A 144,179-nucleotide genomic window follows, 5' to 3' on the forward strand; every position below is an offset into this window, starting at 1 on the left:
GGAGCTTACAATCTAGTAGGAAGGGGAGACAGACAGATTACAAGAGGTGCAAGCGAGGGGGTGGTGGTTAGATAGCAGGATGTAAACAGGAAACAGGCAAGGGGTCGGAGAACCAGCTGGTTTATGCAGTGGAAGGGTACGCTTTCATGAATAGGTGAGTTTTCAGTGCCCGTTTGAAGCTTTGCAAGGTCGGGGAGAGTCTAATGGAGCGAGGGAGTGCGTTCCACTGAAGGGGTGCAGCACGGGCAAAGTACTGTACTCTAGCATGGGAAGCAGTGATCAGGGTGGAGGAGAGACGACAGTCGTCAGCTGACCGTAGAGGGCGGGAGGGTGTATGAATGGAGATGAGGTTAGAGATATATGGAGCAATGGAATTAGAGATGGCCCTGTATGTGAGTGTGAGGTGTTTGAAGAGGATTCTGTAGGGGAATGGAAGCCAGTGCAGATTTTGTTGAAGGGGAGTAGCAGAATTAGAGCGGCGGGAGAGGAAGATAAGCCTGGCTGCAGCATTGAGGACAGATTGGAGAGGAGCTAGTTGGGATTGAGCAAGGCCGGTGAGAAGAGCATTACAGTAGTCAAGCCGTGAGATGACCAATGAGTGGATGATCAGCTTAGTTGCACTCTGTGAGAGAAAGGGCCTGATGCGAGCAATGTTGCGTAACTGGAACCGGCAAGAATGGGCCAGCGTTTGGATGTGGGGTGCAAAGGAGAGGGAGGAGTCAAGAGTGACACCCAGGCAGCGGAGTTGGGGAACAGGGGAGATGATGGTGTTGTTAACAGTGATAGAGATATTAGTAGGGGGCATAGCTCTGGGTGGGGGAAAGATAATAAGTTCGGTTTTGTCCATATTCAGCTTCAGAAATCGCTCAGACATCCAGGTAGAGATGGCAGCGAGGCAGTTGGAAACTTGAGAGAAAACAGTGGGGGACAGATCAGGAGAGGAGAGGTAGATTTGGGTGTCATCTGCATAGAGGTGATATTGGAAGCCAAAGGAGTCAATGAGTGCACCCAGAGAGGAGGTGTACAGAGAGAACAGAATGGGGCCAAGGACGGAACCCTGAGGGACCCCGACAGGAAGGATAGAAGGTGGTGAGGTAGAGCCAGAGGCAGAGACTGAGAAGGAACGGTTGAAGAGGTAAGAGGAAAACCAGTTGAAGACTGTGCCAGAGAGGCCAATGTTTTGGAGTGTGTGGAGGAGGAGAGGGTGATCCACAGTGTCAAAGGCAGCAGATAGGTCCAAAAGGATAAGCAGGGAGAAGTGACCCTTGGATTTGGCTGACAGCAGGTCATTGGTGACTTTCACTAGGGCAGTCTCAGTGGAATGAAGTGGGCGAAAGCCAGATTGAAGGGGATCTAGGATGGAGTGGTCAGACAGGTAGCTGGTGAGACGCCTGTAAACCAGCCGTTCTAGTATTTTAGAGGCAAATGGGAGAAGAGAGATAGGGCGGTAGCTTGTGGGAGAAAAAGGGTCCAGGTTAGGTTTTTTAAGAATAGGCGAGACCAGAGCGTGTTTGAAGGGTGAGGGAAAGATGCCAGTAGAAAGAGATAGGTTAAAGAGGTGAGCAAGGTGGGAGCAGCCAGTGGGGGAGAGGGAACTGAGGAGACGGGAGGGGAGAGGGTCCAAGGGACAGGTAGAGGGGGGAGAGGATGAGATGAGGGAGCGGACTTCCTCAGCTGTAGTAGGGCAGAAGGATGACAGAGTGGGGTAGTTGGTAGGGGAGGATGATTGGGGTGGGTGGGCAGCAGAGGGGGTATGGAAGGAGATATCATGTCGGATTACCTCAATTTTAGAGAGGAAGAAGGAGGCAAAGTCAGTGGCAGTGAGGGATGAAGGGAGGAGGGGTGGTGCAGGGCGAAGTAGAGTGTTGAAAGTTTCAAAGAGACGTCGGGGATTGGAGGAATGGGAAGAGATGAGAGATTTGAAGAAAGATTGTTTGGTATAGGAGAGAGCAGCGCTGTAGGAGGAGAGAATAAACTTGAAATGGAGGAAGTCTTCCAGAGAGTGAGATTTCCTCCAGAGGCGTTCAGCAGAGCGTGCACATTTTTGCAAGAAACAAGTTATTTTGTTGTGCCAGGGTTGTGGTTTAGAGCGTCGAAGGGGAACAGTGTGGAGGGGGGCTACAGAGTCGAGAGCAGAGGTGAGAGAAGAGTAATAGAAAGAGGCAGCCTGGTTGGGGCAAGTCATGGTTGAGAGAGGAGAGAGGAAAGTCTCCAGGGAAGACAGGACAGTGGGGTCAAGAGACCCGAGGTTACGTCTGGTGACTGTGGGTCTGGGCAATGAGGGGAGAGGGGAGGATGAGAGGGTGAAAGAGAGCAGATTGTGGTCAGAGAGTGGGAAGGAAGAATTAGAGAAATCAGAGAGATTACAATGGTGGGTGAAGACTAGGTCAAGGGAGTGTCCGAGATTATGAGTGGGGGTGGAGGTCCATTGAGAAAGTCCAAAGGAGGTGGTAAGGTCAAGAAGGTTAGAGGAGGCAGCATTATTGATATCAATAGGAATGTTAAAGTCACCGAGGATGATAGAGGGGAGGTCAGAGGCGAGAAAGTGTGGAAGCCACGCAGCAAAGTTATCAAGGAAAGGGGAGCAGGGGCCAGGGGGGCGGTAGATTACAGCCACAAGGAGGTGAATGGGGTAGAAGAGGCGGATAGTGTGTACCTCAAAGGTGGAGAATGTGAGGGAGGGCTCAGGTGGGATGGCGCGGAAGGTGCAGTTGGGGGAGAGGAGGATGCCCACTCCTCCACCCTGGCGGCCATCCGGTCTGACCGAGTGTGTAAAGGAGAGGCCTCCATAAGAGAGGGCAGCAGGGGAGGTAGTGTCAGATGCAGACAGCCAGGTTTCAGTGATGGCAAGAAGGTTAAAAAAGTGGGAGATAAAGAGGTCGTGGATAGTTGGGAGCTTGTTGCAGACTGATCTAGCATTCCAGAGAGCACAGGAGAAAGGAAGGGAGGGGACAGGTGAGATAGTAATTAGGTTGTGAGGGTTGTGGGTGCGTGTGAAAGGTGTGGAGGTTGAGAGGGGGTGAGACCTGATAGCAAGGACTGGTATAGGACTGGATCTAGGAGCCATATTACTGTGATAAATGCGGCCCATCGTTTATCCGTGATCCTGGATCGGCCAAGAGCAGATGGTTTACTCCCCTTATATGTTTATTTCATGGATCCCAATTTCTTTGTTAGGATTATGAATTTCTGTATTGTCGTGTAAAATGTTTTTTTTTATGTAACAGTTTTATATTTACTGTTAAAGGGTGGACTATGGAAGTCGAGTTACACACACGCCATTTTAGGATAGTATGGCCGCCATTTTGGTTCGCAGAGTTGCGCAAATAAAGTTTCCATACCCGAGTATGTGTGACAAAGTGGACCAGAAGAGTAGCCATACTATCACACATAAATTCATAATAACACACTTACACTAAATGAAATATAGTTAAAGGTTTAGAACGCCACACATAGCTTAGTTAGCCCTGCACACATCTGTCTGTATCATGTTTAGTACCGTTCCGTTCCGTTTCTTATGCGTAGTATTCCGGTCATTGCGAATATTTCGCAATATACACGGCTCGATAGTTATGGACATAATCCATATTCCAGGGACAGTTTCTGTTGAAAGTATGTAACAAAGGAATCTAGATGAAACCGGTTCTTATCACTGCTGACGCCGAAACCATCAGACAAAGGACTCTTAAAGTTCACTCCCCTGGACCTAGCCAAACCAGGTGTATCATCTTACCCCCCAATCACAGCTGACCTGACATACGACCTCTGACCAATGAGAACGGCCTTTGACCTCCCCTTTCTGACCCTATAAGATAGGCGACCCAGAGCAGCCAAAGTCTCTTCGGCACATCTACCTTTTCCCTGACTTTCCACCGGACTATAGTTCATCCCTGAACGATAGTGAGCTCTGACCGGACTGCGCTTCGCATATTTGACGAGAACGGTAACGGTTGCATTAACGGTATTTATTCTTATTGTATTGATTGGCTGATTGTGTCTTGTATTTGTTTTCTTTCCCCCTAGCAGAGCCTGTTTAGTATTCATTGTTAGTATATTGTATCACTTGTTATACCTGTTTATTCTTATTTCTGTAACCCCCTTTTGTCCATTAGGGACTTAAATACAACCTTTTTACGGAGTTCTTATCTCCTTATTTCTATACAGTGGTCGTGTCTGTTTATTCGCATAATAGCGATAAGGTATATTACGGACACTGTCCTTTAAGGTATATTCGCAGATTAGAGACAAAGTACTGCGAAGGAATCTCTGATTAAGGTATTGGTTCTTGGTATACATAATACAATAAAAGGTACGCTACGCTGCGCTACGTTTTGTTCGCACGTAGTTAGGTATAAAGGGTACGTTGGTTGCGGACTTATTACGTAACCTGCGCTTTTCACTTATTGTCTCTCTGGTCATATTTAATCGCCATTAACAACATTGAGGGAATGTCTGCCCCTGCGATTCACATAGACATGCTCCCTCACGTGCGGGGCCCGAATCCCAATGTGGGTGCAGTCTATGGCTCCCAGCACATTTGGAAATGCAGAGAGCCGATAGAATGCCACCTTCAGGTCCTGCCACTCGGACTCACAACGTGGGAATGTGATATATGTGCGCCACAGCTTCTTTAATGCAAAGAGATAAATGTTTAGAGATAAATGTTTAGAGAAAGTGGCTTGTGACACCCCCAAGGCCCATGAGTGGAGCCTGTGGCAAACAAGTGGAGGGCGCACATTAATTTCTGCAGCCCAGACACTGCATAGTTGGCCCCCCCACAAGGGTCCAAATCATCTCTCACCTGCTCATATAAGTTCAACAGGTTCTGTCGGTTCAACCTAAACATGTCCACCACCTGTTGATCAGAGAGGGAGTCCAGGTACACCCTAGCACGGTACCGACGAGAAGCACGGAGTGGTCGGGGTACCTGGATCTGGTGGGCAGCAGCATCCCTCCTGCGTAGCTCCTCCAAACGCCCCAGCTCACACACTAGCACCTCCAGTCCACTCTGCAAAATGTCCATCTCAAACAGCCTCACAGGTGTCCTTAATCATGTGGGGGTATATGTAGTGGAGTTAGTAAGTGCTATGTGTGTCACCTGTGAGAGATTTAACCTTTTCTACGCTCAAACGCTGGCGATTTTGCGGAAATCGCCACCCTCTACTTGGTCTATTTTTTATTATTTTTTTAAATCGCATTTTGCTGGCGATTTCCAAATGCGGCAGACATTAAATTAGCGATTTGTATCTTTTTCAATGGGAAAACATCTGGATGCGATGTTGGAAATCGCCACTTCAGAAAGTGCGAATTAGCTGCAAAAAGTGCGATTTATGCCGCAAATCACCCCCCATTAAGTAGTCGATTTACAAAAAAAATGCGATAATGGACGTTTTTGCGATAAAAATCGCCAAAAACCCAACATCTATCTCTAATAAATGTCACCCTCTGTCTTTACCATCCTTGGCTCCACCTTCCCAGCTGGGTAAGGAGGGATTCGCTATCTTTCAAATTTTTATTGTGTACAAACTTTTATTGTTTATCTATTTTTATATGGAATAAACTTTGCAATTTCAAGGAAGAGTTTTATGGAACTTTTTGCTATCTTTCACCCAGTGCGCTAAAGGTCCCTTTCATCTACTCTTTTTGAACCAGAATAAGGCCCGATGTGAGGAGGGAATGGAGGCTGCAGGAAGCCACAGACTGAGAGTTATATAGTGGGAGCAGCAGGGTCCTCAGCAGCTCAGAGTATATCAGGAGATGAGTGATGTGTCAGTGAGGACAGGGCTGCATGTGACAGGGACAGTGACATGATGTGAGGAGGGGAATGGGGGCAGCAGGAAGCCACAGACTGACAGTTATATAGTGGGAGGAGCAGGGTCCCCAGCAGCACAGAGTAAATCAGGAGATGAGGTATGTGTCAGTGAGGACAGGGCTGCATGTGACAGGGAAAGTGACATGATGTGAGTAAGGGAATGGGGCTGCAGGAAGCCACAGACTGAGAGTTATATAGTGGGAGGAGCAGGGTCCCCAGCAGCACAGAGTATACCAGGAGATGAGGGATGTGTCAGTGAGGACAGGGCTGCATGTGATAGGGGCAGTGACATGATGTGAGGAGGGGAATGGAGGCAGCAGGAAGCCACAGACTGAGGGCGAAATGTAATAGGGTGTGATTTTTGGACATGTGCGATTTTGGGTCAAAAACGGCCGAAATCGCACATTTTCCGAAAATCGCACATTTAATAGGTTGAAAATCGCTGTAAAAAATCGCACTTTTTACCGCGAAATCGCACTTTTAGAAGTGCGATTTTTAGTCACATTCCAATTCGCATCCAGATGTTTTCCCATTATAAAGTATACAACTTAACAAATGTAATAGGGTGTGATTTTTGGTAAATGTTACCAAAAATCGCGAAAAAAATAGACCAGGTTCTGACAGGCGAATTTGACAGAACCATGCACAGATCATTGAGATCTGTGCATGGTCCTGTTAATAAAAATGTGTAAAAGTGTTTTTATAAAAAAAAAACGTCGTAGGGTCCCCCCTCCTAAGCATAACCAGCCCTGGGCTCATTGAGCCGGACCTGGTTCCAAAAATACGGAGGGACAAAAAGCATAGGGGTCCCCCGTATTTCTGAAACCAGCCCCGGACTCTTGGACCGGTCCTGGTTCCAAAAATACGGGGGACAAAAAATCTGGGGGTCCCCCGTATTTTGAAACCAGCACCGGGCTCCATAAGCCCACGGTGTCATGCCACAGCCGGGGGACACTTTTTATACAAGGTCCCCCGGCCAAAACATGAGCACCGTGGCTGGTCAGCCTTGGACGGGGTACCTGGAGGAGTGGGGACCCCCCCAATAAAGGGGTCCCCCCCCAGGCTTCACCCGTCCAGGGCTGAAGCCCGGGGCTGTCACCGGCGTCCGTGGCCAGTGGACGCCGGCCTGAATCCATCATACGTTACATTGCTTTATACCGGAGAACTACAAGTGCCAGCAGACCTCCCCCGCATGCTGGGACTTGGAGAACCACAAGTCCCAGCATGCGGGGCATTAATGGGCCCGCTGGGACTTGTAGTCCACCTGTAAAAAGAATTTTTATAAAAAACACAGAGAAGTAAAAGTTTATTACACACACACACCTCACTTTTACACCAGCGTTACTTACCATTCCTGGATCCAGCGCTGGTCTGGCTGCTTCACAGCCGGCTCCCCCCGCACTGACAGGCAGCGGGGAGAACCGGCTTTCTCCGTTGCCTCTAACAGCTTCTGTAGCGCTGTCCGAGTCCGGGGCTGGTTTCAGAAATACGGGGGACCCCTATGCTTTTTGTCCCCCCGTATTTTTGGAACCAGGTCCGGCTCAATGAGCCCGGGGCTGGTTATGCTTATAACTTTTTTTTTTTTGCACAAAATCGCATTTATGAAAATGCGCACATTTTCATGACTGAAAATGCGCACATTTTCATGACTAAAAATCGCCCGAAATCGCGGCAAATCACATTTTTTGCCGCTAATTCGCATCTCATTACATATGCGAATTCGCGGCAAAAAACGTGATTTTTAAAGGTGCGATTTCTGGCGAGTTTGGAACTCGTCCAAAAATCACACCCTATTACATTTCGCCCTGAGAGTTATATAGTGGGAGGTGCAGGGTCCCCAGCAGCACAGAGTATATAAGGAGCACTGGCGTAACTACCGCTCCGCAGCCCCAGCGGTGGCGGGGGGGAGCCGGTGTCACGGGGGCGCAGGGTCCTTGTGCTGTGACCTGTGGGGGCTGAGCCCGCTCTCCGGCCGCTCTTAAGCTGCCGCATTGTTCCCCTGCACATACCCCCTGATGCCACATGCCGATGCCCGCCCGCCTGCAGTGCATTACTGGGAGTGTGGGAGGGGCCCGCCGCTTGCCTGTCCCTAGTGCTGTCCTGGACCTCTGCTGCTACTGCTTCCGACGCGCCACGTGCTAATAACTACTACTGTAGTTACTGCTGTTTTGCACGTACCTGCAGTCTTGAGATGCCGCTCCCTCAACTCCCGACTCCCACCCCTTCGTGGCTGTGCTCCTCCAGCCTCATTCAGGCTGCCGCCTGTCATTACCCTCCCCTGAGTCCGTCCTGCTCCGTTTGCCGGCTGCTGTTTTTATACCAAGCTGCAGGCAGCCCCCCGCGCGCACATACATCCAGTGCCTGCGCTCCCTGCCCAACACCCGCTGCTCTGGCACCTGACGGTGGTGATTCTCCCCCCCCCCCCCTTGCTGAGGCACCCGGCGACTGTCTTCCCACAAGCGCAGGGACCCCTGGGCCCTGCATTCTTCTCATCTGTCAATGATATTTCTGTCAGCTTTGGCCAGCCTGTGTACATGCAAAATGGTAAGTGGCAGTGTTTGTCCATGTGTAAGCATGTGTCTGTGTGTCACTGAATGTCTGCATCAGTGTGTCAACATCTTTCCATGTGTCATCAACTGTCTGTGTGTTTGTATGTATCAGCATCTGTCAGTGTCTATGGGTCAGCATCTGTCTTTGTGTCTGTGTCCACATTTGTGTCAGCACCCATCTGTCTACATCAGTATCTGTCTGCGTCAGCATTTGTGTCAGCTTCCATGTGTCTGTGTCATTCTGTGTGTCAGAAACCGTGTTTCACTCTGTACCAGCGTCTGCCAGTGTGTTAGTATCTGTCTGTACGTGTGTCATCAGCATCTGTCCATGTAGCAATGTCCAAGTGTCAGCATCTGTGTCTGTGTCAACATCTGTTTGCTTATCAACGTCCGTGTGCTAGTGCCAGCATTTGTGTCAGCTTCATGTGTGCACCAGTGGCTATATGTCTGTGTCAGCATCATGTATGGGGGGAGGTGGGCGCTAGAATTTTTTTTGGCAGGGGGGGGCGCTAGAATTTTTTTGGCAGGGGGGCGCAAAATTTCTAGTTACGCCACTGATAAGGAGATGAGTGATGTGTCAGTGAGGACAGGGCTGCATGTGACAGGGGCAGTGACATGATGTGAGGAGGGGAATGGGGGCTGCAGGAAGCCACAGACTGAGAGTTATATAGTGGGAGGAGCAGGGTCCCCAGCAGCACAGAGTATATCAGGAGATGAGTGATGTATCAGTGAGGACAGGGCTGCATGTGACAGGGGCAGTGACATGATGTGAGGAGGGGAATGGAGGCAGCAGGAAGCCACAGACTGACAGTTATATAGTGGGAGGAGCAGGGTCCCCAGCAGCACATAGTATATCAGGAGATGAGGGATGTGTCAGTGAGGACAGGGCTGCATGTGACAGGGGCAGTGACATGATGTGAGGAGGGGAATGGGGGCTGCAGGAAGCCATAGACTGAGAGTCATATAGTGGGAGCAGCAGGGTCCCCAGCAGCACAGAGTATATCAGTAGATGAGTAAACATTTAGATTTAAATACTCACATTGACTTTTCATATTATCTACGCTGTGTGTGAGGGGTTCCAATGCTGGCCACTAGCTGTTTTACACATAGTCACACACTGCAGTACCCATCACGCCGCACACTGTAGTGACCAATACACATTATGCCGCACACCACAATGCTCATTACACATTGTTGCACACTGTAAAGCCCATTACACATTGGTGCACACTGTAATGCCCATTAAACATTGCAGCACACCGTATTGCTTATTACACATTATGACTCGCCCCTTAATGCCCATTTTATTATGCCACACACCATAATGCCCATTACACATTATGCCACACACTTAATGCCCATTACGTATTATGCTTCCAGTAATTTTTCTTACACATAATTCCCCCCAGTAGTGCAACTTAAACATTGCCCACATTAGTGCCCCTTCTAGAATTCCTATATTAGTGCCATATAAAAGGGGAGTAGAGAGCTCACCGCCACAGCCCTGTGGAGTGTGCGCTCAGCTCCTATGCTGCTGAGCGGCTCATACTATCGCCGACGGACATTTGAAATATGGCACTGGGTAGTGAGTAAATTGAAGCTCACGGTCTGGCAGCCAATCGCTAACTGCAGCTGCCAATCCGTGAGCTCTGATAGGCTGGTGGGCAATAGCCTTATTTCAAATGTCCATCGGTGCTGGTTTGAGCCCCTCAGCAGCCAAGGAGCTGAACACACCACACAGAGCCAAGATGGCGGTGAATGGCCATGTGCTGCTCCTCCCAAGGACCCAGCACTCTTTGATTAGGCCCTGGCCCCTCCCAGTAATATAATTATTATATAACTGCCCCCTCCCTTTAGTAATATCTACAGCCCCCTCATATTATTCCCAGACCCCTCCCCCCCTACATATAAATATATATACATACATATTTACAAACGGTAGCAGGAAGGAGATGCCTAACCTGGGGTGAAGAGCAGGAGCCAGGAAGCAACGCAGTACACAGCAGCCTGCTGACTGGGGCCAGCCACCATCAGCAGGCTTATTACTGGCAGCCAGGCAGGGTGAGTGGCAGAATACAGACCCTGCCCTGCAGCTGGAGGAGCAGGGAAAGGACCAAGGACACAGCTCTGGCCGCTTGCTCTGACCCCCAGCATCGGTAGCCACGTGTAGGCACACAGGCTTCCCTCCTCTCACACATAACAGCGTATCGGGCGGCTATCAGCCGCAGACGCTGTTGTCAGTGCGCATGGAGATCTGGAGCTGCTGCCGGATATTTCTGTAGTGAGAGACGCCTGATCCCCCGCTGTTACTGCGCCCCCACCCCCATCCTGCGGCCAGCAGTGCCCCGGATTGAATCCACGCACACTTGCTGCATCCTCCCCTCGGACCCCCGCCGCATTCCTTCTCCACCTGGGACGCCTGCCGGATTTTAAGTAAGGGGGAGCTGGCGAGCAGGGAGGGGGAGACGGCGGCAGAGTGCACGGCTCCGGCACCAGGTGACATCTCGGTGACCGGAGCGTGTGCTCCACCGGCTCCACCCTAGCTACGCCTCTGCGTATATTAATATATATTAAGCTAAATATAAGCTACAGTCCCGTCCCTCCCTCCTTCCCAGCAGTTCATGCCTGCTCACACTGACAGCCTGAAACTCCGGAGGAGTCCGTCCACGCAGGCTGTGAAAAGTGTGTTTCTCCCTCTTCATGCTGCTGCTGCTGCTGCTGCTGCTGCACGGAGAGTTATACCCCTTTTTAGACATACTACCCGGGATTTTGGGCAGGTTTACCCGGGATTTTCAACCCAGGTCACTCCCGGCATTTTAGTAACAGACCCCCTTTCACACTACACCTCTAATCCGGGAAAAACCCGGGTATACCCCTTTCACACATAAGCCAGGCTTTTCAAGCATTTCATTGTTTCATCATTAAAATGGGACACGCCACCCAGCAAAAAAAAAAGCAACATCACATGTTTAAAACTGAAAAACCTGGGTAAACCCATTCAGACATAAGCCGGGTATTATACCCGGGAGTTAAATACTGGGAAAAACCCTGGTCAATTGCCGGTGCTCAGTATCCGGGAGTGAAATCCCGGGTATACCCTTTCAGACATACGCTAGTCCCGGGTTTGGGCGCGTTCATGTGAAAAAACCCAGGATTTTCGCGTATGTCTGAAAGGGGTATAATATAGTGGGAGGAGCAGGGTCCCCAGCAGCACAGAGTATATCAGGAGATGAGGGATGTGTCAGTGAGGACAGGGCTGCATGTGACATGGGCAGTGACATGATGTGAGGAGGGGAATAGGGGCAGCAGGACGCCACAGACTGAGATTTATATAGTGGGAGGAGCAGGGTCCCCAGCAGCACAGAGTATATCAGGAGATGAGTGATGTGTCAGTGAGGACAGGGCTGCATGTGACATGGGCAGTGACATGATGTGAGGGGAATGGAGGCAGCAGGAAGCCACAGACTGAGAGTTATATAGTGGGAGGAGCAGGGTCCCCAGCAGCACAGAGTATATCAGGAGATGAGTGATGTGTCAGTGAGGACAGGGCTGCATGTGACATGGGCAGTGACATGATGTGAGGGGAATGGAGGCAGCAGGAAGCCACAGACTGAGAGTTATATAGTGGGAGGAGCAGGGTCCCCAGCAGCGCAGAGTATATAAGGAGATGAGTGATGTGTCAGTGAGGACAAGGCTGCACGTGACAGGGGCAGTGACATGATGTGAGGAGGGGAATGGGGGCAGCAGGAAGCCACAGACTGACAGCTATATAACGGAGGAGCAGGGTCCCCCAGCAGCACAGAGTGTATCAGGAGATGAGTGATGTATCAGTGAGGACAGGGCTGCATGTGACAGGGGCAGTGACATGATGTGAGGGGAATGGAGGCAGCAGGAAGCCACAGACTGAGAGTTATATAGTGGAAGGAGCAGGGTCCCCAGCAGCACAGAGTATATCAGGAGACGAGTGATGTGTCAGTGAGGACAGGGCTGCATGTGACAGAGGCAGTGACATGATGTGAGGAGGGGAATGGGGGCAGCAGGAACCCACAGACTGAGAGTTATATAGTGGGAGGAGCAGGGTCCCCAGAGGCACAGAGTATATCAGAGATGAGTGATGTTTCAGTGAGGACAGGGCTGCATGTGACAGGGGCAGTGACATGATGTGAGGAGGGGAATGGAGGCAGCAGGAAGCCACAGACTGAGAGTTATATAGTGGGAGGAGCAGGGTCCCCAGCAGCACAGAGTATATCAGGAGATGAGTGATGTGTCAGTGAGGACAGGGCTGCATGTGACAGGGCAGTGACATGATGTGAGGAGGGCAATGGAGGCAGCAGCCACAGACTGAGAGTTATATAGTGGGAGGAGCAGGGTCCCCAGCAGCACACAGTATATCAGGAGATGAGGGATGTGTCAGTGAGGACAGGGCTGCATGTGACAGGGGCAGTGACATGATGTGAGGAGGGGAATAGGGGCAGCAGGAAGCCACAGACTGAGATTTATATAGTGGGAGGAGCAGGGTCCCCAGCAGCACAGAGTATATCAGGAGATGAGTGATGTGTCAGTGAGGACAGGGCTGCATGTGACAGGGGCAGTGACATGATGTGAGGAGAGGAATGGGGGCAGCAGGAAGCCACAGACTGAGAGTTATATAGTGGGAGGAGCAGGGTCCCCAGCAGCACAGAGTATATCAGGAGATGAGTGAGGTGTCAGTGAGGACAGGGCTGCATGTGACATGGGCAGTGACATGATGTGAGGAGGGGAATGGGGGCAGCAGGAAGCCACAGACTGAGAGTTATATAGTGGAAGGAGCAGGGTCCCCAGCAGCACAGAGTACATCAGGAGATGAGTGATGTGTCAGTGAGGACAGGGCTGCATGTGACATGGGCAGTGACATGATGTGAGGAGGGGAATGGGGGCAGCAGGAAGCCACAGACTGAGAGTTATATAGTGGAAGGAGCAGGGTCCCCAGCAGCACAGAGTACATCAGGAGATGAGTGATGTGTCAGTGAGGACAGGGCTGCATGTGACAGGGGCAGTGACATGATGTGAGGAGGGGAATGGAGGCAGCAGGAAGCCACAGACTGAGAGTTATATAGTGGGAGGAGCAGGGTTCCCAGCAGCACAGAGTATATCAGGAGATGAGTGATGTGTCAGTGAGGACAGGGCTGTATGTGACAGGGGCAGTGACATGATGTGAGGAGGGGAATGGGGGCAGCAGGAAGCCACAGACTGAGAGTTATATAGTGGGAGGAGCAGGGTCCCTAGCAGCACAGAGTATATCAGGAGATGAGTGATGTGTCAGTGAGGACAGGGCTGCATGTGACAGGGGCAGTGACATGATGTGAGGAGGGGAATGGGGGCAGCAGGAAGCCACAGACTGAGAGTTATATAGTGGGAGGAGTAAGGTCCCCAGCAGCACAGAGTATATCAGGAGATGAGTGATGTGTCAGTGAGGACAGGGCTGCATGTGACATGGGCAGTGATATGATGTGAGGAGGGGAATGGAGGCAGCAGGAAGCCACAGACTGAGAGTTATATAGTGGAAGGAGCAGGGTCCCCAGCAGCACAGAGTATATCAGGAGATGAGTGATGTGTCAGTGAGGACAGGGTTACATGTGACATGGGCAGTGACATGATGTGAGGGGAATGGAGGCAGCAGGAAGCCACAGACTGAGAGTTATATAGTGGGAGGAGCAGGGTCCCCAGCAGCACAGAGTATATCAGGAGAGGAGTGATGTGTCAGGGAGGACAAGGCTGCAAGTGACAGGGGCAGTGACATGATGTGAGAAGGGGAATGGAGGCAGCAGGAAGCCACAGACTGAGAGTTATATAGTGGCAGTAGCAGGGTCCCCCTGCAGCACAGAGTATATCAGGAGATGAGTGACGTGTAAGTGAGGGCAGCTCGGCATGTGACAGAGTTAGTAAATCTACAGAAATTACTTGTAATATAAATGCTTTCAGTTAATTACCATGAAAAGTCAACACAGAAATAACAAGTTTACATAGGTAATTAGGAAATAAAAACCAGAACATAAATATTTTCAAATGCAAACTTTTATTGGGAATGAAATACATACAAAGTATAGATTACTTTCTGGGGTTACCCTGAAGTGAAAATCATGTCTCTGTGGGGTACAGGGAATTAAGGTACTGTCAGAGAAATGGGCAGATTAGGAGGTGCACGCTGCGTTTTCACAGGAGCAGGCGGTGTGGGCTTCAACAACCTCTGAGATGTCTTCAGATTTGTCTAAACTGACTTGTGTCTCAGCCAGGTCCAGAGAAGATCCTAAAAGGGAAAGTAATGACCACAATTAGTATGGCTGTGAGAGTTCTGTAAACACAAAATGGCTTCTCTGCCAGATACCAAAATGGCTGCCAGGTATCCATATTGCACGGAGGATAAAATATGATATCAAAGAAATTAGAACAGACATCGATGGACCACTGGAATAACTGGCTTACTTTATTTGACTGCGTATATATCCTGACAGGACCAACAACAAGGCGTTAGTGGTCTTTAAGATACTTGTCCCAGAGCGTCCACTCCTAAGTGTGTACTCACCAGAAGGCAGGCAGTGGAATCCAGTTGTTACTTCAGTGGTCTTCATTGGGGAACATCCTTTGGCACAACGTAACACGGGGTGCACGGAGTAACACTTGGAGCTTTCACCATCGATGTTTTTCTCAATTTTTACCAGAGAGTGCTTAACGCTGCAACCTTAGGGGAAGACAAAGGTAATAAGGGAATGAGAGGTATACGGTGTTGCTGGTGTCCTGCGCTCTGCTGTTGTCACCGTAACCATATCTGTCTGCCCCTCCCCTTTAGTGTGTACGTTCTCACCAGCAGGGCCCTCTTCTCTAATGTGCTTCTCCTACTTTTATTTGAACCACCTTCTGCTCATGCTCCCTCCAATGGCACCAGATCCCGCGGTTTCTGCCACCCTGATACTTATGTCAGTGCCGCCTGCTGATACAGCTCTGGTTATATACTCTGTGCTTGTTTTGCCTATGGGTTTATGTGCTTTGTAATTGGTCGCTGTGGATCCCTTATGGAACCATATAAATAAAGCTAATGATAACTTTGCTATAGGCCTCAGAGACAGAGACTTGGACCCTCTGAGGATACTGAATGGTTGAATTGAAATATAATATTTATATTTATCTGCAGAGGTTTCTTTGTATTGGAAATAATGTGTTCTCCATTTAATGATACATAACAGATACTGCATCCCCTACCTTCTCCATACAATGATACATAACAGATACTGTATCCCCTACCTTCTCCATTTAATGATACATAACAGATACTGCATCCCCTACCTTCTCCATACAATGATACATAACAGATACTGCATCCCCTACCTTCTCCATACAATGATACATAACAGATACTGTATCCCCTACCTTCTCCATACAATGATACATAACAGATACTGTATCCCCTACCTTCTCCATACAATGATACATAACAGATACTGTATCCCCTACCTTCTCCATACAATGATACATAACAGATACTGTATCCCCTACCTTCTCCATACAATGATACATAACAGATACTGTATCCCCTACCTTCTCCATACAATGATAAATAACAGATACTGTATCCCCTACCTTCTCCATACAATGAAACATAACAGATACTGTATCCCATACCTTCTCCATACAATGATACATAACAGATAGTGTATCCCTTACCTTCGGCACAAGACTGGGCGGGCAGGATCCAGGAATGCAGGTGGCTCTTTTCATCCTTAGCCAGTGACCCATCAGGCCTCTTGAACGCTTGGATCGTCTCATCATCGTTGTAACCGCACACGCCGCATGTTTTGCCCTTCATCCAGAGAGCTGGTACCACCTGGCAAGATTGCGGACATTACATTACACGTTGCTATTTGCTTCTTCTTTGCAGGTGTAATAGTAATGAGTTACATAAAATCAAACTTCAGATATTTAGAGATATAAAATTTACCTGGACAGCCGCTCCATTGTAGCTAAGTGTCTCAATACCGTATTCGGGCGCTAAGACGGAAATGCCGCTTTCAGTCTTGTGTATCTCCACTGCTGGCTCTACAGAGGAAAGAGCGATGTGAATATGTAGTGATGTAGTGCCTCCTTCCCGCGTGCTTTCTGCTTATATATGTATGATAGCGATGGGGGAACTTACCGCCATGAGACCGGTATGGGAGCTGATCCTCCAACAGAGCAACGCCATTGATTATCATCTCTGGAGACTGGTTCTTGTAGGACATGAAGATGTCGCTTTATGAGAAGAAATACATAATGTTACCCGCTATATAGTAATGGTATTTGCAGAATGTTTGTGCTCTAGCAGGTTATATTCAGATATGCAAATAAATACAGTATTGCAGAAACTGTCACTGGATATGGAAATAATAATATTTTGGAAATTTTAATGGGCATCATTTCTATAATATCGCATATCACGTTTTTGCTATACGACGAGAATGCTGCTTATTTACAGAATATATATACAACAATCCTGCTCTAGAATAGTCTTCAACTAATACCGTGCCAGAAGTATCTGGTTTCAATGTTGGAATCTTTATTACATTTAATGTTTCTTTTCTTCTAAACTTTCTCAGAGTGTTTTGGAGAATATTTCCCTGGTGGCGTACAGACACACTCAGGGCTTCCCTATGTACCCCAGCGTTCTCCGATACATAGCAAGGCTGTGCCCTCAGCGCTTCCCTATGTACCCCAGCGTTCTCCGATACATAGCAAGGCCGTGCCCTCAGCGCTTCCCTATGTACCCCAGCGTTCTCCGATACATAGCAAGGCCGTGCCCTCAGTGCTTCCCTATGTACCCCAGCGTTCTCCGATACATAGCAAGGCCGCGCCCTCAGTGCTTCCCTATGTACCCCAGCGTTCTCCGATACATAGCAAGGCCGTGCCCTCAGCGCTTCCCTATGTACCCCAGCGTTCTCCGATACATAGCAAGGCCGTGCCCTCAGTGCTTCCCTATGTACCCCAGCGTTCTCCGATACATAGCAAGGCCGCGCCCTCAGTGCTTCCCGATGTACCCCAGCGTTCTCCGATACATAGCAAGGCCGTGCCCTCAGCGCTTCCCTATGTACCCCAGCGTTCTCCGATACATAGCAAGGCCGCGCCCTCAGTGCTTCCCTATGTACCCCAGCGTTCTCCGATACATAGCAAGGCCGTGCCCTCAGCGCTTCCCGATGTACCCCAGCGTTCTCCGATACATAGCAAGGCCGTGCCCTCAGTGCTTCCCTATGTACCCCAGCGTTCTCCGATACATAGCAAGTTCTTGCCCACAGCACTTCCCTATGTACCCCAGCGTTCTCCGATACATAGCAAGGCCGCACCCTCAGCGCTTCCCTATGTACCCCAGCGTTCTCCGATACATAGCAAGTTCTTGCCCACAGCACTTCCCTATGTACCCCAGCGTTCTCCGATACATAGCAAGTTCTTGCCCACAGCGCTTCCATATGTACCCCAGCATTCTCCCATACGTAGCAAGGCCGTGCCCTCAGCGCTTCCCGATGTACCCCAGCGTTCTCCGATACATAGCAAGTTCTTGCCCACAGCGCTTCCCTATGTACCCCAGCGTTCTCCGATACATAGCAAGGCCGTGCCCTCAGCGCTTCCCGATGTACCCCAGCGTTCTCCGATACATAGCAAGGCCGTGCCCTCAGTGCTTCCCTATGTACCCCAGCGTTCTCCGATACATAGCAAGGCCGTGCCCTCAGTGCTTCCCTATGTACCCCAGCGTTCTCCGATACATAGCAAGTTCTTGCCCTCAGTGCTTCCCTATGTACCCCAGCGTTCTCCGATACATAGCAAGGCCGTGCCCTCAGCGCTTCCCGATGTACCCCAGCGTTCTCCGATACATAGCAAGGCCGTGCCCTCAGCGCTTCCCTATGTACCCCAGCGTTCTCCGATACATAGCAAGTTCTTGCCCACAGCATTCTCCGATACCTCAGCCATTGCAGATCGCCCCGTACTTACTAGTGGCCAACTTTAATGTTAATGTCTTTGTGTTCTGGGTTCAGCTTGGACTTTCTCATCATGACCATGAATTTCAGCTCATCGCTGCAGTCCTGAGCCAGGATGTGGTAGCAGAACTCAGGCATTTCGTAGGCTAGACTCACGCCATCAAAGGTTGTAATGCTGCTGTCAGTGACCTTGCATTCGCCTGGCAAGAAAGAAGTTTTGCATGTAAGAAAAATGCCCAAAAATACCGGTTTCTAGTCTGTATGTACTAAATCCATCGTCCAACCTTGCAAAGACTCCAACATGTACTGGGGAGCTTGAGCAAATATGTTCCAGGTCGGAGCTTGTAGGATTGTGTTTTGTGTGATGCGTCTCTCTGGGATGGGGACAGGGAGTCTGAGGGCTCTGTAGAACATTGTCAGCTGTAGCCGTGGGATGATAAAACATATATGTGTCATGTTAATGCTCTGCACATACACACGTGTATGTTACTATACAGATGATGTGACACAGCAGCTCAGTTACCCGTGGGATCTGGAAGATCACATCAACGGTACGTGGAGAACTCAGGGACACAATCAGTTTGGCTTGACGTTGAGAGTTCTTCCTGTACCTCTCGGAGAAACCCAACATGTACGCTCCTCCTGGGATGAATGCTGAAAGACTGGAGCAAGTGATGGGTCATAAACACACATTCACAACACGCTACACAGCAATCTATAGAACTTTCTAGGCTGCTGGAATTCATTAATGACGTAACAGAAGAGGAGAAACTGCTTTATCTGTATTGATAATAACCAGGCGCAACACGTGACCCCTTACCACCCCATTAGGAGTAAAATGTGGAAAAAATCCCTGCTTAGTGGGTGGCTGCAAATAACTGTCACAGTTTCCAGACCACCCAGCAGGTCACATGTTCAGGGTCACCCGTCAGGTGCACAGGTAGTGTTCCCCACCTTCATATTTTCCAGAGCACAATGGTGATGCACTGCAAACGGCAGGCGGACAGCTTGCCACATAACTCCGGAACAAAGTTGCCATTCTGCTATCGATATATAGATAACAATATACTGATGCTGAAAACTTACTACTTGGCCGCAGACTTCAGTTTGGATGGGACTTTGGGCCAGTTGACAGCAACCTTCATTGCAGGCTGGTTAGCAAGGTGACCGGTCTCGGCTTTAGCAAAGATCTTGTAATCCTGGCAGTTCTGTCCCCACTTCAGACTGGCCTAAGTTTGGGAAAACAAGGAGGTGTTACATGGTGTGGAGCCGGAACGTGTCGGACACAAGTCTTCTGCTGGCCAGCGGAGAGGAGAAGGTTTGACGTACCATAGCTTTATGACCGCTCAGAACCTCTGCGTTGAAACAAGCTCTCCATCTGCTGGACTTGGTGAAATCCACGATGAAGGCCTGGAAATGGGGCTTGGTGTTAAAGTAGTCTGCGTAGACGATCAGCTGGTATCCCTGATGTGTGTTGTCATTACGGATGGCTCGGACAGTGACAACAAATGCTGGGGGCTTGCTGTCGCCCATAAATCTTCCCTGCAAGAGACATAGTGCCTTATTAAGTGACGCCCGAGGAAGTGACAAAGTGTTTAGCTGGAAACTTTGCTGGAAAACGAACGTCTACCTGGTGGGTTGGCCTGGAAGCGCTGCTGCTGCTGCTGCTGGAGGATGAAGAACTTGATGAAGAAGAGGATGAATGTTTCTTGCTGGTAGTCTAGTAAATAAAATAAACAGTGATTGGTGTCAGAATGTCTCACTTATCTAATGTAACAACCTAATAAATATTCCCTGGCCGAGGCTGTTCCTCCATTAGAGAAGGCTTAACGTACGTTTCACCTGTAACATTCACGCGGCTCTTACTAGGAGACATGCCGTCATTTCATTCTCCACCCTCATGTCAGACAATGAAGAAAGAAACTAAGGTGTCCCCCCCACAAAGGCTGATCTGCGTGCAGCTCCGCCACAAGTCCACCCTCCCCCAACTATTACCCACCCCCCCTCCCTATAACTGGACACCTACTCTTTGTCCTTTCACTGGCCTGAAGCGAAGGTTGTAGAATTCTCTATGTTTCTGGAAGGAAAAATATAGACACACATATAGGAAACACATATTAAAATCATAATTAAGTACATCAAAAATTACAGCGTATTTAATCATTATACAATATATGTATATGTGTATAGGCACTTACGCTGCCTCTGGACGACTGTGCACTGCTGCTGCTGCTACTGCTGCTGCTACTGCTGCTACTGCTGCTGCTGCTGCTCTTCTTTCCATGTTGTAGTCCATGTTCCTTTTGCTGTTGCCTGTTCTTGCTTCCCCTGGCCGAGCTGCTGCTGCTGCTGCTACTGCTACTGCTGCTGCTGCTGCTGTTGCTAGTCCTAGGCTTTCTTACTACTCCTCTTCTTTGACTGCTGCTGCTACTGCTGCTGCTGCTGCTGCTGCTGCTGCTACTACTACTACTGCTGCTGCTGCTGCTGCTGCTGCTGCTACTGCTGCTACTACTGCTACTGCTGCTGCTGCTTCTTCTCTTCTTATTGCCTCTGTTCTGCTGGTCATTTTCCTGTTTGTTTCTCTGGCTCTGGCGGCTGCTGCTGCTGCTACTGCTGCTGGATGCCTGGCCTGGTTGTCTGTTTCTATTCCTTTGACCGGCTGCTGAAGATGAAGGCGAGGACGATGAGCTAGAAGATGACGAAGACGATGACGAAGATGATGATGATGATGAAGCACGATTCAGTTTAGTTTCTACACCCTCTGCGACCAGTGCCTTGCGATTTTTTTTATTATTTGCATTTTTGGAATGTTTCTTCCTCCGGCTCAGACTTACATTCGTGGCCTGCATGGAAACAAGGAAATAGAGATGTTTTACTAAGCCTCAATACAAATCAGTGCTAAGCATTCTGCTGCACCAGTACTCACTGCAAAGTCATCTATTCCCAGGATTGTCCTCAGCCTCTTGTGGACCTCAGATTCCTCAAGCTGCTCTCCTTCCTTCTCCTCTACATCAATCAGGGCAATGACCTTGGAGGCTGCTTTAGCTCCGCAGGTAATTTCAATCTGGATTTTCTCTATCGCTCCATCGGCATGGGCTGTAAGGGGAACATACACCAGGTGTCATTTACTCAAAAGCATTGTTTCCAAAGTCCAAACAAAGTCATTATAATGGGGTCACAATAGTACCACCAACCTGGTTTCATTGTGATTCTGGTTTCATGATCTCCCACCAGTTGATAGAGTAAGGAATGTTTGCGGGCCGCGGCATTGCGGGATTGGTGATGGAGGCAAACATGGAGGGGAAGCTGGGGGATTTTCATACAGTAGCGGTATGACTGAGCTTTTGAATATTGATGGTGCTGTGCTAGACCCATATATTTCTTGGACCCAGCTTCTGAAGAATCATCCTGAAATAATAGAAGAAATTGATGATATATGTAAATGGACTTACGTCCATTATTCCCCAAGTTCTATAGAATTCCTTGTTGGTTACCATCATGCTGGCTCCTTCAGCGGAAGTCCTCCCAGTGGACTCGAAGTTCTTTCTCATTATGTCTTGACTTGCTGCTCTTGGCACAAGTAGGGTCTTCTTAGCCGCATCCAGATCTTCAATGTTTCTTGAGACGGCATATGTTTGTGCTCTACAGGGGTTGTGCAAGAAGGAAGGAAGATTTTTGTGACAACGTATTGAAATTTGTCTCTCAAACTTGCTTCCGCTTAACTAAGGAAGTAGGAACACAGCCCAGCAATTACATCACAGCGGTACTTTAAGCCTTGCCATATGGATGCTCATGGTTCCTGGTGGAGGAATAGGCTGCATTCACATGACCGCCTCTTCCAGTCCCTTAATGGCAATCTCGGCTGCTTTTAAAAGACAGCCATACTCTACAACTCTCCGTTTACAAAAACAACAATACCTGATTTGCAGGAGGTCGTCCTCTTGTTGGCATGGTTGGGATTCAATTTTGATGTTCATGTCCTTCATGTCCACTCGGGCAGTGAATTTTGCTGGGATGTTTGTAAGTGTCCTGCCATGGAACTCAATTCCACTCTGGATCAAGGGCGTGTTAATTCCCATGGTTGATACCGCATGAATCAAGAAACTGTGGTTGGAATGAAAAACACAAGAAAGATTTTTAGTATTCCAGTTGCTTTTATCCATTGCTTTAATCAATCATATGGCCAGGCCTGGGAATGATGTAGGGTGATAGCATTGCTCTGACCTGGGGTTGACATCTGCATTGATCTGTAGCTGAGATTCTAAGAGCTGAGCGAGACTGAAGTCTGGAGAGTAGGCTGGAGTCATTTTCACATCAACTGTAGCAAGGAATGAATGACAATGGTCAATGCGGCGCACGTACATTACATGACTGGACAAGTCCAAGAATTGCATACAAGTCTACATACTGTTGACGGGGGCATTGGCCACAGCAGTGGTGTACCAGCTGAACTCTATGGGCAAACCAAGAGTGGTTGGCACGATGTGACGAGCCTCAACGGCCATGATGGCACGGGCATATTGGCCGACTAATCCATTCAAAAGCTTGTTCAGGATATTCTTCACTGTGATGTGTCTTTCTGCTGGCTCGTTAAATGCCTGAAGGGAACAGAACAAACATCAAATAGAAGCGTAGGGCAGAGTACAACCGTAGGTCTTCATAAATGCCGGGGTCTTCTTACCCGAGTCAAAGTTTGAATTGTGTCCTTGTTGATATCATCAAAGAAGAGCTCCTGGCCAAAGACCTTGATATATCCTGATAACAACGGAGCCTGGGATGGCTGGCCAGTGAATCCCTTGAGCTGTGGAGGGAAACTCAGTTACGACCACAATGGCAGATGTGGGTTTATGGCTACATTGGGAAGTAGGGACATATCTCACCATTTTCACCAGCTGGCTGATCTTCTTATGCATTGGTAAATCAGCAAACTGAATGCCTTGCTTCCTGAGAACCTGTTCCATGCCTTCTGCTCTTAGTCCCATCTGTCGGGATTAAGGAAGAATTTCCATTCAGTGTCATATCACATGATTATAAACACTATAGGCCTAAAGTATCTGTTTTGAGGAAATGGATGCATTTATTCATATATTTACATAATAAATTATTTTGTAACTTGGCAATTAAGAGATTTCCTCTTTGTAGACTTATTTGATTTTTTTTGCTCATACATGTTATTAGTGTAATGCATCGTATTTACCTCTACTGTGTCGGCCTCCGCTCCCCCAACATATGCTCTAACTTTCGCCATCAAGAAAACGGGGAACATGGTGCTTGCGCTGTTCATGATGTAGAACTTGGCTGCGGCTCCTGACATAAGTTGGTCTTTTGGGTGGAAATGGAAAGTTTAGTGCATTGACCAAGTGCATATTACCTCAATTATGATACCAACGGCTTTCCGCATACTTACATTTGAAAGTGTCTAAACGGATGACCTTACTGTAGCGATATCCTAGGCTATCAATATTGGGATTGAACAGTTTCAGAGCAACATTGCAAGCGGCAGCCCTGCAGGAAACACAATGCCGTTAGCGGTGATGACTGGTCTTTGTTTTATGGGTTAAGTGCATAAACTGTGTTGATTGCATGCTAAAGGGATTCTATCTGTGCCCGATACTTACAGTGGCTCCAGCTGGGGTACACTGCTCTTAGCCAAAGCCTTCATCTGAGAATAGACAAAGCTGGCCAGTTGTAGGTTGACTTTGCTCTCTCGTACAGCCACGTTGGCAATGTTGGTAACCATAGCAAGGTTGGGTTTGGTCTCAAATAAGGCCAAAACTGACATCATTCGCTCTTCAGTGCGGGCGTCATTGTTCAGGTAGATTTGCAGTAAGATTTCTTGAACCTACAATGCACAAGGTTTACAGAATAAGCTCTCTGAGAAGGAAATGGCGGCATGCCTCTAACTAACCAGCTACAGCAGTTCGGTGGTGTTTCTCTTACCTTGTGGCTGTCTTCCTTGGCTATGTTCCTCAGAGCCATAATGGCATCCACCCTGATCCTCACTGGAAGTTGAAGTGCACTGGAGGAAAATCCCACCAGAAATTTCTGAATACGCTTGATGCTTGCAGGCTGTCCGGCATTACCTATAGCCTTCAATGCTATAGCCATGTCCTCTTCATGGACCTTGTGGAGGGCTTCAGCTGCTAAGTCGTGGAGGGGCTAGAAAAGGAGACAAAGCATCTAATATTAATGGCCTATCAACTGTTTCCATATTCTCTATAACTCTTTATTATTATTTTCCACTAAGACATAACAGGTCATTTTTATTGTAGTGGCAAAATGTAGTGTCATGAATATTGTTTTCTACCCCACAAAATGGATGCCCCGTCATGTGCAAGCCACAATGATGTCACTGGTCCTTATGCGGTGGTATGCTGACTTCTCACGACTATTGGTTATCTCACAAAATGGCCGCCCTATCATTAGTAATTCTCAGTGATGTCATTGGATCCTTATGAGGTGGTAGACTGCCTTCTCATGAATATTAGCCGATCTCACTAATTAGCTGCACTAGTGTGAGTAAACCTTAGTGATGTCACCGGATCCTTGTGCTGTCTTCTCATTGATTGACCAATCTCATCAAATAGATTCTGAGGATGGGCTCAATGTAATACAAATTATACTCTTAATATGTTTCCTCTATAGAAGAACAGGGCACTGACCTTATATTAAAATATCACTCACCTCCAGAGCTGACTCAGGGCAAGTGGACAAGTGAGCGCAGTGTTTCTTCACCAAAGAACCGTATGCGAGGATGACGACTTTGAACAGTGTTGGGTTCTTCTGAATTCTGGAATCTTGTAATATGTCCTAAAGAATAAAAGTAAATTGGTTAGTGACCAACTAACAGGTTGTCATGTCTCTAGTGTATTCTGGTAATAGTAAAATACAGATTTGTGCCTTTAGGAACACTCACAAGAGCGATCTGCAGAGCCCTCTGGCTTCCTCTGGCATTGTGCAGAAGAAGGGAAAGCAGTGTGATGGCCTCTGTGCTGGACACTTCTGAGCTGCGAATAATTTGATGGGCGAACTTCATGCAGTCCACAGTGCCGCTCATGGGGAGCGCTTGCAGGATCCAAGGTCTGGGGAACAAAGATATCACAGTCAGTCATCCCCAGTAACTGCCAAAGGGCACAAAACAATCATCTAAGGAGATGTAGAGACGTCCTCATATCTCTTTAGGAATGGGCCTCCACCAACCTGAAATCAATTAGCATTTATGTCTAGTGAAAATAAGATAATGAACACAATTGTCCAGTTGCTATGGTTAGGGATTAACCCTCAGGGCCATTACATCTTTGCCTCCATCTCTAGACTCTGTTGGTAGCATCATCAGGGTTCATGTAGTGCCTGTATCATTGGGAAGTTGGTGGCCATAATCATGGATGGATGTCGGCCAAGGCTGCCAACCAAGACAGATGCTTCCTCCAAGATCTCCGATCCCTGTAAGTGCTATTTTGACTTAGATTTAGATTTAGGCCACCAGGTGGCCTTAACACAGTCTAGTGTAGGTAAAGTGATGAAAGCTGAAATTGTATTGGTTGTTATGGGTTATATCATATCATTGCTGTATAAATGAGCTTCATTGTCTACAATGTTTTGTAAGGGGTTCCTCAGATTTCATATAGATGGTACAGATTAGAAATAGTCCCGTTTGCTGAATTTACTATTGTAATAAATTGTTGGAACCACCAACCTGTATTTGGGTTTTGTGGCAAACTGCTTCCAAATGGTCTGCAGGACATCAGGGGTAGCATGGCGCATGAGCTGAACCAGCTGCATGAATTTCAGTGAGACATCCTTATGAATCTTTTCCTGGTTGTTCTGTTCCAGATGTTGCAGAATTTCCACCATCTGATAGGAGTAAAATGCAGAGCGTCACTTGTATGTATACCTGGTAATTACAGCATAAATATGGGTATATATATATATGTACAGACTGCAGTACCTGTGCCTCAAGGCTCTTGGGCTTTACAAGAATAAAAGGAATCTGGTATATTTCATCTGCAAAGTTATAGTGGAGGTTCCCGCGACTCTGGAGCTGGAGCTGGGGGGGGTTCTGCTGGTAGCTCTTGGTTCCTGTCCAGGTGAGTATTTGTCTGAGAAAGAAGAAAGTTGTAAATCTATTGTAGGTTTTGCCATTGACATAAATGTCCCAAATATATCAGCTCCCCACCACCCGGTGTTATAGCGACTTTCTAGTAGACCTCCTATGTCCACGGTATGACGGAACTGTAATATCTTCGCCAGTTCTAAGCGAGCTCATAGGCTACATGCTCAGGATATTGACTTAGCTGATAGAATGGCCGTCTCCTTGTGTGTAGGCCATGGGTAAATGTAAGTCTCATTATTAGAATCTGTGGTGGGCTTTACACATTAATGATTAATGGCCGCTTCTGGAACGTAGAACAAATAAGCTATGAGGGTTTTCTTCTCTGTATGACATTACTCACTTGGCTTCTGTGATGGCTCCACCGTTACGCTCCTGGAAGGGAGAGTAGTGGATGATCTCTTCAGAGGTCACCTGCATGATAACGGTGCTGTGCTCTCGGCTCCTGATCTTGTAGGTGTAGGTTGCAGCATCACGTACATTCTGGTGCATCTAGATCATACAAGAGATGTAGTGAGCCAGAGACAGAACCGTCTTGTGACCCGCACAACTTTACCACCTACAAGAATCTACCTGTTTGCAGGTGGGGCAGTGGTCCATGAAAGCCATTCCGATGTTCTTCGATACTTTCTCTTGGCAGTTATTGTAATCCACAGACTTTACCAGAACCATCTGATCTCCTTTCTTGTTTTCCTGAATCACGTATCTGGTGTGGCAGACACCTCCGATGCTGGACTGTTGGGTTAAAATTAGATAGTTTAATAAGTGTACAACAAGCATAAGAACCTAAATGGTTTCAATGAATGGTAAAGAGCATGTGACATCATCAGAACAAACCTCCTGCAAGTCATACACATTCTGCGACTTCTTGATGTTGACGTGGAACAAGCTGAGCATGCCTTTGTACAAGTTGACCACAGTCTCGGAGACATCGTTGGAGGCGAGGACATTACCGATTCTTCCATTGTGATACTCAAACTTGATGGGCTTCACAAACTGCTCGGCAAGGGACTGGCTCAGCTTAGAGGAACGTGTGAATGGGTCTTTCGGCCACGCACCGTTGATTTCTTTGATGCTGAGAGATTGGACCTAAAAGAGACACACATTGCTGTAGACCCGGTGGCTAATGCTACATTCCCAGCTGCTTTAATCTTGGCCAGGTCTTCGATGTACCTCTTCACTTGAGAAGCTACTGGATAGTCAAACTAGATGTAGAGAATTTCTAGAATAGTCACAATGAACCTCTGATGATGGAAATGGATGGGGGAGCAGGGTGGCATGGAGGAAAGGGCTGTCTTTTAAAAATTGGGTGGCAATCATTTCTGGGTTAAAGTTAAAGGGAACTGTATAGAAATATTTACAAAGGGAGCGAATGTTGTTGTTGGGTCAGACCCTAGCACTTAGCCATGATCCAGCAGAGAGGAAATGTCAAACTATCCTAAAGTATCAAAACCAGAGGGCGATGACTCTCAATGGAAACCTTTTTACCTTCAGAAGGAACATTCTCTGGGCATAGGGGCTGATCTCCAGCTTGCAGGCGATGTTGATTCCGGCACGGACGTATTCATTTTCGGGAAGCCCAGTCATCACAAATGCCTCATAGTCATAAAGTGTTACTTTGTTCTGACTGAACGTAAGATCTGAGGATGACAGGGGACACAAGTTGTGAGTAGGTGACACAGAGCGATAGGATGCGACGCTACACTGATAGTAGTAGTAGTATCCTGCTTGAGACAATTTATCTGAGGGACAGAATAATCTGACAGTATTGGGGTGTGCGTCACCCCATAACGACTGAACAGAGCAATCGCATATAAAATGTGTCCTAGTTGGGTGATTACATTTACATTAATTGGCTGTAGGTGGTCATCAAAGAGCTGAGCGCAGTCACAGGAGGGTAATGGGACCAGTGGACTACCCCAGGGATCTGTACTGGGACCAGTGGACTACCCCAGGGATCTGTACTGGGACCAGTGGACTACCCCAGGGATCTGTACTGGGACCAGTGGACAACCCCAGGGATTTGTACTGGGACCAGTGGACTACCCCAGGGATCTGTACTGGGACCAGTGGACTACCCCAGGGATCTGTACTGGGACCAGTGGACAACCCCAGGGATCTGTACTGGGACCAGTGGACAACCCCAGGGATCTGTACTGGGACCAGTGGAGAACCCCAGGGATCTGTACTGGGACCAGTGGACTACCCCAGGGATCTGTACTGGGACCAGTGGACAACCCCAGGGATCTGTACTGGGACCAGTGGACAACCCCAGGGATCTGTACTGGGACCAGTTGAGAACCCCAGGGATCTGTACTGGGACCAGTTGAGAACCCCAGGGATCTGTACTGGGACCAGTGGACAACCCCAGGGATCTGTACTGGGACCAGTGGACTACCCCAGGGATCTGTACTGGGACCAGTGGACTACCCCAGGGATCTGTACTGGGACCAGTGGACAACCCCAGGGATCTGTACTGGGACCAGTGGACTACCCCAGGGATCTGTACTGGGACCAGTGGACAACCCCAGGGATCTGTACTGGGACCAGTGGACAACCCCAGGGATCTGTACTGGGACCAGTTGAGAACCCCAGGGATCTGTACTGGGACCAGTGGACTACCCCAGGGATCTGTACTGGGACCAGTGGACAACCCCAGGGATTTGTACTGGGACCAGTGGACTACCCCAGGGATCTGTACTGGGACCAGTGCTTTATAATATCTTTATTGGTGACATTGCAAATGGTTTGGAAGGGAAGGTATTTGCCTCTTTAACGCGGTACCCAACCCTGGTCCACAGGTCCCCCCAACAGTGCATGTTTTCCAGTTCTCCACACAGAATCACAAGGGAAATAATTAGCTCCACCACTAAAATGTGTCAGTGAATAATGAGTGCTCCTGTGCACTTGCTGGGTGACCTGGGAAATGTTGGGGTACTTGAGGACCAGGGTTGGGAACCATTGATGTAGAAGATGACACAAAGATATGTAACACACCTGGAGGGGGGAATGATGATCTAGGTGGGCAACAATGTGGCAGCTACAGCTTAATGCAAGACAATGCTAAATCCGGCACATATATAGTATTAATGGCCGTATAATGGGAACTACTGACGGGGAAAGGGATCTAGGAGTCACATGGGAAATCTGACGTCACAGAAAGGGTAGTGGAGAAGTGGAACAGCCTCCAGCCAGAGGTGGTACAATGTATACAAAGGATCTAATAGGGCTGAGGTTACTAGGTGGCAGATGAAGTGGGCTGGGACTGTCTTATTGGCTGTCACATTGGAACTTTACTATATTGGTAAAATATTCTATATATGAAATAAAGACATAATTGGGGCATCTTAACATATGGGCTTGATGTGCTGCCGCCCATGGTCCTCCCAATTCTAGGGGCCATCAAGCAGGGGGAAAATGGGCTCTGAGTATCTGTCTCCTGAGCTGCTTGGGAGGCAGCAGAGAACATCAGAGCGGCCATGTTCTATTCTCTTCCTGCTTCTCAGCCAGCAGTCAGACAGGGAATGGCTGTCAGCATGCTGATTGGTGGGTGACTGGAGCTATCCACCAATCAGAGTGCAGCATTCTCTTCCTGCTTCCCAGCCAGCAGTCAGACAGGGAATGGCTGTCAGCATGCTGATTGGTGGGTGACTGGAGCTATCCACCAATCAGAGTGCAGCTTTCTCTTCCTGCTTCCCAGCCAGCAGTCAGACAGGGAATGGCTGTCAGCATACTGATTGGTGGGTGACTGGAGCTATCCACCAATCAGAGTGCAGCATTATCTTCCTGCTTCCCAGCCAGCAGTCAGACAGGGAATTGCTGTCAGCATGCCGATTGGTGGATGGTTGAAACTATCCACCAATTAGAGTGCAGCATTCTCTTCCTGCTACTCAGCCAGCAGCCAGACATTGAATGGCTGTCAGCATACTGATTGGTGGGTGACTGGAGCTGTCCACCAATCAGAGTGCAGCATTTTCTTCCTGCTTCCCAGCCAGCAGTCAGACAGGGAATGGCTGTCAGCATGCCGATTGGTGGATGCTTGGAGCTATCCACCAATTAGAGTGCAGCATTCTCTTCCTGCTACTCAGCCAGCAGCCAGACATTGAATGGCTGTCAGCATGCCAATTGGATGTGGATGGCTGGAGCCACCAATCAGAAGACAGCTATTCATTGGAAGCTAGTGTAGAGATGGTGCAGTAGGGGCATGTGATGATTTGCTTCAAAAAGACAATCCCCTTAATGGGTGGGTAGGAGCCCCAGTGGGTGGTTAGGGGCCCCATTGGGTGGGTAGGGGCCCCAGTGCTTTGCTTTTCCCAGGGCCTACAGTACTGTTAAGACATCCCTGGACATAATGAATATGGGACATATAGCACTCACCTATATTGCCTTCTTCTGCGCCTGGTAAACAAAATAACAACATACATGTTATATATCAGATATTATACAATGAACAGAGAAATGGTAAAACAAAGAATCGTAGGGGAATATTTACTAATGCCCATAGCAACCCATCAGATTCTGTCTAGCATTGTCTAGGACGCCATAGAGAAATGCAGTGGCGTAACTACAGTAAGGCAGCCCCAGCAGCCACTTGAGGGAGCAAGCAGCGGTCGGGTCTGTGTGGGCGCCGGCACCCGCTTGACGCACTGACATGCTGCTGCCTGCCACTGCCCACTGACTGAGAACAGGAGGCGAGTCAGCCGCAGCGCGGGTGCGGCCATGGCAGAGATGACAAATCCCCCCCACTGATTCAATTGACTGTATACAGAGCCGGCTATTGGCTACTGTGTACAGGATGGGCGGGCGCATGGGCGTGCTAGGGGCGCCACAAACTTTTTGGCAGGGGGGAGCAAAATTTATAGTTACGCCACTAGGGAAATGATAGACAGAATGTTATATGGGCAGTATAGAAGCTTTAGTAAATGTTCTCCTCAGTGTCTGTGAGAGGGCGTCCTATTCCTATATACAGCAGTATATAGATATATATATCACAGTGTCTATGAGAAAGCATCCTATTCCTATAATACAGCAGTATATATATATATATATATATATATATATATATATATATCTATCACACTGTCTATGAGAAAGCATCCTATTCCTATAATACAGCAGTATATATATATATATATATATATATATATATATATATATATATATATATATATATATAGCTTTTTTGGGGATCCGGCACTCCCTGATGCTTGAATCAGCTTCAAACGGTGCCTCCACAGCTTATGGGGAAGCGGGATACAGGAAGATCAGTGTGGCACTCGCTGTCTGCATAAATGAAGAGTCGACAAAACTGTGTCTTAGGTCAACGTTTCAGTGCTCTTTATTCGGCACTATCATCAGGACGATAGTGCCGAATAAAGAGCACTGAAACGTTGACCTAAGACACAGTTTTGTTGACTCTTCATTTATGCAGACAGCGAGTGCCACACTGAACATCATATATACATATATATATATATATATACACACAAAGAAGAAGTGGCACTCAGAGTCTGGTAAAGTGGTAAAGGTGTGAACTCTTTAATCCTCAAAGATCCATATTGACGTTTCGGGGTGCGGGGACCCCTTCATCAGGATAATAACAACGTGTGTTATTATCCTGATGAAGGGGTCCCCGCACCCTGAAACGTCGATATGGATCTTTGAGGATTAAAGAGTCCACACCTTTACCACTTTACCAGACTCTGAGTGCCACTTCTTCTTTGTGTATGTTGGGAGGACAGCAATATCCTCTCTAAAAGGAGGAACTGGAGCACAGTATCCCTCAGTCCATTATTGGACAGACGCTAAGACCTGAGTGCCGGGTCTGTCCATCTGGTATATATATATATATATATCAATATATATATCAGTGTCTATGAGAGTGCGTCCTATTCCTATAATACAGCAGAGTATATATATATATATATATATATATATATATTTATATATATCACAGTGTCCTATTCCTATAATACAGCAGAGTGTATATATATATATATATATATATATATATATATATTTATATATATATATCACAGTGTCCTATTCCTATAATACATATAACAGATATCTCACCCGCTAGTGCGAGCACCAGTACTAGGATGATTCCCCTCATGGTGATGGTGAATGTCTGATGATGGTCCTCTCAGGGTATTTATAGCGCGTCCCCTGGCACACAGCGGATTCTGGACACATCATATTTGGCACAAGTGTTGGATCCTTATCGGGATTGGCACAAATCTCCTGAATCAACCATTAACTTTACACCGAAATACAGGGACACTGACTGCGTCCTTACTAATAATAATAATGCTGATTTATTATCCTTTCCTGTCTCACATGTATATTTATATTTCTCTATATGGGGACAATTATATGACATAAGTAGCAGAGTTTATATATTATATCGTATTTATTTGGGGGATTGTGATACTTGATTTAGATAAGTTCCAGGTTAAACATGACTTTGCCCCGGTCACTGTGACCTCTCTCTGGGGATGAACATGAATTGTCAGATTAACCCACCACAGTCATCACATAATGCCAGGCCGACACATATCAGAGAGAGGGAATATAGTACACGAAGCGCTGTTAGCCCAAAATATAACTAAAATATTTAATATACCCCAATATTAATATTATTCACATATACACATACAAAAGCTAAAACATACTCACTTCAAATGTTCTTAGACTGCTGGCATCAAAGGATTGAGTACCGCTACAATGTATATGAGCACCGCTACAATGTGTCCGAATACCGCTACAATGTGTATGAGTACAGCCACAATGTGTCCGAGTACAGCTACAATGTATATGAGTACCGCTGCAATGTGTGTGAGTACCGCTGCAATGTGTGTGAGTACCGCTGCAATGTGTGTGAGTACCGCTGCAATGTGTGTGAGTACCGCTGCAATGTCTGTGAGTACAGCTACAATGTGTCCCAGTACAGCTACAATGTGTCCGAGTACAGCTTCAATGTGTCCGAGTACAGCTACAATGTGTCCGAGTACCGCTACAATGTGTCCAAATACCGCTACAATGTGTCCCAGTACAGCTACAATGTGTCCGAGTACAGCTACAATGTGTCCGAGTACAGCTACAATGTGTCCGAGTACCGCTACAATGTGTCCAAATACCGCTACAATGTGTCCCAGTACAGCTACAATGTGTCCGAGTACAGCTACAATGTGTCCGAGTACAGCTACAATGTGTCCGAGTACCGCTACAATGTGTCCAAATACCGCTACAATGTGTCCCAGTACAGCTACAATGTGTCCGAGTACAGCTACAATGTGTCCGAGTACATCCACAATGTGTCCGAGTACAGCTGCAATGTATATGAGTACAGCCACAATGTGTCCGAGTACAGCTGCAATGTGTCTGAGTACAGCTACAATGTATATGAGTACAGCTACAATGTATATGAGTACAGCCACAATGTGTCCGAGTACAGCTGCAATGTGTCTGAGTACAGCTACAATGTATATGAGTAACGCTGCAATGTGTGTGAGTACTGCTACAATGTATATGAGTACCGCTACAATGTGTCCAAATACCGCTACAATGTATATGAGTACCGCTGCAATGTGTCCGAATACCGCTGCAATGTGTCTGAGTACAGCTACAATGTGTCTGAGTACAGCTACAATGTGTCTGAGTATCGCTACAATGTGTCTGAGTACAGCTACAATGTGTCTGAGTACAGCTACAATGTGTCTGAGTATCGCTACAATGTGTCTGAGTACAGCTACAATGTGTCCGAGTACAGCTACAATGTGTCTGAGTTCCAAATCAATGTGTCTGCGTTCCGCTACAATGTGTCTGAGTTCCGCTACAATGTGTCCAAATACCGCTACAATGTGTATGAGTACAGCCACAATGTGTCCGAGTACAGCTACAATGTGTATGAGTACAGCCACAATGTGTCCGAGTACAGCTACAATGTATATGAGTACCGCTACAATGTGTCCAAATACCGCTACAATGTGTATGAGTACAGTTACAATGTGTCCGAGTACAGCTACAATGTGTCCGAGTACAGCTACATTGTGTCCGAGTACAGCTACAATGTGTCCGAGTACAGCTACAATGTGTCCGAGTACCGCTACAATGTGTCCGAGTACAGCTACAATGTGTCCGAGTACAGCTACAATGTGTCCGAGTACAGCTACAATGTGTCCGAGTACAGCTACAATGTGTCCGAGTACAGCTACAATGTGTCAGAGTACAGCTACAATGTGTCCGAGTACAGCTACAATGTGTGTGAGTACAGCTACAATGTGTCCGAGTACAGCTACACTGTGTCCGAGTACAGCTACAATATGTCCGAGTACAGCTGCAATGTGTCAGAGTACAGCTACAATGTGTCCGAGTACAGCTACAATGTGTGTGAGTACAGCTACAATGTGTCTGAGTACAGCTACAATGTGTCCGAGTACAGCTACACTGTGTCCGAGTACAGCTACAATATGTCCGAGTACAGCTGCAATGTGTCAGAGTACAGCTACAATGTGTCCGAGTACAGCTACAATGTGTATGAGTACAGCCACAATGTGTCTGAGTACAGCTACAATGTGTCTGAGTACAGCTACAATGTGTCTGAGTACAGCTACAATGTGTCTGAGTACAGCTACAATGTGTCTGAGTACAGCTACAATGTATATGAGTACCGCTACAATGTGTATGAGTACAGCTACAATGTGTCCGAGTACATCTACAATGTGTCCGAGTACAGCTACAATGTTTCCGAGTACAGCTACAATGTGTCTGCGTTCCGCTTCAATGTGTCCGAGTACAGCTGCAATGTGTCCGAGTACAGCTGCAATGTGTCTGAGTACAGCTACAATGTGTCCGAATACAGCTACAATGTGTGTGAGTACAGCTACAATGTGTCCGAGTACAGCTACACTGTGTCCGAGTACAGCTACAATATGTCCGAGTACAGCTGCAATGTGTCAGAGTACAGCTACAATGTGTCCGAGTACAGCTACAATGTGTGTGAGTACAGCTACAATGTGTCTGAGTACAGCTACAATGTGTCCGAGTACAGCTACACTGTGTCCGAGTACAGCTACAATATGTCCGAGTACAGCTGCAATGTGTCAGAGTACAGCTACAATGTGTCCGAGTACAGCTACAATGTGTATGAGTACAGCCACAATGTGTCTGAGTACAGCTACAATGTGTCTGAGTACAGCTACAATGTGTCTGAGTACAGCTACAATGTGTCTGAGTACAGCTACAATGTGTCTGAGTACAGCTACAATGTATATGAGTACCGCTACAATGTGTATGAGTACAGCTACAATGTGTCCGAGTACATCTACAATGTGTCCGAGTACAGCTACAATGTTTCCGAGTACAGCTACAATGTGTCTGCGTTCCGCTTCAATGTGTCCGAGTACAGCTGCAATGTGTCCGAGTACAGCTGCAATGTGTCTGAGTACAGCTACAATGTGTCCGAATACAGCTACAATGTGTCCGAGTACAGCTACAATGTGTCCGAGTACAGCTACAATGTGTCCGAGTACAGCTGCAATGTGTCCGAGTACAGCTACAATGTGTCCGAGTACAGCTACAATGTGCCGAGTACAGTTACAATGTCTGTGAGTACAGCTACAATGTGTCTGAGTACAGCTACAATCTGTACGAGTACAGTTACAATGTCTGTGAGTACAACTACAATGTTACCGAGTACAGCTACACTGTGTCCGAGTAAAACTACAGTGTGTCTGAGTACAGCTACAATGTGCCCAGTACAGTTACAATGTCTGTGAGTACAGCTACAATGTGTCCCAGTACAGCTACAATGTGTCCGAGTACATCTACAATGTGTCTGAGTTCCACTACAATGTGTCTGAGTTCTGAATCAATGTGTCTGCGTTCCGATACAATGTGTCTGAGGACCGCTACAATGTGTCTGAGTACAGCTGCAATGTGTCCGAGTACAGCTACAATGTGTCCGAATACAGCTACAATGTGTCCGAATACAGCTACAATGTGTCCGAGTACAGCTACAATGTGTCCGTGTACAGCTAAAATATGTCCGAGTACAGCTACAATGAGTCCGAGTACAGCTACAATGTGTATAAGTACAGCTACACTGTGTCCGAGTACAGCTACAATGAGTCTGAGTACAGCTACAATGTGTCTGAGTACGGCTACAATGTGTCCGAGTACAGCTACATTGTGTCCGAGTACAGCTACAATGTGTCCGAGTACAGCTACAATGTGTCCGAGTACAGCTACAATGTGTCCGAGTACAGCTGCAATGTGTCCGAGTACAGCTACACTGTGTCCGAGTACAGCTACATTGTGTCCGAGTACAGCTACAATGTGTCCGAGTACAGCTACAATGTGTCCGAGTACAGCTACAATGTGTCCGAGTACAGCTACATTGTGTCCGAGTACAGCTACAATGTGCAGAGTACAGCTACAATGTGTCCGAGTACAGTTACAATGTCTGTGAGTACAGTTACAATGTCTGTGAGTACAGCTACAATATGTGTGAGTACAGCTACAATGTGTCTCAGTACAGCTACAATGTGCCAAGTACAGTTACACTGTGTCCGAGTACCACTACAGTGTGTCTGAGTACAGCTACAATGTGCCGAGTACAGCTACACTGTGTCCGAGTACCACTACAGTGTGTCTGAGTACAGCTACAATGTGCCGAGTACAGTTACAATGTCTGTGAGTACAGTTACAATGTCTGTGAGTACAGCTACAATGTGTGTGAGTACAGCTACACTGTGTCCGAGTACAGCTACAATGTGTTCGAGTACAGCTACAATGTGTCTGAGTACAGCTACAATGTGTTCAAGTACAGCTTCAATGTGTATGAGTACAGCTTCAATGTGTCCGAGTACCGCTACAATGTGTCTGAGTACAGGTACAATGTGTATGAGTACAGCTGCAATGTGTCTGAGTAAAGTTACAATGTATATGAGTACCGCTACAATGTGTCTGAATACCGTAACAATGTATATAAGTAGTCCTACAATGTGTCTGAGTACAGCTACAATGTTTCTGAATAACGCTACAATGTGTCTGACTACCACTACAATGTCTTTGAGTACAGCTACAATGTGTCTGACTACCACTACAATGTATGTGAGTACAGTTACAATGTGTCTGAGTACAGCTACAATGTGTCTGTGTTCCGCTACAAGGTGTCTGAGTTCCGCTACAATGTGTCTGACTACCACTACAATGTCTGTGAGTACAGCTACAATGTGTCTGACTACCACTACAATGTATGTGAGTACAGTTACAATGTGTCTGAGTACAGCTACAATGTGGCTGAGTACAGCTACAATGTGTCTGAGTACCGCTACAATGTATATGAGTACCGCTACAATGTGTCCGAGTACAGCTACAAGGTGTCCGAGTTCCGCTACAAGGTGTCCGAGTTCCGCTACAAGGTGTCTGAGTTCCGCTACAATGTGTCTGACTACCACTACAATGTCTGTGAGTACAGCTACAATGTGTCTGACTACCACTACAATGTCTGTGAGTACAGCTACAATGTGTCTGACTACCACTACAATGTATGTGAGTACAGTTACAATGTGTCTGACTACTATAACAATGTCTGTGAGTACAGTTACAATGTCTGTGAGTACAGCTACAATGTGTCCAAATACAGCTACAATGTGTCCAAATACAGCTACAATGTGCCGAGTACAGTTACAATGTCTGTCAGTACCGCTACAATGTGTTTGAGTACAGTTACAATGTGTCTGAGTACACTACAATGTGTCTGAGTACAGCTACAATGTGTCTGAGTACAGCTACAATGTGTCTGAGTACAGCTACAATGTGTCTGAGTACGGCTACAATGTGTTCGAGTACGGCTACAATGTGTTCGAGTACGGCTACAATGTGTTCGAGTACAGCTACAATGTGTCCGAGTACAGCTCCAATGTGTCCGAGTACAGCTACAAGGTGTCCGAGTACAGCTACAATGTGTCTGAGTACAGCTACAATGTGTATGAGTACAGCTTCAAGTGTCTGAGTACAGCTACAATGTGTTCGAGTACAGCTACAAGGTGTCCGAGTACAGCTACAATGTGTCCGAATACAGCTACAATGTGTCCGAATACAGCTACAATGTGCCGAGTACAGTTACACTGTCTGTGAGTACCGCTACAATGTGTCTGAGTACAGTTACAATCTGTCTGAGTACAGCTACAATGTGTCTGAGTACAGCTACAATGTGTGTGAGTACAGCCACAATGTGTCCCAGTACAGCTACAATGTGTCCCATTACAGCTACAACGTGTCCCAGTACAGCTACAATGTGTCCGAGTACAGCTACAATGTGTCCGAGTACAGCTACAATGTGTCCGAGTACAGCTACAATGTGTCCGAGTACAGCTACAATGTGTCTGACTACAACTACAATGTATGTGAGTACAGTTACAATGTGTCTGAGTACAGCTACAATGTGTCTGTGTTCCGCTACAAGGTGTCTGAGTTCCGCTACAATGTGTCTGACTACCACTACAATGTCTGTGAGTACAGCTACAATGTGTCTGACTACCACTACAATGTATGTGAGTACAGTTACAATGTGTCTGAGTACAGCTACAATGTGGCTGAGTACAGCTACAATGTGTTCGAGTACAGCTGCAATGTGTCTGAGTAACACTACAATGTGTCTGAGTACCGCTACAATGTATATGAGTACCGCTACAATGTGTCCGAGTACAGCTACAAGGTGTCCGAGTTCCGCTACAAGGTGTCCGAGTACAGCTACAATGTGTCCGAATACAGCTACAATGTGTCCGAATACAGCTGCAATGTGCTGAGTACAGTTACACTGTCTGTGAGTACCGCTACAATGTGTCTGAGTACAGTTACAATCTGTCTGAGTACAGCTACAATGTGTCTGAGTACAGCTACAATGTGTGTGAGTACAGCCACAATGTGTCCCAGTACAGCTACAATGTGTCCCATTACAGCTACAACGTGTCCCAGTACAGCTACAATGTGTCTGAGTACAGCTACAATGTGTCTGAGTACAGCTACAATGTGTCTGAGTACAGCTACAATGTGTCCGAGTACAGCTACAATGTGTCCGAGTACAGCTACAATGTGTCCGAGTACAGCTACAATGTGTCCGAGTACAGCTACAATGTGTCCGAGTACAGCTACAATGTGTCTGACTACAACTACAATGTATGTGAGTACAGTTACAATGTGTCTGAGTACAGCTACAATGTGTCTGTGTTCCGCTACAAGGTGTCTGAGTTCCGCTACAATGTGTCTGACTACCACTACAATGTCTGTGAGTACAGCTACAATGTGTCTGACTACCACTACAATGTATGTGAGTACAGTTACAATGTGTCTGAGTACAGCTACAATGTGGCTGAGTACAGCTACAATGTGTTCGAGTACAGCTGCAATGTGTCTGAGTAACACTACAATGTGTCTGAGTACCGCTACAATGTAAATGAGTACCGCTACAATGTGTCCGAGTACAGCTACAAGGTGTCCGAGTTCCGCTACAAGGTGTCCGAGTACAGCTACAATGTGTCCGAATACAGCTACAATGTGTCCGAATACAGCTACAATGTGCCGAGTACAGTTACACTGTCTGTGAGTACCGCTACAATGTGTCTGAGTACAGTTACAATCTGTCTGAGTACAGCTACAATGTGTCTGAGTACAGCTACAATGTGTGTGAGTACAGCCACAATGTGTCCCAGTACAGCTACAATGTGTCCCAGTACAGCTACAATGTGTCCCAGTACAGCTACAATGTGTCCCAGTACAGCTACAATGTGTCTGAGTACAGCTACAATGTGTCTGAGTACAGCTACAATGTGTCCGAGTACAGCTACAATGTGTCCGAGTACAGCTACAATGTGTCCGAGTACAGCTACAATGTGTCCGAGTACAGCTACAATGTGTCCGAGTACAGCTACAATGTGTCTGACTACAACTACAATGTATGTGAGTACAGTTACAATGTGTCTGAGTACAGCTACAATGTGTCTGTGTTCCGCTACAAGGTGTCTGATTTCCGCTACAATGTGTCTGACTACCACTACAATGTCTGTGAGTACAGCTACAATGTGTCTGACTACCACTACAATGTATGTGAGTACAGTTACAATGTGTCTAAATACAGCTACAATGTGGCTGAGTACAGCTACAATGTGTTCGAGTACAGCTGCAATGTGTCTGAGTACCACTACAATGTGTCTGAGTACCGCTACAATGTATATGAGTACCGCTACAATGTGTCCGAGTACAGCTACAAGGTGTCCGAGTTCCGCTACAAGGTGTCTGAGTTCCGCTACAATGTGTCTGACTACCACTACAATGTCTGTGAGTACAGCTACAATGTGTCTGACTACCACTACAATGTATGTGAGTACAGTTACAATGTGTCTGAGTACAGCTACAATGTGGCTGAGTACAGCTACAATGTGTCTGAGTACAGCTACAATGTGTCTGAGTACGGCTACAATGTGTCTGAGTACGGCTACAATGTGTTCGAGTACGGCTACAATGTGTTCGAGTACGGCTACAATGTGTTCGAGTACGGCTACAATGTGTCCGAGTACAGCTCCAATGTGTCCGAGTACAGCTACAAGGTGTCCGAGTACAGCTACAATGTGTCTGAGTACAGCTACAATGTGTATGAGTACAGCTTCAAGTGTCGGAGTACAGCTACAATGTGTTCGAGTACAGCTACAATGTGTTCGAGTACAGCTACAAGGTGTCCGAGTACAGCTACAATGTGTCCGAATACAGCTACAATGTGTCCGAATACAGCTACAATGTGCCGAGTACAGTTACACTGTCTGTGAGTACCGCTACAATGTGTCTGAGTACAGTTACAATCTGTCTGAGTACAGCTACAATGTGTCTGAGTACAGCTACAATGTGTGTGATTACAGCCACAATGTGTCCCAGTACAGCTACAATGTGTCCCATTACAGCTACAATGTGTCCCAGTACAGCTACAATGTGTCTGAGTACAGCTACAATGTGTCTGAGTACAGCTACAATGTGTCCGAGTACAGCTACAATGTGTCCGAGTACAGCTACAATGTGTCCGAGTACAGCTACAATGTGTCCGAGTACAGCTACAATGTGTCCGAGTACAGCTACAATGTGTCTGACTACAACTACAATGTATGTGAGTACAGTTACAATGTGTCTGAGTACAGCTACAATGTGTCTGTGTTCCGCTACAAGGTGTCTGAGTTCCGCTACAATGTGTCTGACTACCACTACAATGTCTGTGAGTACAGCTACAATGTGTCTGACTACCACTACAATGTATGTGAGTACAGTTACAATGTGTCTGAGTACAGCTACAATGTGGCTGAGTACAGCTACAATGTGTTCGAGTACAGCTGCAATCTGCAATGTCTCTGAGTACCACTACAATGTGTCTGAGTACCGCTACAATGTATATGAGTACGCTACAATGTGTCCGAGTACAGCTACAAGGTGTCCGAGTTCCGCTACAAGGTGTCTGAGTTCTGCTACAATGTGTCTGACTACCACTACAATGTCTGTGAGTACAGCTACAATGTGTCTGACTACCACTACAATGTCTGTGAGTACAGCTACAATGTGTCTGACTACCACTACAATGTACAGTATGTGAGTACAGTTACAATGTGTCTGACTACTATAACAATGTCTGTGAGTACAGTTACAATGTCTGTGAGTACAGCTACAATGTGTCTGAGTACAGCTACAATGTGTCCAAATACAGCTACAATGTGTCCGAATACAGCTACAATGTGCCGAGTACAGTTACAATGTCTGTGAGTACCGCTACAATGTGTTTGAGTACAGTTACAATGTGTCTGAGTACAGCTACAATGTGTCTGAGTACAGCTACAATGTGTCTGAGTACAGCTACAATGTGTCTGAGTACGGCTACAATGTGTTCGAGTATGGCTACAATGTGTTCGAGTACGGGTACAATGTGTTCGAGTACAGCTACAATGATTCCGAGTACAGCTACAATGTGTCCGAGTACAGCTACAATGTGTCCGAGTACAGCTACAATGTGTCTGAGTACAGCTACAATGTGTCTGACTACAACTACAATGTATGTGAGTACAGTTACAATGTGTCTGAGTACAGCTACAATGTGTCTGTGTTCCGCTACAAGGTGTCTGAGTTCCGCTACAATGTGTCTGACTACCACTACAATGTCTGTGAGTACAGCTACAATGTGTCTGACTACCACTACAATGTATGTGAGTACAGTTACAATGTGTCTGAGTACAGCTACAATGTGGCTGAGTACAGCTACAATGTGTTCGAGTACAGCTGCAATGTGTCTGAGTACCGCTACAATGTATATGAGTACCGCTACAATGTGTCCGAGTACAGCTACAAGGTGTCCGAGTTCCGCTACAAGGTGTCTGAGTTCCGCTACAATGTGTCTGACTACCACTACAATGTCTGTGAGTACAGCTACAATGTGTCTGACTACCACTACAATGTCTGTGAGTACAGCTACAATGTGTCTGACTACCACTACAATGTATGTGAGTACAGCTACAATGTGTCTGACTACTATAACAATGTCTGTGAGTACAGTTACAATGTCTGTGAGTACAGCTACAATGTTGAGTACAGCTACAATGTGTCCAAATACAGCTACAATGTGTCCGAATACAGCTACAATGTGCCGAGTACAGTTACAATGTCTGTGAGTACCGCTACAATGTGTTTGAGTACAGTTACAATGTGTCTGAGTACAGCTACAATGTGTCTGAGTACAGCTACAATGTGTCTGAGTACAGCTACAATGTGCCTGAGTACGGCTACAATGTGTTCGAGTACGGCTACAATGTGTTCGAGTACGGCTACAATGTGTTCGAGTACGGGTACAATGTGTTCGAGTACAGCTACAATGTGTCCGAGTACAGCTACAATGTGTCTGAGTACAGCTACAATGTGTTCAAGTACAGCTACAAGGTGTCTGAGTACAGCTACAATGTGTCCGAATACAGCTACAATGTGTCCGAGTACAGCTACAATGTGCCGAGTACAGTTACACTGTCTGTGAGTACCGCTACATTGTGTCTGAGTACAGCTACAATGTGTCTGAGTACAGCTACAATGTGTGTGAGTACAGCCACAATGTGTCCCAGTACAGCTACAATGTGTCCCAGTACAGCTACAATGTGTCCCAGTACAGCTACAATGTGTCCCAGTACAGCTACAATGTGTCTGAGTACAGCTACAATGTGTCCGAGTACAGCTACAATGTGTCCGAGTACAGCTACAATGTGTCCGAGTACAGCTACAGTGTGTCACACCAATGTGTACACAACACACTCCAGACCTCTTATACCATCATTTATGCACTTCATATAATAGCTTTTTTTCATTTATTTTCATTCTTTTTAATTTAAAGCACACATATCAAAATACTGTCACACCAAGTAGTCAAACCCATGAACTTCCTTTTTGCAGTTAAGCACCTTACTCATTTACTTGTTTTTTGCTCCTGTATGGGAAGCATGAGAGTATTTTCAAATATATCTTATATAAATGCGAAAGGTGTGAAGTGAGGGGGAGATGGGGGGTTTCCAGGTGTTGCCAGGATTAAAGAGGATAAGCCGATAAGGTTGCCAGTGCGATTGAGTAGAACAGAATATTGACAGGTGATGCAGAACAGCGCCCCCTGCAGTGGTACACCACCCTAATTACATCCCTGGCCACATTTGGTGCACTGTATTTTCTTTCTTTTGGTTTATTGACATAGGCTCTGCTTCCGAAAGTTCCGAGATACCTTACACTTGATTTTCTCTTTGCCCAGGCTTCAGGGCAAGTGTAGGCGATTGGGTCTTATGGTCAACAGCTGGGGACACGGCTTCTGCCCACAATCGCTTGTCTAGGCTGCATCTTGCTCCTCCGCTAATGTACAGTTTGCTCATTCACGGACTCCCTTTTGCTCAGGAGCTTTAGGCAATGGTCAGTTAATGCTCGGTTTCACATTTTCTGCGCGGATATTCTCCACTATTTTCAAATTGTAAGCTCTTGAGTCTGTGACCTGTTTCATTTTCTACAAATCTCTTATCGTCTACAATCTTTTTTGCCACTTTATATTTCTTTCATCCTTGTGATCTATAAAAAGGAATCCATGTCCGTTTCAGATTTTACTTTTTTTGTACTAAACATATATGTATGTACTACCTCAGGTGGTGCGGAAGCTCTCACTTCTGTGAACCTCCCATTCTGTCGTTTTTGAACACTGTTTTATCCATGGTGACCAAATATTCTGTGCCAGAGTTCTAGTGACTGTGAATGACTTGACATCTATTTTTGGGTTTGTGTTATGTATCACGGCCTAGATTTGCTAACATCTCGTGTCTTTAGCTGATACAATCCATTTTTTGTTTTCACAATGCACTTTCTTTAATGAAGTGAACACTGCGTCCTCTTTGTTCTAGGACACTGATTGCTGTAAGATTTGGTCCCATCTTTGATACTTAACCCTTTCAGGTCCAATGTCTATTCAGGCTCAACAACCCTAGCGCTAGTAACAGATCCAATGGTGAACCACTTTACAATAAGAACATCGTTCAGCATCCAATGTAGACCATTTTTGAATGTAAAAAAAAATTACATTTAGTTTAAACCAGAATGCAGTGGAGTAACTATTAAATTTCCGCCCCCCCCCCCCCCCTCATGTACAGCAAGGGCAGTGCCCACATCACACTTATAACTGTACTATAACTTCCCCACCCCCCTCCCCGTGCAGCTGGTACCTCCTGCCGCGTCCGACGCTTGTCAGGTTCTGGCTCTCAGTCTCCCGGCTCCTGCAGTATATAAAAAGTGACAATCAGAAAATGGCTGCCCCCATAATGCAGACAGTTTTGGAGGATGCTAGAGTAGGCGGCGGCCTCCTCTAGCAACCTTAAACGGTCTGCTGTATGGGGGCAGCCATTTTCTGATTGTCACTTTTTATATGCTGCAGGAGCCAGGACCCGACAGAAGCGCCGGCGGCAGGAGGTACGAAAAAAACTAAAACATGTGGACTGCGAAGAGTTAAAGCTTGTAAAGTCTTAAGCCTCAAGCAATAGGAACTACAGAGTTATATGAATTGTCAAGAATGAAAAATGATTAAGGTTATCCCTAAAAAAGAAAAGAGCCAGAGACTATTTGGGCCAAGTGGTTTTTATCCACCATCATGTTCTCTGGGTGACATTTGATGGAATGAGATATAGCAACTTTTGCCATTTTTTGTAAAAAAAAAGAAACAGACGAATTTGCACGTTTTTCCAAAATCGCCACCTTAATAGGATGTGAGATTCACAGAAGACAGCGCATGAGTAGGATTTCTTTCCACAGGAACCCATGGACAAGAGGTCAGGCCATCGGTAGATGCATAGGTAATGTAGGAGTGGATGATTGTAGTAGGTAATAAGCTTTTACTGTAAGTATGTGTCTGGTATTTTTCAGTATTTGTACTGTTGTGGAACTACAAGTCCCATCGGGCCCTTTAATACCCCACATGCTGGGATTTGTGGTTTTCCACTTCCCTGCATGCGGTGCAGGCTTGCTGGAATGTGTAATTCCACAAGAATACACAATAGTTTGTTCTATTTTGTACACAAACAGCTGCCCGGTGCCCACCACACAGGGGCACCGGGGATAGCCCCAGAATTCAGCCAGGGCAGGTTAAATTCTGGAGGGGTCCCCACTTCCCCAGGACCTCTATTTGCTTTTCCCCATTTTTTTTTAAACCAGGACCGGCTCTTTGTGCCCGGGGCTGGTTATGCTCAGGAGGGGAGACCCCACGCCATTTAAACATTTTTTTACAAAAAACACACATTACCATGTTTCCACAAATTCGCACATTTTCATGACTAAAAATTGCACCATATCGCACTTTTCAACCAAAAATTTGCATTCCATTAATTAGTCAATTTTTTAAAAAAATTCCCGATTTCCGAAAATGCAATTTGTGATTTCAGAACCATACTAAACATTGCATCCCAATTAAAATGTCACCCTATGTTCCTATGTTACTAACGTGAGGAATATTCGGCCACCTTGAGCAGCTACTTGGAAACCCCAGAGGTCCTTGCACAAAACAATTGGGTTCATATAGGTCATCATTACCAAAGCAACCTGCACCAGCCCTGTCCGGGGTGTAGGAGTTCTGTATGAAAATCGATGTCATTATTTGTACACACAGCTCTGCGCAGCCACCAATTCCATCCGTGCCCCCTCTCTAACCTCCACCCACACGTACAAAGGAAAATGCACTTTGCATGAATGTATAGTTGCCTTCCCCAGCTTCGGAGAATACGTCATGCAAAACTGACTCGTACTTAGCTCTGCATCTTCTCTATATTTATAGGATTCAAAGCAACTATTCTGTTCCTTCACGCATATACTATATACAGTACTACAACGCTAAGATGGAAAAATGTGCCACCTGGTGGTCACATGTATAATTTAAAACCAGTAATAGCAAATGGTTCAGTTGTGCTATCGGTGCCAAAGGCGCAATGAATATTTATTACCAATTATTTATATAGCGCACACATAATCTGTAGCGCTTTCCAGAGAATATTTCGCCATTTGCTTCAATCTGCACCATTGGAGCTTACAGTCTATATCACCCATCACACGTGTTTCCTTTTGTTTATGTTTTTTAGTGGATTTTTGTCACTGTGTGGTAAGTGCCTCTGTAGGGAGTTTGCAGGGATTGTGAGAAAATCGATAAAAAGCATAAGAACATCTTTTTTTAGAATATTATATGTAATTGTTACAGTATTAAAAGGTTTATTTTTATTTGTATGAGAAAATAAGGTACTTGTTTCTTAGCACGGCGCCAGCGATAAAAATGATATCAATCGGGACCCTAAAAATCGCGTTGATCGCATTGCATGCAACCAAATCGCATGCGATGCAATAGACGCGATTTTTACATTGGAATCAATGTAAAATGGTCCCTGAGACCCGATTTTACATTGGCCCCAATGTTAAATGCCCCCAGACCCCATTGTTTCCCAACCCCGATGGGTCAAATGCCCCCCCCCCATTGTTAACGCCACCCCACGATGAACGCCAACCCAAAGCGTGGCGAGCGCAGCGAGCCTGCGAGGGGCGGCGGTACGCGTCCTCCGACCTTTTCATACCCCCACTATCCACGTTGGCGTGGAGTTGAATTTATATAGTGTGGCGAGCGCAGCGAGCCACCGAGCCCGAAGCGTGGCGAGCCCCGCGAGGGGACACGCATTACTTCACAGATATTACGCGTGCGCTCGCCACGCTTCGGGCTCGGTGGCTTGCTGCACTCGCCATTCTATAAAAAATCAACTCCACGCCAACGCGGATAGCGGGGGTATGAAAAGGTCGGATGACGCGTACTGCTGCGCTCGCCATGCTTCGTGTTGGCGTTCATCGTGGGGTGGCGTTAACAATGGGGGGGGGGTGGGGGCATTTGTCATGTAAAATACCCATAAGGGTGGGTATACAATGAAAAATTGGGTCCATAGCATCGGTAGCATCGCATGAATTAACTTAAGGCATGCGATGGACACGATTTTTTCATTGTCGGGGAAAAGGCTAAAAATAGCCCTGAAATCGCATCGGTCGCGTCCATCGCATACCTTAACTTAAGGTATGCGATCACCTACGACAAGCGCCGTGCTAGGAAACAATTACCGAAAATAATTATGATCATATAAATAAATTCATTAATTAATAACTTTCAAAAACCAATCAAGAAAAAGCTGTTATACTGTATTTCACTAGCTTTATGATAATTGATTATTATAAGAACAAACATTTAAACCTAACGCATCTGTAATAAAAAATTGTCACCTTTAGAGGACTATAAAGTAAATCTTGTTTTAGAAATGTAATTTTTCATAAATATTAAAACGTAACTTTAATTAGAGTATTTCTTTTATCTGTAAACTGCACCAAGAACATCTATTGGATTCATATAAGAGGTGGGATACAGAGCTAATTTTTGTTTTATAAATGATCATATACTTATAAATGCTGATATTATTTAGAATTTGAGAGCTTTACTTATTTTATATATTTCTTCTATATTATTTTTTATTTTCTTAAGGACTTTTAGAATATTACCAAACTACTTAATTAATGTTGGAGAACATTTTGTGTTTTGTTGTAGAATAATTATAAAACGGCATTTTTATCGATTCCAGAATATATATGTGTTTAATTGTAATGATAAATAAATTGTTCTGTACAACTGTGATATAAAAGTTTTATTTATAAATTATTTATTTACATGGCTCAAGCATTCCTGTGAATCTTTTACAACTGGGATCAAAGAGAAAAATAAAACAAGTCTGGGTATTGTAGATTTCTGCCTGCAACATTACATGTATTCCTCCTATTAGCATGAAATATTTCAGAATTATTTAAAAAAAAAAACAATGTTTTACAGATGTCTTAGGACTCAACCATGAAGTATAAATTAATTTTGCTATCACAGTAACTGTTTTTGATCTTTTTTTTTTTGTTTATCACTTTTGTACGTATTATATTTGAACAATGCAAAAAAATAAAAATATACAATAATTTACATAAATTACATTAAATAATTACATTAAACCTAAAATACTACATGTTGTCCTCCAGGTAATAAATATTTAAAAACATTTTTTTTAACAGTAACTTGTAATAACAAGTTTTAATAAATATACTAAAATTAGTATGAACACGCAGGTTATTTTTTTATGACAAAACACAGTTTATTAAATATAATATAACATCTGACATCTAGAACGTAAATGTATAAATAATCTAAAATGTGTTCACCTTTGTATATTTATTATTTTGTCTTAAGGTAACCGATTAAAATAGTGACTACTACATGTGCAAAAATATAGTAAAATGCATTTGGTTTAAAAGATAAACAGTAGAGAATATAGTAAAATAGACTACAGTAAATACTCTGATAATTAAAAATTTATTTTATTTTTATTTTATTTTTTTAGTGGATTTACATATTTTAGTGATCTGTGTTTTTTGTCACCTTGTTTGCTGATCGACTCTGTAAGAAGTCTGTCCGGAATCCTCTTTTTAGACAATCATATATAATTCTAATCATTTTTAGTTGTTCCATAGATAAAAACAGTAAAAAAAAAAAAATATACACTAATGTTCTGCCATAATACATATTTTATAACTAGATGTTAGAATATACAGAATTTATACAATGTAATAAACAGGAGAAAATACAGAATTAACTGGATGAATATATGAACAGTACAACAAAAAGCAGGATAAATAATTACAAATAATATTTCATAGTAAAATGTAATAGAGGGCCACAAAGTACATACAGTATATACATGACAATGATACAAACTGTCAGCTAAGTATGAAAAAAGTACACTGGACAAATGTGTCCTGATGCAGAAAACATCCAGAATCAATTTTTGGCAAATGAAACACAGAATATTATTAATAAATAAAACAAGTAAACTGCAAATGAATCAACACATATGCCGGTATTCAATGCTCCCGATTCACCGTGTTTTCGGCGAATCGGGCTGTGTTCACTCCTTGCGGTGAATTTTTTTCACTGTAAATATGATTCACCCTATTCAATGTTCACTGTTCGCCGAAAGCGACCAGTGGATGCCGACCAGTTCTCCGTTTCATGCTCGCTGCAATTCGCTGGGGTTTTCACTGGGATTCGCCGAGAGTGTATTCAATGCTAGGATGGAGAACTGCTTTCAGCATGATTTTCGCCATGATTCTCCATTTTACATTCGTCATCTTTTTTAGGTGAACTGGAAAGTGATCTTTTAAAATAAAGCGTTTTTTATTTTATTTTTCTGTGAAGGGGCATGCTATTTTTATTCATGTGCTGGCAGCACATGAATATATATTTAATTTTTTTTTTTTACAATTTTTTTATATATTCGCCAGGGAGGCGGGAGCCGCTCATTAATATTCATATATTCACTGCACTCTGGTCCCGATCATTACATATGCAGAATTGGGACCAGTGAGGGCAGCGGCTCCTATCCCAGCCCCCTGCCAGCTCTAGGGGGCTCTCCCTGAGTCAGTGTCAGCCCTCCTTCACCCCCACAGTGTCCGGCGCAGGCAGGGAGGCTTCCACCTCCCTGCCTGCAGCCGTCCCCCAGCTCCCTGGCAGGCATTCGCCGGGGGGTTAAAATTTGCCACCAGGGGCAGAGAGCCCCTAAGGCGTTGAATAGGACGGAGGGGCGGCTGCCGGGCGAATCTCCCTGAAGGATTCCCTACAAAGGATTCGCTGCCGCCCGCGATTCTACCCATGGAATACCTGCCATTTTCATAAAAATGTAACACTGGATTAACTGGGACACAGCAAAATGAAATAACATTGTGGGATGGATACTATAAGTTAAATTATTTGAACTCCATAAATATGAGAATTGAGTAATTGCTCTGAATATAATATAATTAAATTAAATTTTTAAGCATAATGGGCCTATTTATCAAGCTGTTTTGATATAATAGGGCTACAGCTTTATGTAGGGATGCGGTCGGATCCCGACCGCCGTAATGCCGGTACTTTCTCCCTCCATGGGTGTCCACGACACCCATAGAGGGAGAATAAAATAGTGTGCCGAGCGTAGCGAAGCACCAGGCCCGCTGCGTGGCGAGAGCAGCGAGCCTGCAGGGGGGGGGGGGGGGGGGGGGGGGGCAATCCACGCCCCCCCCCCTCCTTGTCTGCAGTTTGTCGGTCGGTATTCCGACCGCCAGGATTTCATACTGAATCCTTTATGTATCATAGCTATATCTTCCAATCTGTCTGGCTTCTGAGTCTGAAACGGCAGCTGTTGCAGAACTACTACACTAAGCATGCTCTAGTTCAGTGGTAGAGAAATAGAGAAACATGGCCCGCCAGCTGTTGTTGAACTACACATCCCAGCAGGAGGGTGACCCATAGATGACATTAATCACTTGTTTATAAATTGCTGATCAGTCATTTAGCAGTTTATATAAAAGTGCATTTTGACAGATGTTTTGGGGGTTTATCCCAGACGTTTGTTGGTTTAGTAGCGGTCACAGTGACACTGGTAGAGGACAAACAGTTAGCAAATGAGTAACAGCTGCAATCCCCTAATCAGTGAGGTGTAAGGCGACCTATTATTGCCAATAACGGTCATTTTGTCACACATTACACAAGCGCTCGGTCTAGCAATCAGTAACATAGGACGCACTTATCAACCTGATGTCATTATAATCATTTAATTACCATTATACAGAGCATCAATTTAATAATAGCAACCCCATAAGCAGATTGTGATACGGGCCGGTAGCCGGTTACTAGCAGACTGTGATACGGGCCAGTAGCCGGTTACTAGCAGACTGATACGGGCCAGTAGCCGGTTACTAGCAGACTGATACGAGCCAGTAGCCGGTTACTAGCAGACTCATACGGGCCGGTAGCCGGTTACTAGCAGACTGTGATAGGGGCCAGTAGCCGGTTACTAGCAGACTGTGATACGGGCCAGTAGCCGGTTACTAGCAGACTGTGATACGGGCCGGTATCCGGTTACTAGCAGACTGTGATACGGGCCGGTAGCCGGTTACTAGCAGACTGTGATACGGGCCGGTAGCCGGTTACTAGCAGACTGTGATACGGGCCGGTAGCCGGTTACTAGCAGACTGTGATACGGGCCGGTAGCCGGTTACTAGCAGACTGTGATACGGGCCGGTAGCCGGTTACTAGCAGACTGTGATACGGGCCGGTAGCCGGTTACTAGCAGACTGTGATACGGGCCGGTAGCCGGTTACTAGCAGACTGTGATACGGGCCGGTAGCCGGTTACTAGCAGACTGTGATACGGGCCGGTAGCCGGTTACTAGCAGACTGTGATACGGGCCGGTAGCCGGTTACTAGCAGACTGTGATACGGGCCAGTAGCCGGTTACTAGCAGGGGAGGCTGGAGATGTAGGGAGTAGGGTAGAGGATGATCATAGAGGGTGGTGGGGAGTGTGTAAGGAGATGAGGCTGGAGATGTAGGGAGCAGGGTAGAGGATGACCATAGAGGGTGGTGGGGAGTGTGTAAGGAGGGGAGGCTGGAGATGTAGGGAGCAGGGTAGAGGATAATCATAGAGGGTGGGGGGGAGTGTGTAAGGAGATGAGGCTGGAGATGTAGTCACCAGGGTAGAGGATGATCATAGAGGGTGGTGGGGAGTGTGTAAGGAGGGGAGGCTGGAGCTGTAGGGAGCAGGGTAGAGAATGATCATAGAGGGTGGTGGGGAGTGTGTAAGGAGATGAGGCTGGAGATGTAGTCACCAGGGTAGAGGATGATCATAGAGGGTGGGGGGGAGTGTGTAAGGAGGGGAGGCTGGAGCTGTAGGGAGCAGGGTAGAGAATGATCATAGGAGGGTGGTGGGGAGTGTGTAAGGAGATGAGGCTGGAGATGTAGTCACCAGGGTAGAGGATGATCATAGAGGGTGGTGGGGAGTTTGTAAGGAGATGAGGCTGGAGATGTAGTCACCAGGGTAGAGGATGATCATAGAGGGTGGTGGGGAGTGTGTAAGGAGATGAGGCTGGAGATGTAGGGAGCAGGGTAGAGGATGATCATAGAGGGTGGTGGGGAGTGTGTAAGGAGGGGAGGCTGGAGATGTAGGGAGCAGGGTAGAGGATGATCTTAGAGGGTGGTGGGGAGTGTGTAAGGAGATGAGGCTGGAGATGTAGTCACCAGGGTAGAGGATGATCATAGAGGATGGTGGGGAGAGTGTAAGGAGGGGAGGCTGGAGATGTAGGGAGCAGGGTAGAGGATGATCATAGAGGGTGGTGGGGAGTGTGTAAGGAGATGAGGCTGGAGATGTAGGGAGCAGGGTAGAGGATGATCATAGAGGGTGGTGGGGAGTGTGTAAGGAGATGAGGCTGGAGATGTAGTCACCAGGGTAGAGGATGATTATAGAGGGTGGTACGGAGTGTGTAAGGAGATGAGGCTGGAGATGTAGTCACCAGGGTAGAGGATGATCATAGAGGGTGGTGGGGAGTGTGTAAGGAGATGAGGCTGGAGATGTAGTCACCAGGGTAGAGGATGATCATAGAGGGTGGTGGGGAGTGTGTAAGGAGATGAGGCTGGAGATGTAGGGAGCAGGGTAGAGGATGACCATAGAGGGTGGTGGGGAGTGTGTAAGGAGATGAGGCTGGAGATGTAGGGAGCAGGGTAGAGGATGACCATAGAGGGTGGTGGGGAGTGTGTAAGGAGGGGAGGCTGGAGATGTAGGGAGCAGGGTAGAGGATGATCATAGAGGGTGGGGGGAGTGTGTAAGGAGATGAGGCTGGAGATGTAGTCACCAGGGTAGAGGATGACCATAGAGGGTGGTGGGGAGTGTGTAAGGAGGGGAGGCTGGAGATGTAGGGAGCAGGGTAGAGAATGATCATAGAGGGTGGTGGGGAGTGTGTAAGGAGATGAGGCTGGAGATGTAGTCACCAGGGTAGAGGATGATCATAGAGGGTGGGGGGGAGTGTGTAAGGAGATGAGGCTGGAGATGTAGTCACCAGGGTAGAGGATGATCATAGAGGATGGTGGGGAGAGTGTAAGGAGGGGAGGCTGGAGATGTAGGGAGCAGGGTAGAGGATGATCATAGAGGGTGGTGGGGAGTGTGTAAGGAGATGAGGCTGGAGATGTAGGGAGCAGGGTAGAGGATGATCATAGAGGGTGGTGGGGAGTGTGTAAGGAGATGAGGCTGGAGATGTAGTCACCAGGGTAGAGGATGATTATAGAGGGTGGTACGGAGTGTGTAAGGAGATGAGGCTGGAGATGTAGTCACCAGGGTAGAGGATGATCATAGAGGGTGGGGGGAGTGTGTAAGGAGATGAGGCTGGAGATGTAGTCACCAGGGTAGAGGATGATCATAGAGGGTGGTGGGGAGTGTGTAAGGAGATGAGGCTGGAGATGTAGTCACCAGGGTAGAGGATGATCGTAGAGTGTGGTGGGGAGTGTGTAAGGAGATGAGGCTGGAGATGTAGTCACCAGGGTAGAGGATGATCATAGAGGGTGGTGGGGAGTGTGTAAGGAGATGAGGCTGGAGATGTAGTCACCAGGGTAGAGGATGATCATAGAGGGTGGTGGGGAGTGTGTAAGGAGGGGAGGCTGGAGATGTAGGGAGCAGCGGAATTGGGCCATACATATGAGACTTCAGATCCTGTTGGGGAATAGGAGCCAGTGCAGGGTAATGACAGGTAACTCAGGGTACCTGGACAAAGATAAAAATCTCGTGCGTGGGTGCTGGAAATCTTTACATGTGATTAGATGATGAAAAATACATCGGTCTGGCTTCATCCTGAGCAGTCATATCAGCCATACAGGAATAAAGAATTACCGGGGGACATTTACAGCACCATTATAGCAGCCCCATACATAATCACCACTCTGGACAAAGTGCTTTGAAATATAGCGCACCAAACCAAACATGCAGCAGTTGGTGAACGGTGTTTTTTGTCGAAAACACAAGATAATACAATGGAATACAAGGGGGTTGTGTTCACCAAAACAGCGCTATTTAGGGATGGTTCCCAATAGATAACAATCACACCAATGAGTGATAATTTTAAAGGTACATATCTTTCCTGGAAATGTTTCACAGCAGAATTTTCACTCTGAAATGAAAATACCCCTAGTGTGTCCCCCATAACTGGGGACTGGCATGCGGGGTATAAATCAGAAAGAGATCATTGTGTAGTGTTAACAACAAGTGGGAATTTTAATAAATTGATACACTCACAAAGATAGACGATAAAAAAGCAAAATGTGGAAATCCCAAGGCTAAAACTGCTCACACGCTCCCAAAAGTTCCTTTGGCCAGGAAAATGCAAAGCATCAACTCCGGAATCGGTCCTCAGCAAGTCCTGGAAATGGGGATGGTGTTCTTGCCAGTAAGCCAAATGGGGATCCAAATGATCAGCACATGATCAAAGTAAGTCTCTTTCTGATTTATACCCCGCATGCCAGTCCCCAGTTTATGGGGGACACACTAGGGGTATTTTCATTTCAGAGTGAAAATTCTGCTGTGAAACATTTCCAGGAAAGATATGTACCTTTAAAATGATCACTCCTTGGTGTGATTGTTATCTATTGGGAACCATCCCTAAATAGCGCTGTTTTGGTGAACACAACCCCCTTATAATCACCACTCTGCATGCAGAGGTTTTCCCCACGTGCGCAGCTGCCCATGGGCGGGAATTCGCTTGTGTGGGGCGGCGTTTATCTGATCGCTGTTCTCTAAAGATCCGCAGCCCAACGATCAGGTCTGAATCAGGCCCTTTGTTACGAGAAGAATATTCGGCTGAAGAAAAAAGTATTTTCTCCTTTTCACTGGAATTTTCTGTTTAAGCTGCAATTACAGCCACGGTATCCACGGACGACTCACAGACGCCACCTGCTGGTGGTTCTCGGTTATTTCTTTTATGTTTTATACTTTATACAGAATTACAGTCACCATTGAAGATTTGTGCCTTATTCCCCCAAAACACCCATTACTGCCGGCATGTATCCAGAAGGAACAGTAGCAGGAAACTCCAAAACCTGCTGCGATACCTCCTGTCCTGCCACATCCCCATTGGAGCCTGGAGCTGCCGCCATTCTGAGAGCGCTGAGTGCACATGCTTATGGCCCCCAGCACCTGACACCGCAGGGATCCCCCTGACCCTGTGTCTGCCTGGAGCTACATCCTGCTGCTAGGATCACATATCACAGTGTAATGCTGTGTACACACGGGGAGATATATTGCTCAGCCATATATTGCTGAGCAATATATGGCTGAGCAATATATTGCTCAGCTTCTCCTGTTCATCAGCGACTAGAGATGGTCGCTGATGAAAAAGAAATTGCCTGGGGGAGCCAGGCAGTGGTAATCAGCTGGTCGCAGGAGCATGTTCCTGCGACCAGCGATCACCACAGGGGCAAAAACGGGAGCACGCACCCGGCGATATATCGCCGGTGCACACTCCCATTGCGGGCAATATGGTGGCTCAGCGACCATATTTCCCGCGATTTTGGACAAAATCGCCCCCGTGTGTACGCACCTTAAGACTATGGCCGTTATCTGGGAGTGGCAGGACGTACACAGGCATGCCAAGTTCAGGGAGACCGCTTGCACCTAATAGTTACTCTTAATTCACACATGATTGCTAGGCTGCTTATTTCCAGAACCCTGCGATGAGGTGTACACCGCCTTGCCCAAGAAAAAAAAAAAATCACACCTGTGCAAGCCTGGACATTGCTTCCAAGTCCTGCGATTAGCTACAAATCCAAGTGCAACAGACAGGTGTCACATCCCATCACTCTGCTCCGTATACAGCCTCAGTCACACAGTATACAGGTGTCACATCCCATCACTCTGCTCCGTATACAGCCTCAGTCACACGCAGTATACAGGTGTCACATCACTCAGCGCAGTCTGCTCCGTCTACAGCCTCAGTCACACACACACAGTATACAGGTGTCACACATCACATCACTCAGCGCAGCCTGCTCCGTATACAGCCTCAGTCACACGCAGTATACAGGTGTCACATCACTCAGCGCAGTCTGCTCCGTATACAGCATCAGTCACACACAGTATACAGGTGTCACATATCACATCACTCAGCGCAGCCTGCTCCGTATACAGCCTCAGTCACACGCAGTATACAGGTGTCACATATCACATCACTCAGCGCAGTCTGCTCCGTATACAGCCTCAGTCACACGCAGTATACAGGTGTCACATATCACATCACTCAGCGCAGACTGCTACGTATACAGCCTCAGTCATACGCAGTATACAGGTGTCACATATCCCATCACTCAGTGCAGTCTGCTCCGTATACAGCCTCAGTCACACGCAGTATACAGGTGTCACATCCCATCACTCTGCTCCGTATACAGCCTCAGTCACACACAGTATACAGGTGTCACATCACTCAGCACAGTCTGCTCCGTATACAGCCTCAGTCACACGCGGTATACAGGTGTCACATATCACATCACTCAGCGCAGTCTGCTCCGTATACAGCCTCAGTCACACGCAGTATACAGGTGTCACATCACTCAGCGCAGTCTGCTCCGTATACAGCCTCAGTCACACGCAGTATACAGGTGTCACATATCACATTACTCAGTGCAGTCTGCTCCGTATACAGCCTCAGTCACACACAGTATACAGGTGTCACATATCACATCATTCAGCACAGTCTGCTCTGTATACAGCCTCAGTCACACGCAGTATACAGGTGTCACATCACTCAGCACAGTCTGCTCCGTATACAGCCTCAGTCACACGCAGTATACAGGTGTCACATATCACATCACTCAGCGCAGTCTGCTCCGTATACAGCCTCAGTCACACGCAGTATACAGGTGTCACATATCACATCACTCAGCGCAGTCTGCTCCGTATACAGCCTCAGTCACACGCAGTATACAGGTGTCACATCACTCAGCGCAGTCTGCTCCGTATACAGCCTCAGTCACACGCAGTATACAGGTGTCACATCCCATCACTCTGCTCCGTATACAGCCTCAGTCACACACAGTATACAGGTGTCACATATCACATCACTCAGCGCAGTCTGCTCCGTATACAGCCTCAGTCACACGCGCAGTATACAGGTGTCACATATCACATCACTCAGCGCAGTCTGCTCCGTATACAGCCTCAGTCACACGCAGTATACAGGTGTCACATATCCCATCACTCAGCGCAGTCTGCTCCGTATACAGCCTCAGTCACACGCAGTATACAGGTGTCACATATCCCATCACTCAGCACAGTCTGCTCCGTATACAGCCTCAGTCACACGCAGTATACAGGTGTCACATATCACATCACTCAGCGCAGTCTGCTCCGTATACAGCCTCAGTCACACGCAGTATACAGGTGTCACATATCACATCACTCTGCTCTGTATACAGCCTCAGTCACACGCAGTATACAGGTGTCACATCCCATCACTCTGCTCTGTATACAGCCTCAGTCACACGCAGTATACAGGTGTCACATCACTCAGCGCAGTCTGCTCCGTATACAGCCTCAGTCACACGCAGTATACAGGTGTCACATCACTCAGCGCAGTCTGCTCCGTATACAGCCTCAGTCACACGCAGTATACAGGTGTCACATATCACATCACTCAGCGCAGTCTGCTCCGTATACAGCCTCAGTCACACGCAGTATACAGGTGTCACATATCACATTACTCAGTGCAGTCTGCTCCGTATACAGCCTCAGTCACACACAGTATACAGGTGTCACATCCCATCACTCTGCTCCGTATACAGCCTCAGTCACACGCAGTATACAGGTGTCACACATCCCATCACTCAGCGCAGTCTGCTCCGTATACAGCCTCAGTCACACACAGTATACAGGTGTCACATATCACATCACTCAGCGCAGTCTGCTCCGTATACAGCCTCAGTCACACAGCATACAGGTGTCACATATCACATCACTCAGCACAGTCTGCTCCGTATACAGCCTCAGTCACACGCAGTATACAGGTGTCACATATCACATCACTCAGCGCAGTCTGCTCCGTATACAGCCTCAGTCACACACAGCATACAGGTGTCACATATCACATCACTCAGCACAGCCTGCTCCGTATACAGCATCAGTCACACGCGGTATACAGGTGTCACATATCCCATCACTCAGCGCAGTCTGCTCCGTATACAGCCTCAGTCACACGCAGTATACAGGTGTCACATCCCATCACTCTGCTCCGTATACAGCCTCAGTCACACACAGTATACAGGTGTCACATCCCATCACTCTGCTCCGTATACAGCCTCAGTCACACACAGTATACAGGTGTCACACATCCCATCACTCAGCGCAGTCTGCTCCGTATACAGCCTCAGTCACACACAGTATACAGGTGTCACATATCACATCACTCAGCGCAGCCTGCTCCGTATACAGCCTCAGTCACACGCAGTATACAGGTGTCACATCACATCACTCAGCGCAGTCTGCTCCGTATACAGCCTCAGTCACACACAGTATACAGGTGTCACATACCATCAGTCAGCGCAGTCTGCTCCGTATACAGCCTCAGTCACACGCAGTATACAGGTGTCACACATCACATCACTCAGCACAGTCTGCTCCGTATACAGCCTCAGTCACACGCGGTATACAGGTGTCACATATCACATCACTCAGCTCCGTATACAGCCTCAGTCACACGCAGTATACAGGTGTCACATATCACATCACTCAGCACAGTCTGCTCCGTATACAGCCTCAGTCACACGCAGTATACAGGTGTCACATCACTCAGTGCAGTCTGCTCCGTATACAGCCTCAGTCACACGCAGTATACAGGGGTCACATATCACATCACTCAGCCCAGTCTGCTCCGTATACAGCCTCAGTCACACGCAGTATATAGGTGTCACATCACTCAGCGCAGTCTGCTCCGTATACAGCCTCAGTCACACGCAGTATACAGGTGTCACATGTCACATCACTCAGCACAGTCTGCTCCGTATACAGCCTCAGTCACACGCAGTATATAGGTGTCACATCACTCAGCGCAGTCTGCTCCGTATACAGCCTCAGTCACACGCGGTATACAGGTGTCACATCACTCAGCACAGTCTGCTCCGTATACACACGGTATACAGGTGTCACATATCACATCACTCAGCGCAGTCTGCTCCATACACAGCCTCAGTCACACGCAGTATACAGGTGTCACATCACTCAGTGCAGTCTGCTCCGTATACAGCCTCAGTCACACGCAGTATACAGGTGTCACATCACTCAGCGCAGTCTGCTCCGTATACAGCCTCAGTCACACGCGGTATACAGGTGTCACATCACTCAGCTCCGTATACAGCCTCAGTCACACACAGTATACAGGTGTCACATATCACATCACTCAGCGCAGTCTGCTCCGTATACAGCCTCAGTCACACGCAGTATACAGGTGTCACATATCACATCACTCAGTGCAGTCTGCTCCGTATACAGCCTCATTCACACACAGTATACAAGTGTCACATATCACATCACTCAGCGTAGTCTGCTCCGTATACAGCCTCAGTCACACGCAGTATACAGGTGTCACATCACATCACTCAGCACAGTCTGCTCCGTATACAGCCTCAGTCACATGCAGTATACAGGTGTCACATCACTCAGCCCAGTCTGCTCCGTATACAGCCTCAGTCACACGCAGTATATAGGTGTCACATCACTCAGCGCAGTCTGCTCCGTATACAGCCTCAGTCACACGCAGTATACAGGTGTCACATGTCACATCACTCAGCACAGTCTGCTCCGTATACAGCCTCAGTCACACGCAGTATATAGGTGTCACATCACTCAGCGCAGTCTGCTCCGTATACAGCCTCAGTCACACGCGGTATACAGGTGTCACATATCACATCACTCAGCACAGTCTGCTCCGTATACACACGGTATACAGGTGTCACATATCACATCACTCAGCGCAGTCTGCTCCATACACAGCCTCAGTCACATGCAGTATACAGGTGTCACATCACTCAGTGCAGTCTGCTCCGTATACAGCCTCAGTCACATGCAGTATACAGGTGTCACATCACTCAGCGCAGTCTGCTCCGTATACAGCCTCAGTCACACGCGGTATACAGGTGTCACATCACTCAGCTCCGTATACAGCCTCAGTCTCACACAGTATACAGGTGTCACATCACATCACTCAGCGCAGTCTGCTCCGTATACAGCCTCAGTCACACAGTATACAGGTGTCACATATCCCATCACTCAGCACAGCCTGCTCCGTATACAGCCTCAGTCACACACAGTATACAGGTGTCACATATCACATCACTCAGCACAGTCTGCTCCGTATACAGCCTCAGTCACACGCAGTATACAGGTGTCACATATCACATCACTCAGCGCAGTCTGCTCCGTATACAGCCTCAGTCACACGCAGTATACAGGTGTCACATATCACATCACTCAGCGCAGTCTGCTCCGTATACAGCCTCAGTCACACCCGGTATATACAGGTGTCACATATCACATCACTCAGCGCAGTCTGCTCCGTATACAGCCTCAGTCACACCCGGTATATACAGGTGTCACATCACTCAGCGCAGTCTGCTCCGTATACAGCCTCAGTCACATGCGGTATACTGGTGTCACATATCACATCACTCAGTGCAGTCTGCGCCGTATACAGCCTCAGTCACACGCGGTATACAGGTGTCACATATCACATCACTCAGCGCAGTCTGCTCCGTATACAGCCTCAGTCACACCCGGTATATACAGGTGTCACATCACTCAGCGCAGTCTGCTCCGTATACAGCCTCAGTCACACGCAGTATACAGGTGTCACATGTCACATCACTCAGCACAGTCTGCTCCGTATACAGCCTAAGTCACACGCAGTATATAGGTGTCACATCACTCAGTGCAGTCTGCGCCGTATACAGCCTCAGTCACACACAGTATACAGGTGTCACATCACATCACTCAGTGCAGTCTGCTCCGTATACAGCCTCAGTCACACGCAGTATACAGGTGTCACATATCACATCACATCACTCAGCGCAGTCTGCTCCGTATACAGCCTCAGTCACACGCGGTATACAGGTGTCACATCACATCACTCAGCGCAGTCTGCTCTGTATACAGCCTCAGTCACACACGGTATACAGGTGTCACGTATCACATCACTCAGCGCAATCTGCTCCGTATACAGCCTCAGTCACACGCAGCATACAGGTGTCACATCACTCCGTATACACTCGTGCTCAATATAAATGGAGGACAGTAGACGACATAAAAACAAAAACGAGTTTATTTATAAATCTAACAGAATAATAAGTAACAGAACACAAGGTAAGTGCCGCAGCAGCAGGACTGCGACCAGCGCCTACAGGGGAAGAGCTGGGTATTGTATGAGGACATTATATTACTGAAGTCTAGAGGGCAGAGCTGCAGACATTGGTACTCCATGGCAGGGTGGCACTACACGGGCTGTTACAGGGTCCAGAGGTGGTGGGCGGACGGGCAGATACACTGGCAGTCCTGGGCACTAACCCAATCTCTCTATGGGACACAATGAATTATTGTCCCTGCTACAGTCTATGCTCTCTGAAGTGCTGATCAGTAACACAGATCTGTAAGGGAATATCATTGGGACTCACGTTATGGGTGATGCCAGATTGAATTCATCTTCCCTGAACATTTTATGTGGGAACCAAACATCGTAATTACATTCCGTGATCTCGGTCAGACAGGAAGGCTGCCTAGAGGTTGCTAGATTCATGATGAAGCTCGGTAAAAGCATCTCCAGCAGCCGCCATCCCCCAACATCTGCCGGTCACTTTACAGCGCTGTCCTTGGCGCCATGATGCGTGAGAGGGAGGAGACTGACAGTAATCTCCGCCCCAGTGTTAGAGGTTGATGTCGCTCTAGTGTCTGCTGTTAGTGGATATCTGAGCACCAGGTCTGCTGTAAATAATTAGGACACCCCTCAGATTACAGGCAGATCCGTGCAATGTTTAAGGGGATAAACAACAATTCCTAGAAGGAAACATTTATACATCTACCATACATTATAAAGTGTATAAAAATGAATTAAGAGAAATTTTGCTTCAAAAACAACCCAGAGTCATTGCCTGAGCTTAGCTTCCATCTCATGTGCCTCACCGTTGAGTCCACCATGTTGTGGCATAGCTCAGTGAGGCCACCAGTACCAGGCAGCCATTTTGTAGCATACCTCAGTGAGGATACCATTACCAGGCAGTCATACTGTGGTCTTAGGCAGTATGCAAAACTTTAGCACAAATGGCCTCTCAGCAGCTTGTACACCTCCACACTGGTCTCCAGCTTTGCTGAGGCCAAACAAAATACATCAATTAGAAAGGATTTTATCTGTCAAGTGCACAGATCTGTTTCAGGGCTGGCAAATTGGAAAAAAAACAAAAAAAACAACATTTTGTGGCATGTCTCAATCAGGTCACTAGTTCCAGGCAACCATTTTGTTGTAGTCTTCATCCCAGGCACTAGTTCCACATACCCATTTGTTATATTGCCTTAGGGAGGTCACTAGATGCCATTTTGTGGCATGCCTTCGCGAGATCACCATTATCAGGCAACCATTTTTCAAAGTCAATCACAGGGTTGAATATTGGTTAAGTCATCAAAATGGCTGCTTGCACCATGATCTGGTAACAGGTGTAACGTAAAGGGGACAGAAATTCATCTAAGACTTTGGACAAACATAGCTCTAGAGGAGACCTATCCTGACATTAGCAGGGCTGGGCCCACCAGCAGGCACATGTACCCCATTAATGCTCAGGTGTATGTACGCATATACACAGCAGGCATAGCATGTGTTCTCAGATTTAAGGCCATGATATTTCCCTAAAAATCATTATTCCCTGAGGTAAACCCGCAACAACACAATCATCCACGCACAATGAAACGCTGTACAACAGCGCAAACATGCGCAGGACCCATCCCAGAGCTACTGCAGACAAGCGGCAGCCAATTCAGCACAAGTCCATTGCACCAGTGTGCAGGACGGAGGCATCGCTCACGTCAGGTCAGCCGGGCGGTGACATCAGTAGCAGGGAGAGGGCCACAAGGGACAGGGTATAATTTAGACACAGAACAGGCTGTAAACAAGGCCACTGGCCGGTGCGTGTACTCCGGATGTACCAGCCCCCGGCCCCACATCTCAGTCACTGGTTGCTGCTGGGAGAGTCCGTTCTTGCCGAGCTAAAGAGAGAGCAGAGAATATAGTTCTATTACCACCTGTGGTGCACATCAGGAGTAATAACTGCTACAGTCATGGGCAAACGTAGTGAGAATGACACAAGTGTTGGTTGTCACACAGTTTGCTGCCTCAGTGATACGGTGTCATACACTACTGCTATGTAGCGCATGCAACATCCCCCACCGCTGGGAGGGGAGCAGAGATAGAGGTCGGGCGGGCAGCAGGTCCAACCTTCAGCTCAGGTTCAATGTGCATGGGACCCCGCATCGGACCCGAGGAGGTCAACACATCCAACTTGGGCCGATTTCTCGGCTACTACGTACAGAGGTAACATGACAGCATCTCACGTCAGAGGTTACTACGGTAACATGACAGAATCTCACGTCGGAGGTTACTACGGTAACATGACAGAATCTCACGTCGGAGGTTACTACGGTACTGAGGTAACATGACAGCATCTCACGTCAGAGGTTACTACGGTACTGCGGTAACATGACAGCATCTCACGTCAGAGGTTACTACGGTACTGAGGTAACATGACAGAATCTCACGTCAAAGGTTACTACGGTACTGCGGTAACATGACAGCATCTCACGTCAGAGGTTACTACGGTACTGCGGTAACATGACAGCATCTCACGTCAGAGGTTACTACGTTACTGAGGTAACATGACCGTACCGTAGTAACCTCTGACGTGAGATGCTGCGGTAACATGACAGCATCTCACGTCAGAGGTTATTACGGTACTGAGGTAACATGACAGCATCTCACGTCAGAGGTTACTACGGTACTGCGGTAACATGACAGCATCTCACGTCAGAGGTTACTACGGTACTGCGGTAACATGACAGCATCTCACGTCAGAGGTTACTACGGTACTGCGGTAACATGACAGCATCTCACGTCAGAGGTTACTACGGTACTGCGGTAACATGACAGCATCTCACGTCAGAGGTTACTACGGTACTGCGGTAACATGACAGCATCTCACGTCAGAGGTTACTACGTTACTGAGGTAACATGACCGTACCGTAGTAACCTCTGACGTGAGATGCTGCGGTAACATGACAGCATCTCACGTCAGAGGTTACTACGGTACTGAGGTAACATGACAGCATCTCACGTCGGAGGTTACTACGGTACTGCGGTAACATGACAGCATCTCACGTCAGAGGTTACTACGGTACTGAGGTAACATGACAGAATCTCACGTCGGAGGTTACTACGGTAACATGACAGCATCTCACGTCAAAGGTTACTACGGTACTGCGGTAACATGACAGCATCTCACGTCAAAGGTTACTACGGTACTGCGGTAACATGACAGCATCTCACGTCAGAGGTTACTACGTTACTGAGGTAACATGACCGTACCGTAGTAACCTCTGACGTGAGATGCTGCGGTAACATGACAGCATCTCACGTCAGAGGTTATTACGGTACTGAGGTAACATGACAGCATCTCACGTCGGAGGTTACTACGGTACTGCGGTAACATGACAGCATCTCACGTCACCGGTTACTACGTTACTGAGGTAACATGACCGTACCGTAGTAACCTCTGACGTGAGATGCTGCGGTAACATGACAGCATCTCACGTCAGAGGTTACTACGGTACTGCGGTAACATGACAGCATCTCACGTCGGAGGTTACTACGGTACTGCGGTAACATGACAGCATCTCACGTCACCGGTTACTACGTTACTGAGGTAACATGACCGTACCGTAGTAACCTCTGACGTGAGATGCTGCGGTAACATGACAGCATCTCACGTCAGCGGTTACTACGGTAACATGACAGCATCTCACGTCACCGGTTACTACGTTACTGAGGTAACATGACAGCATCTCACGTCAGAGGTTACTACGTTACTGAGGTAACATGACAGCATCTCACGTCAGAGGTTACTACGGTACTGAGGTAACATGACAGCATCTCACGTCAGAGGTTACTATGTTATTGAGGTAACATGGCAGCATCCAGTGCCAGATTAAGCCTTCGGGGGGCCCGGGGTACTTTAGACAGGGGGGCCCCCTTGCACTTGTCATTACTGGCCGCAAACTGCATGGGAGAATATTACACTGTCAAAACACAGAGTAAAGGCAGAATAAACTTGGTCAATGGGTACAGTAACTGCAGGGGATATATAGGGGTAACCCTAAGCAACTGGACGAGCACCCGGGCAAGGCTACACATATCACCTTGGAGGGCAGTGCCGGACCTATTGGATTGAGATATATATATATATATAGATATAGAAAATGGAGAAGGCCTGGCACTCCCGCAGCTGGGTCCGAATACCCCGGTGCCTTCCAGGACAGGTAGGTAGAGGCGGCACTCAAATGGGATTTTTCAAAAGTGTATTGTGGCAAAAGAAAGGACCAACGTTTCGTTGCACCTTGACAAAGGGGTGATTAAGACCCCGAAACGTTGGTCCTTTCTTTTGCCACAATACACTTTTGAAAAATCCCATTTGAGTGCCGCCTCTTCTAGATCTCTCTCTCTCTCTCTCTCTCTATATCTATATATCTCTATATATATCTCTATCTATCCATACACACACACACACACACACACACACACACACACAACACACACACACACACACACACACACACCACATGAAAAGCCTGCGTTTGTCCCTCTGCACCTTACTCTGTAGGAGACCTCACAGTTCTAGTGCTGCCTCTGATTAAAAACCCTCCCATGACTAAGCTGCTGCTGCTGTTCTCCATGGGCCTGAGAAGCATGTAATGAGCTCCACCAATCAGAGCTCAGTACAAACCTCTCAGCCTCTGCCCTCTGGTGCAAAGTGTCATGACTCTTAGTCAACTCCCAGTAATGCACAGCACACTCATGCAATCAGTGTGCCTTGGCTTCCGATGCTCAGCACCATTAATCATTGTCACATTGACAGATAGGTGAAGCTTCAGCACTACCCCACTCCCATGCACAAAACCTTTAGCTAAAAAATATATATATATATATATATATATTTTTTTTAAAAATACATGCCAACCACAGGGGGCCCCTAGCTAGAGGGGGACCCAGGGGCACTGACCCCTTGTGCCTCCATTATAATCCGGCCCTGGCAGCATCTCACGTCACCGGTTACTACGTTACTGAGGTAACATGACAGCATCTCACGTCACCGGTTACTACGTTACTGAGGTAACATGACAGCATCTCACGTCACCGGTTACTACGTTACTGAGGTAACATGAAAATTCCTACAATCAAAAAATCCAATCACACCAGTATACTACCACCTCCCCAAAATACATAAAAAAGCAGACCAACCTCCAGGACGTCCCATTATAGCCGGTATAGATTACTTTAATCTAGCCTATCCGGCTATATAGTTCATGTTCTACAACCGATAGTATTAAAGCAAAAAGGATATATCAAGGACACAACCCAAACACTAGATCTATTGAAAAAATAGACTGGGAAGACGACAGTCTTTTGGCAACATGTGACATTAAGGCCCTCTACACATGCATTAGACATGACAATGGATGCATAAATGTTAGAAAGAGACCGGAGGAACATTCAAATATGAGCCCCACCCACATCAATTTCATAATCGATGCAATAAAATTCATCCTCACACACACACACACACACACACACACACACACAATTACTTTTGGTACGATGATGACTTCTTTGTACAACGCCAGGGAACAGCCATGGGAACTAAGTTCGCACCATCCTACGCAAACCTGTTCCTGGTGCAATCATAGATCACACTTATTATACTGTCCCACCATAGATTACACTAATTATAATAAATGTAATCTATGGTGGGACGGTATAATAAGCGTAATCTATGATGGGGCGGTATAATAAGCGTAATCAATGATGGGGCTGTATAATAAGCGTAATCTAGGATGGGACGGTATAATAAGGCGTAATCTAGGATGGGACGGTATAATAAGCGTAATCTAGGATGGGACGGTATAATAAGCGTAATCTAGGATGGGACGGTATAATAAGCGTAATCTAGGATGGGACGGTATAATAAGCGTAATCTAGGATGGGACGGTATAATAAGCGTAATCTAGGATGGGACGGTATAATAAGCGTAATCTAGGATGGGACGGTATAATAAGCGTAATCTAGGATGGGACGGTATAATAAGCGTAATCTAGGATGGGACGGTATAATAAGCGTAATCTAGGATGGGACGGTATAATAAGCGTAATCTAGGGTGGGACGGTATAATAAGCGTAATCTAGGATGGGACGGTATAATAAGCGTAATCTGTGATGGGACGGTATAATAAGTGTAATCTATGATGGGACGGTATAATAAGCGTAATCTGTGATGGGACGGTATAATAAGTGTAATCTATGTGGGACGGTATAATAAGCGTAATCTGTGATAGGACGGTATAATAAGTGTAATCTATGATGGGACGGTATAATAAGCGTAATCTGTGATGGGACGGTATAATAAATCTAATCTATGGTGGGACGGTATAATAAATCTAATCTGTGATGGGACGGTATAATAAATGTAATCTATGGTGGGACGGTATAATAAATCTAATCTGTGATGGGACGGTATAATAAATGTAATCTATGGTGGGACGGTATAATAAGCGTAATCTATGGTGGGACGGTATAATAAATGTAATCTGTGATGGGACGGTATAATAAATGTAATCTATGGTGGGACGGTATAATAAGCGTAATCTATGGTGGGACGGTATAATAAGTGTAACCTATGATGAGACAGTATAAGACAGGGGTGTCCAAACTTTTTTCAACGAGGGCCAAATTTGGTGAGGTGAAAATGTGGAGGGCCGGCCATTCAGCCTGACATTCTTTGAATTATTAATCACATCAGAATGGTCCCCCACTCTGCCCCCATTCACTCTGTCACCCAGCCTGCCCCTCCTTCACTGTATGTCCCTCATTTACTGTATGTTCCCCACTCTGCACCCATTTACTCTGTCCCACAGCCTGCCCCCTTCTCTTAATGTCCATCAGTGTCTCCATTCATTGTATGTCCCCAAGCCTGACCCTCCTTCACTGTATGTCCCCCAGCAAGCCCCTGCTCCCCCTTCTCTGAATGGCCATCACTGCCTCCATTCACTGTATTTCCCCCAGCCTGACCCTCCTTCACTGTATGTCCCCCACTCTGCCCCCTCCCTTCTCTCCGTTTCCCAGCCCCTTGTGTGAGCCAGAGGAGGGAGAGGCAAAGCAGGCACTGCAAGGACAGGAGACGCTTGGGCTCCCGCTGCTGCCCTCCTCCGCTCTGCATGTTACGGGAGCAAGCGCCCCCCTTGCTGCCCCCCTCCCCAAACACTGCTGTCACTGATTGTGGAGTAGAGTGATATATGATTGCAGCAGCAGGGGTAGGACGCCAAACATCTGACTGTGGCGGCCGGCACCTCCTCACTGCAGCAGACAGCAAGGTAAAGGCATGCTCACCGGTTCCCCACCTTTAGTGTCCTGTTCTGTGCTTCCCACATCTGATGCTCTGCCCGCTTCCAGCTGGAGGCTGCGGGCCACTTGAAATGACAGCACGGGCTGCAATTGGCCCCCGGGCCTGACTTTGGACATGCCTGGTATAAGATTACGCAGGTCCTGTGGCTGATTAAATCCAGATGAAATGCAGACTATTAAACTAGCCACAGAACCTGTGACCCAGTGTAGAAGGTATGTAAGTGGACTCCGAAGTTACCCATAGCAACCAATCTGCCACAAGCTTTCATTTATCTAGCAAAGCCAGTGACCAGATGGAAGCGGATTAGAGGCTTTGAGCAACTCCCCCACTTATGTGACAGGTCTCCCCCTTGTACATCACCAAAATAACCCGGGTCGAGATGCGGTGTGAAAGCGCCGAACCTTATAAACCGGCTCGAGCAACCCGGCAATACGACCTGGGTTATAAGGGTTAAACCCAGGTCGTCCTCTGTATAATGTGAGACGTGGATTTAACATGACGGCGTGTAAACGATGTTTGCAGTGTGAAAGGGGAAGTGAGGCATTCTGGGTAGTAACCGGTATAGGGGTACAGTATAGAGCCCAGGTTCTCCTGCGGGAGCCACACCGCCGAGGCCAGTGGAAGAGAATCCAGCCATTACTAATAATGACAGATTAGATACAGCCGCCTACATTTACTGGTCATATCGCTGCTTGTGCACAGATGCTAGAACCAAACTGCTCACCTGTGCGTAAGCATGGGTGTATCGTATAGTCACGACAGTGGCTCTGGAACCTTTTTAGTATGAAACAGATGATAAAAGGATACGTCGGGCCTAACAGAACTCATTCTGGGTTTGGGCACTCATTAGATTCACAGATAGAAGAAATACAACCACCAATCATCGTATTAAACCCATATGCCCTACATACGGAGGACAGGTGGTATGGTGCCTGCATACAGAACTAATGCTGCTGCGTTTGTTATATGTAGAACTGATAACTCCTGCATCTGCTATGGTTGGGTCACTGGCCCATGTATTTGGGGTGATGAGAAATATACATACGAGGTGTAAACTGTAACAAGCAGACATCATATTGGTGTAACCAGACTAAGGTCGTATCCCAACGGAACAGGACTACTTCCACAATACCTGTGTCGGAGAAGGGGGTGCTTGCTGGCCGGAGTAGCGGGCAGTGATTTCCCAGCGCTTCTAGTCCCTCCGGCAGGAGAGGAACCGCGCAGTACGTTGTGAGGAGTCTGGCGAGGTTCTTGCTCAGGGCCTGGAAGGTAGGAGTACAGGGGCATAAATGGCTGTATCCGGTACATGCACAATGGAGATCAGAGCATTGCGGTTAGAACAGAGATTTCTCAGGACCCCAGCAGCCGCCATCAGCTGACGGGGAACATTCTCATTGGGGATTTATTACTCCAGTCACTGGTGAGATTCTGCTGGCACAGGGAACCGCCCCTGCGGAGCCAGCAGAGGTCACCATAGTCCTACTAAAGGACCAGCACAGCCAGAAAGTTCTATACCAAATCTCTACGTACATACAGAACGCCGCAGGGAAGCAGCACTACATTATACACTCACTTTGAGATTGGCAGCATTCTGCGCTCTTACGGTCGGAGAACAGGGACATATTCAGGAACTGGTGCTTCAGCCACAGCGCTCGGTCTTCCTCAAACATCTTTCTCTGGAGACAAAGAAGAAGATTTCCGTGCTCTTTATTATGGTATAAGCTGGGACAGATAGAGGAGACACTCTAGGTCAGAGGTTTCCAGCCACGGTCCTCAAGGCATCGTCCAGCCATATAGCCCTGGCGCAGCACAGATGGTTAAATTAAATTGACAAGGTACTTCGAGTCACTGGTGGGCAAGCATGGAGACTGAAACCCTGGACCATTAGGGTGCCTTAAGGATGTTGTTTGGGAACCTGTGGTGACTGGGCGCCACCTGGTGGCCATGTAACATCATTGCTTTTAGAATGTGGGATGAGTTACCTCGTGTCCGAGACGGATTGCGGCTTCTGTGAAACTTCTTCTCTCTTTCTCAAAGTTTTTCTTCTGGTCAGTGAATAACGTCCATTCTTCCTGCAGCCGCTCCTTGTCTTCTAGGAGGTAGCAGTCCTGTAGTAAGGCGGAGGTGTCCTCATCGCCTGATACAACGATCTGCTGCTGCATACAGCCAATACCACAGTTACACAGATAACTAAGACCCCAATCCAGCCGGTAGCACGAACTGGGGGGATATTATATATGTGATATCGGGTAACTGGGATCATACACAACACAATATATTTACTGAAAGAATAGCAGCATTAATTACAGAGAGGCCGGAACACAATGGAATATATTATAGAAATTATACCAGCAGGTACATTATTAAACAAAAACTGTAGTAAGACAAAATGACAGCAGGCTCCAATAACTGAACCTGGCTAACATAGGATGAGGCTCCACACTATACACTAACATACAGAATACAGGAATTGGATGGACTGAAATAGACGCAGGAGGCTTAGAACAATCACCTGCCTGGTATATGGCCGGTCACAGATCCTGCACCAGCTGGTCATTACCTTCATAACAGACCGTTACCAAGCACTGCCCCCCCCCCCCCCCGTCACACTACACACCGTTACCAAGCACTGCCCCCCCCCCCACCGTCACACTACACACCGTTACCAAGCACTGCCCCCCCCCACCGTCACACTACACACCGTTACCAAGCACTGCCCCCCCCCCACCGTCACACTACACACCGTTACCAAGCACTGCCCCCCCCCCCCACCGTCACACTACACACCGTTACCAAGCACTGCCCCCCCACCGTCACACTACACACCGTTACCAAGCACTGCCCCCCCACCGTCACACTACACACCGTTACCAAGCACTGCCCCCCCACCGTCACACTACACACCGTTACCAAGCACTGCCCCCCACCGTCACATTGCACACCGTTACCAAGCACTGCCCCCCCCCCGTCACACTACACAGTTACCAAGCACTGCCCCCCGTCACACTACACTGTTACCAAGCACTGCCCCCTCCCCGTCACACTACACACCGTTACCAAACACTGCCCCCCCGTCACACTACACACGGCTATGTTGGCAGCAGGGCGACATCTCAGGCAGACTGGCTTAGTACAAATGGAAGTGTCAGACAGACGTCAGTCCTGCAGGATGGCGCGTACGTTACGCTCATGTTGCTTTAGTTTTTAAATATTGCAACTAAAATAATCTTTCATAAGAGGACTATGGGCTGGATTTAGACTGGATTGCTGGGCTGCGAATCTCTGGAGCTCCGCCACAGTCCCTCCGTCTGCCCCCTGTGCACGGATCGTAAGTCCAGACTTACGCAGCGATGTGATGGCCGTGGTGAGGAGGCGGCTGCTGGCGTCAGCTGGGGTACTCCTGCCTTTCTCTGGGGCACTCAACAATGCATGGCTACCGCCCCTAATGCCACAGGGTGTCAAATATGTGACCGGCAGGCGATGGCAAGCCCTGTACATGCGTACAGATAATCACTCCGGCTGCAGATTGGCAGCCCAGCAGTTCAGCCTGAATTGGCCCCTATGTACAGAGACCTAGATCTTACAGAACCCAGCGATTGTTCACGTGCACAGATTTACAGAAGCACAAACTCTGTGTCAGCCCGGTGGGAGGAATCCATTACAGTAATGTAAACAAGGTCATGTCCTGCTCAGCCAATGGGCTGAAGGAAGACCTGATCGCAAATGGACAAAACCATGCTGCACTGCAGGTGGGGCAGATGTAACATGTGCAGAGTGTTACATCTGGGTATTTTGTTTCTGTGCAGGGTAAATACTGGCTGCTTTATTTTTACACTGCGATTTAGATTTCAGTTTGAACACACACCACCCAAATCTAACTCACTCTGCACATGTTACATCTGCCCCACCTGCATGCTGGCTACGTCCTTTAGCCAAAAAAAAGCATCTTTGCGATCAGACCTGAATTAGGCCCAATGGCTGTAGGCAATAATCAGCAAGCCCCACAGGGGGCAGCAGAGTGACACAGATTTCAGACTACCTGGAAGAGCCGCTGCTGATTCCTTATGGTTTCTTTGCATTGGAGAATCTCATCCTTCAGTTTCTCGAGTTCCTTTTCATGATCCTCCTTGGGGATTAATGCTTTGCGATCCGGAGATGCCACGCGGCCCTGAGATGCTGAAAGGACACATTCGCCAACGTTATAAAATGCCAATATCCATGAGCAACCAATAGACGCACGCACCCAGACGCACCTTGGTTGTCCAGCTTCTCCACGTGGCTCCGCAGCATGCGCCATTGCTGCCGGATGCTATGAACCAGCTGTTCTCTGGCTGCCTCGCAGGACAGCTCCAGCAGGTTCTCTTTACTGGAGTCTGCCGCATCCTCCTCAATGTCGGACAGGACCTGACAGAAGGTCAGACCAAGGTCAGATCAGAAATAGCCCAACACACAACACAACCAGAATGAGTTATATGGGGCTGGCAGAAAACCTGCACTGCACAAACTGGGCACAAGATCCTCTGAGTACAGTACAACGGGTTACATACTAACCCTCACCACGTGTGGGCAACGGAGCAGATCCAGGCCTGTCTGTGGGGGTGATTCAGGTTGACTAGCAGCGTTGCGAAGTTCACAGCGCTGCGCCGCTTTTAAATCACGCCTTCAGAAATGTCCACCCCCCTCGCACGCAGGTATCCCCACATGGTTGCGATCGGGGATACCCACATCATTCGATGGTGGAATGTACACACATAACTAACACTCCCGGGGGTCTTAGCACCCACACACAGGGCCCATCCCCCACACACAGGGCTGGATTAATACGCTACGCACCCATTCTATCTGACACGCGGTAAACTGCGATCTATAGTCAGATGACGCCGTATGAGACACCAAGGCTGACACTTACCGGTCCAATAATATCATCGCTTTGTCTTTCATCTTTGGCTTCTGCCGGCTCAGGACAGAGATCATCTCTTTCTTCATTTGTTGCAGAACTTTCTTCAGCTCCGCGTTCTCCAACATCAGCTGCTTCTGTCGCTGCTCATAGTCACTCAGCAGCACCTTGTACATCTCCTCCTCACTCCTGCAAGTGACAAGAGCGCACGCGGCGTTACACATAGGAGGACTGGAGCACGCGGCGTTACACGTGATGGGGACATGTACAAGAACTGGAGCACATGGCGTTACACGTAGCGGGGACATGTACAAGAACTGGAGCACATGGCGTTACACGTAGCGGGGACTGGAGCACATGGCGTTACACGTAGCGGGGACTGGAGCACATGGTGTTACACGTAGGAGGACTGGAGCACGCGGCGTTACACGTGATGGGGACATGTACAAGAACTGGAGCACATGGCGTTACACGTAGCGGGGACATGTACAAGAACTGGAGCACATGGCGTTACACGTAGCGGGGACTGGAGCACATGGCGTTACACGTAGCGGGGACTGGAGCACATGGTGTTACACGTAGGAGGACTGGAGCACGCAGCGTTACACGTAGTGGGGACACGTAGGAGGACTGGAGCACGCGGCGTTACACGTAGTGGGGACACATAGGAGGACTGGAGCACGCGGCGTTACACAGAGTGGGATCTGGAGCACGCGGCGTTACACAGAGCGGGGACATGTACAAGAACTGGAGCACGCGGCGTTACACGTAGCGGGGACATGTACAAGAACTGGAGCACATGGCGTTACACGTAGCGGGGACTGGAGCACATGGTGTTACATGTAGGAGGACTGGAGCACGCGGCGTTACACGGAGCGGGATCTGGAGCACGCGGCGTTACACGGAGCGGGATCTGGAGCACGCAGCGTTACACGGAGCGGGATCTGGAGCACACGGCGTTACACGGAGCGGGATCTGGAGCACACGGCGTTACACGGAGCGGGATCTGGAGCACACGGCGTTACACGGAGCGGGATCTGGAGCACACGGCGTTACACGGACATTTCTGTGCACACCAGCTTTCATAAACAGCCTATTCCAGTGGTTCCCAAACTGTGTGCCACGGCTCCCTGGGGTGCCTCAGGAGAGTAGCAGGGGGGCCCCAGGTTGGTGGTCCTGGACCAATTCACATTTATGGACAAAACCAGTGCTGGTGGCTGCCAATCATACAATGTGTGCAAACAGAAGCCAATCCTGCCCGTTATCACATAACTGAACCTCAGGGTCATATAGAAACACAATCTAATTGGGGGCCTAGGGGTGCCGTAAAAAATCCTGATGCTATAGGGTGCCGAGATTGGGAACCCCTGACAATTATCAGACTTACTTGGCGTCGGTCTTGCTAGTCCTCCAGGCCATCCGCTTGCCGTCTGCTCGGCCGACGTAATTGAGCACATCGATGGCTGCCAAATAATGACACATTATAGGTAGTCTTATAGAAACGTCCCAGACCAAGAGCCACTCACTATCCAGCCACAGAAGTGCCACGTTACTCTAGCCACGCAGTGTGTGAGAAGTGACCACAAATCGCTGAACATTCTGGATGGTGGGCCCGATTCAGATCTACGCATAATGGTGGACATACATCTCTGATGGTTTCTATGCTATGCATGTACAGAATAGACCCTGTATAAGCCACAGACCACCCATCCCCGGACCACGGTGCCCACTCCTGGCACTTACAGATCTTCTTGTCGCGCTTGTCCATCACCAGCTGGTAGAGCCTCTCCTTCAGCTTGTTGTACTCCCGCTCCTTCCGCTTCATGTTATGGTTATGCTGCGTGGAGCGACTGGCGATTATATTCTGCAGCTTCTGAACCTACAAGTACAACGGAAGAGACAGACAGCCGATCACACGCTTGGTAACCACCTACCCTACAGCAGCCAGGTACACCGCGCTAAGTAACCACCTACCCTACAGCAGCCAGGCACACCGCGCTAAGTAACCACCTTCCCTACAGCAGCCAGGCACACCGCGCTAAGTAACCACCTACCCTACAGCAGCCAGGTACACTGCACTAAGTAACCACCTACCCTACAGCAGCCAGGCACACCGCGCTAAGTAACCACCTACCCTACAGCAGCCAGGCACACCGCGCTAAGTAACCACCTACCCTACAGCAGCCAGGTACACTGCACTAAGTAACCACCTACCCTACAGCAGCCAGGTACACAGCGCTAAGTAACCACCTACCCTACAGCAGCCAGGCACACCGCGCTAAGTAACCACCTACCCTACAGCAGCCAGGTACACTGCACTAAGTAACCACCTACCCTACAGCAGCCAGGTACACTGCGCTAGGTAACCACCTACCCTACAGCAGCCAGGTACACCGCGCTAAGTAACCACCTACCTTACAGCAGCCAGGTACACCGCGCTAAGTAACCACCTACCCTACAGCAGCCAGGTACACCGCGCTAAGTAACCACCTACCCTACAGCAGCCAGGTACACTGCACTAAGTAACCACCTACCCTACAGCAGCCAGGTACACTGCGCTAGGTAACCACCTACCCTACAGCAGCCAGGTACACCGCACTAACCAGATGTAAATACAGGAAGACGTGACATTAATAAATGGCTGTAATAACGCAACAAAATATACTACACGCATTAGTCACTGCTGTCATTGTACACAACGGATGTAATAGTAACCAGTATAGAATAGGACTATAGGTTCCCGGTTATGTAGAAGGGACGTGCGCAGCTGTCATTAGTACAGGAGAACACAGAATAGGACTATAGGTTCCTGGTTATGTAGAAGGGACGTGCGCTGCTGTCATTAGTACAGGATACAGGAGAACACAGAATAGGACTATAGGTTCCTGGTTATGTAGAAGGGACGTGCGCAGCTGTCATTAGTACAGGAGAACACAGAATAGGACTATAGGTTCCTGGTTATGTAGAAGGGACGTGCGCTGCTGTCATTAGTACAGGATACAGGAGAACACAGAATAGGACTATAGGTTCCCGGTTATGTAGAAGGGACGTGCGCTGCTGTCATTAGTACAGGATACAGGAGAACACAGAATAGGACTATAGGTTCCCGGTTATGTAGAAGGTACGTGTGCTGCTGTCATTAGTACAGGATACAGGAAAACACAGAATAGGACTATAGGTTGCCGGTTATGTAGAAGGGACGTGAGCTGCTGTCATCAGTACAGGATACAGGAGAACACAGAATAGGACTATAGGTTCCTGGTTATGTAGAAGGGACCTGCGCTGCTGTCATAAGTACAGGATACAGGAGAACACAGAATAGGACTATAGGTTCCTGGTTATGTAGAAGGGACATGCGCTGCTGTCATTAGTACAGGATACAGGAGAACACAGGACAGGACTATAGGTTCCCGGTTATGTAGAAGGGACCTGCGCTGCTGTCATTAGTACAGGATACAGGAGAACACAGAATAGGACTATAGGTTCCTGGTTATGTAGAAGGGACGTGCGCTGCTGTCATCAGTACAGGATACAGGAGAACACAGGACAGGACTATAGGTTCCTGGTTATGTAGAAGGGACGTGAGCTGCAGTCATTCGTACAGGATACAGGAGAACACAGAACAGGACTATAGGTTCCCGGTTATGTAGAAGGGACGTGCGCTGCTGTCATTAGTACAGGATACAGGAGAACACAGAATAGGACTACAGGTTCCTGGTCACCTAATAAATGGCTCCCGATCACACAAGCAGTTTATATGACCTGACATAATGGCTGGACCCCGGATCTGGTCACTTCTAGGGTGGAATATTAGGGGGGCTGAAGACCACTATCACCACCTATGAGAACTATACCGTCCCTACTCTGGCAAATCAATTCTAACCCAACTAGGTAACGGGGTTCTTCAGTTTGTAGGGCCACACTGCACCAACCTCTTCTTTCTCATTCTTCAGCAGTTGGAGCAGGTTGTTGTGCTTGCACTGGTGCTGGCGCTCCTTCTCCTGCAGAGCAGCATTTTCTCGTTTGGTTGCATCCAGCTGGTCCTGGACGAGGGAAGTGTAAAACCATGAAGGATAGTAGCAGGGGTACAAGCTGCAGATGTGCTTCTGGTGTATAGCAGGGACAGCAATCCCTAGTGTACAGGTGCAGCAGGTGTGTCTGGTGTATAGCAGGGAAAGCAATCCCTAGTGTACAGGTGCTTCTGGTGTATAGCAGGGAAAGCAATCCCTAGTGTACAGGTGCTTCTGGTGTATAGCAGGGAAAGCAATCCCTAGTGTACAGGTGCGTCTGGTGTATAGCAGGGAAAGCAATCCCTAGTGTATAGGTGCAGCAGGTGTGTCTGGTGTATAGCAGGGACAGCATTTACTAGTGTATAGGTGCAGCAGGTGTGTCTGGTGTATAGCAGGGACAGCCATCCCTGTGTATAGGTGCAGCAGGTGTGTCTGGTGTATAGCAGGGACAGCAATCCCTAGTGTACAGGTGCAGCAGGTGTATAGCAGGGACAGCCATCCCTAGTGTATAGGTGCAGCAGGTGGGTCTGGTGTATAGCAGGGACAGCCATCCCTAGTGTATAGGTGCAGCAGGTGTGTCTGGTGTATAGCAGGGACAGCAATCCCTAGTGTACAGGTGCAGCAGGTGTATAGCAGGGACAGCCATCCCTAGTGTATAGGTGCAGCAGGTGTGTCTGGTGTATAGCAGGGACAGACATCCCTAGTGTATAGGTGCAGCAGGTGTGTCTGGTGTATAGCAGGGACGGCTATCTCTAGTGTATAGGTGCAGCAGGTGTGTCTGGTTTATAGCAGGGACAGCAATCCCTAGTGTATAGGTGCAGCAGGTGTGTCTGGTGTATAGCAGGGACAGCAATCCCTAGTGTACAGGTGCAGCAGGTGTATAGCAGGGACAGCCATCCCTAGTGTATAGGTGCAGCAGGTGTGTCTGGTGTATAGCAGGGACGGCCATCTCTAGTGTATAGGTGCAGCAGGTGTGTCTGGTTTATAGCAGGGACAGCAATCCCTAGTGTATAGGTGCAGCAGGTGTGTCTGGTGTATAGCAGGGACAGCCCTCCCTAATGTATAGGTGCAGCAGGTGTGTCTGGTGTATAGCAGGGACAGCCATCCCTAGTGTATAGGTGCAGCAGGTGTATAGCAGGGACAGCCATCCCTAGTGTATAGGTGCAGCAGGTGTGTCTGGTGTATAGCAGGGACAGCCATCCCTAGTGTATAGGTGCAGCAGGTGTGTCTGGTTTATAGCAGGGACAGCAATTCCTAGTGTATAGGTGCAGCAGGTGTGTCTGGTGTATAGCAGGGACAGCAATCCCTAGTGTACAGGTGCAGCAGGTGTATAGCAGGGACAGCCATCCCTAGTGTATAGGTGCAGCAGGTGTGTCTGGTGTATAGCAGGGACAGCCATCCCTAGTGTATAGGTGCAGCAGGTGTGTCTGGTGTATAGCAGGGACGGCCATCTCTAGTGTATAGGTGCAGCAGGTGTGTCTGGTGTATAGCAGGGACAGCAATCCCTAGTGTACAGGTGCAGCAGGTGTATAGCAGGGACAGCCATCCCTAGTGTATAGGTGCAGCAGGTGTGTCTGGTGTATAGCAGGGACAGCCATCCCTAGTGTATAGGTGCAGCAGGTGTGTCTGGTGTATAGCAGGGACGGCCATCCCTAGTGTATAGGTGCAGCAGGTGTGTCTGGTGTATAGCAGGGACGGCCATCCCTAGTGTATAGGTGCAGCAGGTGTGTCTGGTGTATAGCAGGGACAGCCATCCCTAGTGTATAGGTGCAGCAGGTGTGTCTGGTGTATAGCAGGGACGGCCATCCCTAGTGTATAGGTGCAGCAGGTGTGGCTGGTGTATAGCAGGGACAGCCATCCCTAGTGTATAGGTGCAGCAGGTGTGGCTGGTGTATAGCAGGGACAGCCATCCCTAGTGTACAGGTGCAGCAGGTGTATAGCAGGGACAGCCCTCCCTAGTGTATAGGTGCAGCAGGTGTGTCTGGTGTATAGCAGGGACGGCCATCCCCGGTGTATAGGTGCAGCGCAGCCCACTCACCTTTAGTTTGTTGTGACAGCCGTGCAGGTACTCCAGGTCGCTGGTCACCCTCAGGAGCTGCACCTCTCCATCTTCTCGTCTGCGCAGGTCTCGGCTGTGACGCTGGAGCAGCTCATGGAGACAGTTCACGACAGAGACCACGTGCAGCCTCTTCCCGCCACCGTTCTTAGCCGCGGCGAGTAGGGAGGGGAAGCCCAGAGTGGAGAGTTCCTACACACAAAGATCGTAGTGATCACAGGGGCAGATTTAGGCCTGATCGCTCATCTACACAGTTACAGATGAGGAATCAGACCGCCCCCGACCGACAGTAACAAAACCGGCAAATTAATTGAATACAAGCATGAGGAGGGGGTAGTGCCTGTGCTGCAGGACACAGAGAGGCATATGCCGGGGGATCAGGTGTTTTTAGAAGTCATTTACAAGTCAAACGCAACCAAGTTTTGCCTTGTAAGTGATTACGCTTATAATAAACCCCCCCCTGTCCGGCACCCTGCACCTCCGGCACCCTGAGACCCAATTCCATCTGCCCCAACAGTCCTGATACGCAGCACATTAATGGGGACTTGCTAGGCAACACCTTGGCATGATCTAAGCCTGCAGATAGGGGGCACAGATCTATAACTTCCGCCATCATGCACAGGTTATAGATATATGCCACCAGTTCAAGGGAATCGCTGGAATACCAAATTATTAGATTTACTAAATAAATCCAAACAGCCTGGATTTGGTACATTACGCCGGCATCGAACAGGTTTAACGTTCACTATGACAACACTGGAGAAATATAAAGTGGCAGAATATCAGTGTTTAAGTCGCCTGTTCCCAGTAGTGACACAATGACGGCATTGCAGCACGCCGCACCACCGAGAGGCGGTCAGTCCTATGGTGTACGCACTGGAGCGTTCCTATACGCCTCTGAGAGCCAGGGTAACTCATGAGAGGCCATGACCGTTCTAGAGCAGGGTGAAAATGATATCAATCTCAATCGCTCCTTTATTAGATATAACAGAGAATATATTCTTCTTCATTGACCCCGCGTAGTCCAAATGTAGAAATTGCAAAATGGGCGGTGACATATTGGGCAGCATTCAGGAGTGCCCAGGATCTTCTCCCCACCCCCTGCCAGTCACAAGCGGACATAAGGGAACACCATATACAACCAGCGGCAGGGAAGGGTAGTCGCAGGAGAATTCGGTGACAGTAGTTTTATATAGGACTGGGATAGAAATAACAGGCGGGAGGTCAGACTTCGGTAACATGTGGGCAATGCAGGAAATATTCTGTGGCGTTAGAGAGTTCTGAAGAATGACAACCAGCGGTGGGGCGTCCCACCCAGAACTCACCTGCTCAATGTAGGTTATGCACTGTTCCACATTGTTCTCATTGCAGAAGTTTGGATCCTGAGATATTTTGGTCACGCCGAGCGAGGGGTGCAGGAGTGACGACATTCTGGGCTCAAAGTTACAGTGCGAAATGATTCTGCTTTCTAGGAGGAGAAGGTATAATAGCATCATGACATACACTGTATATTGCATATATTGCCCACTAACCTCTATATAATAACCACAGCCCAGTTACTCAGACGTCCTCCAGCGGACCACAACGGAATAGCAGTCATCAGTCTCTACCCAACAGGGACAGGTCACTTTAATGCCTTCTAACAGGCCTGACCAACTCGTAGCGCTCACAGGTAGGATACTACAAGCTCCAGCATGCCTTGCCCCTAGGGAAGGCTAAGTGTGGCAGGAAATGCTGGGACGTGTAGTACCACAACAGCTGGTGAGGGGCAGGTTGGCAGCCTGTCAATGAGTCAAAGTTCTGGACTGCAAAAATCGGTACTTATGTAATATCTGGACTCCCGTTTTTCTTATTAGACCGCATTCCCTCGCGGGGCTCGCTGCGCTCGCCACACTATATATAATCAACTCCATGCATAGTTGGATAGTAGGGGTATGAAAAAATGGGGTGCATTTAACATGGGAGTCCAGATAATACATAAGTACCCAAAAATCTTTTCAGAATCATAAATACAAGAGAAGTGACAGAAGGCCAAAGATGACTGTAGGGGCCGGCTTGCGGTCTCCTAGAGAACAGAGGTGCTGGGCATAGATTAGTGATACTTCTCCCACTTCTGTCTGGGGGTCCGACATGTAGTAGGCCAGTCAGAACCATCACATGCTGTCTAGTCACAATGCAGGTAACTGGAAGCAGAAGCCAGTGTCATATCCTAAACAACGGCCGATGTCCCCTATCTGCTCAGTTACCTCAGTTTCTCATGGTGCACGTCTCCTATAGCCAGCACACAGGTCCTGTTCTAGTGACTACGTCTCATCTCTGCCGGATACAATGCTGTGTCCCCTATCTGCTCAGTTACCTCAGTCTCTCATGGTGCGCGTCCCCTATAGCCAGCACACAGATCCTGTTCTAGTGACTACGTCTCATCTCTGCCTGATACAATGCTGTGTCCCCTATCTGCTCAGTTACCTCAGTCTCTCATGGAGCGCGTCTCCTATAGCCAGCACACAGGTCCAGTTCTAGTGACTACGTGTCATCTCTGCCTGATACAATGCTGTGTCCCCTATCTGCTCAGTTACCTCAGTCTCTCATGGTGCGCGTCCCCTATAGCCAGCACACAGGTCCAGTTCTAGTGACTACGTGTCATCTCTGCCTGATACAATGCTGTGTCCCCTATCTGCTCAGTAACCGGAGTCTCTCATGGTGCGCGTCCCCTATAGCCAGCACACAGGTCCTGTTCTAGTGACTACGTCTCATCTCTGCCTGATACAATGCTGTGTCCCCTATCTGCTCAGTTACCCCAGTCTCTCATGGTGCGCGTCTCCTATAGCCAGCACACAGGTCCTGCTATAGTGACTACGTCTCATCTCTGCCTGATACAATGCTGTGTCCCCTATCTGCTCAGTTACCTCAGTCTCTCATGGTGCCTGTCCCCTATAGCCAGCACACAGGTCCTGTTCTAGTGACTACGTCTCATCTCTGCCGGATACAATGCTGTGTCCCCTATCTGCTCAGTTACCTCAGTCTCTCATGGTGCGCGTCTCCTATAGCCAGCACACAGGTCCTGCTATAGTGACTACATCTCATCTCTGCCTGATACAATGCTGTGTCCCCTATCTGCTCAGTTACCTCAGTCTCTCATGGTGCCTGTCCCCTATAGCCAGCACACAGGTCCTGTTCTAGTGACTACGTCTCATCTCTGCCTGATACAATGCTGTGTCCCCTATCTGCTCAGTTACCTCAGTCTCTCATGGTGCGCGTCTCCTATAGCCAGCACACAGGTCCTGTTCTAGTGACTACGTCTCATCTCTGCCTGATACAATGCTGTGTCTCCTATCTGCTCAGTTACCTCAGTCTCTCATGGTGCGCGTCTCCTATAGCCAGCACACAGGTCCTGTTCTAGTGACTACGTCTCATCTCTGCCGGATACAATGCTGTGTCCCCTATCTGCTCAGTTACCTCAGTCTCTCATGGTGCGCGTCTCCTATAGCCAGCACACAGGTCCTGCTATAGTGACTACGTCTCATCTCTGCCTGATACAATGCTGTGTCCCCTATCTGCTCAGTTACCTCAGTCTCTCATGGTGCCTGTCCCCTATAGCCAGCACACAGGTCCTGTTCTAGTGACTACGTCTCATCTCTGCCGGATACAATGCCGTGTCCCCTATCTGCTCAGTTACCGGAGTCTCTCATGGTGCGCGTCCCCTATAGGCTATAGGGGACGCGCACCATGAGAGACTCCGGTAACTGAGCAGATAGGGGACACGGCATTGTATCCGGCAGAGATGAGACGTAGTCACTAGAACAGGACCTGTGTGCTGGCTATAGGCTATAGCCAGCACACAGGTCCTGTTCTAGTGACTACGTCTCATCTCTGCCTGATACAATGCCGTGTCCCCTATCTGCTCAGTTACCTCAGTCTCTCATGGTGCCCGTCCCCTATAGCCAGCACACAGGTCCTGTTCTAGTGACTACGTCTCATCTCTGCCTGATACAATGCCGTGTCCCTTATCTGCTCAGTTACCTCAGTCTCTCATGGTGCGCGTCCCCTATAGCCAGCACACAGGTCCTGTTCTAGTGACTACGTCTCATCTCTGCCTGATACAATGCCGTGTCCCCTATCTGCTCAGTTACCTCAGTCTCTCATGGTGCGCGTCCCCTATAGCCAGCACACAGGTCCTGTTCTAGTGACTACGTCTCATCTCTGCCTGATACAATGCCGTGTCCCCTATCTGCTCAGTTACCTCAGTCTCTCATGGTGCGCGTCCCCTATAGCCAGCACACAGGTCCTGTTCTAGTGACTACGTCTCATCTCTGCCGGATACAATGCCGTGTCCCCTATCTGCTCAGTTACCTCAGTCTCTCATGGTGCGCGTCCCCTATAGCCAGCACACAGGTCCTGTTCTAGTGACTACGTCTCATCTCTGCCGGATACAATGCCGTGTCCCCTATCTGCTCAGTTACCTCAGTCTCTCATGGTGCGCGTCTCCTATAGCCAGCACACAGGTCCTGTTCTAGTGACTACGTCTCATCTCTGCCTGATACAATGCTGTGTCTCCTATCTGCTCAGTTACCTCAGTCTCTCATGGTGCGCGTCTCCTATAGCCAGCACACAGGTCCTGTTCTAGTGACTACGTCTCATCTCTGCCGGATACAATGCTGTGTCCCCTATCTGCTCAGTTACCTCAGTCTCTCATGGTGCGCGTCTCCTATAGCCAGCACACAGGTCCTGCTATAGTGACTACGTCTCATCTCTGCCTGATACAATGCTGTGTCCCCTATCTGCTCAGTTACCTCAGTCTCTCATGGTGCCTGTCCCCTATAGCCAGCACACAGGACCTGTTCTAGTGACTACGTCTCATCTCTGCCGGATACAATGCTGTGTCCCCTATCTGCTCAGTTACCGGAGTCTCTCATGGTGCGCGTCCCCTATAGCCAGCACACAGGTCCTGTTCTAGTGACTACGTCTCATCTCTGCCGGATACAATGCCGTGTCCCCTATCTGCTCAGTTACCTCAGTCTCTCATGGTGCCTGTCCCCTATAGCCAGCACACAGGACCTGTTCTAGTGACTACGTCTCATCTCTGCCGGATACAATGCTGTGTCCCCTATCTGCTCAGTTACCGGAGTCTCTCATGGTGCGCGTCCCCTATAGCCAGCACACAGGTCCTGTTCTAGTGACTACGTCTCATCTCTGCCGGATACAATGCCGTGTCCCCTATCTGCTCAGTTACCGGAGTCTCTCATGGTGCGCGTCCCCTATAGGCTATAGGGGACGCGCACCATGAGAGACTCCGGTAACTGAGCAGATAGGGGACACGGCATTGTATCCGGCAGAGATGAGACGTAGTCACTAGAACAGGACCTGTGTGCTGGCTATAGGCTATAGCCAGCACACAGGTCCTGTTCTAGTGACTACGTCTCATCTCTGCCTGATACAATGCCGTGTCCCCTATCTGCTCAGTTACCTCAGTCTCTCATGGTGCGCGTCTCCTATAGCCAGCACACAGGTCCTGTTCTAGTGACTACGTCTCATCTCTGCCTGATACAATGCCGTGTCCCCTATCTGCTCAGTTACCTCAGTCTCTCATGGTGCCCGTCCCCTATAGCCAGCACACAGGTCCTGTTCTAGTGACTACGTCTCATCTCTGCCGGATACAATGCCGTGTCCCCTATCTGCTCAGTTACCTCAGTCTCTCATGGTGCCCGTCCCCTATAGCCAGCACACAGGTCCTGTTCTAGTGACTACGTCTCATCTCTGCCTGATACAATGCTGTGTCCCCTATCTGCTCAGTTACCTCAGTCTCTCATGGTGCCCGTCCCCTATAGCCAGCACACAGGTCCTGTTCTAGTGACTACGTCTCATCTCTGCCTGATACAATGCCGTGTCCCTTATCTGCTCAGTTACCTCAGTCTCTCATGGTGCGCGTCCCCTATAGCCAGCACACAGGTCCTGTTCTAGTGACTACGTCTCATCTCTGCCTGATACAATGCCGTGTCCCCTATCTGCTCAGTTACCTCAGTCTCTCATGGTGCGCGTCCCCTATAGCCAGCACACAGGTCCTGTTCTAGTGACTACGTCTCATCTCTGCCTGATACAATGCCGTGTCCCCTATCTGCTCAGTTACCTCAGTCTCTCATGGTGCGCGTCCCCTATAGCCAGCACACAGGTCCTGTTCTAGTGACTACGTCTCATCTCTGCCGGATACAATGCCGTGTCCCCTATCTGCTCAGTTACCTCAGTCTCTCATGGTGCGCGTCCCCTATAGCCAGCACACAGGTCCTGTTCTAGTGACTACGTCTCATCTCTGCCGGATACAATGCCGTGTCCCCTATCTGCTCAGTTACCTCAGTCTCTCATGGTGCGCGTCTCCTATAGCCAGCACACAGGTCCTGTTCTAGTGACTACATCTCATCTCTGCCTGATACAATGCTGTGTCCCCTATCTGCTCAGTTACCTCAGTCTCTCATAGTGCGCGTCCCCTATAGCCAGCACAGGTCCTGTTCTAGTGACTACGTCTCATCTCTGTCGGATACAATGCTGTGTCCCCTATCTGCTCAGTTACCTCAGTCTCTCATGGTGCGCGTCTCCTATAGCCAGCACACAGGTCCTGTTCTAGGGACTACGTCTCATCTCTGCCGGATACAATGCTGTGTCCCCTATCTGCTCAGTTACCTCAGTCTCTCATGGTGCACGTCCCCTATAGCCAGCACACAGGTCCTGTTCTAGTGACTACGTCTCATCTCTGCCTGATACAATGCTGTGTCCCCTATCTGCTCAGTTACCTCAGTCTCTCATGGTGCGCGTCTCCTATAGCCAGCACACAGGTCCTGTTCTAGTGACTACGTCTCATCTCTGCCGGATACAATGCTGTGTCCCCTATCTGCTCAGTTACCGGAGTCTCTCATGGTGCGCGTCCCCTATAGCCAGCACACAGGTCCTGTTCTAGTGACTACATCTCATCTCTGCCTGATACAATGCTGTGTCCCCTATCTGCTCAGTTACCTCAGTCTCTCATGGTGCCTGTCCCCTATAGCCAGCACACAGGTCCTGTTCTAGTGACTACGTCTCATCTCTGCCTGATACAATGCTGTGTCCCCTATCTGCTCAGTTACCTCAGTCTCTCATGGTGCCCGTCCCCTATAGCCAGCACACAGGTCCTGTTCTAGTGACTACGTCTCATCTCTGCCTGATACAATGCCGTGTCCCCTATCTGCTCAGTTACCTCAGTCTCTCATGGTGCGCGTCCCCTATAGCCAGCACACAGGTCCTGTTCTAGTGACTACGTCTCATCTCTGCCGGATACAATGCCGTGTCCCCTATCTGCTCAGTTACCTCAGTCTCTCATGGTGCGCGTCCCCTATAGCCAGCACACAGGTCCTGTTCTAGTGACTACGTCTCATCTCTGCCGGATACAATGCCGTGTCCCCTATCTGCTCAGTTACCTCAGTCTCTCATGGTGCGCGTCTCCTATAGCCAGCACACAGGTCCTGTTCTAGTGACTACGTCTCATCTCTGCCTGATACAATGCTGTGTCCCCTATCTGCTCAGTTACCTCAGTCTCTCATAGTGCGCGTCCCCTATAGCCAGCACAGGTCCTGTTCTAGTGACTACGTCTCATCTCTGTCGGATACAATGCTGTGTCCCCTATCTGCTCAGTTACCTCAGTCTCTCATGGTGCGCGTCTCCTATAGCCAGCACACAGGTCCTGTTCTAGGGACTACGTCTCATCTCTGCCGGATACAATGCTGTGTCCCCTATCTGCTCAGTTACCTCAGTCTCTCATGGTGCACGTCCCCTATAGCCAGCACACAGGTCCTGTTCTAGTGACTACGTCTCATCTCTGCCTGATACAATGCTGTGTCCCCTATCTGCTCAGTTACCTCAGTCTCTCATGGTGCGCGTCCCCTATAGCCAGCACACAGGTCCTGTTCTAGTGACTACGTCTCATCTCTTCCTGATACAATGCTGTGTCCCCTATCTGCTCATTTACCTCAGTCTGTCATGGTGCGCGTCCCCTATAGCCAGCACACAGGTCCTGTTCTAGTGACTACGTCTCATCTCTGCCTGATACAATGCTGTGTCCCCCATCTGCTCAGTTACCTCAGTCTCTCATGGTGCGCGTCTCCTATAGCCAGCACACAGGTCCTGTTCTAGTGACTACGTCTCATCTCTGCCTGATACAATGCTGTGTCCCCTATCTGCTCAGTTACCTCAGTCTCTCATGGTGCGCGTCCCCTATAGCCAGCACACAGGTCCTGTTCTAGTGACTACGTCTCATCTCTGCCTGATACAATGCGGTGTCCCCTATCTGCTCAGTTACCTCAGTGTCTCATGGTGCGCGTCCCCTATAGCCAGCACACAGGTCCTGTTCTAGTGACTACGTCTCATCTCTGCCTGATACAATGCTGTGTCCCCTATCTGCTCAGTTACCCCAGTCTCTCATGGTGCGCGTCTCCTATAGCCAGCACACGGATCCTGTTCTAGTGACTACGTCTCATCTCTGCCTGATACAATGCTGTGTCCCCTATCTGCTCAGTTACCTCAGTCTCTCATGGTGCGCGTCCCCTATAGCCAGCACACAGGTCCTGTTCTAGTGACTACGTCTCATCTCTTCCTGATACAATGCTGTGTCCCCTATCTGCTCATTTACCTCAGTCTGTCATGGTGCGCGTCTCCTATAGCCAGCACACAGGTCCTGTTCTAGTGACTACATCTCATCTCTGTCGGATACAATGCTGTGTCCCCTATCTGCTCAGTTACCTCAGTCTCTCATGGTGCGCGTCTCCAATAGCCAGCACACAGGTCCTGTTCTAGTGACAACGTCTCATCTCTGCCTGATACAATGCTGTGTCCCCTATCTGCTCAGTTACCTCAGTCTCTCATGGTGCGCGTCCCCTATAGCCAGCACACAGGTCCTGTTCTAGTGACTACGTCTCATCTCTGCCTGATACAATGCTGTGTCCCCTATCTGCTCAGTTACCTCAGTTTCTCATGGTGCGCGTCCCCTATAGCCAGCACACAGGTCCTGTTCTAGTGACTACGTCTCATCTCTGCCTGATACAATGCTGTGTCCCCTATCTGCTCAGTTACCTCAGTCTCTCATGGAGCGCGTCTCCTATAGCCAGCACACAGGTCCTGTTCTAGTGACTACGTCTCATCTCTGCCTGATACAATGCTGTGTCCCCTATCTGCTCAGTTACCTCAGTCTCTCATGGTGCGCGTCTCCTTTAGCCAGCACACAGGTCCTGTTCTAGTGACAACGTCTCATCTCTGCCTGATACAATGCTGTGTCCCCTATCTGCTCAGTTACCTCAGTCTCTCATGGTGCGCGTCCCCTATAGCCAGCACACAGGTCCTGTTCTAGTGACTACGTCTCATCTCTGCCTGATACAATGCTGTGTCCCCTATCTGCTCATTTACCTCAGTCTGTCATGGTGCGCGTCCCCTATAGCCAGCACACAGGTCCTGTTCTAGTGACTACGTCTCATCTCTGCCTGATACAATGCTGTGTCCCCCATCTGCTCAGTTACCTCAGTCTCTCATGGTGCGCGTCTCCTATAGCCAGCACACAGGTCCTGTTCTAGTGACTACGTCTCATCTCTGCCTGATACAATGCTGTGTCCCCTATCTGCTCAGTTACCTCAGTCTCTCATGGTGCGCGTCCCCTATAGCCAGCACACAGGTCCTGTTCTAGTGACTACGTCTCATCTCTGCCTGATACAATGCGGTGTCCCCTATCTGCTCAGTTACCTCAGTGTCTCATGGTGCGCGTCCCCTATAGCCAGCACACAGGTCCTGTTCTAGTGACTACGTCTCATCTCTGCCTGATACAATGCTGTGTCCCCTATCTGCTCAGTTACCCCAGTCTCTCATGGTGCGCGTCTCCTATAGCCAGCACACGGATCCTGTTCTAGTGACTACGTCTCATCTCTGCCTGATACAATGCTGTGTCCCCTATCTGCTCAGTTACCTCAGTCTCTCATGGTGCGCGTCCCCTATAGCCAGCACACAGGTCCTGTTCTAGTGACTACGTCTCATCTCTTCCTGATACAATGCTGTGTCCCCTATCTGCTCATTTACCTCAGTCTGTCATGGTGCGCGTCTCCTATAGCCAGCACACAGGTCCTGTTCTAGTGACAACGTCTCATCTCTGCCTGATACAATGCTGTGTCCCCTATCTGCTCAGTTACCTCAGTCTCTCATGGTGCGCGTCCCCTATAGCCAGCACACAGGTCCTGTTCTAGTGACTACGTCTCATCTCTGCCTGATACAATGCTGTGTCCCCTATCTGCTCAGTTACCTCAGTTTCTCATGGTGCGCGTCCCCTATAGCCAGCACACAGGTCCTGTTCTAGTGACTACGTCTCATCTCTGCCTGATACAATGCTGTGTCCCCTATCTGCTCAGTTACCTCAGTCTCTCATGGAGCGCGTCTCCTATAGCCAGCACACAGGTCCTGTTCTAGTGACTACGTCTCATCTCTGCCTGATACAATGCTGTGTCCCCTATCTGCTCAGTTACCTCAGTCTCTCATGGTGCGCGTCTCCTTTAGCCAGCACACAGGTCCTGTTCTAGTGACAACGTCTCATCTCTGCCTGATACAATGCTGTGTCCCCTATCTGCTCAGTTACCTCAGTCTCTCATGGTGCGCGTCCCCTATAGCCAGCACACAGGTCCTGTTCTAGTGACTACGTCTCATCTCTGCCTGATACAATGCTGTGTCCCCTATCTGCTCAGTTACCTCAGTCTCTCATGGTGCGCGTCCCCTATAGCCAGCACACAGGTCCTGTTCTAGTGACTACGTCTCATCTCTGCCTGATACAATGCTGTGTCCCCTATCTGCTCAGTTACCTCAGTCTCTCATGGTGCGCGTCCCCTATAGCCAGCACACAGGTCCTGTTCTAGTGACTACGTCTCATCTCTGCCTGATACAATGCTGTGTCCCCTATCTGCTCAGTTACCTCAGTTTCTCATGGTGCGCGTCCCCTATAGCCAGCACACAGGTCCTGTTCTAGTGACTACGTCTCATCTCTGCCTGATACAATGCTGTGTCCCCTATCTGCTCAGTTACCTCAGTCTCTCATGGAGCGCGTCTCCTATAGCCAGCACACAGGTCCTGTTCTAGTGACTACGTCTCATCTCTGCCTGATACAATGCTGTGTCCCCTATCTGCTCAGTTACCTCAGTCTCTCATGGTGCGCGTCTCCTTTAGCCAGCACACAGGTCCTGTTCTAGTGACAACGTCTCATCTCTGCCTGATACAATGCTGTGTCCCCTATCTGCTCAGTTACCTCAGTCTCTCATGGTGCGCGTCCCCTATAGCCAGCACACAGGTCCTGTTCTAGTGACTACGTCTCATCTCTGCCTGATACAATGCTGTGTCCCCTATCTGCTCAGTTACCTCAGTCTCTCATGGTGCGCGTCCCCTATAGCCAGCACACAGGTCCTGTTCTAGTGACTACGTCTCATCTCTGCCTGATACAATGCTGTGTCCCCTATCTGCTCAGTTACCTCAGTCTCTCATGGTGCGCGTCTCATATAGCCAGCACACAGGTCCTGTTCTAGTGACTACGTCTCATCTCTGCCTGATACAATGCTGTGTCCCCTATCTGCTCAGTTACCTCAGTCTCTCATGGTGCGCGTCTCATATAGCCAGCACACAGGTCCTGTTCTAGTGACTACGTCTCATCTCTGCCTGATACAATGCTGTGTCCCCTATCTGCTCAGTTACCTCAGTCTCTCATGGTGCGCGTCTCCTATAGCCAGCACACAGGTCCTGTTCTAGTGACTACGTCTCATCTCTTCCTGATACAATGCTGTGTCCCCTATCTGCTCAGTTACCTCAGTCTCTCATGGTGCGCGTCTCATATAGCCAGCACACAGGTCCTGTTCTAGTGACTACGTCTCATCTCTGCCTGATACAATGCTGTGTCCCCCATCTGCTCATTTACCTCAGTCTGTCATGGTGCCCGTCTCCTATAGCCAGCACACAGGTCCTGTTCTAGTGACTACGTCTCATCTCTGCCTGATACAATGCGGTGTCCCCTATCTGCTCAGTTACCTCAGTGTCTCATGGTGCGCGTCCCCTATAGCCAGCACACAGGTCCTGTTCTAGTGACTACGTCTCATCTCTGCCTGATACAATGCGGTGTCCCCTATCTGCTCAGTTACCTCAGTCTCTCATGGTGCGCGTCCCCTATAGCCAGCACACAGGTCCTGTTCTAGTGACTACATCTCATCTCTGCCTGATACAATGCTGTGTCCCCTATCTGCTCAGTTACCTCAGTCTCTCATGGTGCGCGTCTCCTATAGCCAGCACACAGGTCCTGTTCTAGTGACTACATCTCATCTCTGCCTGATACAATGCTGTGTCCCCTATCTGCTCAGTTACCTCAGTCTCTCAAGGTGCGCGTCTCCTATAGCCAGCACACAGGTCCTGTTCTAGTGACTACGTCTCATCTCTGCCTGATACAATGCTGTGTCCCCTATCTGCTCAGTTACCTCAGTCTCTCATGGTGCGCGTCTCCAATAGCCAGCACACAGGTCCTGTTCTAGTGACAACGTCTCATCTCTGCCTGATACAATGCTGTGTCCCCTATCTGCTCAGTTACCTCAGTCTCTCATGGTGCGCGTCCCCTATAGCCAGCACACAGGTCCTGTTCTAGTGACTACGTCTCATCTCTGCCTGATACAATGCTGTGTCCCCTATCTGCTCAGTTACCTCAGTCTCTCATGGAGCGCGTCTCCTATAGCCAGCACACAGGTCCTGTTCTAGTGACTACGTCTCATCTCTGCCTGATACAATGCTGTGTCCCCTATCTGCTCAGTTACCGGAGTCTCTCATGGTGCGCGTCTCCTATAGCCAGCACACAGGTCCTGTTCTAGTGACTACGTCTCATCTCTGCCGGATACAATGCCGTGTCCCCTATCTGCTCAGTTACCTCAGTCTCTCATGGTGCGCGACCCCTATAGCCAGCACACAGGTCCTGTTCTAGTGACTACGTCTCATCTCTTCCTGATACAATGCTGTGTCCCCTATCTGCTCAGTTACCTCAGTCTCTCATGGTGCGCGTCTCCTATAGCCAGCACACAGGTCCTGTTCTAGTGACAACGTCTCATCTCTGCCTGATACAATGCTGTGTCCCCTATCTGCTCAGTTACCTCAGTCTCTCATGGTGCGCGTCCCCTATAGCCAGCACACAGGTCCTGTTCTAGTGACTACGTCTCATCTCTGCCTGATACAATGCTGTGTCCCCTATCTGCTCAGTTACCTCAGTCTCTCATGGTGCGCGTCCCCTATAGCCAGCACACAGGTCCTGTTCTAGTGACTACGTCTCATCTCTGCCTGATACAATGCTGTGTCCCCTATCTGCTCAGTTACCTCAGTCTCTCATGGTGCGCGTCTCATATAGCCAGCACACAGGTCCTGTTCTAGTGACTACGTCTCATCTCTGCCTGATACAATGCTGTGTCCCCTATCTGCTCAGTTACCTCAGTCTCTCATGGTGCGCGTCCCCTATAGCCAGCACACAGGTCCTGTTCTAGTGACTACGTCTCATCTCTGCCTGATACAATGCTGTGTCCCCTATCTGCTCAGTTACCTCAGTCTCTCATGGTGCGCGTCTCCTATAGCCAGCACACAGGTCCTGTTCTAGTGACAACGTCTCATCTCTGCCTGATACAATGCTGTGTCCCCTATCTGCTCAGTTACCGGAGTCTCTCATGGTGCGCGTCTCCTATAGCCAGCACACAGGTCCTGTTCTAGTGACTACGTCTCATCTCTGCCGGATACAATGCCGTGTCCCCTATCTGCTCAGTTACCTCAGTCTCTCATGGTGCGCGTCCCCTATAGCCAGCACACAGGTCCTGTTCTAGTGACTACGTCTCATCTCTGCCGGATACAATGCCGTGTCCCCTATCTGCTCAGTTACCTCAGTCTCTCATGGTGCGCGTCCCCTATAGCCAGCACACAGGTCCTGTTCTAGTGACTACGTCTCATCTCTGCCTGATACAATGCTGTGTCCCCTATCTGCTCAGTTACCTCAGTCTCTCATGGTGCGCGTCCCCTATAGCCAGCACACAGGTCCTGTTCTAGTGACTACGTCTCATCTCTGCCTGATACAATGCTGTGTCCCCTATCTGCTCAGTTACCTCAGTCTCTCATGGTGCGCGTCTCCTATAGCCAGCACACAGGTCCTGTTCTAGTGACAACGTCTCATCTCTGCCTGATACAATGCTGTGTCCCCTATCTGCTCAGTTACCGGAGTCTCTCATGGTGCGCGTCTCCTATAGCCAGCACACAGGTCCTGTTCTAGTGACTACGTCTCATCTCTGCCTGATACAATGCTGTGTCCCCTATCTGCTCAGTTACCTCAGTCTCTCATGGTGCGCGTCCCCTATAGCCAGCACACAGGTCCTGTTCTAGTGACTACGTCTCATCTCTGCCGGATACAATGCCGTGTCCCCTATCTGCTCAGTTACCTCAGTCTCTCATGGTGCGCGTCCCCTATAGCCAGCACACAGGTCCTGTTCTAGTGACTACGTCTCATCTCTGCCGGATACAACGCCGTGTCCCCTATCTGCTCAGTTACCCCAGTCTCTCATGGTGCCCGTCCCCTATAGCCAGCACACAGGTCCTGTTCTAGTGACTACGTCTCATCTCTGCCTGATACAATGCTGTGTCCCCTATCTGCTCAGTTACCTCAGTCTCTCATGGTGCGCGTCCCCTATAGCCAGCACACAGGTCCTGTTCTAGTGACTACGTCTCATCTCTGCCTGATACAATGCTGTGTCCCCTATCTGCTCAGTTACCTCAGTCTCTCATGGTGCGCGTCTCCTATAGCCAGCACACAGGTCCTGTTCTAGTGACTACGTCTCATCTCTGCCTGATACAATGCTGTGTCCCCTATCTGCTCAGTTACCTCAGTCTCTCATGGTGCGCGTCCCCTATAGCCAGCACACAGGTCCTGTTCTAGTGACTACGTCTCATCTCTGCCTGATACAATGCTGTGTCCCCTATCTGCTCAGTTACCTCAGTCTCTCATGGTGCGCGTCTCCTATAGCCAGCACACAGGTCCTAGTGACTACGTCTCATCTCTGCCTGATACAATGCTGTGTCCCCTATCTGCTCAGTTACCTCAGTCTCTCATGGTGCGCGTCCCCTATAGCCAGCACAGGTCCTGTTCTAGTGACTAAGTCTCATCTCTGCCTGATACAATGCTGTGTCCCCTATCTGCTCAGTTACCTCAGTCTCTCATGGTGCGCGTCCCCTATAGCCAGCACACAGGTCCTGTTCTAGTGACTACGTCTCATCTCTGCCGGATAAAATGCTGTGTCCCCTATCTGCTCAGTTACCTCAGTCTCTCATGGTGCGCGTCTCCTATAGCCAGCACACAGGTCCTGTTCTAGTGACTACATCTCATCTCTGCCTGATACAATGCTGTGTCCCCTATCTGCTCAGTTACCTCAGTCTCTCATAGTGCGCGTCCCCTATAGCCAGCACAGGTCCTGTTCTAGTGACTACGTCTCATCTCTGTCGGATACAATGCTGTGTCCCCTATCTGCTCAGTTACCTCAGTCTCTCATGGTGCGCGTCTCCTATAGCCAGCACACAGGTCCTGTTCTAGGGACTAAGTCTCATCTCTGCCGGATACAATGCTGTGTCCCCTATCTGCTCAGTTACCTCAGTCTCTCATGGTGCACGTCCCCTATAGCCAGCACACAGGTCCTGTTCTAGTGACTACGTCTCATCTCTGCCTGATACAATGCTGTGTCCCCTATCTGCTCAGTTACCTCAGTCTCTCATGGTGCGCGTCTCCTATAGCCAGCACACAGGTCCTGTTCTAGTGACTACGTCTCATCTCTTCCTGATACAATGCTGTGTCCTATCTGCTCAGTTACCTCAGTCTCTCATGGTGCGCGTCCCCTATAGCCAGCACACAGGTCCTGTTCTAGTGACTAAGTCTCATCTCTTCCTGATACAATGCTGTGTCCCCTATCTGCTCAGTTACCTCAGTCTCTCATGGAGCACGTCTCCTATAGCCAGCACACAGGTCCTGTTCTAGTGACTACGTCTCATCTCTGCCTGATACAATGCTGTGTCCCCTATCTGCTCAGTTACCTCAGTCTGTCATGGTGCACGTCTCCTATAGCCAGCACACAGGTCCTGTTCTAGTGACTACGTCTCATCTCTGCCTGATACAATGCTGTGTCCCCCATCTGCTCAGTTACCTCAGTCTCTCATGGTGCGCGTCTCCTATAGCCAGCACACAGGTCCTGTTCTAGTGACTACGTCTCATCTCTGCCTGATACAATGCTGTGTCCCCCATCTGCTCAGTTACCTCAGTCTGTCATGGTGCGCGTCTCCTATAGCCAGCACACAGGTCCTGTTCTAGTGACTACGTCTCATCTCTGCCTGATACAATGCTGTGTCCCCTATCTGCTCAGTTACCTCAGTCTCTCATGGTGCGCGTCCCCTATAGCCAGCACACAGGTCCTGTTCTAGTGACTACGTCTCATCTCTGCCTGATACAATGCTGTGTCCCCTATCTGCTCAGTTACCTCAGTCTCTCATGGTGCGCGTCTCATATAGCCAGCACACAGGTCCTGTTCTAGTGACTACGTCTCATCTCTGCCTGATACAATGCTGTGTCCCCTATCTGCTCAGTTACCTCAGTCTCTCATGGTGCGCGTCCCCTATAGCCAGCACACAGGTCCTGTTCTAGTGACTACGTCTCATCTCTGCCTGATACAATGCTGTGTCCCCTATCTGCTCAGTTACCTCAGTCTCTCATGGTGCGCGTTCCCTATAGCCAGCACACAGGTCCTGTTCTAGTGACTACGTCTCATCTCTGCCTGATACAATGCTGTGTCCCCTATCTGCTCAGTTACCTCAGTCTCTCATGGTGCGCGTCCCCTATAGCCAGCACACAGGCCCTGTTCTAGTGACTACGTCTCATCTCTGCCTGATACAATGCTGTGTCCCCTATCTGCTCAGTTACCTCAGTCTCTCATGGTGCGCGTCTCCTATAGGCAGCACACAGGCCCTGTTCTAGTGACTACGTCTCATCTCTGCCTGATACAATGCTGTGTCCCCTATCTGCTCGGTTACCTCAGTCTCTCATGGTGCGCGTCTCCTATAGGCAGCACACAGGTCCTGTTCTAGTGACAACGTCTCATCTCTGCCTGATACAATGCTGTGTCCCCTATCTGCTCAGTTACCTCAGTCTCTCATGGTGCGCGTCCCCTATAGCCAGCACACAGGTCCTGTTCTAGTGACTACATCTCATCTCTGCCTGATACAATGCTGTGTCCCCCATCTGCTCAGTTACCTCAGTCTCTCATGGTGCGCGTCCCCTATAGCCAGCACACAGGTCCTGTTCTAGTGACTACGTCTCATCTCTGCCTGATACAATACTGTGTCCCCCATCTGCTCAGTTACCTCAGTCTCTCATGGTGCGCGTCCCCTATAGCCAGCACACAGGTCCTGTTCTAGTGACTACGTCTCATCTCTGCCTGATACAATGCTGTGTCCCCTATCTGCTCAGTTACCTCAGTCTCTCATGGTGCGCGTCTCCTATAGCCAGCACACAGGTCCTGTTCTAGTGACTACGTCTCATCTCTGCCTGATACAATGCTGTGTCCCCTATCTGCTCAGTTACCTCAGTCTCTCATGGTGCGCGTCTCCTATAGCCAGCACACAGGTCCTGTTCTAGTGACTACGTCTCATCTCTGTCTGATACAATGCTGTGTCCCCCATCTGCTCAGTTACCTCAGTCTCTCATGGTGCGCGTCTCCTATAGCCAGCACACAGGTCCTGTTCTAGTGACTACGTCTCATCTCTGCCTGATACAATGCTGTGTCCCCTATCTGCTCAGTTACCTCAGTCTCTCATGGTGCGCGTCCCCTGTAGCCAGCACACAGGTCCTGTTCTAGTGACTACGTCTCATCTCTGCCTGATACAATGCTGTGTCCCCTATCTGCTCAGTTACCTCAGTCTCTCATGGTGCGCGTCTCCTATAGCCAGCACACAGGTCCTGTTCTAGTGACTACGTCTCATCTCTGCCTGATACAATGCTGTGTCCCCTATCTGCTCAGTTACCTCAGTCTCTCATGGTGCGCGTCCCCTATAGCCAGCACACAGGTCCTGTTCTAGTGACTACGTCTCATCTCTGCCTGATACAATGCTGTGTCCTATCTGCTCAGTTACCTCAGTCTCTCATGGTGCGCGTCCCCTATAGCCAGCACACAGGTCCTGTTCTAGTGACTACGTCTCATCTCTTCCTGATACAATGCTGTGTCCTATCTGCTCAGTTACCTCAGTCTCTCATGGTGCGCGACCCCTATAGCCAGCACACAGGTCCTGTTCTAGTGACTACGTCTCATCTCTTCCTGATACAATGCTGTGTCCCCTATCTGCTCAGTTACCTCAGTCTCTCATGGAGCGCGTCTCCTATAGCCAGCACACAGGTCCTGTTCTAGTGACTACGTCTTATCTCTGCCGGATATAATGCTGTGTCCCCTATCTGCTCAGTTACCGGAGTCTCTCATGGTGCGCGTCCCCTATCGGCAGCACACGGATCCTGTTCTAGTGACTACGTCTCATCTCTGCCTGATACAATGCTGTGTCCCCTATCTGCTCAGTTACCTCAGTCTCTCATGGTGCCCGTCCCCTATAGCCAGCACACAGGTCCTGTTCTAGTGACTACGTCTCATCTCTGCCTGATACAATGCTGTGTCCCCCATCTGCTCAGTTACCTCAGTCTCTCATGGTGCCCGTCCCCTATAGCCAGCACACAGGTCCTGTTCTAGTGACTACGTCTCATCTCTGCCTGATACAATGCTGTGTCCCCTATCTGCTCAGTTACCTCAGTCTCTGATGGTGCGCGTCTCCTATAGCCAGCACACAGGTCCTGTTCTAGTGACTACGTCTCATCTCTGCCTGATACAATGCTGTGTCCCCTATCTGCTCAGTAACCGGAGTCTCTCATGGAGCGCGTCTCCTATAGCCAGCACACAGGTCCTGTTCTAGTGACTACGTCCCCTATATGCCTGATACAATGCTGTGTCCCCCATCTGCTCAGTTACCTCAGTCTCTCATGGTGCCCATCTCCTATAGCCAGCACACAGGTCCTGTTCTAGTGACTACGTCTCATCTCTGCCTGATACAATGCTGTGTCCCCTATCTGCTCAGTTACCTCAGTCTCTCATGGTGCGCGTCTCCTATAGCCAGCACACAGGTCCTGTTCTAGTGACTACGTCTAATCTCTGCCTGATACAATGCTGTGTCCCCTATCTGCTCAGTTACCTCAGTCTCTCATGGTGCCCGTCCCCTATAGCCAGCACACAGGTCCTGTTCTAGTGACTACGTCTCATCTCTGCCTGATACAATGCTGTGTCCCCTATCTGCTCAGTTACCTCAGTCTCTGATGGTGCGCGTCTCCTATAGCCAGCACACAGGTCCTGTTCTAGTGACTACGTCTCATCTCTGCCTGATACAATGCTGTGTCCCCTATCTGCTCAGTTACCTCAGTCTCTCATGGTGCGCGTCCCCTATAGCCAGCACACAGGTCCTGTTCTAGTGACTACGTCTCATCTCTGCCTGATACAATGCTGTGTCCCCTATCTGCTCAGTTACCTCAGTCTCTCATGGTGCGCGTCTCCTATAGCCAGCACACAGGTCCTGTTCTAGTGACTACGTCTCATCTCTGCCTGATACAATGCGGTGTCCCCTATCTGCTCAGTTACCTCAGTCTCTCATGGAGCGCATCTCCTATAGCCAGCACACAGGTCCTGTTCTACTGACTACGTCTCATCTCTGCCTGATACAATGCTGTGTCCCCTATCTGCTCAGTTACCTCAGTCTCTGATGGTGCGCGTCTCCTATAGCCAGCACACAGGTCCTGTTCTAGTGACTACGTCTCATCTCTGCCTGATACAATGCTGTGTCCCCTATCTGCTCAGTTACCTCAGTCTCTCATGGTGCGCGTCTCCTATAGCCAGCACACAGGTCCTGTTCTAGTGACTACGTCTCATCTCTGCCTGATACAATGCGGTGTCCCCTATCTGCTCAGTTACCTCAGTCTCTCATGGAGCGCATCTCCTATAGCCAGCACACAGGTCCTGTTCTACTGACTACGTCTCATCTCTGCCTGATACAATGCTGTGTCCCCTATCTGCTCAGTTACCTCAGTCTCTGATGGTGCGCGTCTCCTATAGCCAGCACACAGGTCCTGTTCTAGTGACTACGTCTCATCTCTGCCTGATACAATGCTGTGTCCCCTATCTGCTCAGTTACCTCAGTCTCTCATGGAGCGCATCTCCTATAGCCAGCACACAGGTCCTGTTCTAGTGACTACGTCTAATCTCTGCCTGATACAATGCTGTGTCCCCTATCTGCTCAGTTACCTCAGTCTCTCATGGAGCGCATCTCCTATAGCCAGCACACAGGTCCTGTTCTACTGACTACGTCTAATCTCTGCCTGATACAATGCTGTGTCCCCTATCTGCTCAGTTACCTCAGTCTCTCATGGTGCCCGTCCCCTATAGCCAGCACACAGGTCCTGTTCTAGTGACTACGTCTAATCTCTGCCTGATACAATGCTGTGTCCCCTATCTGCTCAGTTACCTCAGTCTCTCATGGAGCGCATCTCCTATAGCCAGCACACAGGTCCTGTTCTAGTGACTACGTCTAATCTCTGCCTGATACAATGCTGTGTCCCCTATCTGCTCAGTTACCTCAGTCTCTCATGGTGCGCGTCCCCTATAGCCAGCACGCGGATCCTGTTCTAGTGGCTACGTCTCATCTCTGCCTGATACAATGCTGTGTCCCCCATCTGCTCAGTCACAGGGCCCTCACACTGTAGGTTACCTGAGTCTCTCATGGTGCGTGTCTCCCAGTCGCCCATAGCCGGCACGCGGGTCAGTGATGAGTCATCCAGACATTACCTAGAAATAAATGCAGATGTCAGTGGAGTATAGGAACCTAACAGGGTATATTACATATGGCGGGCAGGTATACGGGATGCCAGCAGCTGCCCCGCACAGGAAACATGGAGCCATTCTCTGATTTTCCAGGATGCAGATTAGAAACGGTCACGGGAATCACCCATGTAACACGCACTGGATGATTCCAGGCCTATTACATGTATGTGAGGAGACCGCGCCTGCAGGGACCCACTACAGTGCAGCTTGCTGTAATTACTGTCTGCATATCCTGACGCTGTACAATAACATGCCAGTGCCTCAGGTGGATGGGATACATGTAGGGGACAGCCACCTGCGGGTCATGTTAGTTCAGGAATCAGCATGAGATCCTGCAGAGGACGACACCCCCCATAATATAACAGGGAAGCATGCAGGCCAGGAATAGACGTCCTACAATCCACTTACAGACCAGTAATCCCTCCAGATGGCTCTGCACTAACCCCACACACAGGACTAAGTCCCAGCACGCGTGCTCACACGTATGACAAACATCGCAATACCGGCCTTTGTCAGACCGATGTAACCAACCGGCCGGGTCTGCAGCTACCAAATCGTGTTCAATGTGGAAACATGAAAACTTCTGTGCCGAAGACCAGGAACGTAATATAATATCAGATATACAGGAAGGAGCGTGGGAATAGCAGCAGAATCCCATACACTCATTTCTACAGCGTACAGTGACTGGTCTCTGCGGTCCAATGTGAGCCATACAGGACTGCGCTCTGTGATCCTGCTGGGCTAGAGGATACAGTGCCCCAGACTATGGGAACGCTACAGGTCAGACAGACCCGGCATAGGGGCATATAGACAGGCTCTACGTACTTCCAGGCCTACACCGGGGTCTATGGGCTGGTGATGCAGCAATGCGGGGGTACGGTCCAATGTGAGCCATACAGGACTGCGCTCAGTGATCCTGGGGGGCTAGAGGATACAGTGCCCCAGACTATGGGAACACTACAGGTCAGACAGACCCGACATAGGGTCATATAGACAGGCTCTACGTACTTCCAGGCCTACACCGGGGTCTAAGGGCTGGTGACGCAGCAATGCGGGGGTGCGGTCCAATGTGAGCCATACAGGACTGCGCTCAGTGATCCTGCGGGGCTAGAGGATACAGTGCCCCAGACTATGGGAACGCTACAGGTCAGACAGACCCGGCATAGGGGCATATAGACAGGCTCTACGTACTGGGTCTAAGGGCTGGTGACACAGCAATGCGGGGGTGCGGTCCAATGTGAGCCATACAGGACTGCGCTCAGTGATCCTGCGGGGCTAGAGGATACAGTGCCCCAGACTATGGGAACGCTATAGGTCAGACCCGGTATAGTGGCATATAGACAGGCTCTACGTACTTCCAGGCCTACACCGGGGTCTATGGGCTGGTGACGCAGCAATGCGGGGGTGCGGTCCAATGTGAGCCATAGAGGACTGCGCTCAGTGATCCTGGGGGGCTAGAGGATACAGTGCCCCAGACTATGGGAACGCTACAGGTCAGACAGACCCGGTATATGGGCATATAGACAGGCTCTACGTACTTCCAGGCCTACACCGGGGTCTATGGGCTGGTGACGCAGCAATGCGGGGGTGCGGTCCAATGTGAGCCATACAGGACTGCGCTCAGTGATCCTGCGGGGCTAGAGGATACAGTGCCCCAGACTATGGGAACACTACAGGTCAGACAGACCCGGCATAGGGGCATATAGACAGGCTCTACGTACTTCCAGGCCTACACCGGGGTCTATGGGCTGGTGACGCAGCAATGCGGGGGTGCGGTCCAATGTGAGCCATACAGGACTGCGCTCAGTGATCCTGGGGGGCTAGAGGATACAGTGCCCCAGACTATGGGAACGCTACAGGTCAGACAGACCCAGCATAGGGGCATATAGACAGGCTCTACGTACTTCCAGGCCTACACCGGGGTCTATGGGCTGGTGACGCAGCAATGCGGGGGTGCGGTCCAATGTGAGCCATACAGGACTGCGCTCAGTGATCCTGCTGGGCTAGAGGATACAGTGCCCCAGACTATGGGAACACTACAGGTCAGACAGACCCGGCATAGGGTCATATAGACAGGCTCTACGTACTTCCAGGCCTACACCGGGGTCTATGGGCTGGTGACGCAGCAATGCAGTCCAATGTGAGCCATACAGGACTGCGCTCAGTGATCCTGGGGGGCTAGAGGATACAGTGCCCCAGACTATGGGAACACTACAGGTCAGACAGACCCGGCATAGGGTCATATAGACAGGCTCTACGTACTTCCAGGCCTACACCGGGGTCTATGGGCTGGTGACGCAGCAATGCGGGGGTACGGTCCAATGTGAGCCATACAGGACTGCGCTCAGTGATCCTGCTGGGCTAGAGGATACAGTGCCCCAGACTATGGGAACACTACAGGTCAGACAGACCCGACATAGGGTCATATAGACAGGCTCTACGTACTTCCAGGCCTACACCGGGGTCTATGGGCTGGTGACGCAGCAATGCGGGGGTACGGTCCAATGTGAGCCATACAGGACTGCGCTCAGTGATCCTGGGGGGCTAGAGGATACAGTGCCCCAGACTATGGAAACGCAACAGGTCAGACAAACCCGGCATAGGGGAATATAGACCGGCTCTACGTACTTCCAGGCCTACACCGGGGTCTATGGGCTGGTGACGAAGCAATGCGGGGGTGCGGTCCAATGTGAGCCATACAGGACTGCGCTCAGTGATCCTGGGGGGCTAGAGGATACAGTGCCCCAGACTATGGGAACGCTACAGGTCAGACAGACCCGGCATAGGGGCATATAGACAGGCTCTACGTACTTCCAGGCCTACACCGGGGTCTATGGGCTGGTGACGCAGCAATGCGGGGGTGCGGTCCAATGTGAGCCATACAGGACTGCGCTCAGTGATCCTGGGGGGCTAGAGGATACAGTTCCCCAGACTATGGGAACGCTATAGGTCAGACCCGGTATAGTGGCATATAGACAGGCTCTACGTACTGGGTCTAAGGGCTGGTGACACAGCAATGCGGGGGTGCGGTCCAATGTGAGCCATACAGGACTGCGCTCTGTGATCCTGCGGGGCTAGAGGATACAGTTCCCCAGACTATGGGAACGCTATAGGTCAGACCCGGTATAGTGGCATATAGACAGGCTCTACGTACTGGGTCTAAGGGCTGGTGACACAGCAATGCGGGGGTGCGGTCCAATGTGAGCCATACAGGACTGCGCTCTGTGATCCTGCGGGGCTAGAGGATACAGTGCCCCAGACTATGGGAACACTACAGGTCAGACAGACCCGGCATAGGGTCATATAGACAGGCTCTACGTACTTCCAGGCCTACACCGGGGTCTATGGGCTGGTGACGCAGCAATGCGGTCCAATGTGAGCCATACAGGACTGCGCTCAGTGATCCTGCGGGGCTAGAGGATACAGTGCCCCAGACTATGGGAACACTACAGGTCAGACAGACCCGGCATAGGGTCATATAGACAGGCTCTACGTACTTCCAGGCCTACACCGGGGTCTATGGGCTGGTGACGCAGCAATGCGGGGGTGCGGTCCAATGTGAGCCATACAGGACTGCGCTCAGTGATCCTGCGGGGCTAGAGGATACAGTGCCCCAGACTATGGGAACACTACAGGTCAGACAGACCCGGCATAGGGTCATATAGACAGGCTCTACGTACTTCCAGGCCTACACCGGGGTCTATGGGCTGGTGACGCAGCAATGCGGGGGTGCGGTCCAATGTGAGCCATACAGGACTGCGCTCAGTGATCCTGGGGGGCTAGAGGATACAGTGCCCCAGACTATGGAAACGCAACAGGTCAGACAGACCCGGCATAGGGTCATATAGACAGGCTCTACGTACTTCCAGGCCTACACCGGGGTCTATGGGCTGGTGACGCAGCAATGCGGGGGTGCGGTCCAATGTGAGCCATACAGGACTGCGCTCAGTGATCCTGCTGGGCTAGAGGATACAGTGCCCCAGACTATGGGAACACTACAGGTCAGACAGACCCGACATAGGGTCATATAGACAGGCTCTACGTACTTCCAGGCCTACACCGGGGTCTATGGGCTGGTGACGCAGCAATGCGGGGGTACGGTCCAATGTGAGCCATACAGGACTGCGCTCAGTGATCCTGGGGGGCTAGAGGATACAGTGCCCCAGACTATGGAAACGCTACAGGTCAGACAGACCCGGCATAGGGGCATATAGACAGGCTCTACGTACTTCCAGGCCTACACCGGGGTCTATGGGCTGGTGACGCAGCAATGCGGGGGTGCGGTCCAATGTGAGCCATACAGGACTGCGCTCAGTGATCCTGCGGGGCTAGAGGATACAGTGCCCCAGACTATGGGAACACTACAGGTCAGACAGACCCGGCATAGGGGCATATAGACAGGCTCTACGTACTTCCAGGCCTACACCGGGGTCTATGGGCTGGTGACGCAGCAATGCAGTCCAATGTGAGCCATACAGGACTGCGCTCAGTGATCCTGGGGGGCTAGAGGATACAGTGCCCCAGACTATGGGAACACTACAGGTCAGACAGACCCGGCATAGGGTCATATAGACAGGCTCTACGTACTTCCAGGCCTACACCGGGGTCTATGGGCTGGTGACGCAGCAATGCGGGGGTGCGGTCCAATGTGAGCCATACAGGACTGCGCTCAGTGATCCTGGGGGGCTAGAGGATACAGTGCCCCAGACTATGGAAACGCTACAGGTCAGACAGACCCGGCATAGGGGCATATAGACAGGCTCTACGTACTTCCAGGCCTACACCGGGGTCTATGGGCTGGTGACGCAGCAATGCGGGGGTGCGGTCCAATGTGAGCCATACAGGACTGCGCTCAGTGATCCTGGGGGGCTAGAGGATACAGTGCCCCAGACTATGGGAACGCTACAGGTCAGACAGACCCGGCATAGGGGCATATAGACAGGCTCTACGTACTTCCAGGCCTACACCGGGGTCTATGGGCTGGTGACGCAGCAATGCGGGGGTGCGGTCCAATGTGAGCCATACAGGACTGCGCTCAGTGATCCTGGGGGGCTAGAGGATACAGTGCCCCAGACTATGGGAACGCTACAGGTCAGACCTGGCATAGGGTCATATAGACAGGCTCTACGTACTTCCAGGCCTACACCGGGGTCTATGGGCTGGTGACGCAGCAATGCGGAGGTGCGGTCCAATGTGAGCCATACAGGACTGCGCTCAGTGATCCTGCTGGGCTAGAGGATACAGTGCCCCAGGGCCAGACTATGGGAACGCTACAGGTCAGACCCGGTATAGTGGCATATAGACAGGCTCTACGTATTTCCAGGCCTACATGGGCTGGCGACGCAGCAATGCGGGGGTGCGGTCCAGACAGCGCAGGTGTGTCTGTACCGTTTGTGCGACTGGCCACGTGACAGAGGAAAAACACAGTAGGGATGGCTCATGGCTGATGTTGAATACTTTTGCCATCGATGGAGGCAAACGATCTGGTTCTCCCCCATCGAGGGAATAGCAAAACAATGTTTTGCTTTTTTTTTTTTCTTCAAAGTGCTAGCTCCACCCCCGACACTCGCGAAGCCCCGCCCCTGCCCACAGGCCAATCAATAAAATACATGGATGACCATCAATATGTAAAAATTAATCGATGGTCATCCATTGCATAGTTAAGCACTATCGATGGCCAGTTGCAGAATTTAATCGATGGCAATGGCAACTATGGCCATCCCTAGAACAGGAGGTCTTTTCCTGTAAGCTACAGACAGCAAAAACTACAACAGATGCTAAATTAGAGCAATAATGCACAATCTATATGAAATAAAAGTTAATTTAAACACAACAAGCAGAAGTACTTCCCGCACTGCAAACAGTGACATCACAGTCAAAGGGAAGGCCGCTGTGTACCCCAGACCGCAAGGCAGTCCGGGGTACACAACTGTAATACTACTAGTAGTGAGATATAGATAGATATACTGTATATAACACCACACACACACACACACACACGGGAGTTATACCTATACAAGGAAGGTATGCACGTGTGCCCACACACTCCTCTTGTGTACTCACCTACTCCGAGGACTGAATACATGCATGTCGACCAATGTATACCCCACCGCCATCTCACCTCACACAGAGGGGTGCAGGGCGTCTCAGTTATTGGCGAGGTGACATACTGCTCAGTGGGACAGGTGACAGAATGGAAGTCATGTCATTAAGCACTGACTACTTCTAGAACTTATTCTGATGGTACACCTGCTACAGACTGATATACCCTGATACAGGGAACCAGAGGGCAGAATCACATAACATATATACACGAGATACAGGAACCCCACTTACTGTGATGTCAGCATACAGCCCGAGCAATGTGCAGCCTGTGTCCCCTGCGCTGGGAGATAAGCTGCTTACATGGAGCACAGCCCACACGTCACACCCCTCCCTGTGCCCTGTGTCACCAGCCGGCCCTCCCTGGGCGAGACAATGACAGGCTACAGTCCCCGCAGCTCAGCACCAGGCCAGCCAGACCCCGGCTAATACACTGTATACAACACAATAGGCTGCGGGGGATATACAGAACTAGCAGAGAGCTACATATAGGTTTACTAATAAAGGTGCAAGTCACCACTTCTACATGTGCAGCGAGTGCAATATATCAAGCAGTGGGAAAGGGGAGACATTGCCCATAGCAACCAATCCGGTCTACCTATTATTTCACAGGGTATCTGGATGGCTGACCGACAATGTCAACACAAATATGGTCAACAAGCGTTAACACAAAACAAAAACGTCTCTCCCTTTCCATGCATCGGCCTTCTCAGTGTCATCTAGACCAGTTCTGTCAGCTGTCACACCCATTTCCCAACCACGGTCCTCAAGGCACACCAACAGTGCAGGTTTAGTGATATCCAGGCTTCAGCACAGATGGATAAATCAGAATCACTCAGGTACTAATTAAGTCACCTGTGCTCAAGCCTGGATATCACTAAAACCTGCACTGTTGGTGTGCCTTGAGGACCGTGGTTGGGAACGCCTGGTGTACTTGATAAAAACTTCTCCATTCATTTCACTGCATGATACATCTCCCTTCTAAATCAGTTCTATCCATGAAGAACACATTAAATGTTCCAGTCAGGAACAGAATGTGATTTGTGAATCCTCAAATCAGCCCAGGAACCCCCCAGCTGTCCCAGGAGATGACCTTCACACTAACTGTCCAGCATTTCAGGACAAGTCCCTTTACAACAGATCAGCTGTAAAAACACTGGTGTGATACAGCTGTCACTGCCGATGTGGGCACATATATAGTGTGTAGATGTATATCAGCCATGACAGTAACACCACAGACAGGTGACATCAATGACACGGATTGTCTCATTACAATGACACAAGGCGTGGGACAGCTCAGGCTAGAGAAGAGCCACCATGACACATAATGCGGGTGAGGAGCGAAGGCTAGCCCGCCTGGTCCTATCCCACAGCACATAATGCTGGTAAGGAGTGAAGGCTAGCCCGCCTGATCCTATCCCACAGCACATAATGCTGGTAAGGAGTGAAGGCTAGCCCGCCTGGTCCTATCCCACAGCACATAATGCTGGTAAGGAGTGAAGGCTAGCCCGCCTGGTCCTATCCCACAGCACATAATGCTGGTAAGGAGTGAAGGCTAGCCCACCTGGTCCTATCCCACAGCGACCACAGCACATAATGCAGGTGAGGAGCGAAGGCTAGCCCGTCTGGTCCTATCCCACAGCGATTACAGTACATAATGCGGGTGAGGAGCGAAGGCTAGCCCGTCTGGTCCTATCCCACAGAAGAGCGACCACGACTAATAATGCAGGTGAGGAGCAAAGGCTAGCCCGTCTGGTCCTATCCCACAGCACATAATGCTGGTAAGGAGTGAGGCTAGCCCGCCTGGTCCTATCCCACAGCACATAATGCTGGTAAGGAGTGAAGGCTAGCCCGCCTGGTCCTATCCCACAGCACATAATGCCGGTGAGGAGCGAAGGCTAGCCCGTCTGGTCCTATCCCACAGCGATTACAGTACATAATGCGGGTGAGGAGCGAAGGCTAGCCCGTCTGGTCCTATCCCACAGAAGAGCGACCACGACTAATAATGCAGGTGAGGAGCGAAGGCTAGCCCGTCTGGTCCTGGCACAGACGGCTGGAATCCTTACTGCTGGCCTGATAGGAAAGCATCGGAACACACCGGGCATCGCTGCTCACCGCATTAAGTGCTGCGCAGCCGCACATTGGACAGATGCCCATCGGAGCCCTTGCAACTCCCTGAGCGAGGCTATGATCTCACAGAAGGGACGTGTGAGCTGCGACACTGGCACCAGGACTGCTGTGGCATGCACAGACATGACTGCATTTCTGCCACACTCCCTGTGTCAGTCACTGCAAGCGGCATCACTACAGTACCTTATCAGGTGCAGGACGCTGTGCAAGCAGTCAGCCAATAATCACCCAGGTGTACGAATCTGATCAGGACCAGAGTGCCCAGGCTGCCCCCTGCCCACCACCACAAGTGCCTACAATGGTCTGATGAACCACATCTTTACATCATATGCCCAAGCAGTGGTTTATTTATTTATAGCCGATGGGCGGTATTTCATGCCCTACCATCCCTTTTGACTGCCGACCTTGCCCATGTTGACCTAATGACCCAGTCGGCCTAGCACCATGTTGACCATCAGGAACGCCGACCCTACGAGCCATACTCATGCAGTTACCCAGGGTGGATTCAGCACCAGAAGTACTATGGCCAGGCAGCCAGCCGGCAGAGGCAGCGCGATGCTCTGGGCAATGTGCTATTGATGTTACCCTGACACGTACCACCTGCCTACAGACCACATTTATATAAGCGTATTGGGATCCAACATCAGCACAGAGACCCAAGCCAGGAGCCGGCGGTGACAGACAGCCCAACTGGGCGGGCACATGTAACTGCTCCTCCCAGTTATGACTTGGATTCTAATTCCTCAAACTCCTGGAAAATCTGTGATACCAGCTGGAAACCAGTCCGAGCCATGGAATCCCCACCTCGCACCATAAAGGACTGCCAGCATTTGCTGCCAAGTACACCACAGGTTATAGAACAGGCAGGGACCCAGGTGACCCCTATATAACTATACAGCAGGTGTAATGCAGGTGACCCCCTATATCACAGGTCTTCAACCTGTGGCCCTCCAGATGTTGTGGAACTACATGTCCCAGCATGCCCTGAGGGTTTTTTGGCATGCTCTTATAGGAAAAAAATGTGGCAATGCATGTTGGAACATGTAGTTTCACAACATCTGGAGGGCCACAGGTTGAAGACCCATGTCCTATATAATATAACCATGCAGCAGGTGTAATGCAGGTGACCCGTATATAACCATGCAGCAGGTGATACAGGTGACCACTATATAACTATACAGCAGGTGATACAGGTAATCCCTATATAATATAACCATGCAGCAGGTGATACAGGTAATCCCTATATAATATAACCATGCAGCAGGTGTAATGCAGGTGACCCCTATATAACCATGCAGCAGGTGTAATGCAGGTGACCCCTATATAACCATACAGCAGGTGATACAGGTAATCCCTATATAATATAACCATGCAGCAGGTGTAATGCAGGTGACCCCTATATAACCATGCAGCAGGTGTAATGCAGGTGACCCCTATATAACCATGCAGCAGGTGTAATGCAGGTGACCGCCTATATAACCATGCAGCAGGTGTAATGCAGGTGACCGCCTATATAACCATGCAGCAGGTGTAATGCAGGTGACCCCTATATAACCCATGCAGCAGGTGTAATGCAGGTGACCCCCTATATAACCATGCAGCAGGTGTAATGCAGGTGACCCCTATATAACCATACAGCAGGTGATACAGGTGACCCCTATATAATATAACCATGCAGCAGGTGTAATGCAGGTGACCGCCTATATAACCATGCAGCAGGTGTAATGCAGGTGACCGCCTATATAACCATGCAGCAGGTGTAATGCAGGTGACCGCTATATAACCATGCAGCAGGTGTAATGCAGGTGACCCCTATATAACCATGCCGAAGGTGTAATGCAGGTGACCCCTATATAACCATGCCGCAGGTGTAATGCAGGTGACCCCTATATAACCATGCCGCAGGTGTAATGCAGGTGACCCCTATATAACCATGCAGCAGGTGTAATGCAGGTGACCCCTATATAACCATGCAGCAGGTGTAATGCAGGTGACCCCTATATAACCATGCAGCAGGTGTAATGCAGGTGACCCCTATATAACCCATGCAGCAGGTGTAATACAAGTGACCCTTATATAACCACCCATGCAGCAGGTGTAATGCAGGTGACCCCCTATATAACCCATGCAGCAGGTGTCATGCAGGTGACCCCTATATAACCATGCAGCAGGTGTCATGCAGGTGACCCCCTATATAACCATGCAGCAGGTGTAATGCAGGTGACCCCCTATATAACCATGCAGCAGGTGTAATGCAGGTGAACCCCTATATAACCATGCAGCAGGTGTAATGCAGGTGACCCCCTATATAACCATACAGCAGGTGTAATGCAGGTGACCCCTATATAACCCATGCAGCAGGTGTAATGCAAGTGACCCCTATATAACCCATGCAGCAGGTGTAATGCAGGTGACCCCTATATAACCCATGCAGCAGGTGTAATGCAGGTGACCCCTATATAACCCATGCAGCCGGTGTAATGCAGGTGACCCCTATATAACCATGCAGCAGGTGTAATGCAGGTGACCCCTATATAACCCATGCAGCAGGTGTAATGCAGGTGACCCCTATATAACCCATGCAGCAGGTGTAATGCAGGTGACCCCTATATAACCCATGCAGCAGGTGTAATGCAGGTGACCCCCTATATAATCCATGCAGCAGGTGTAATGCAAGTGACCCCTATATAACCATGCAGCAGGTGTAATGCATGTGACCCCCTATATAACCATACAGCAGGTGATACAGGTAATCCCTATATAATATAACCATGCAGCAGGTGTAATGCAGGTGACCCCTATATAACCATGCAGCAGGTGTAATGCAGGTGACCGCCTATATAACTATGCAGCAGGTGTAATGCAGGTGACCCCTATATAACCATGCAGCAGGTGTAATGCAGGTGACCCCTATATAACCATGCTGCAGGTGTAATGCAGGTGACCCCTATATAACCATGCCGCAGGTGTAATGCAGGTGACCCCTATATAACCATGCCGCATGTGTAATGCAGGTGACCCCTATATAACCCATGCAGCCGGTGTAATGCAAGTGACCCTTATATAACCATGCAGCAGGTGTAATGCAGGTGACCCCTATATAACCTACAGCAGGTGTAATGCAGGTGACCCCTATATAACCATGCAGCAGGTGTAATGCAGGTGACCCCTATATAACCCATGCAGCAGGTGTAATGCAGGTGACCCCTATATAACCCATGCAGCAGGTGTAATGCAGGTGACCCCTATATAACCCATGCAGCCGGTGTAATGCTGGTGACCCCTATATAACCATGCAGCAGGTGTAATGCAGGTGACCCCTTTATAACCATGCAGCAGGTGTAATGCAGGTGACCCCTATATAACCCATGCAGCAGGTGTAATGCAGGTGACCCCTATATAACCCATGCAGCAGGTGTAATGCAGGTGACCCCTATATAACCCATGCAGCAGGTGTAATGCAGGTGACCCCCTATATAATCCATGCAGCAGGTGTAATGCAAGTGACCCCTATATAACCATGCAGCAGGTGTAATGCATGTGACCCCCTATATAACCATACAGCAGGTGATACAGGTAATCCCTATATAATATAACCATGCAGCAGGTGTAATGCAGATGACCCCTATATAACCATGCAGCAGGTGTAATGCAGGTGACCGCCTATATAACTATGCAGCAGGTGTAATGCAGGTGACCCCTATATAACCATGCCGCAGGTGTCATGCAGGTGACCCCTATATAACCATGCCGCAGGTGTAATGCAGGTGACCCCTATATAACCATGCTGCAGGTGTAATGCAGGTGACCCCTATATAACCATGCCGCAGGTGTAATGCAGGTGACCCCTATATAACCATGCCGCAGGTGTAATGCAGGTGACCCCTATATAACCATGCAGCAGGTGTAATGCATGTGACCCCCTATATAACCATACAGCAGGTTATACAGGTAACCCCTATATAATATAACCATGCAGCAGGTGTAATGCAGGTGACCCCTATATAACCATGCCGCAGGTGTAATGCAGGTGATCCCCTATATAACCATACAGCAGGTGTAATGCAGGTGACCCCCTATATAACCATGCCGCAGGTGTAATGCAGGTGACCCCTATATAACCATGCAGCAGGTGATACAGGTAATCCCTATATAATATAATCATGCAGCAGATGTAATGCAGGTGACCCCTATATAACCATGCCGCAGGTGTAATGCAGGTGACCCCTATATAACCCATGCAGCAGGTGTAATGCAGGACACCCCTATATAACCATGCAGCAGATGTAATGCAGGTGACCCCTATATAACCCATGCAGCAGGTGTAATGCAGGTGACCCCTATAAAACCATGCAGCAGATGTAATGCAGGTGACCCCTATATAACCCATGCAGCAGGTGTAATGCAGGTGACCCCTATATAACCCATGCCGCAGGTGTAATGCAGGTGACCCCTATATAACCCATGCTGCAGGTGTAATGCAGGTGACCCCTATATAACCATGCCGCAGGTGTAATGCAGGTGACCCCTATATAACCATGCCGCAGGTGTAATGCAGGTGACCCCTATATAACCATGCCGCAGGTGTAATGCAGGTGATCCCCTATATAACCATACAGCAGGTGTAATGCAGGTGACCCCCTACATAACCATGCCGCAGGTGTAATGCAGGTGACCCCTATATAACCATGCAGCAGGTGATACAGGTAATCCCTATATAATATAACCATGCAGCAGATGTAATGCAGGTGACCCCTATATAACCATGCCGCAGGTGTAATGCAGGTGACCCCTATATAACCCATGCAGCAGGTGTAATGCAGGAGACCCCTATATAACCATGCAGCAGATGTAATGCAGGTGACCCCTATATAACCCATGCAGCAGGTGTAATGCAGGTGACCCCTATAAAACCATGCAGCAGATGTAATGCAGGTGACCCCTATATAACCCATGCAGCAGGTGTAATGCAGGTGACCCCTATATAACCCATGCAGCAGGTGTAATGCAGGTGACCCCTATATAACCCATGCAGCAGGTGTAATGCAGGTGACCCCTATACAACCCATGCAGCAGGTGTAATGCAGGTGACCCCTATATAACCATGCAGCAGGTGACCCCCCCTATATAACCCATGCAGCAGATGTAATGCAGGTGACCCCCTATATAACCCATGCAGCAGGAGTAATGCAGGTGACCCCTATATAACCCATGCAGCAGGTTTAATGCAGGTGACCCTTATATAACCATTCAGCAGGTGTAATGCAGGTGACCCCTATATAACCCATGCAGCAGGTGACCCCTATATAACCATGCAGCAGGTGTAATGCAGGTGACCCCTATATAACCATACAGCAGGTGTAATGCAGGTGACCCCTATATATAATCATACAGCAGGTGTAATGCAGGTGACCCCTATATAACCATACAGCATGTGTAATGCAGGTGACCCCTATATAACCATACAGCATGTGATACAGGTGACCCCTATATAATCATGCAGCAGGTGTAATGCAGGCGACCCCTATATAACCATACAGCATGTGTAATGCAGGTGACCCCTATATAACCATACAGCATGTGATACAGGTGACCCCTATATAATCATGCAGCAGGTGTAATGCAGGTGACCCCTATATAACCATGCAGCAGGATTAATGCAGGTGACCCCTATATAATCATACAGCAGGTGAAATGCAGGTGACCCCTATATAACCATGCAGCAGGTGTAATGCAGGTGACCCCTATATAACCATGCAGCAGGTGTAATGTAGGTGACCCCTATATAATCATACAGCAGGTGTAATGCAGGTGACCCCTATATAACCATGCAGCAGGTGTAATGCAGGTGACCCCTATATAACCATGCAGCAGGTGTAATGCAGGTGACCCCTATATAACCATGCAGCAGGTGTAATGCAGGTGACCCCTATATAACCATGCAGCAGGTGTAATGCAGGTGACCCCTATATAATCATACAGCAGGTGATAATGACTCAGGTAATCCCTATATAACCAGCAGGGGGCAGATATTAATGTAATACCTCGGACACAGGGTCTCTGCTTACTGTGTAAGGGCAGCTGGAGGATGGTAGTAGAGGAGAAACCCTGACAAGACAAGGGCCACCTGTGTTGGACTACAACACCCAGCATGCCCCCGTGTAGCTGAGGGTGACAGGACAGCCCCTTCCCCCAGGCCGGTACCTCCGCTGCTGCTCCCCGGACTGTGCAGGTGACGGGCTCCCGGGTGTAGTAGCCGCCGGCGGTTACAGTCTACAGCCAGCAAGTAACTGCCGGCTCTTTAGGCCTTAGCCGTTACTAAGCAACCTGAGAGCGGGGGGCGGGGCGGTTACCAGGCAACCAGCAGCAGCACCTGTTATAGTGCTCGGCGCGGGGTATGCTGGGATGGCGCTCGCACCTGCTGACCGCCTGTCACGTGATCGTACATATGCAGCGTACCAGAGTGACTGCCAGTGCCTGCTCTGTGACGGGGCTCTCGGGTGTGTGCACCACTCACTGCAATGCAGTGCATTCTGGGACCCCCGGCGGTGTGTGCGAGTGCTGGATGGGACCCTTGCTGTAACTGGTGTGCTTGTATCATACCTTTTTTTTTTTTTTTTTTTTTTTTTTTTCTCAGGGAGCCCGAGGTGTGCTCCCACCACCACCAGTGCTGTGCCTAAACACGTGCAAAGGGGGCAGCCGTACGAACGTGTGGCCCTCTCCCAAAGGAGAAAGGCCCCATGGTTCCCCTAACCCCCCTCAACCATAAGGCCAAGGAAGGGAAAAAAGGGATCGGTGGGTCCTCTTCGCCGAAGCTTAGAGAGACCCGCTTTTCCTCCACCCCCGGAAGGGTTTCGGACGGTGGGTCCTCCGCAGCCCGTGCTTTGGAGAGACCCGACTTAGGCTTCCCTCCGCCTTGCGGCTCGGGGTTGCCCTCGAGGGGACCGGGACTCTCCCCAAAAGGTGAAGAGTCCCAGCCACGTTTGGGGAACGGAAGGCCCGTTAGGGACAGCCGCACTACCCAAATCAAAAAAACGTGACAAACTAACGAAAAACGTGAATCATACCTCCCTACCTGACCCTCTCCATGAGGGACATAATGCTCTGTTCCTGGGCTTCCTTGGTAATGTATGATTGCTAGCACCTGTGGGGAGCTAGGTAACTGATAAGAAAGGTGTCACCAGAGCCGAATTTCCCATTAGGCACGTGAGGCACTGGCCTGGGGGCGGCACTTGGATGCCTGTGATAGTACCGTCAGCCCAAAATGTACCAATAACTGCAAAATATCCACTGTACTGTACTATATTCCATCTTAAACAGAGTGTAAATGGATAGGACATGCAGATACTGCCCCTATAAACTGTCCTACTTAGTAAACATTATTGTTGTGCCTAGGGGCGCCCTCATCCCTAAATCCGCCCCTGGGTGTCACCACAGGTGCTGGCAATCCTACATTACCAGGGAAGCCCAGGAACAGAGCATTGTGTCCTCCTGGAGAGGGGCATGCTGGGAGGTATGGATAATGTATGATTGCCAGCACCTGTGGGGAGCTAGGTAACTGATAAGAAAGGTGTCACCACAGGTGCTGGCAATCCTACATTACCAGGGAAGCCCAGGAGCAGAGCATTGTGTCCTCCTGGAGAGGGGCATGCTGGGAGGTATGGATAATGTATGATTGCCAGCACCTGTGGGGAGCTAGGTAACTGATAAGAAAGGTGTCACCACAGGTGCTGGCAATCATACATTACCAGGGAAGTCCAGGAGCAGAGCATTGTGTCCTCCTGGAGAGGGGCATGCTGGGAGGTATGGATAATGTAGGATTGCCAGCACCTGTGGGGAGCTGGGTAACTGATAAGAAAGGTGTCACCACAGGTGCTGGCAATCATACATTACCAGGGAAGCCCAGGAACAGAGCATTGTGTCCTCCTGGAGAGGGGCATGCTGGGAGGTATGGATAATGTATGATTGCCAGCACCTGTGGGGAGCTAGGTAACTGATAAGAAAGGTGTCACCACAGGTGCTGGCAATCATACATTACCAGGGAAGCCTAGGAACAGAGCATTGTGTCCTCCTGGAGAGGGGAATGCTGGGAGGTATGGATAATGTATGATTGCCAGCACCTGTGGGGAGATAGGTAACTGATAAGAAAGGTGTCACCACAGGTGCTGGCAATCATACATTACCAGGGAAGCCCAGGAACAGAGCATTGTGTCCTCCTTGAGAGGGGCATGCTGGGAGGTATGGATAATGTATGATTGCCAGCACCTGTGAGGAGCTAGATAACTGATAAGAAAGGTGTCACCACAGGTGCTGGCAATCATACATTACCAGGGAAGCCCAGGAACAGAGCATTGTGTCCTCCTGGAGAGGGGCATGCTGGGAGGTATGGATAATGTATGCTTGCCAGCACCTGTGGGGAGCTAGGTAACTGATAAGAAAGGTGTCACCACAGGTGCTGGCAATCATACATTACCAGGGAAGCCCAGGAACAGAGCATTGTGTCCTCCTGGAGAGGGTCAGGTAGGCAGGTATGACTTGTGTGTAACTCAGGGGCAGATTTATTAAGCTCTGTGAAGTTATAAAATGTCTGTTTTTTTATCACCGACCAAACAGCTCCTACCCGCCATTTTTTTTAAACCAAGCCTGTAACTTCACAGTTACATACCTCCCAACTTCTGTCGATTGTAAATAGGGACACTCGCGTGGCCTATGCTAATTATGCTGCGTCATATGCAAATTAGCTGCAATTAGGTCACCCCCCCGCACAGCATCTATTCACTTCAGGCTGGGGGGGACTCCCTCTGTACACAGATTATATATACTCATATCAACACCCCCCCCCCCCCCCCCCAATCTGTACACAGATGATACTCATATCAACACCCCCCCCCATCCGTACGTGGATGATACTCATATCAACACCCCCCCCCCCTATCTGTACACAGATGATACTCATATCAACACCCCCCCCCCTCCAATCTGTACACAGATGATACTCATATAAACACCCCCCCCCCATCCGTACGTGGATGATACTCCTATCAAACCCCCCATCTGTCTACGTCTGTACGTGGATGATACTTGGATCTGTTTAATGGGTTCCATGTGTTGGGGCGGAGCTATGCTTTGTGTCCTGACACATTGAAAAGAAAAAAACAAGAAATCTTTTCTCCTTTGCCGCCATCGATTTAGGGAAACCATCTGGTTCTCCCACATCGATGTCAAAAGTATTCAACATTGGCCATAAACCATCGATGATTTCAAATCATAGATGTTCGATGGGCATCCCTACGCCTTGTTATCTCTATCAGTTGGAGAGCGCAGGGCTCAGTCTTGAGGTACAGAGCTACCTATCCTCCCCAAACCTGTCCCCATCTGTATAGAGCCATGAGTATAGGGCCATGTCACTGAGGCCTTTCTGTCATCTCGCCCTCTCAAACTGAATATCTCAAAAACAGAAGTACCATATATACTCGAGTATAAGCCTACTTTTTCAGAACAGTTTTTATGCTGAAAAAGCCCCCCTCGGCTTATACTCGAGTGAGGGTCCCACTTGAGTCAATACGTTTTTGCAGGTTTTTTGTTGTAAAATTAGGTGCCTCGGCTTATATTCGGGTCGACTTATACTCGAGTATATACGGTAATTATATTTCCACCAATATACAATGTAATGCCCCTATAGTGCCACTTATCCCTACAATGCCCCCTGTAGTGCCAGTTATCCCTACAATTCCCCCTGTAGTGGCAGTTATAACTATAGTGTCATTTATGCATATATTGCCCCCTGTAGTGCCAGTTATCCATGCAATGACCCCTGCTGTATCAGTTATCCATGCAATGTAGTGCCAGGTATAAATCTATTGCCCCTTGTAGTGCCAGTTATCCCTACAGTGTAGTACCAGTTAATACAATGCCCCCTGTAGTGCCAGTTACCCATGCAATGACCCCTGCTGTATCAGTTATCCATGCAATGTAGTGCCAGGTATAAATATATTGCCCCTTGTAGTGCCAGTTATCCCTACAGTGTAGTACCAGTTAATACAATGCCCCTTGTAGTGCCAGTTATACATATGCCCCCTGTAATGCCAGGTATTTAATACTTAATGCCCCATGTAGTGAGGCATACACATAATGTGCCCTTTGGTGCTCAATCGTCCAACCAGCCGCCGCTGCTGGTCACCAGCAATGGCTTCTCCCACCTGTCCGGCAGCCGTCGCAAATATGGCACCGGAGAGTCAGCCAATCAGAGCTGGGGTGTACAATGTAACAGTTTCCACAGTTTCTCTGCGTATACTCACTCGCTGTGTCTGATTATTGCCTAGAACACATACTATAATTCTGACCTAATGTGACGGCAGAAGATATTGGTGGTTCAGCTGTTACTCAATTGATGCCCTCCGACACCTACCTCCCTCAGCATTCATCCGGGGATGAGTCCAGACCACTAATAACTATTGTCCTAGTGAGATAGAAAAGACTTCCTTACAGCGGACTATACCATGATAACCATTGTATACAAGCTCAATAATGGTTGGGCACCCTGGGGAAACGTGAGGCTCTTGCAGGGGGTGCCTCAGGTCGGTGGTCCAGGAGCAAATCAAGTTATTTATGGTCAAAGTGATAGACAAAACCAGTGCTAGCGGCTGTCAATCATAAAATGTGGCAGAACAGAAGCACAATGAGCCGGAGGATGACAGTTAGGCACAATTTACTTCATTTAATATTTATTCCCCGAATATATCATTAATAAGTGCTGGTACACCACGCTGATGACTGGGGTGCAGTTCCGGGAGCGCGCTGGTACACCACGCTGATGACTGGGGCACAGTTCCGGGAGCGCGCTGGTACACCACGCCGATGACTGGGGCACAGTTCCGGGAGCACCGGGCTATTGTGTAGAGACTCAGAATATGTTCCACTTCCCATCTCCCTCCTTCCCGTCCAGCCACCACGTTGTCATCAGTCCTTTCCCCTGAAACAAAGGAAGCAATACAATTATTGTAATATGATGGTGTTAATGAAATGTCATTTTCTGTTACCTGGTATAGAATGGGTTGTGTAAATGAGATTAGTTACATATGGTATAATGTACCTGCTCATGGAAATGATACAGATGATAGAAATCACAGGGAAGTTACTTTATGAATGCACACGGATGTAAGCAACCCATAGTGACTTCTACTATCCATTATAATGTACAGTACGGTGGTCAATCCTTACATTATGGATGACGCTGCAATGGTCATTATACCAACCTCAGAATCCCAACTGTAATACCCAGCAGGAGCTATTTCCCTCACGGGGGTTCACAACCCCCATAGAGGGGGGATACAAACTGTGGCAAGCGCAGATAGCCCGGAAGTGGCATCTTAGCGCTCACCCCGCCTGAGTAATGGTGGCTGTGATTCTGCATACTGACCATCGGAATCCCGACTGTCGGAGCGTCATAACTCACCCATTAATACAAATGCTCACAATAATAAATCATAGACCTATACGGTTCATCCCAGCATCAAGTTATAGCTCATTAGAGCGGGCTGCTACAGAGGGAGGTATAGGTGGTAGCATCAAGTTATAGCTCATTAGAGTCGGGTGCTACAGAGGGAGGTATAGGTGGTAGCATCAAGTTATAGCTCATTAGAGCGGGCTGCTACAGAGGGAGGTATAGGTGGTAGCATCAAGTTATAGCTCATTAGAGCGGGCTGCTACAGAGGGAGGTATAGGTGGGTGCAGCATCATGTTATGGCTCAGAGCGGGCTGCTGCAGAGGGAGGTATAGGTGGTAGCATCATGTTATGGCTCATTAGAGTCGGCTGCTACAGAGGGAGGTATATACAGAGGTAGCATCAAGTTATAGCTCGTTAGAGTGAGCTGCCACAGAGAGGTATAGGTGGGTGCAGCATCATGTTATGGCTCATTAGAGCGGGCTGCCACAGAGAGGTATAGGTGGGTGCAGCATCATGTTATGGCTCATTAGAGCGGGCTGCTACAGATGGAGGTATAGGTGGGGGTAGCATCATGTTATGGCTCATTAGAGCGGGCTGCTACAGAGGGAGGTATAGGTGGGGGTAGCATCATGTTATGGCTCATTAGAGCGGGCTGCTACAGATGGAGGTATAGGTGGGGGTAGCATCATGTTATGGCTCATTAGAGCGGGCTGCTACAGAGGGAGGTATAGGTGGTAGCATATTATAGCTCACTAGAGCGGGCTGCCACAGAGAGGTATAGGTGCGGGCAGCATCATGTTATGGCTCATTAGAGCGGACTGACAAAGAAGGAGGTATAGGTGGGTGCAGCATCATGTTATAGCTCATTAGAGCGGGCTGCTACAGAGAGGTATAGGTGGGGTAGCATCATGTTATGGCTCATTAGAGCGGGCTGCTATGGAGTGAGGTATAGGCGTGGGGCAGCATTATGTTATAGCTCATTAGAGTGGGCTGCTATGGAGTGAGGTATAGGCGTGGGGCAGCATCATGTTATAGCTCATTCAAGTGGGCTGCCACAGAGGGAGGTATCGGTGGGGCAGCATCATGTTATAGCTCATTAGAGCGGGCTGCCACAGAGAGGTATAGATGGGGCAGCATCAATGTTATAGCTCACTAGAGCGGGCTGCCGCAGAGGGAGGTATATGTGTGGGCAGCATCACATTATAGCTCATTAGAGGGAGGTATATACAGGGGTAGCATGTTATACTGTAGCTCATTAGAGTGGGCTGCCACAGACAGAGGTATATGCAGGGGCAGCATTATGTCATAGCTCATTAGAGCGGGCTGCCAGAGAGGGAGGTATATGCGAGGCAGCGTCATGCTATAGCTCATTAGAGCGGGTTACCACAGAGGTATATGCAGGGGCAGCATTATGTCATAGCTCATTAGAGCGGGCTGCCACAGATGGAGGTATATGCGGGCAACATTATGTTATAGCTCATTACAGTGGGCAGCCACTGAGGAAGGTATAGGTGGGTGCAGTATCATAATATAGCTCATTAGAGCGGGCTGCCACAGAGGGAGGTATATGCGGGCGGTATCATGTATAGCTCATTAGAGTAATCTGCCACAGAGAGGTATATGCGGGGACAGCATTAAGTTATAGCTTATTAGAGCGGGCTGCCACAGAGGGAGGTATATGCGGGCGGTATCATGTATAGCTCATTAGAGTAATGTGCCACAGAGGGAGGTATATACAGGGTCAGCATGATGTTATACTGTACCTCATTAGAGCGGGCTGCCAGAGAGGGAGGTATATGCGAGGCAGCGTCATGCTATAGCTCATTAGAGCGGGTTACCACAGAGGTATATGCAGGGGCAGCATTATGTCATAGCTCATTAGAGCGGGCTGCCACAGATGGAGGTATATGCGGGCAACATTATGTTATAGCTCATTACAGTGGGCAGCCACTGAGGAAGGTATAGGTGGGTGCAGCATCACGATATAGCTCATTAGAGCGGGCTGCCACAGAGGGAGGTATATGCGGGCGGTATCATGTATAGCTCATTAGAGTAATGTGCCACAGAGGGAGGTATATACAGGGTTAGCATGATGTTATAGCTCATTAGAGCAGGCTGCCACAGAGGGAGGTATAGGTAGTTTCTGTATAAGCTGCTCACACACCGGGAGATTACTTTCTTTAACGATATGGCTGTTTTAACCAATAATTTTATACTTTCAGTGTGAACATGACATCGACTGAATACAGTACCCGTGGGAGGAGGGGATGTAATTCGTCATTGTACCCCTAACCCAAAATACATTACCAGCTAAGAATGTTCCGGTAGGTAAGTGACATGTTACCCACATGGCTGCGACATCTGCTGACTTACTCATTGCATTATTATAATCCAACAAGTATCTGAGAGATGGGGAGACAGGGAATATTGGGGGCGGAGCAACCAGCTGTCACCACATGTCACACAAATACTGAACATATCTATTAGCAATGTGACGGACAGGATCTCTCGGTAATACAGGCTCCAGGGCACCATAGGAGAAATATAGAAAACACAAAACACATGCAAAGCAATCAGTAAAATTGGATAGTTGTTGATCGAGCAACATAGACTGGATATTAGTATACAAAGCGTATAATGCCAGGCACATCAGATGGGATCAGTATGCAATGCCGACAAAGGGGGGCATGGATCGACCCCCCCCCCCCCCCTTGCGGGCTCGCTGCGCTCGCCATGCAGCGGGCCGGGTTCTCCTCTACGCTCGGCACACTATTTTATTCTCCCTCTATGGGTGAGGTGGACACCCATAGAGGGACAAAGTGCGGCGGTTGGGATTCCGGCATCTGTATTTTGACTGTCGGGTTTCCGACCGCCGGGATTTTGACTGCATCCCCATCAGATACCTAGACTGCTGCTCTGTCATGTTGGTAGAGTGTTCAGTGCTAGGGTATGATATCACAGCCTGCTGCTGCTCTGTCATGTTGGTAGAGTGTTCAGTGCTAGGGTATGACATCACAGCCTGCTGCTGCTCTGTCATGTTGGTAATGGGCAGGGTGTGCAGTGCTAGGGCATGATATCACAGCCTGCTGCTGCTCTGCCATGTTGGTAGAGTATTCAGTGCTAGGGTATGACATCACAGCCTGCTGCTGCTCTGCCATGTTGGTAATGGGCAGGGTGTGCAGTGCTAGGGTATGACATCACAGCCTGCTGCTGCTCTGCCATGTTGGTAATGGGCAGGGTGTTCAGTGCTAGGGTATGACATCACAGCCTGCTGCTGCTCTGCCATGTTGGTAATGGGCAGGGTGTGCAGTGCTAGGGTATGACATCACAGCCTGCTTCTGCTCTGCCATGTTGGTAATGGGCAGGGTGTGCAGTGCTAGGGTATGATATCACAGCCTGCTGCTGCCCTGCCATGTTGGTAATGGGCAGGGTGTGCAGTGCTAGGGTATGATATCACAGCCTGCTGCTGCCCTGCCATGTTGGTAATGGGCAGGGTGTGCAGTGCTAGGGTATGATATCACAGCCTGCTGCTGCTGTGCCATGTTGGTAATGGGCAGGGTGTGCAGTGCTAGGGTATGACATCACAGCCTGCTGCTGCTCTGCCATGTTGGTAATGGGCAGGGTGTGCAGTGCTAGGGCATGATATCACAGCCTGCTGCTGCTCTGCCATGTTGGTAATGGGCAGGGTGTGCAGTGCTAGGGCATGATATCACAGCCTGCTGCTGCTCTGCCATGTTGGTAATGGGCAGGGTGTGCAGTCCTAGGGTATGACACCACAGCCTGCTGCTGCTCTGCCATGTTGGTAATGGGCAGGGTGTGCAGTGCTAGGGTATGACATCACAGCCTGCTGCTGCCCTGCCATGTTGGTAATGGGCAGGGTGTGCAGTGCTAGGGCATGATATCACAGCCTGCTGCTGCTCTGCCATGTTGGTAGAGTGTTCAGTGCTAGGGTATGACATCACAGCCTGCTGCTGCCCTGCCATGTTGGTAATGGGCAGGGTGTGCAGTGCTAGGGTATGACATCACAGCCTGCTGCTGCTGTGCCATGTTGGTAATGGGCAGGGTGTGCAACGCTGCCTTATGATGTCACCTACCTATTAGATGTCATACTGTGCTGCCCTGGAGGAGGCTGCCTATATTATACTTTATTCCCAACCCCGTCAGCAGTAGATAAATAATACCTGAACGGGTAAACAGTCAGCTGCTGGGTCTGCACCTGGTGCTTATTATTGTGTCGGGGTTCCCGTACTTGCACTGGCCACTAGAAACATAGAAACATAGAATTTGACGGCAGATAAGAACCACTTGGCCCATCTAGTCTGCCCCTTTTTTTAAACATGTTACCTCAAACCATATTTGATCCTTATTTTTTTGTAAGGATATCAATATGCTTATCCCAAGCATGTTTAAATTGTACTACTGTATTTGTGTCTACCACCTCTGTTGGGAGGCTATTCCACTTATCTACTACTCTTTCTGTGAAAAAATTCTTCCTCCCATTTCCCCTGAATCTTCCTCCCTCTAGTGTCAGTGCATGTCCTCGTGTTCTGCTGCTCCTCTTCCTGTGAAGAATGTCTCCCACCTGTACCTTCCTCCCCCTAGTGTCAGTGCATGTCCTCGTGTTCTGCTGCTCCTCTTCCTGTGAAGAATGTCTCCCACCTGTACCTTCCTCCCCCCCAGTGTCAGTGCTTGTCCTCGTGTTCTGTTGCTCCTCTTCCTGTGAAGAATGTCTCCCACCTGCACCTTCCTCCCCCTAGTGTCAGTGCATGTCCTCGTGTTCTGCTGCTCCTCTTCCTGTGAAGAATGTCTCCCACCTGTACCTTCCTCCCCCTAGTGTCAGTGCATGTCCTCGTGTTCTGCTGCTCCTCTTCCTGTGACTAATGTCTCCCACCTGTACCTTCCTCCCTCTAGTGTCAGTGCATGTCCTCGTGTTCTGTTGCTCCTCTTCCTGTGAAGAATGTCTCCCACCTGTACCTTGTTAAAGCCCTTGATATATTTGAAAGTTTCTATCATGTCCCCCCTTTCCCTTCTCTGCTCTAAAGTATACATATTAAGATCTTTTAGTCTTTCCTGGTACGTTTTGTGATGTAGGCCATGCACCATTTTAGTTGCTCTTCTTTGTACAGTCTCTAATGTATTTATATCCTTCTGGAGATATGGCCTCCAGAACTGAACACAAAACTCTAGGTGAGGTCGTACCAATGACCTATACAGTGGCATTATTACTTCTTTCTTTCTACTGCTGATACCTCTCCCTATGCAACCAAGCATCTGACTTGCCTTCTTCATTGCTTTGTTACATTGCCTACCTGCTTTTAAGTCCCCTGAAATAGTGACACCTAGATCCCTCTCTTCCTCAGTAGTTTCCATTATAGTGCCATTTATACTATATTGAGTCTTTGGATTTCTGAGACCCAAGTGCATGATTTTGCATTTTTTGGCATTAAACTGTAGTTGCCATTCTCTTGACCATTTCTCTAATCTGCCTAGATCCTCAATCATTTGTTTTACCCCTCCAGGTGTGTCTACCCTGTTGCATACCTTTGTGTCATCTGCAAAAAGGCACATTTTACCCTCAATTCCATTTGCAATATCACCAATAAAGATATTAAAAAGCACTGGTCCAAGTACAGATCCCTGGGGTATTCCACTTGTAACCTTTCCCTCCTTTGACTGTACTCCGTTTACTACAACTCTCTGTTTTCTGTCCTGCAACCACGCTCTTATCCATTCAACTATCTTAGAATCCAATCCCAAGCTTTCAAGTTTATTTAACAGTCTGCGATGTGGGACAGTGTCAAAAGCTTTACTAAAGTCTAGATAAGCTACATCTACAGCCCCACCTTGATCTATTACTTTAGTCACCCAGTCAAAAAAGTCAATAAGATTTGTTTGACATGATCTTCCCCCAGTAAACCCATGCTGTTTTGGATCCTGTAAATTGCTGGTTTTCAGATATTCTACAACTCTTTGTTTTAAGAGTGTTTCCATCAATTTCCCTACTACTGATGTAAGGCTCACTAGTCGATAGTTGCTTACCTCTTCCTTGCTTCCACTTTTGTGCAGTGGGACTACATTCGCTGTTTTCCAGTCCTCTGGGATTACTCCAGTAGCTAGTGACTGGTTGAATAATTCTGTTATTGGTTTTACCAGCTCCCCTTTAAGCTCTTTAAGTATCCTTTGATGTATCCCATCTGGCCCCATTGATTTATCCACTTTCAGTTTTGAGAGTTCTGTGAGGACTTTCTCCTCTGTAAATGTACTTGTCTCACCCTCAGTTTTCTGACTATACTTGCAACTTAACTGTGGCCCCTTCCCCTCTCTTTCAGCAGTGAATACTGAGCAAAAATAATTATTAATATTATCTGCTATTACATTGTCCCCCTCAAGAAAACTTCCACTAGGCTAGGATAGAGTTAATTGGCTATTATGTATGACTGAGCACCAGTCAGGATGGCAGCTAGTGTTCTTAGTATATATATATATAATACTAGGTGATTCATTGCGCCCTACGGGCGCTCTTCACACCGTCGTTAGGGTGTGAATTTGTGGGTGTGGGGGGGGGGGGGGCTGTGTGTGCATGTTGTTTAGGTGTGTGTGTGCAATAGTATAGTAGGGTGTTTTTGAGTCAGCGGCTCCCCACTGGCGGAGGTCACAACACAGGAAAACAGGAGGCTGGGTAGTGATAGGGGTGTGTGGGCATAAGGGGGACTAAAGAGGAGGGTGGGAGATACTGTGCAGCTTCTACCAGTGGGTGAGGGTCCAGCGTGGCAGTACAGGAGTACAGGATGGTGGCCCTGAGTCAGTGTCTCCTCCTACTGGGTGGGAGTTAGTGTCCATGAGAGCAGGAGGCTGGGCTATGAGGCATGATAGGGGCATGTGGGCAAAACAGCGTCAGCGACTCCCCAGTGATGGAAGTTACGGTTCAGGAGAGCAGGAAGCTGGGTAGTGATAGGGGTGTGTGAGTATACGGGGGACTAAAGAGGGGCTTAGGGGTGCCGTGAATTGTGGGAGGGGCACGGGGGTGCCGTGAATCAAGGGAGGGAAGGGGCGCAGGTGTCCGCGAATCGCGGGAGAGGGCGGGGGTCTGCAAAGCGTGGGAGGGGGCGTGAATTGCGGGAGGGGGGGTTGCGAATTGCGGGAGGGGGGGTGACGTGAATCGTGGGAGGGGGGTACGCGGGGGGTCCGTGAATTGCGGGAGAGGGGGGCACGGGCCGCGATGAATCACCTAGTTGGTTATATATTCTTGTAGAAGGATGGTAGGATGTTGCTGTCATTCAGAATGCATTTACATAAACAGTAATAGTAGCAGTAAAAGATCTGACTTAAAACACCTACAGTAAAACAGAACAGGTGTTATATATTATACAAAGAATTGGTTGATGATGTGTAGGTTGACGTGCACATAGTTGTCACTGGAAAAAAATTGACCAGTACATATAGTATAGTATAGATGGGAGACGTCCGAGCCATAACTACAGGTGCGCCAGTACATATAGTATAGTATAGATGGGAGACGTCCGAGCCATAACTACAGGTGCGCGGTGTCACAGCTATCATACTGACCAGTACATATAGTATAGTATAGATGGGAGACGTCCGAGCCATAACTACAGGTGCGCAGTGTCACAGCTATCATACTGACCAGTACATATAGTATAGTATAGATGGGAGACGTCCGAGCCATAACTACAGGTGTGCAGTGTCACAGCTGTCATACTGACCAGTACATATAGTATAGTATAGATGGGAGACGTCCGAGCCATAACTACAGGTGCGCGGTGTCACAGCTATCATACTGACCAGTACATATATTATAGATGGGAGACGTCCGAGCCATAACTACAGGTGCGCGGTGTCACAGCTGTCATACTGACCAGTACATATAGTATAGATGGGAGACGTCCGAGCCATAACTACTGGTGCGCGGTGTCACAGCTATCATACTGACCAGTACATATAGTATAGTATAGATGGGAGACGTCCGAGCCATAACCACAGGTGCGCGGTGTCACAGCTATCATACCGACCAGTACATATAGTATAGTATAGATGGGAGACGTCCGAGCCATAACTACAGGTGCGCGGTGTCACAGCTATCATACTGACCAGTACATATAGTATAGTATAGATGGGAGACGTCTGAGCCATAACTACAGGTACGCGGTGTCCCAGCTATCATACTGACCAGTACATATAGTATAGTATAGATGGGAGACGTCCGAGCCATAACTACAGGTGCGCAATGTCACAGCTATCATACTGACCAGTACATATAGTATAGTATAGATGGGAGACGTCCGAGCCATAACTACAGGTGCGCGGTGTCACAGCTATCATACCGAACAGTACATATAGTATAGTATAGATGGGAGACGTCCGAGCCATAACCACAGGTGCGCGGTGTCACAGCTATCATACCGACCAGTACATATAGTATAGTATAGATGGGAGACGTCCGAGCCATAACTACAGGTGCGCGGTGTCACAGCTATCATACTGACCAGTACATATAGTATAGTATAGATGGGAGACGTCTGAGCCATAACTACAGGTACGCGGTGTCCCAGCTATCATACTGACCAGTACATATAGTATAGTATAGATGGGAGACGTCCGAGCCATAACTACAGGTGCGCGGTGTCACAGCTATCATACCGACCAGTACATATAGTATAGTATAGATGGGAGACGTCCGAGCCATAACTACAGGTGCGCGGTGTCACAGCTATCATACCGACCAGTACATATAGTATAGTATAGATGGGAGACGTCCGAGCCATAACTACAGGTGCGCGGTGTCACAGCTATCATACTGACCAGTACATATAGTATAGTATAGATGGGAGACGTCCGAGCCATAACTACAGGTGCGCGGTGTCACAGCTATTATACCGACCAGTACATATAGTATAGTATAGATGGGAGACGTCCGAGCCATAACTACAGGTGCGCGGTGTCACAGCTATCATACTGACCAGTACATATAGTATAGTATAGATGGGAGACGTCCGAGCCATAACTACAGGTGCGCGGTGTCACAGCTATCATACCGACCAGTACATATAGTATAGTATAGATGGGAGACGTCTGAGCCATAACTACAGGTGCGCGGTGTCACAGCTATCATACTGACCAGTACATATAGTATAGATGGGAGACGTCCGAGTCATAACTACAGGTGCGCGGTGTCACAGCTATCATACTGACCAGTACATATAGTATAGTATAGATGGGAGACGTCCGAGCCATAACTACAGGTGCGCGGTGTCACAGCTATCATACTGACCAGTACATATAGTATAGTATAGATGGGAGACGTCCGAGCCATAACTACAGGTGCGCAGTGTCACAGCTATCATACTGACCAGTACATATAGTATAGTATAGATGGGAGACGTCCGAGCCATAACTACAGGTGTGCAGTGTCACAGCTGTCATACTGACCAGTACATATAGTATAGTATAGATGGGAGACGTCCGAGCCATAACTACAGGTGCGCGGTGTCACAGCTATCATACTGACCAGTACATATATTATAGATGGGAGACGTCCGAGCCATAACTACAGGTGCGCGGTGTCACAGCTGTCATACTGACCAGTACATATAGTATAGATGGGAGACGTCCGAGCCATAACTACTGGTGCGCGGTGTCACAGCTATCATACTGACCAGTACATATAGTATAGTATAGATGGGAGACGTCCGAGCCATAACTACAGGTGTGCGGTGTCACAGCTATCATACCGACCAGAACATATAGTATAGTATAGATGGGAGACGTCCGAGCCATAACTACAGGTGCGCGGTGTCCCAGCTATCATGACAGGGTATTGTCTAATCGCTGTGCCCAATTATCCCCCCACAAATGACATAACTCTCTTGTTGGATAAAATTGGCCACAGCAGCCATCTTTATTGAAACAATACAAAATTAACAATAATCAAAAACATTCCCCACGGAAGGTGGTCCTCGAGGCCCTCAATAAATCAATCCACACCTCTAAGCACTTCCAGGAGTTGTTACCCCCAGCCGATAGCGATTGGCTCGAGGGCACCAATTGTCAACACCCAGTGCTCATTAATTAGCCTCACCCAGGGGAGTCCAGCCCCCTCATGGGGCCCTCCCCGCCGCATAATTAAGCCTCAATGCCACCAACCTCGAGGACCCCCCTCCGCACAGGCCACTGTGACAAAAGACAACCTATCAATAATTCTTCCTAAAAATTATAAAATTAGGGAGGGTGGGTGGGAGCTGTTCAGAAAAATCTCCCAGTGACCCCTATTTCCTGCCTGCACTCTGCTTATATACCCTTACTACACCCCGTTAAGCCCCTCCCCCTATGACCCTCTCCTTAGACACCCCTTCTATAACTGTCCAGCTAGTCAGCTCCCTACAAACCCTGTCAGGGGAGCCTACCCCCAGGCTTTGCCTCCAGTCCGGCTCCTACATGACAGGGTATTGTCTAATCGCTGTGCCCAATTATCCCCCCACAAATGACATAACTCTCTTGTTGGATAAAATTGGCCACAGCAGCCATCTTTATTGAAACAATACAAAATTAACAATAATCAAAAACATTCCCCACGGAAGGTGGTCCCCGAGGCCCTCAATAAATCAATCCACACCTCTAAGCACTTCCAGGAGTTGTTACCCCCAGCCGATAGCGATTGGCTCGAGGGCACCAATTGTCAACACCCAGTGCTCATTAATTAGCCTCACCCAGGGGAGTCCAGCCCCCTCATGGGGCCCTCTCCGCCGCATAATTAAGCCTCAATGCCACCAACCTCGAGGACCCCCCTCCGCCACCAAGCACGGGGTTAAGCCCTTGACCCCGGGCGACCCCCCCACATCCGGAACGCTGTTTCTATCCCTTCCTGTAGTCCCAAGGACCAAACATCGATCCCTACAGCGTTCAAATGCACACCGTCTCCTCTCCAAAAAGCACCGGCACCAGACTCAAGTTCCCTGTGCCTCACCACCACCGCGCCGTTTCTAGCCATAAAACGCCCAATTGCCCTGTTGACTTTTATCCGTGCCTTATTGATCTTGTCAGCCGACCTTGCATCCCTCCAATAACGGCGCGGCACAATATCCGACCAAACTGTGATCACCTCTGGAAACATTGCCCATAAACGTAGGAGATCAAACTTGATATCCCGTATCAACTCCCTAAATGGTCTGCTCCCAAGGTCATTCCCTCCCACGTGCAACACTAATATGTCGGGAGCCCTATCGAGCCGAACAAAACGGTGAAATTCCTGTAACATTCCACTCCATACCATACCGCACTTCCCCAGCCATCGAACCACTGCCTCCTCTCTATCCAAACCTAGCTGGCGGCCGTTCGGTCTGACATCAGCCCGCAAAGCTCCCCAAAAGACATATGAATGTCCTAAAATCCAAATCAGGCACGGGGGATGCCCTAAAATTAGAAAGAACACAATCAGCCTCAACAATCCCCTAAACGAACATATGAATGAAAACGAGACGATTCCCATCGCCCAATGCGCTTAATCAGCTCATCTCCCAAACCCATCCTAGCAGCCTCAGTTGCGGCCCCGATGCGGAAAGAGTGACCCGCGTATTCCTCCCCCTTGAGGCCCAACGTCCGCAGGACTGCTCTAAACACGCTTGTGAACTGGAACCGTGATAAAAAGGACCCATTCGCATGCATCAGCAAAGGATCCCTTTCTCTGCCCACTCTGACTTCCTTAAATATCCTCAGCCGTGCTACCGGGCACATATCTGAGCCCGGTACAGAGAAGAGAACTACCTTCTTCCCCCTCCCTAATTGATCCGTCTTAGACCTCCTCACCACTAGCTCCACCCTATCCGAGTATAAATCCACATCCTCCCCTAACAAACCTCCCGGCCTGGAGACGCTTGGACTCACGAGTTCACCAATCCGCAGTGCCCCGAAGAAGGCAAGCGAAAAGGCTACCCCGAACAACCTTTCCTCGAAATTGGAACTACAGACCTCACCCAACTTCCTGCCCATATTCTGCAACAACTGGAAGGACACCGGCCTTCTCTGATCCTGTACTACATGTCCTTTTCTCCAGCCTTTTAAAGCCTGCGCAATCAGGAAATTCTTTGTGACATCAGGCCTCCCACCTGCACGAAACCCAAAAGCTAAGCCCGCCATACAGCGCGTGATCTTAGCCACTGACCAACCAATCTCCTTACAATGGCCTATGTATAGCAAGACAGCCAACTCGTCATCATCCTCTTTCAAACCTACTACCTCACGCCATTCTAACCAGCTCCGCCATTCCTGGTTGTATGCCGACCATGTATTTGGGGCCAAGGATTCCCTGATGAGCCGATCGACTACCCGTCCAGCAGAGCCCAGAGCCGACTCGGGAACCTGGTCCCCTCCCTGTCCGCCTCTGGCGCCAACTCCCGGAATCGTTCCCACTGTGAACGAGATAAAGAATCCGCAATGCCGTTAGAGACACCGGGAACGTGCCTAGCCACAACCCACAAAGTCAAAGCCAGACATTCCAATACCAACTGCTGCAAAATAGTAACCACCGGAGGTGAAGATGCCGACAATTGATTAATAGCCATGACCACCCCCAAATTATCGCAGTAAAAACAAATCTTCCTATCGCGGAACAGCTCACCCCAAACAACAACTGCAACCAAAATAGGAAACAATTCCAACAATGCTAAATTTTTAACCAAGCCTCTCTGCACCCAAGACTCCGGCCACCGGCCCACACACCAATGTCCCTGGCAATAAGCCCCAAAACCGCCACTCCCAGCGGCGTCTGTGAAAAGGTCTAGCTCTGTAGCCACGCACGTGTCTGACATCCACAACGCCCTGCCATTAAAGGTTTCCAGAAAAGATGCCCACACCCGCAAGTCCCCTTTCAACTCACTACCTAATCTGACAAAATGATGAGGAAGAACCACCCCTGCTGTCGCTGCTGCCAGCCTCCCGCTGAAAATGCGGCCCATCGGCATAATGCGACACGCAAAATTCAACTTACCCAGCAAGGACTGTAATTCCCTCAATCTGATTTTCTTCAACAGCAACGCCCTCCCTACCTCGGCCTTCAAACCCAGTAACTTTTCTTCAGGCAAGCGACACTCCATATTCACAGTATCAATGACAATACCCAAAAAACTGATCACAGTCGCAGGGCCCTCCGTCTTTCCCGGAGCAAGCGGGACCCCAAAGTCTGCCGACACCCTTTCAACAGTCCTCAACAATAAATCACATACACCGGTCCCCCCGGGACCAATACATAAAAAATCATCTAGGTAATGAATAACTGAACTGCACCCAGAGACATCCTTAACCACCCACTCCAAAAAGGAACTAAAGGCCTCAAAATAAGCACACGACAAGGAGCACCCCATCGGTAAACAACGATCAACAAAAAACTCCCCATCCCAACAACATCCCAACAAGCGCAAACTGGTTGGATGAACAGGCAGCAACCGGAATGCCGATTCAATATCAGTCTTTGCCAACATGGCCCCTTTCCCAAACCGCTTCACCCACTTAACGGCCGCATCAAAGGATGTATAAACCACCGAGCAGATGTCGGGGTCAATGCCATCATTGACCGACGCCCCTTTTGGGAAGGATAAATGGTGTATCAGACGAAACTTGTTCGCCTCCTTTTTTTGGCACCACCCCCCAACGGAGAGACTATCAAATCTGGCCACGGTGCCGCCCTAAACGGTCCAGCCATACGACCCAGCTGCACCTCCTTAAACAGTTTTTCCTGCACCACTTCAGGATGCTCCCTAGCAGACTTCAAATTCCTCCTAAAACTTCCTGACACCTGCACGTCAGAAGGTATCTTAAAACCTTCCCTAAACCCCTCCTCCAACAAGGCGGCTGTCCGCTGGTCAGGATACCTACGCAGATAACCCAGCATCCTTTCCAGCCGAACTGGTGTCGCCCCCTTTTGAACTACTGTCTCGGGACTTCCCTCTGAAGCATTTATTTGCCCCATGGTTCCCTCCACATGATGAACATTCATGCTTGAATTTGCATTTTGCTCCAAACCGGCATGACCCGTCGTTGAAGGCAAAGCAGAGTCCCTTCTGCATGGCCGTCCCGCTTGTGGCCTCTCTCGCCCCCCCCCCCCATCCCCACGAAAGGGCTGCCCACTTTTTATGGGGGCCGTTACCTTTAACCATAAAGCAATATCCTTATGATCCCAACGAATGTTGGGGCGAACCGCCTTCCTCTGCCTAAACTGCTCATCATACCTGAGCCAGGCCATGCCCCCGTACACACGGTATGCCTCTCCTATCGCATCCATGTAACAGAATAAGCCTGAACAATTGTCAGGTGCCTTCTCCCCAATCACACTAGCTAAAATAGCAAATGCCTGTAACCAATTTGTGAATGACCGCGGTATCAGCCGATACCGCCGCCGTTCCTCCTCCTCCTTTTTCTCCTCCTTGCGGGGCCTATCCAGGTTAAAACGCTCTAAGGGTAGTAATGAAAATATATCCACAGATTCCCCTTTCCAAATCTTCTCCCTCACCTCCTGCTTCAGGTGGGCCCCCAATGGCCCCTCAAAACATACATACACCTCCCCTTTCGCAGTGTCACTAAGCCTCCCACTCTCATCCTGCGTCACCACACTGCCCCCTTCAGCCCCTGCCCTGCTGCTGCTTTGCTCCCCGCCGGATACCAGCACCACGCTGCTCCCCGGCACCCCACTGCTAACCGGCACCCCACTGCTAACCGTCACCCCACTGCTAACCGGCACCCCACTGCTAACAGGCACACTATTACTGACCGGCACACTAATGCTAGCTGGTGTGCCCGAATTCTGCGGTGCCCATGCTGCCGCCGGGGACGGCCCCGCCCCCTGCCGCAAACCCACCAGCCAATCTGCAAAACCACTCAATAATTCGGTAAAGCCCCTACTCATTTCCTCCTGGGGGGCTAACCCTCCCCCCCCTGACTTTGTGCTAAAGCATTAATAGACATAGAGACAGACTCACCAGGCTGCCTGGGGGCTGTGAACCCAGCAGCCGCAGGTCCAGTGTCCTGACGGGTCCCAGATGAAGAAGGACCAGGTATCTCTCCATCGTCTGCTGACGCTGCCATCTCTCTTCTTCTGTCCTCCCGACCTTCAGGTATAGCACCAGCCGGCGTGACCGCGTTGGAGGCGGAGCCAGCTGTGCGTCTCTCGCTCCGTGTACCAGGCCTGCGGTCCGCAGCCTGTACTTCTGCCCCCCTGGCACGACTCACCCCGCGCTGGGCAGCAGCATGCCCCGCATGCCCCGCCGCTCCAGGTCCAGACCCACGTGACGCCGGATCTTCTTGCACGTGGGGGGGGTTCCCCCCGCGCGGAGGGTTCCGCCTGCATGTTGGATTCCTCCCAGACCTGGTCCTGCGGGCGGAAGGTGCCCGGCCCGCAGCCTGGCCTGGAGGGTCCCTGACGGGGCTCCTAGAACAGCGCTGAACCCTGGGGGACGCGGATGGGCTGAAGCGCTCCGGAGGCCTGGACCTCCGAGGCCGTGCGCCCGCTGGAGCAGCCTCCTGCGTTGCTGCTCCCAGTCCCCCCAGCAGACCTGACATCTGCTGCTGCAGCCACTCTGTCCCTCTGGTGCCTGCTGCCTCCCTGAGGGCAGCCAGCGCTGCAGATACCTCAGCATCAGCGTTTGGGGAAGCCATGGGAGATGCAGTGCTGCTTAGCTGTTCAGAAAAATCTCCCAGTGACCCCTATTTCCTGCCTGCACTCTGCTTATATACCCTTACTACACCCCGTTAAGCCCCTCCCCCTATGACCCTCTCCTTAGACACCCCTTCTATGACTGTCCAGCTAGTCAGCTCCCTACAAACCCTGTCAGGGGAGCCTACCCCCAGGCTTTGCCTCCAGTCCGGCTCCTACATACTGACAGTACATATAGTATAGATGGGAGACGTCCGAGCCATAACTACAGGTGCGCGGTGTCACAGCTATCATACCGACCAGTACATATAGTATAGATGGGAGACGTCCGAGCCATAACTACAGGTGCGCGGTGTCACAGCTATCATACTGACCAGTACATATAGTATAGTATAGATGGGAGACGTCCGAGCCATAACTACAGGTGCGCGGTGTCACAGCTATCATACCGACCAGTACATATAGTATAGTATAGATGGGAGACGTCCGAGCCATAACTACAGGTGTGCGGTGTCACAGCTATCATACTGACCGGTACATATAGTATAGATGGGAGACGTCCGAGCCATAACTACAGGTGCGCGGTGTCACAGCTGTCATACCGACCAGTACATATAGTATAGTATAGATGGGAGACGTCCGAGCCATAACTACAGGTGTGCGGTGTCACAGCTATCATACCGACCAGTACATATAGTATAGATGGGAGATGTCCGAGCCATAACTACAGGTGCGCGGTGTCACAGCTGTCATACTGACCAGTACATATAGTATAGTATAGATGGGAGACGTCCGAGCCATAACTACAGGTGCGCGGTGTCACAGCTATCATACCGACCAGTACATATAGTATAGTATAGATGGTAGACGTCCGAGCCATAACCACAGGTGCGCGGTGTCACAGCTATCATACCGACCAGTACATATATTATAGATGGGAGACGTCCGAGCCATAACTACAGGTGCGCGGTGTCACAGCTATCACACTGACCAGTACATATAGTATAGTATAGATGGGAGACGTCCGAGCCATAACTACAGGTGCGCGATGTCACAGCTATCATACCGACCAGTACATATAGTATAGTATAGATGGGAGACGTCCGAGCCATAACTACAGGTGTGCGGTGTCACAGCTGTCATACTGACCAGTACATATAGTATAGTATAGATGGGAGACGTCCGAGCCATAACTACAGGTGCGCGGTGTCACAGCTATCATACTGACCAGTACATATAGTATAGTATAGATGGGAGACGTCCGAGCCATAACTACAGGTGCGCGGTGTCACAGCTATCATACCGACCAGTACATATAGTATAGTATAGATGGGAGACGTCCGAGCCATAACTACAGGTGCGCGGTGTCACAGCTGTCATACCGACCAGTACATATAGTATAGTATAGATGGGAGACGTCCGAGCCATAACTACAGGTGCGCGGTGTCACAGCTATCATACCGACCAGTACATATAGTATAGATGGGAGACGTCCGAGCCATAACTACAGGTGCGCGGTGTCACAGCTATCATACTGACCAGTACATATAGTATAGTATAGATGGGAGACGTCCGAGCCATAACTACAGGTGCGCGGTGTCACAGCTATCATACTGACCAGTACATATAGTATAGTATAGATGGGAGACGTCCGAGCCATAACTACAGGTGCGCGGTGTCACAGCTGTCATACTGACCAGTACATATAGTATAGTATAGATGGGAGACGTCCGAGCCATAACTACAGGTGTGCGGTGTCACAGCTATCATACCGACCAGTACATATAGTATAGTAAAGATGGGAGACGTCCGAGCCATAACTACAGGTGCGCGGTGTCACAGCTATCATACCGACCAGTACATATAGTATAGTATAGATGGGAGACGTCCGAGCCATAACTACAGGTGCGCGGTGTCCCAGCTATCATACTGACCAGTACATATAGTATAGTATAGATGGGAGACGTCCGAGCCATAACTACAGGTGCGCGGTGTCACAGCTATCATACTGACCAGTACATATAGTATAGTATAGATGGAGACGTCCGAGCCATAACTACAGGTGCGCGGTGTCACAGCTATCATACTGACCAGTACATATAGTATAGTATAGATGGGAGACGTCCGAGCCATAACTACAGGTGCGCGGTGTCACAGCTATCATACTGACCAGTACATATAGTATAGTATAGATGGGAGACGTCCGAGCCATAACTACAGGTGCGCGGTGTCACAGCTATCATACTGACCAGTACATATAGTATAGTATAGATGGGAGACGTCCGAGCCATAACTACAGGTGCGCGAATTCACAGCTATCATACTGACCAGTACATATAGTATAGTATAGATGGGAGACGTCCGAGCCATAACTACAGGTGTGCGGTGTCACAGCTATCATACTGACCAGTACATATAGTATAGTATAGATGGGAGACGTCCGAGCCATAACTACAGGTGCGCGAATTCACAGCTATCATACTGACCAGTACATATAGTATAGATGGGAGACGTCCGAGCCATAACTACAGGTGCGCGGTGTCACAGCTATCACACTGACCAGTACATATAGTATAGTATAGATGGGAGACGTCCGAGCCATAACTACAGGTGTGCGGTGTCACAGCTATCATACCGACCAGTACATATAGTATAGATGGGAGACGTCCGAAACAATAACTACAGGTGCGCGGTGTCACAGCTATCATACCGACCAGTACATATAGTATAGATGGGAGACGTCCGAAACAATAACTACAGGTGCGCGGTGTCACAGCTATCATACCGACCAGTACATATAGTATAGATGGGAGACGTCCGAGCCATAACTACAGGTGAGCGGTGTCACAGCTATCATACTGACCAGTACATATAGTATAGTATAGATGGGAGACGTCCGAGCCATAACTACAGGTGTGCGGTGTCACAGCTATCATACCGACCAGTACATATAGTATAGATGGGAGACGTCCGAGCCATAACTACAGGTGCGCGGTGTCACAGCTATCATACTGACCAGTACATATAGTATAGTATAGATGGGAGACGTCCGAGCCATAACTACAGGTGCGCGGTGTCACAGCTATCATACCGACCAGTACATATAGTATAGTATAGATGGGAGACGTCCGAGCCATAACTACAGGTGCGCGGTGTCCCAGCTATCATACTGACCAGTACATATAGTATAGTATAGATGGGAGACGTCCGAGCCATAACTACAGGTGCGCGGTGTCACAGCTGTCATACTGACCAGTACATATAGTATAGATGGGAGACGTCCGAGCCATAACTACAGGTGCGCGGTGTCACAGCTATCATACTGACCAGTACATATAGTATAGTATAGATGGGAGACGTCCGAGCCATAACTACAGGTGCGCGGTGTCACAGCTATCATACCGACCAGTACATATAGTATAGATGGGAGACGTCCGAGCCATAACTACAGGTGCGCGGTGTCACAGCTATCATACTGACCAGTACATATAGTATAGTATAGATGGGAGACGTCCGAGCCATAACTACAGGTGCGCGGTGTCACAGCTATCATACTGACCAGTACATATAGTATAGTATAGATGGGAGATGTCCGAGCCATAACTACAGGTGCGCAGTGTCACAGCTATCATACCGACCAGTACATATAGTATAGTATAGATGGGAGACGTCCGAGCCATAACTACAGGTGCACGGTGTCACAGCTATCACACTGACCAGTACATATAGTATAGTATAGATGGGAGACGTCCGAGCCATAACTACAGGTGCGCGGTGTCACAGCTATCATACTGACCAGTACATATAGTATAGTATAGATGGGAGATGTCCGAGCCATAACTACAGGTGCGCAGTGTCACAGCTGTCATACCGACCAGTACATATAGTATAGATGGGAGACGTCCGAGCCATAACTACAGGTGCGCGGTGTCCCAGCTATCATACTGACCAGTACATATAGTATAGTATAGATGGGAGACGTCCGAGCCATAACTACAGGTGCGCGGTGTCACAGCTATCATACTGACCAGTACATATAGTATAGATGGGAGACGTCCGAGCCATAACTACAGGTGCGCGGTGTCACAGCTATCATACTGACCAGTACATATAGTATAGTATAGATGGGAGACGTCCGAGCCATAACTACAGGTGCGCGGTGTCCCAGCTATCATACTGACCAGTACATATAGTATAGTATAGATGGGAGACGTCCGAGCCATAACTACAGGTGCGCGGTGTCACAGCTATCATACTGACCAGTACATATAGTATAGATGGGAGACGTCCGAGCCATAACTACAGGTGTGCGGTGTCACAGCTATCATAACGACCAGTACATATAGTATAGTATAGATGGGAGACGTCCGAGCCATAACTACAGGTGCACGGTGTCACAGCTATCATACCGACCAGTACATATAGTATAGATGGGAGATGTCCGAGCCATAACTACAGGTGCGCGGTGTCACAGCTATCATACTGACCAGTACATATAGTATAGTATAGATGGGAGACGTCCGAGCCATAACTACAGGTGCGCGGTGTCACAGCTATCATACTGACCAGTACATATAGTATAGTATAGATGGGAGACGTCCGAGCCATAACTACAGGTGCGCGGTGTCACAGCTATCATACTGACCAGTACATATAGTATAGATGGGAGACGTCCGAGCCATAACTACAGGTGCACGGTGTCACAGCTATCATACCGACCAGTACATATAGTATAGTATAGATGGGAGACGTCCGAGCCATAACTACAGGTGCGCGGTGTCACAGCTATCATACTGACCAGTACATATAGTATAGATGGGAGACGTCCGAGCCATAACTACAGGTGCGCGATGTCACAGCTATCATAACGACCAGTACATATAGTATAGTATAGATGGGAGACGTCCGAGCCATAACTACAGGTGCGCGGTGTCACAGCTATCATACCGACCAGTACATATAGTATAGTATAGATGGGAGACGTCCGAGCCATAACTACAGGTGCGCGGTGTCACAGCTATCATACTGACCAGTACATATAGTATAGATGGGAGACGTCTGAGCCATAACTACAGGTGCGCGGTGTCACAGCTATCATACCGACCAGTACATATAGTATAGTATAGATGGGAGACGTCCGAGCCATAACTACAGGTGCGCGGTGTCACAGCTATCATACCGACCAGTACATATAGTGTAGTATAGATGGGAGACGTCCGAGCCATAACTACAGGTGCGCGGTGTCACAGCTATCATACTGACCAGTACATATAGTATAGTATAGATGGGAGACGTCCGAGCCATAACTACAGGTGCGCGGTGTCACAGCTATCATACCGACCAGTACATATAGTATAGTATAGATGGGAGATGTCCGAGCCATAACTACAGGTGTGCGCTGTCACAGCTATCATACCGACCAGTACATATAGTGTAGTATAGATGGGAGACGTCCGAGCCATAACTACAGGTGCGCGGTGTCACAGCTATCATACCGACCAGTACATATAGTATAGTATAGATGGGAGACGTCCGAGCCATAACTACAGGTGCTCGGTGTCACAGCTATCATACCGACCAGTACATATAGTATAGTATAGATGGGAGACGTCCGAGCCATAACTACAGGTGCGCGGTGTCACAGCTATCATACCGACCAGTACATATAGTATAGTATAGATGGGAGACGTCCGAGCCATAACTACAGGTGCGCGGTGTCCCAGCTATCATACTGACCAGTACATATAGTATAGATGGGAGACGTCCGAGCCATAACTACAGGTGCGCGGTGTCACAGCTATCATACTGACCAGTACATATAGGATAGTATAGATGGGAGACGTCCGAGCCATAACTACAGGTGTGCGGTGTCACAGCTATCATACTGACCAGTACGTATAGTATAGTATAGATGGGAGACGTCCGAGCCATAACTACAGGTGCGCGGTGTCACAGCTGTCATACTGACCAGTACATATAGTATAGTATAGATGGGAGACGTACGAGCCATAACTACAGGTCCGCGGTGTCACAGCTATCATACTGACCAGTACATATAGTATAGTATAGATGGGAGACGTCCGAGCCATAACTACAGGTCCGCGGTGTCACAGCTATCATACTGACCAGTACATATAGTATAGTATAGATGGGAGACGTCCGAGCCATAACTACAGGTACGCGGTGTCCCAGCTATCATACTGACCAGTACATATAGTATAGATGGGAGACGTCCAAGCCATAACTACAGGTGCGCGGTGTCACAGCTATCATACCGACCAGTACATATAGTATAGTATAGATAGGAGACGTCCGAGCCATAACTACAGGTGCGCGATGTCACAGCTATCATACCGACCAGTACATATAGTATAGATGGGAGACGTGCGAGCCATAACCACAGGTTCGCGGTGTCACAGCTATCATACTGACCAGTACATATAGTATAGATGGGAGACGTCCGAGCCATAACTACAGGTGCGCGGTGTCACAGCTATCATACTGACCAGTACATATAGTATAGTATAGATGGGAGACGTCCGAGCCATAACTACAGGTGTGCGGAGTCACAGCTATCATACTGACCAGTACATATAGTATAGTATAGATGGGAGACGTCCGAGCCATAACTACAGGTGCGCGGTGTCACAGCTGTCATACCGACCAGTACATATAGTATAGATGGGAGACGTCCGAGCCATAACTACAGGTGCGCGGTGTCACAGCTATCATACTGACCAGTACATATAGTATAGATGGGAGACGTCCGAGCCATAACTACAGGTGCGCGGTGTCACAGCTGTCATACCGACCAGTACATATAGTATAGTATAGATGGGAGACGTCCGAGCCATAACTACAGGTGTGCGGTGTCACAGCTATCATACTGACCAGTACATATAGTATAGTATAGATGGGAGACGTCCGAGCCATAACTACAGGTGCGCGGTGTCACAGCTATCATACTGACCAGTACATATAGTATAGATGGGAGACGTCCGAGCCATAACTACAGGTGCGCGGTGTCACAGCTGTCATACCGACCAGTACATATAGTATAGTATAGATGGGAGACGTCCGAGCCATAACTACAGGTGTGCGGTGTCACAGCTATCATACTGACCAGTACATATAGTATAGTATAGATGGGAGACGTCCGAGCCATAACTACAAGTGTGCGGTGTCACAGCTATCACACTGACCAGTACATATAGTATAGTATAGATGGGCGACGTCCGAGCCATAACTACAGGTGCGCGGTGT

The 144,179-nt window shown here is 49.1% G+C and overlaps 2 protein-coding genes across 2 annotated transcripts; both read right to left on the minus strand.

Annotated features, from left to right (window-relative positions):
• Window positions 1–14,397: 14,397 nt before the first annotated feature.
• LOC146026841 (vitellogenin-A2-like) lies at window positions 14,398–32,655 on the minus strand. Its single transcript, XM_083157875.1, has 35 exons — window positions 32,524–32,655; window positions 30,826–30,846; window positions 27,937–28,088; window positions 27,286–27,537; window positions 27,022–27,183; window positions 26,792–26,940; window positions 26,287–26,437; window positions 26,035–26,192; window positions 25,255–25,420; window positions 25,023–25,148; window positions 24,279–24,497; window positions 23,957–24,180; window positions 23,746–23,843; window positions 23,536–23,660; window positions 23,219–23,320; window positions 23,020–23,139; window positions 22,747–22,936; window positions 22,563–22,656; window positions 22,257–22,442; window positions 21,833–21,980; window positions 21,533–21,746; window positions 21,265–21,434; window positions 20,537–21,181; window positions 20,365–20,415; window positions 19,969–20,058; window positions 19,668–19,880; window positions 19,425–19,567; window positions 18,862–19,000; window positions 18,623–18,758; window positions 18,352–18,538; window positions 16,529–16,623; window positions 16,334–16,431; window positions 16,060–16,219; window positions 14,924–15,079; window positions 14,398–14,647 (listed from the first exon to the last, which is right to left on the minus strand). The coding sequence occupies exons 1-35, from the start codon at window positions 32,561–32,563 to the stop codon at window positions 14,532–14,534; spliced, it is 5,496 nt and encodes a 1,831-aa protein (XP_083014001.1). The 5' UTR covers window positions 32,564–32,655; the 3' UTR covers window positions 14,398–14,531.
• A 29,577-nt stretch (window positions 32,656–62,232) lies between these two features.
• Window positions 62,233–116,152, minus strand: SSX2IP (SSX family member 2 interacting protein). Its single transcript, XM_083157876.1, is given in 15 exon segments — window positions 62,233–64,178; window positions 70,769–70,898; window positions 71,210–71,312; window positions 71,619–71,792; window positions 73,676–73,812; window positions 73,890–74,040; window positions 74,546–74,566; window positions 74,569–74,722; window positions 75,921–75,996; window positions 76,277–76,412; window positions 78,466–78,576; window positions 80,582–80,791; window positions 81,925–82,067; window positions 101,468–101,544; window positions 116,017–116,152. Coding segments are annotated over 14 exon segments (1,620 nt in total). The 5' UTR covers window positions 101,505–101,544; window positions 116,017–116,152; the 3' UTR covers window positions 62,233–64,141.
• Between the last annotated feature and the right edge of the window lie 28,027 nt (window positions 116,153–144,179).

Source organism: Crinia signifera, chromosome 8 (assembly GCF_055691185.1).
Source record: "Crinia signifera chromosome 8, ASM5569118v1, whole genome shotgun sequence".
Lineage (NCBI taxonomy): Eukaryota > Metazoa > Chordata > Amphibia > Anura > Myobatrachidae > Crinia > Crinia signifera.

Excerpts from the sequence above, each read along its gene's own strand:
- LOC146026841 (XM_083157875.1), bottom strand. The coding sequence starts at position 32,563 with ATGAGGGGAATCATCCTAGTACTGGTGCTCGCACTAGCGG. Across the intron at positions 24,181-24,278 it reads CCAAGGAAGACAGCCACAAG|GTTCAAGAAATCTTACTGCA; the intron begins GTAAGAGAAACA and ends TGTGCATTGTAG. Across the intron at positions 23,661-23,745 it reads CCGTTTAGACACTTTCAAAT|ACCAACTTATGTCAGGAGCC; the intron begins GTAAGTATGCGG and ends TCCACCCAAAAG.